At 39.1% G+C, this 144,179-nt stretch overlaps 1 protein-coding gene across 1 annotated transcript; it reads right to left on the bottom strand.

The window, feature by feature from the left end:
- Positions 1-37,786: 37,786 nt before the first annotated feature.
- LOC149220331 (purple acid phosphatase 18-like) lies at positions 37,787-123,174 on the bottom strand. Its single transcript, XM_089384755.1, has 6 exons — positions 122,619-123,174; positions 39,642-39,933; positions 38,824-39,203; positions 38,509-38,697; positions 38,312-38,400; positions 37,787-38,222 (listed from the first exon to the last, which is right to left on the bottom strand). The coding sequence occupies exons 1-6, from the start codon at positions 122,751-122,753 to the stop codon at positions 38,033-38,035; spliced, it is 1,275 nt and encodes a 424-aa protein (XP_089240881.1). The 5' UTR covers positions 122,754-123,174; the 3' UTR covers positions 37,787-38,032.
- Positions 123,175-144,179: the final 21,005 nt, after the last annotated feature.

Below are 144,179 nucleotides of genomic sequence, written 5' to 3'. Positions count from 1 at the left end.
CTTATAGATCAATAAAAAACCTCAAAGGTTAATTGGCCAAGACAAAGGTAAAATCTCAAGAAGGGTTGAAGGGCAATGGATTTAAAAAAAAAAAAAAAAAGGGGTAAAATTTTCATCTCCGAAGGATAGACGACCTACTTTTGGGCTTTAATTTAAATAAAATTTAAATATCAAAATAAAGAGAATACCTTCCTAAAATCCCTCCAATGGTCATCTCTTTGGAATCCCTTTCTCAGATCTAGGCCATCTATTTAAAGGCTTAATTTAGACTTCCTCAATCAACTCATGCACTTCAATGGAAACTATCTTGTGATCAAGCTATTGAAATCTATTTCTGCTCCCGTGGAGACAAAGGAAGATCAGACGATAGGGTTTTAGGTTTGTTTTTGGTTGTTTGTGGATTTGTTTGGGTGAGTTCTTGTAGGAGAAAGACAACACTTCTGAGCTTCACTTGTAGCATATGCATTCGACCCTCAGTAGGAAATCACCTTATGAATTTTTTGCAAAATTTCTATGCTCTAGAAGGTTAGCGAAGGATATTGAAGACCAGCAAGACCCCTTAAGAATTTTTATTTTTGGCATATGGTTTGGGAAACAATTCAGCTCTCCTAGGGAATCCTTTTATATATGTTTGAAGAGGCTCAAGGATAGTGAAGAGGAAAATTTGTGGATCACATCATGTAGGTCTTGGTTTATGAGATTTGGCCCTCTATGGCATTTATCCCATGTTGCATTACAAGACAATGAGAAGTATTATGTCCCTTGGCCTTTGAATACTAAGTGAATTATTTCTGAGTGTATTTAAGCCTAGAAAAGAGACATCATTTTACATATTTGTTGGATAGTACCTTTGAGCACCATTTATGTGGCAATGTTTGTGGATTAAAGATCATGTTCATACTCTATTCCTTAGTACAACAAAGTATTCCTTGTAAGAATCAAAGTTTGTTATTAAGAGTTGATTGTAGTCTATCTAGGTGAAAGGACAATCGTCTACTTCTCAAGCATATCTGAAGAATCATTATATGTGGCATTGTTTAGAGAACCTAGGATTATCTCCAAGTCCATTCTTTGTAATCCTAAGAAATATCTTGTGCAAGCAGCATTAGTTGGCATACCTCCTGTGCAAGGCAACGTCAATATATTGTTGTAGTAAGTCTTGAAGTAGTCAATATAGCATATATACATGTGACAATTAGCTCCATATCAACTTGACTTCACTATTATTCAAGAAGATATATTGCAGTTTTCAACTCAATAACCGCATTGATTAATAATAAATTTGAGTTGATATTTACACAAAGAGGACAGAGAACATATCTTTTTGTTTACAGAAATGTGGTCTCTTTTGTTCGGTGATAAGGACAACAGTGCTTTAAATTTTCATGGATGGTAGTCAAAGTTTTCAGTACAGTGCATTAAATGTCTCTACCACAGTTGTTATCTAAAATAAGGAGGCTTTAGCAAAAGGATCCTAAGACGGTTCATTGTCAAGTTTGGGCTTCATTTCACAAGTTGTTTCATCACTCTCTGCATTTGCTTCAGAATATCTCCAAAAAAAATGTGTATCTATAAGACATATGCCAGTAGGCCTCTTTGGGCAGAGCTTGAGACAGTTGCAAGAAATTCATAGAGCTAACCTAAGGCATCTAGGACTAAGCCATCATCGAACATTAGTTCTAGCAGCATAAAACCCAGTACTTGCAACATATTTATTGTTACATTCTTCGGCACTGGTGCATCAACATAAGGTCAAAAGAAGCTTGGCACAGTTGGTTTCAGCAACTACTCCATGAGCTTCTTAATGCATATTCATTCATGAGAATTATGGTAATTGTTTTGAAGGCAACAATGGTTGTCATATAGTGACAATGTTAAGGTTGACAACCAGGGTTTGTGATACAGTTGAGTAAAAGCAGAGTTATTTGTTGACATTTGTACAACAGTCAAAATTGTTACTGAGATTGAGCAGAGTTAACATTGATATACTAAGAAGCAGCAGTGATTATATTTTGGTATATTTTGTATTGATTCAAAGCACAAGTGGATCCAGTTTGAAAATTATGAAACATGGTATGTCGGTTGATTAGGGTGGAAGGGTGATGGAAGGCAGGAGAGTGGATTATCCTTTGGGTTAGATCCTGAGAACACTTTAGGGTGACAAGGTGGTGCTAGGGCAGGTGGAAGCTTGCTTAGGACGTTGAAGCATTTGTTTAGTTGTGGCTGGTGCACAGGGTGTTGGAGAACCTTCAGGTTGGAGCCTATAAACTAGGGCATTGGAGCATCCTCCCAGTTGCAGTTGGTAAACAGGGTATTGGAGCGTCTCATAGGTTGGAACTTGTAAATCAAGGGGTTGGAGGCCCCCTCATTTGGAGCTGAAAACTTGATGTAAATATTTTGAAGACAAGTATTAAGAAGTGTTCAGTCATTTTTGTCCCATAGTGTTTTCCACATAAAAATATTTTTTTCTAATATTGACTCTATTGTTATGCATTGTTGAATAGTGTTGATGAATGTTCATGTTTATCTGTTGCTAATAACAATTAATTCTTTGTGAAACTAAAAATATACTAATTGATAAGAATATTGATTCACCCCCTTCTCAGTATTTCCAACATGAATTCCTACTTCTTGGTGGTAAATTATGAGGTGGAGAAATATGTGAACTTTTTTAAGGACATACTATCTAAGTTTAGTTTACTACACACTATCTGAATTTATGTGGAAAGGGCACCTTGACCGAACTACTATAGAAATGAATTTTCAACAAGTGATGTAGTTACTATGAAAAAGCATGATTTGAGTTCATTGACAGTTGGAAATTGAAGCTCAGCTAATTAACAGTCTATTATGTGACAAGATCGAAGGCTCATATATGAATTTTTCTGTGGAAAATTAAGTATGCAAGTTTTCCTATGACAAAAAGCGTGATGAGGATGTGAATATACTATAGATACGAAGTCCCGAGGATAGAATCCTATGAAAAATATGTGAGTTACTAAGACCTTTTCTAAGATAACATTGTGATCATCTCCAAAAGTTTCAAAATGAAAGTATTTCTCTGTGGTCAGAGTATCTATAGATCTAAATTGCCTTATCATGATCAAGAACAAGTTCCAAAATATCTATGTCAACCAAATTAATTATGGTAACAATCCTCTGTGATATTTGATCTTGCTACAACAATTCTTAACTATGGCATCCGAGTTCACTATGACCATACTATTAGTGGTATCCAAGCTTACTATACTACCGTGAAATGTGAGCTACCTAAGAACATAATTGAAGCTATGTAATGTTCTATGATGACCTTTATACATGTGATGTTTATTTTAAATTGAAGCTCATCAAAGGATTTGTATGACATTCAAATACGTCATGTACGAAGGTTGTCTTTGTTGATTTTGAGTAGCATTGAATGTTCTGTAGCTCCAAAATTTTGTGGAGGGGCTAGAATACATAATATTTCCAAGACCCAGAAATCGTTTGGATAAATTCCACCCAGATTATGAGTTATTAAAATCATTAATATTTTTAATGGAGTTCCTAAGTCTAAACTTAGGAAAATAAAAATATTAATGGGTATTGATAAAAATATGGGTGAGAAGCTTCTAAGAGATGAGGATAAAGTCTATTTTAATCTTAGTCGTTCATTAGGGACTTAATATTGGCTGTTGATTCATCAACAAGAAAATTATAAGAGGAGGATTGAGGGTCAGTTGGAGATACACCAAGTGATCAAATCAGTTTGATTTGTCTGAGGCATGGTTTGCTGAGAAAATTGAACCAATGGTCTGAGTTGTAGTGAGAGGGGCAGAATCAGGGTTTTGGATCGGAAAGGAGTTCTAAGTCAAAGAGTACCAGGAAAAGAGGCAGCAGTAGCATCAAAGAGGCAGCGTAGAGGCCTACGCAGCCCAGGAAGGGGCTCACACAATGCTGATGCGGGCCAAGAGGGTCTCTTGCAATGGCAATGCAGGATAATCGTCATAAGTTCGAGATTTTGTTGAAGAATCAAGGTTCTGAGCTGGGAGAGATGAACAATAGACTTCCTCTAGCAAATCAATCTAGCAGAAGGGGTGACGCAGTCTCCTAGAGGGAAGACGTTAGCCCAAGCATGGATTGCATTGGGATTTTCACAGTGCTTGCCGGAGTCAGGCCACTCAGTGGATCAGTTGTGACTTGGAGAACGAGATAAACCCTCGTATGTATTTCTTGTTTCCGTGATTTATCTGAAAGCTTAACCAGTGTGAGAGGCAACTTGTTGTACTCAAATTTTTCTTGCTTAATAATACAAACCCTTTATCTGTTGCACTGTTTTTCCTACATTGGGTTTTTCCGAGGATGTGTTGTCCAAAAATAACGGTGTCCCTTGTGTGTTTGTCTCTATTTGTTTCAGATTATGATCTATATGTTAGTGTAGTCTACAGTAGTGTTTTTTCATCATTGTTTACAATTAAATAACTTGTTGAATGAAATAACAAGTAGGAGATGATAAACCAGTGACTGCAGTAGGATTTTTGTGTGTAAGAATTCAAAAATTTTCACATGGTATTAGAGCATTGTAGATCATAGGATACTTAAGCCATCAGCTAGGAGATCCAACAAATATGTTGCAGAGAGGCAGCTATCCCGAGTGACGGTGTTGTTTCAGAGCCAGAGAAGCAACTGAAGGAGTGACACAATGACAGAGGAGTGACGCAGAAGCTCGTGCAATACCTGCATTAGCTTTCTGATCCAGGAGGAGGAGACGCAGTAGCCAAGAGGATCTCACGTAGTGACTATGTCATCTCTCTGGGCCAGCGCAGAGCCTGAGGGGCTCAGATCAGTCAATTTCTAGGGCAATAGAAGCAGTGCAGATTCAATCTGTGGTGTTGGTGAGAAGATGTTGTTGTTGTTACATAACAGTGTCTGTGGATATGAAACCAAGGTAGAGGGAGTCACTTCCTTGATGGATTTCTTGCCAAAAGAAATATAGGTGAAGGTTGCTGAGCCGCAGCAAAGGAGGATTGGAGAAGGGGTGATTCGACATTATTTAGCGCGAGGATTTCCATGAAGGAAATCAGCACTCAGAGGGAGTCTAGAAGGAACTTATTCCTTAGAGGATTTCTAGTGCCAAAGAAATCGAGATCTGAGTCTTGTTGGGGCAATAATGAGAGAGGGAGAAGACATGTTATATACTTGTGAGCAAAGATGGTAGTCAATGGACTGAGGGATCAATACATATTGCATAAAGCATCCAACTTTTTCATCTAGAAGGCCAGGATCCTGGTAGTCTTGGACAAGAATTGCATCAAGGATTATGCCTTGAAAGTGGTGGTTGTACCGGTCGATGCTGATCCTCTCAAGAAATACGAGGAGGCTCAAGCATAGACGAAGTACATGATCTTGGATGGGATCAAGGATCATGTGGTCCCACATATTTCTGAAAAGGAAACAACAAGGGAGATGTGGGAGGCCTGGACCACCTTTTATGAATTCACTTACGTCCAACGGAAGATGTTGACTGAGAACCAGCTAAGATAATATCAGATGTAGAAGGGAGAAGAAATCGATCCCTTCCTACTAAGGTTGTAAGTGATTCGAGACCAGATGACTTCTGTGGGGTCTACACCATATCCTGAGTTCATGGTCAGGACTGCCCTGAATGCAGCCATTGAAGACTGGGAAACCTTTATCCAAAGCATCTTGGTAAAGGCTTCTCTCCCTATTTGGGAGGAGATGTGGGCAGATCTTCAACAAGAAGACATCAGGTAGTTAACAAAGGCAAGAAGTAGTGACAAAGGAGTCAGAGTCAAGAAGGAGGAAGAGGAGGATGCAGCTCTCGCATCAGCGGGACAACCAGGGCAGCAGAAGAGGAAAAATAAATACATAACCAAAGTCAGATGCTTCAAATGTGGGGAACTGGGACATTTCACAACTCAGTGCCCTCAAAATAAGCGCATGGAAGAGAAGTCTGACTCAAAGGTTTCTCCAGCGAAAGCTGACAAGGAGGATGATAATGAAGATTACGCCATGAGTGCGCATGCACCTCTAGAGAAGAGGTGGGGAAACATTGAGTTGTAGTGGGGAGGACTACATTGGGGCAGGATCCTTGAGGTGCCCAAAATCTTGGATCACATATAGCTACAAGAGCCCTTAATGACAATAGAAAATTGACAGGATTCAGTTGGTGCGAGCGATGATGGAGCAATAGTGGCAGAGCTAGAGTGCCAGAGTCTGAAGAAGCAGAGTGGAGGTTGTAGCAGTGCGAGAGGCATAGAGCAAATTGAAGCAGCGCAGTAGCAGCAGAGGGTCAGCATATATTAGAAGCAGAGGCAGCTTCAACATCACGGTGTATCCAGACTGACCATCATGTCATATTTTGGGTAGTTTTTCAGTTGCTTACTTCTCAGCAACTGAGTTGTAGTGCAACAGTTAGCAATGGTAGTGATATGGGCAACATGATGTAGCATATTGAGAGGGAGTTGTAGTACAGATGTACTTGTGAAAGTGGCAATGTCATGGGTAGTAATACAGGATACAGCAGTGCAGTGGATGATGGGCAGTAGGCCAAGCATCAATAGCACAGAGGACCGATGTCGTCGATCAATGTGATACTTTTGTTGGGAAGTATTGCTAGAGCACATTCCTCGCTAAGAGGGAGTGTTGATTTTGGGTAGCATCAGATGTTCTCTAGCTCCGAAATTTTGTGGAGGGGCTAGAATGCATAAGATATCCAAGACACAGAAATCGTTTGGAGAAATTCCACCCGAATTATGAGTTATTAAAATAATTAATATTTTTAATGGAGTTCCTAAGTCTAAACTTAGGAAAATAAAAATATTAATGGGTATTAATAAAAATATGGGTGAGAAGCTTTTAAGAGACGAGGATCAAGTCCGTTTTAATCTTAGCCATTGATTAGAGACTTAATCTCGGTCGTTGATTCATCAACATGAAAATTATAAGAGGAGGCTTGAGGGTCAATTGGAGATATGCCAAGTGATCAAATTAGTTCGATTTTTCTAGGGTGTGGTTCACTGAGAAAATCGAACTAGTGATCTGAGATGTAGTGAGAGGGACAGAAGCAGAGATTTGGATCAGAAAGGAGTTCCAAGTCAAAGAATATCAGGTAGAGAGGCAGCAATAGCATCAGAGAGGTAGCACAGAGGCTTGCGTAGCCCAAGAAGGGGCTCACACAGTGCTGATGCAGGCCGAGAGGGTCTCTTGCAGTGGTTGTGTAGGATAATCGTCAGAAGTTCGAGATTTTGCTGGAGAAGCGAGGTTATGAGCCAGGAGGGCTGAACAATAGTATTTCCCTAGCAAATCAGTCCAGCATAAGGGGTAACGCAGTCTCCTAGAGGCAAGGCGCTGGCCCAAGTAGGGATTGCGTTGGGATTTTCATAGTGCTTGTCAGAGTCAGGCCACTCATTGGATCAGTTTTGACTTGGAGAATGAGGTAAACCCTCGTATGTATTTCTTGTTGTCGTGATTTCTCTGAAAGGTTAGCCGTGTGAGAGGCAACATGTTGTACTCATATTTTTCTTTCTTAATAATACAAAACCTCTATCTGTTGCACTAGTTTTCCCACATTGGGTTTTTCCGGGGACGTGTTATCCAAAAATAATGGTGTCCCTTGTGTGTTTGTCTCAATTTGTTTCAGTTTTTGATCTGTATGTCTGTGTAGTCTGCAGTAGTGTTTTTTCATCATTGTTTATAATTAAATAACTTGTTGAATGAAATAACAAGTAGGAGATGATAAAGCAGTGACTGTAGTAGGATTTTTGTGTGTAAGAATTCAAAAATTTTCATAGTCTCTTGTAAATACAAGCTTTTATAGAAGTATGAGAGTGATGACAGTGCCTTTGGTCAAAAGAGGAATTTCAAATTAAAATTGTTGACTGTGGAGACTAGGCCAAGGCCTAGTAGGGCCGAGATCACTGAAGAAATCTATTTATGGTTAAAGGATCTATTTTCTTGATGGAATCAAGATTTCTGAAGTGTCTTCTTTGTGAAAGTATTTGATATTTCATTATGTGATAGTTGATGCAAAGTTGGAGGCTTCATATAATGTGACAATGTATTCTATGCAAATTCTAAGATATGATGAATTCATGTGACTCTTTGAAGGTCACATTGATATGACAAAGTTCGTGCAACCCATGTGATCTAAGAAGAACTCTACTAGCAGCTTGAAGGAATTTTTCTATGATCGAATAGTTGAAAGTCTAAGGTGTCTTTGGTAGAAGAAGATGACATACATTTGTTGAAGGTATAAATAGGTAAATTTGATAAGGTATGTATCATGTTTTTCATTATTTAAAGATCTAGGTATGAATATTTTTTAAGGTTTCCTTGCTAAGATATATGGTCTTGGTTATATTGTTGAAGAGATGTTGAAACATGAGGGTCTGTAAGGATATATGTTATGATAAGAGTATTCTCTCTTGTGAATTAAAATCCTTGGTAAAGATCCTTGGAAAGCATATAGTTAGCTATCATGTAATTTGTAACTAACATATGCATTCATATAGAACTTGCAATTTTTAGAATGGCGAGTTCCAGGGATTTGGAGATTAGCCCTTGCAAGGTATGATTAAGGAAACCTTCATTATTGTTGAAAAAAGTCCTAGATCTTGGGAATGGCAGATGGGAAACTTGAACGTGTAGCTCAAGATTAAGAAGGCACTCATCATTTTCAAAAGATAAGTATTTTGTGTTTTTCCTCCTTGATTGATGGTTTTGGTTAGTTTATTGTCCATATGCTCTTTGTCTCCTTCATGTCAATGGGATTGCAAGACCTACCTAGGGTTTAGAAGCAAAAGGATAACAAGGAAGAGTGTTGCATGTTCATAAGACTTTCTAGTCTTATAGAAGACCTAACCATTAATGGAATTGGCAGCTTGATGACTACATTTATTATGCCCTAAGAACTGTAAATTTGAAGTGGCAAAGGGACAGTCAGTGGGTTGCTTATGTGAGCCATAATAACTATAATTTGATGTGTTAACATATTGTTGTGAGGGATATATTATGTGTGATCCAAAGTACAATACTAGACATGACAAATCATAGTTGAGTGGGTTGTTGATGTGCCCTAGGAATAACATTCTCAAGTTGTCAGATAGTTGGAAAGTGGATTCCTAGAAGACCTCATGTACGGTACCGGATACAATGCAGGAAGAAATGCAAGACATAATGTTGGATGTTGTAGGTGAAGACCTCAAGTACAAGATCATGAAAGAAGACATGGAATATTAAGAGGTGGATTTGGAGGCCTAATTCAAAAGTTGCGGCTAAGAAAACTCAGTGATAAGAGGGATGCTTGAGAAAGCTACAATAGATCTCCATGGAATAAAGGGTAGATGAAGTAAGTGAAGTATGTGTACTTCTGACACAAGCTAATACTTATTGATGCACTCGCTTAGTTTGAGAGGGAGTGAGCATGAATTTCTCCTCTCAGGTTGAGGGAGAGTTAGGAAATATGGTTCTCCTTATTTCATGTACTGTGACGGAATAGGATTGATATCCTAAGTCAAGTACATGGACATGGATAAGGAGAATGGTGGATTAGATAAAAATCTTGGAAAGACATTCTTGAGTCATGTACTATGATGGATTAAGATGGAGATCCTAAGTCAAGTACATGGACTTGGATAAAGATTGGTCTGGTGGATATACATTTCCTTGAGGGAAATGCTCTGGTGGAGTAAATACTCCAAGTATCCTAGTTGGAGTATGTACCTCGAAGAGGCAGTGTCGTGTCCCATGGAATGCCTCCCAGAATTGTGGTATGATCTTGTGGAGAGATAGAGTGTACCTATCAAGGCCTAGGTAATATGACAATGTTGGCTATGATGATGTGATCAACATTGATGCTTATCAATTTGAATCCTTTCTTATAGATGATAATATCAGGATGAGTCATTATGAATACCTCCCTAGTTAAGAGGGAGTGTTGGAAATTTTAACTAGGTTTGGACTTCACAATTACATGAAGAAATAATTTATTTGTCATATAGAAAATTTGAATTATGTTATGTCCCATTTAGACAATTAAAATAATTTTATTCTTATTTTTTTTAAGTGATATTTGTCCTCCATATTGCCAATTCGACCCTCCTAAGAGACAAGCCAGCTCAACAGATGTGGGAACCACTATATATATGCTAGAATGCTCATTTATTTGGGAATAAGTTTGTGCATCATCTGTGGAAGTTCTGAGGTAATATGGTCTATATTATGAAGCAGAAAAAGTCTAGTCTATTCGAGTTATGTAATACATGCTCTAAGGCACACTGATTTGAGAATTTGATGGCACACAGGCCCGGATTTTGAGTTTAGTACATCTGAATTTGTGAATCTTTGTTGATGAAAATAATACTATGGTATTATATCTACAATAGATTGGAATAATAAACAATGTTTAGGCCTCTGTGAAAGACATATATTTGGCTCCTTGAGGACAATTTGATGGCATCTAATGGGAAGAATGGACAACTGACTTGGCAATGGACAAAACTAGTTACTGGATTATATTTGACTTGGATTTCTCTTGACTCTATAAGGAAAGGATTGATGGGTTTTCCCCTTTGGTGGGGTTTTTCCCTGGCCTCTGGCTTAATCTCTTGTGTTCTTTGTCTCTTGTGCACTATGATCTTAATGTTTTGGTAATTACTTGATGAAGAAGATTAACAAACTAAGAAAGAAGAACAATAATAATGCTCACAAGTAATTATCATGTTAAAGAATCAAATTATCACTATAATTCTAACATGGAATGTCTATTATTCTAACTCACCTTATATATATGGCTAAAATAGGTCTACACCAATTACATAAGATTGAAAATTGAATTGTCTCAACTCCACCTAACATCAATATTCAACCACAATTTGTTCCACCATCATTTTTCCAAAATTCGAGACTACCATATTATTTCCAAATAAAGTGATATTCTTATCCTATTTTGAAGAATAGTTATTTGTGTAAATTATTAAAAAACATTTAACACAATTTTTAATCAAATCTAATAGGCAAAGTTTTCCATAAATTTGGGGAAAAAATTATAAAAGTTTTTTAATTATAATTTCTTACTTTAGAAAAAATAGAAACAATAATTATTTTCCATAACCTATTATTAATTTTTTTAATGAATTAATATAAATCCATTCCGGTTTCAAATATTTTGATTGATGTATCTTTATGTAAATTGAGATCTTTACCTTTTCCAAAAATTTATGATAAGGATTAACTATGTGCATTTGTGATAAGTGTTAATTTGGCAGCTCATGGACAAATTCCCCCCATTAGGAAGTCCTCCTCATCTAAAGAAGCCTCTACTAGCCCTTGGAAGAATTTAATTTGGTCAAAGAAAAATATTATTTTTTATGAGAAACCCACATGTGCACAAAAGTACAAGTCGGCCTATGCAAGCTAATTCGACCTCCAGAGACATATAAATTGACCTCATGTCACATCACTTTGGAGTATCATCACACACATATTTCTTCTCTTGGATTGGTTCGTATAGCTCTAAAATTGCAGGTTCATCTTCACACATGTGAAGGAGAGAGAGTCATCTTCTGTTGGCCAAATTTATCTTCTGTTTTGGGACTTTGACCAGCATTGACTTTTTGGACTTGGAGCTTGGTTTGACTCTGATTTTATGATTTGTTTAGAAGGTGTTAGAGTCGGTCTTTTCATCCCTCCGTCAGAGATCAAAATCTCGTTTATTGCATTTCATCTTGGGTGTCTCATTCAGTCCTGTCAGCTGCATTCCACTAGGAGCATCAATCATCTGACAGAGGAGGCTTTTCACTCATGTTCCTCATGTCTTGTACTTGCTGGTCTAATTTAGTTCGTCAAAATCATTTTCAAATCAGTTGCAGTCATGCTTGGTCTTTTGTTCACCAAAGAGTCATTTTAAGGTTTTAGGGTTCATTAGGTCTAGGGAGTCGCTTAATTCAGTCTGCAAAATGTCTAATAATGCTAGTAGGCACATGAGGGAGTTTCAAATAAGATTTCATTGTAGAAATTTCATCGTGATAATGCTCGATCATGACTTTTCTTCAAAACTCTGTTTTGAAGAAAAATCATTAATTTCGTCTTTTGTAATAAATGCCATGTAATTTCAAAAAAAAAACAGTTGTCAAATTCATCAGGCGTAGCCCTGGTCGCCTCTGCCAAATTCCATGTCAGCTATCCCTGCAAAAAAATATACAAGAATTTCGTCATTCAACTCAAAATATCAAGTGGAAACAAAATCAGAGTTTGTATTAAAAGTGAAAGTGCCAAAATTCAGCAAACATTACAAAGTGGGTTATTTGAAATTAAAAATCAAAGTCATTGGGCATATAAGATATTTTTGGTGTTTGTAAAATCCATCGGTATGCCAAAGACATCATTAAGCCGAGTCAAATCGTGGAGGAATAAAAACAGGGTTTTGAAGAACCGACTGTGGGTGAAATTCAGTCGCGGTGCACAGGAAGAAGGTCGCGGCGCATTGGCAAGTCATGGCGCATAGAGCTGCACATCACCGTGTTAATTACAACGTGCACGGTGCACATACTGGTCGCGGCGCACTGGGTTGTGCGCGTGGCGCACAGAGCCAACAAGCAGGTTTCGTCATTGCTTCAAAGAAATTTCAAATCTTTCGCTCCCATTTGCCCCGAGTAAGTCCGACTGATCTTGCAACTGTTATTGAATAGTGTTTGGTGTGGTTTCAAAGTTTGAATTGGAGAATTTGAATGTTGAAATTTAAACCCTATCCTCTTATGAAAATTGCTCTTAGGGTTTGAATTAGAGTACTAGAATTTGACTTTGGTGCCAAAATAATCCAACCCCTATTTCCCTTTCCCATCACTGTAATCATATCATCATTTTCAATCCCCTATTCCCTTATAATCCCAAGTCACTCATTCCCATTTATCCTTATCCCTAAACCCTACAATTTCCCATCACTATCACTTTTCCAATCATTTGCAAAAAATCGGCAAACCCCAAATTCGTAAATATAGTCAAGTGACTGTTATTACATTTGACTGTAATTACATTTTAAATCTCACTTGACAAAGCTCCACAAAACCTACTGTCCATATTTCCCACAATCCTTTCCTATTTGGCACACATTTGGCATTTGGAAACAAAGCACCAAATTCTCATTTTCAACAAGTCAAACATTCACTTGGCATAGACTTGTAACACCACGACAAACACTGAGTCATCATATGAACAAGACAGTGATTCTACCACAAAGCTTCATGCACCGAGGAGACCTCGTAAGGGTGGCAAACAAGTCAGAGAAGATCCCACCTCATTGACTCAATTGCAGGCCTGCCCACTTGCTATGGCATGTTTCCAACAATAGTCATGCTTTCAGTATTGTGAAATGATTGCTCAGATTCAGCATCATCAGGAGTTGGCTTGGTTGTTTGTTTTACATTTGCATGATGGTCAGGTAACTCTTGCTGGTGTAAATTTCACCTTGACGCCGGAGACCATTTCTCAAGCAACAGGAATACCGAATGTAGGTGAGGAGTGGAACAAAAGACAGTAGGTAGAAAGAGTACATTATGAACCATACATTAGGCCCAGCTATGTGAGACAACTCAGCAGGGTGTTCCCATTTTGGTTTTTGAAAGAATCCTATGCGCCGTTGATGAGACTCATTATCAGATACTTCAATTGTGAGGGCCGCTTCTCACGCCTCTATGCATACCATATCAGATTATTGATGCATTTCACGAGAGTGAAGATGATGAACATTCCATATTTCATGTGCCGAAACATCGAGAGGATGACTACTCTTGTACAAAAGAAGACTCCTGAACAGCAGTACAACAGCATTTACCATTATGCGCTCATCAAGATCATTGTTATACATCAGCTTGGCTTGCAAGGTATCACATGGGAAGACTTCATTTCTTGTGAGTTCTTCACAGCTTCAGTAGCTCATCAGGAGGTTTTCCATGATGCGGGTGAACCTTCACATCAATATGGAGGTCAGGAGGTAGAGACTACTAGTGTGTTGACATATGTCACCTATCAGAGAGGCATGAGAGGATTGTTTGCAGCAGCCCGACGAGTACTATCTCCACCTGGGGTGGAAGGGGTATCGTTGTCGTCATCAGCAGCACAGCTACAGGTACAGGACAAAGGCAAGAAGCCTATGCAAGATGAGGGCCCTTCAGGAGGCCAAGACACTGATTTCATACTCATCGATGATGATGTGAGCTCTCCTAGCTCAAAGCTGAGGGAGGTCATTCAGGAGCAGAAGGCCGAGATAGATGCATTGACCAGCAAGTTGCAGAGAGCTCAATGGGTCATAAACTATTTGGAGCAGTGAAACAAACAATTGGAGGATCAGCATAGAGTCATGGAGTTGCAAAACATCCGTGAAGACCGGCAGGCTGCCCAAAGAAGCCTAAATGAGATGACACCCATTCAGCAGGAGATAGAGGCTGATCGAGAGATTTGGCTTGAGAGGGTCAATATTCATCTTGAGAAGTTGTTAGCGAAGGCAAACGAAGACAAGGACATGCTCAGGCACATGAAAAATCATTATTGGGCACGAACTCATGTTTGCAAAGCAAGGATCAAAATCCTGAAGGCAAGACTAAGGAGGGAACTAAAACGACACAAAAGGCATGAAAGGCTCCAAATCTTGGCCGAAGCTTCTTTGGCTGAGCATGATACTTGATGATGGACCTTCAGTCCAAATTTCAGCAAATTTGGAGAAAATGTTTTCAATTTTGAATTTTTTTGGCTTCAAAAGAGATTTTCCTACCCAACGCGTAGCGCCACTTGGCGCGCGCTTATAATTGGGAGATCCTCTGGAGGAAAACTTTGTATTTCTGTATTTTCTATAAAAAGTTATGCATGCTCATGAATTACCTAAGGATTTCATCAAGTTCTGGGTTGCCTAAAGGGTCAAAAACACACAAAAAATGACCTCTCTGCCACCTTTTTGCACCCACAGGAAGCAGTGTTGGGAGATTGGATGTTTGGAGGGGCAAATGGACACCAAATCCAGAAATTCCACTAGGGTTGGAAAGTAGACAGGCAGGGATTTCCAACGCGCTATCATGAGCTCAATTTGGACTTTGGGAAGGCCCTCAAATTAGCCTCAAAGTTTTGCTACGCATACAGGTTTCAGGCGCGGCGCATAGGGAAATTTGACATATTTTTCACTCAGCAGCTCAGAATTTCGCCCAGTTTTGACTAGTTTCACTTTTTCATGTAACTCTTGACTTATCTTGATGTAAATTCATGACTTTGATGTAATTTTGGCACATTGATACTCATCCATGTAGATTCATTCACTAAAAGGTGAAAAGATAGTGAAGGAATCAGTTTCCTTTTATATAGAGGCAAGTTGTTTCATTGCCTATTTTTCAGTTCCTTGTTTAGATATGGTTGAAACAGCTCCTAGAATGATGAGCTTGACCCTTAGAGGCATGGGAAGGAGTTAGGCTTGTCTATATCATGTAATTTCTAAGTCATTTTCAGGGTTGGACACTTGGGATTGCTTGGCACCCCATTGTACATTTGATTTCTGCATTTTTGGCAAAGGAAAGACCTTGGTTTGCAGCACTTTTTGGGATCCCTGTAGCTCTGTGTTTTGATGGTGTTCTTCTCTATGTAATTTGTAAGTTCACTGATATTTGTGTGTACCACTTCCTTTCTCTTTTTCTTCTGAAATTAAACAAATGAGTGACAAAGGTAGAATTCATTAGCTTGTTGTGCTCTGCCTTTCAGTTCTGTTTAATTTTCAATGTTTTCTTCAGTTTGAAGAGGATCCTTGATACCCTCTTGCCCTCTTCAACTTCTCACCAGTCTCAACCCTCCATCTTTACAAATCAAAGCATCAAAACGATTTCCTTTCTTGCCCCAATCAGAACCCTGCAAAATTGGCCTTCATCCTTGGACCCAAATTTGCCTTTCCCTTGATTCCAACAAAACCCCCAAAAAATCAAATCAAATCCTTGCACTTCATACCTAGCCTAAAATCAGAAGATATTTCAATCATCTCAAGCCCCATAGATCATTATTTGCTGAGATTGACCCGAAGAGAGCCCTCTCCTGACCTAGTAGGGCTAGCTACCAGGCTGAGCGTGGTTTGGAGTTGGCCCTGGATCCTACCTTTTCAGCCTGAGGTAAATCTAGGCACTAACATAGTGGCGACCATACTGGGGATTAAATTATTTGTTTGTTGGTATTCTTCATTTTATAAACATAGTGGCAACCATACTGGGAATTAAATTATTTGTTTGTTGGTATTCTTCGTTTTATAAACTACAGACAGAGCCTAAAGATTAGCTAGGTAGCCTTCGAAACGATTTTGCTTTGCATTAGCGCAAGTAGATAAACGCTACTTTAGTCAATCTCTGGTCTAGTTTTATAACAGAGTATCTAACTTGCAGATCACCCCAATACATCTGAGAATTCTAAGCTTTTGGATGATAAGTTTAGGATTTGATAGGTTGAACAAGTTGTTAATGTCCTTTTGACTTCTTGAAATAATAGCACACTGGCTTCCAAAAGACATACCAGAGCAAATCTGGATCATGATCCCCCTCTTGTCTACAAAAATCCCAATCTTATTCCAAGAATCGTTTGCCAAGGAAGTTCTATCATTCCCGTGTTCAAAGCTTAATCATGTCCTGTTGATTTTAATTATATTGAGGATCTTGAATTTGATGAGCAGTTTGAGTTGTCTTTGTTCGAAACCAAATCTGAAAGTGTCGTTGCTTCAACTACCTTAAATCCTGAGTTTGTTAGAAATCTTGAAACTGAAAGGGCCAATAAATCCATTGATGATTATATTTTGAATCAGCTCCAGACTACAATTGTGGCTTCTAATATTGTTGATTTCCTAGAGACTGCTTCTGCAACCCTTGGGTCATCCGCAATTGCGTCTAGTTCAAGAGTTCCCACCGAACCACCTTTCATTCCTACCATTCCTGTGCAGCCTACTGTTTCTGATAAAAAATATGCAATGGTATCACCTCCATCTACTCCTACTCCTAAAATAGCCAAGATTGCTTCACCTCCACATACACCTCCTCACACCCCCCATACATCAGCTCCACCTGCTCCCCTAGCATCACCAAGACCGATTGCAAATCCACCAAGAGCAATCGCTGCTCGTTTTGCACCTCTTGCACTGCCTCAAAATCTAGATGATATGTCAGCTGACTATCAAAGAAAAATTCCTTTGTTTGATGGCACTCCTCATGGTGTCACAGCTCAGCACATGTGGACAGAATGACAGATTTCTTCGATTTTAATGAGATTGATACAGAAAATGTAACCATGAGACTTTTCGTACAAACATTTGGTGGTGAAGTAAGGAAATGGTTCAGGGCCTTGCCGGCTGCAAGCATCACCACATTGGCCGATCTACAGAGACAATTCTTAAACAGCTGGGAAATCAAGAAAAATCCCCTTCAGATTCTTTCCGAGTACGAGCACATCAAACGAAATGTTGGTGAGTCTGTTCAAGATTATTGTATTAGATTCAATTTAGTTTACAATGCAATCCCTGATCACATAAAGCCACCCATGGGGCTAGCCTTGATTAAGTTTCCGGATGGTTTTGACACTGATATGGCTTGCCAATTAAGAGAAAGAGATCCAGTGACTTTAGAAGACATGCAGAAGATTGCAGTCAACGTTGAAGCAAATCTGTTGGCCAAGAGAGCTAGAGCAAGAGCCAAAAAGAAAGTCACGATAAAAGAAGAGTCTTCCTCATCAGATCGAGTGCTTCGAAAGGTGGAACAGATGCTTGATAGACTAAAACTTGACAAGCTTGAACCACAGATCAGAAATCCTAACTTTCGTGGCCAACAGCAACCCCAATACAGGATCAAACAAAGAGAGCAGCGAGCCCAAGAACAAAAAGCGCAGCAGCAAGTGCAGACACCTCTACAACAGAATGTTGTACTTGGTCCAGAATCAGAAGAGGAGGATAATGTGATTGGAGAAGAAAATCATTTCTTTACGCCTGATGACATGCCAATTTACATCACTGAAGATGAGGAGTACTCCGAGAATCCAGCTGAACAAGGGGATGAAAATTTTATTTTGGCAAATGAGACGGTGCTTGAGGAAGAGTCCGATGATTACCAAAGAGGATATATGAATGCTTTGTCAGCTCAGCAGCGACAATATTCACTTCGAAACAGAGATGTGCCTGTAAATCCAATTCAGAAAAGGAAGGAGGCAGCAGCGTCAAAGAGTGATCCTCCCAATGTGCAGAAAAAGGGAAAAGAGACAGTTGATCCTAGCAGCAGCAAAATGACATCAGCAAGTGAAAGACCAAATCAGCCAAATGTGTCAAAGGAGAAAGCAGAAAAGAAAGATGTTCCAGCGAAAGAGGTAGACAAAGTTTCAGTTTTTAACTTAGAAAATGAAATTGCTAAGTTGAAAATATCCATTCCTTTGACCAAGTTGATGAAGAACAGCAATTATAAAAGTCAGGGGTCTAAAATTTTGAGGTTAGATCCATCATCAGACATGGTAAATGTGGAGGATGACAGTCCCGAGTTGATCTTTGGGCCAGCATTGGAAGCCAATCCCAAGATAGTGATGTTGCTCCTTTCTATATCAGTCTCAGGGTTCATGACTTTGTTTTACATAATGCTATGTTTGATTCTGGAGCTTCTCATAATCTTATGTCGAAAGCCATCATGGAGAAATTGGGATTGGACATCACTAGAAAATACCATGACCTTTACTCTTTTGATTCCCGTAGAATAAGGTGCATCGGGCTTATCAAAGATTTGGTGGTTAGTTTGGATCAGATTCCGGCTAAAAATGTTTTGATGGATGTGGTGGTGGCAGATATACCTCCTAGATTTGGCATGCTTCTTTCCCAATCTTGGGGAGCAAAGATTAAAGGGAAAATGCAACTTGATTTCTCCTATGCTATGATTCCTGTGTTCGGCCAGATGAGGAAACTATACCGAGAGCAGAAAATGAAGTACATGATTACTAGCAAGGAGAAACCGGTAAATCATCCAATCAATTATGTACATACTGATCTAGAGTCATTTGTTTTGTATTCAGATAGTTTTAATGATGTAAATAGCCAACTAGTGGAAGTAGAAGACATTCCTGAGATTACTAAAAGTTTTAGAGAAGTCTTGAGACAAGAGCAGCAAAGACTTGATGGCACCGCTGAAAAATCAGCAGTCCGATAGCAGCAACATATTGATGGACAGCAAGGTAAAGAAAAAGAGTTTCAGCATTTGGAAGAGGATGAAACAGGCCTATGGAGTATGGACTTTGATGGCGCTGTAGGAAGGGAAGGTGTTGGAATTGGTATTTGGATACGCAGCCCGGTTTTCGCCCCAAACAAAGTGCCAAGTAATGTAAGGGTTTGCTCTTATAAATTAGCTTTTGACTGTTCAAACAATAAGGCTGAATATGAAGCTTTGATTGCTGGTTTGCAAGTTCTTAAAAAGTTAAATGCTAAGAGGATTTCAGTGTATGGCGACTCCGAGTTACTTATCAAGTAGGTGAAAGGCGAGTACCAAGCAAAGCATCCTCGAATGCGGGCATACTGCAATGCGGTGTTGGATATCTTGAAATTATTTTCTGATTACACTATAACTTGTGTGCCCCGTGCTCAGAATGTCATTGCAGATTCACTTGCAACAACAGCAAGCAATTTGCATATTCCTATGAACTCAAATAATAAGTTCAAGATTCATGTGAAGCACCGCCCAGCTGTGCCCGACAATCAAAGGTATTGGCAAGTGTTCCAAGATGATGACGAGATCGATGAATTTCTGCAAAATAAAGGTAAATTCAAGGAAATTTCTATTGATATGGAGTATGATGATGGTGATGAGGATATAGAAGTCAATCAAATGGAAGTTTTGCAGCTCAAAGACAACATCATTCCTAAAGGTCTAATACCTTTAGAGGAGCTTTTCGATCAGGACGATGTGGCTAAAAAACCGACCTTGCTGCCAACCGAAAAGGGAGTTGAAGATGTGAACATTGGATCAGCTGAACATCCCAAGATGGTAAAATTATCGAAGGCACTGCCCCCACAAGTAAAGGCAAAATATATCAGTTTTTTATCCTCTTTTACTGATGAATTCGCTTGGGATTATTCAGATTTGAAGGCATATGACACAAGCATAATTCAGCATGTGATCTTGATCAAGCCAAATCAAAAGCCTTTTCGCCAAAAGCTAAGAAGAATCAATCCGAAGTTGTTGCCCTCAATCGAAAAGGAGGTGAACAGGTTGTATAAAGCTGGTATCATAGTTCCTATCAGATTTTCAGATTGGATTACGAACTTGGTTCCCGTCCGCAAGAAAACAGGTGAGATTCGGTTATGCATTGACTTTAGAAATCTGAACAAAATCTCCTTGAAAGACAATTATCCATTGCCCAAGATGGATCACACACTTCAGCGAGTAGTTGGAGAATCACGGATGTCACTACTTGATGGTTATTCGGGTTATAACCAAATTTTGGTCCATGAGGATGATTGTGACAAAAGGGCGTTCACCACTCCGTGGGGAACTTTTCATTATGAAAAGATGCCATTTCGATTGAAAAATGTTGGTGCAAACTTCCAGCGGGCGATGGATATAGCATTTGCCAATGAAAAAGATGTTTTTCTAGTTGTTTATCTTGATGACTTAACAGTTTTCTCTAATATATATGAAGAGCACCTCTATCATTTGAAGATTGTTTTTCAGCGGTGTAAGAAGTATGGCATCTCGCTCAATCCAAAGAAAAGCTTGTTTGCCATGGATGAAGGCAAGCTTCTCAGGCATATTATTTCAAAGGAGGGCATTTGAATTGATCCAGCATGGGTGGAGGCCATTCAAAAGATTGATTTCCCCCAAAGTAAGAAATAAATCCAATCCTTCAACGGTAAGATTAATTTCTTACGTCGCTTTGTGCCCAATCTAGCAGAACACTTAAGAGAGATCACAAACATGCTGAAAAAGGATAGTGCAGTAAGGTGGACTGAGGAAGCAGTTAAGTCTTTTAATTTGGTAAAATTAGAACTTTCTTCAACTCTGGTTTTGATCAGCCCGGACTATACTCAGGATTTTATTTTGTTTTCCTTTGCCTCGGATCATACTATGGCAACGGTCTTGATGCAGAAGAGAGACCAGCTTGAAAAACCAATTGCATTCTTCAGTAGAACCATAAGGGATGCGACATTGAAGTATAATATTGTTGAAAAACAGACCCTTGCATTGGTAACAGCATTGAAATATTTTCGGGTTTATATATTACATTCTCACATCCTTGCTTATGTGCCTAATGCCGCTGTCAAATATGTCCTAGTGCAAACAGATCCTGAGGGAAGGAGAGGCAAATGGATCGCTGCCTTGCTGGAATACGATGTAGAAATCAAACCGACAAAGCTCATTAAAGGACAGGGGCTGGCAAAACTTATGGTTGAGTCAAATTTGCACGCCTTGGACATTAATCTAATTGCTGCCATGTCCGAGGAAGATGAAGAAAATTTGCCCACTCAAGTATCATAAATTTTCCTCCATTCTCCTTGGCATTCAGACATTGTTTATGTGCTTCAAAATCTGTCATCACCTCTCGGAATGGCCAAGAACAAAAGTAGGACATTGAAGTTGAAGGCTGCTAAGTTTTGTATTTTGAATTCTACACTTTATTGGAAAGATCCCGGTGGTGTTTTATTGAATTGTTTGGTGGAAGAAGAAGCGAAGCAGGTCATGGAGGATTTCCATAAAGGAGATTGCGGGGGTCACCTTTTCTGGAAAACAACGGCCAACAAGATTTTGAGAGCCATATATTATTGGCCGACACTTTTTACTGATGTGTATAGAACTGTCAAAAGCTATCATGAATGTCAAATTTTTGAAGGAAGACAGAAATTGCAGCCTTTGCCACTTAAGCCTATTGAGGTAAGCGCCCCTTTTCAGCAGTGGGGTTTGGATTTCATTGGTGAGATTCATCCTCCTTCCTCAGCTCAGCACAGGTGGATCCTCACGGCGACTGATTATTTCACGAAATGGATTGAAGCAATTCCCACCAGGCAAGCTACAGATGTGGTAATAATTTCATTCCTTGAGAATAACATTTTGTCTCGTTTTGGTTGCCCGAATAAGTTAATCACTGATAACGCAGCATCTTTCAAATCAAAAAGGATGGTTGAGTTTTGTTATAGTATGACATCACTTTGGGACACTCAACCACTTATCATCCACAAGGCAATGGATTGGTGGATTCTTCCAACAAATCTTTGGTTAACATCATTAAAAAGTTGTTGGAGATAAATAAGAAAGGTTGGCATAAGAAATTAGTTAATGCACTTTGGGCAGACCAAGTGAGTCAGAAGAAATCCATTGGTATGTCCCCCTTTGAGTTAGTATATGGAGTTGACACAGTGTTCCCTACCTCTCTCGTAGCTCTGGTAGTCAAACTTCTTCAGGAAGCTGGCAGTGAAGAAGATCATATGTAGAGAATACTAAATCAAATTATTCATTTGCAGCAAAAGAGAGAAGAGGTTTTCCAAAACACATTCAAGTTGCAAGAGAGAATTAAGAAAATCTATGACAGAAAAGCAAAGGCAGACAAGTTCCAATTGGAGGAAGTGGTGCTGAAATGGGATGCAAGGAATGAGGAAAAGGGTAAGCACGGTAAGTTAAAAAATCTCTAGAAAGGTCCCTTCAAAATTGCTGCATATCGGGGTCAGAATGCTTTTCTTCTGAAGGAGATGAACGGGGAAGACTATCCAGGAGGGCCGGTCAATGGTTGGCTGCTCAAGCGATACAATTTCTGAGATGTTTTCTGTTGTTTACATTGTCACTGTATATACCATTTTATTTCAGTTTCATTGCAAGAGTGTGCTATGATCTTTTCTTCAGTTTGGGGCCGAAGTGAAGGCTATAATTCTGAAGAATGATTTCAGCTTTGGTTTGAGTGTGTCGAGTCATGTTTTTAAGTCATTTTGGTTTCAAAATTGAGTCAGTTTGAGTCAAGTTTCAGTCAATAAATGAGTCAAAAGTCTTGTGTCAGTTTGTCAAGTTATCGATTCCATAGCCCAATGGACGAAGGCATTGTCTATCTCTCCCAGAGATCTGTAGTTCTTGGCACCTCCAAGGAGCTACCATCCCCATTGGAGCCAATGTTAGAGTTGGTCTTTTCATCCCTCCGTCAGAGATCAAAATCTCGTTTATTGCATTTCATCTTAGGTGTCTCATTCAGTCCTGTCAGTTGCATTTCGCTAGGAGCATCAATCATCTGATGGAGGAGGCTTTTCACTCATGTTCCTCATGTCTTGTACCTGCTGGTCTAATTTAGTTCATCAAAATCATTTTCAAATCAGTTGTAGTCATGCTTGGTTTTCTATTCGCCAAAGAGTCATTTTAAGGTTTTAGGGTTCATTAGGTCTAGGGTGTCGCTTAATTCAGTTTGAAAAATGTCTAATAATGCAAGCAGGCACATGAGGGAGTTTCAAATAAGATTTCATTGTAAAAACTTCATCGTGATAATGCTCGATCATGACTTTTCTTCAAAACTCTGTTTTGAAGAAAAATCGTCAATTTCGTCTTTTGTAATAAATGCCATGTAATTTCAAAAAAAAATCAGTTGTCAAATTATTCAGGCGCAGCCCTGGTCGCCTTTTCCAAATTCCATGTCAGCTATCCCTGCAAAAAATAGACAAGAATTTCATCATTCAACTCAAAAAATCAAGTGGAAACAAAATCAGAGTTTGTATTAAAAGTGAAAGTGCCAAAGTTCTGCAAACATTACAAAGTGGGTTATTTGAAATTAAAAATCAAAGTCATTGGGCATATAAGATATTTTTGGTGTTTGAAAAATCCATTGGTATGCCAAAGACATCATTAAGCCGAGTCAAATCGTGGAGGAATAAAAACAGGGTTTTGAAGAACCGGCTGTGGGTGAAATTCAGTCGTGGCGCACAGGAAGAAGGTCGCGGCGCATTGGCAATTCACGACGCATAGAGCTGCACATCACCGTGTTAATTACAACGTGCGCGGCGCACTGGGTTGTGCGCGCGGCGCACAAAGCCAACAAGAAAGTTTCGTCATTGCTTCAAAGAAATTTCAAATCTTTCGCTCCCATTTGCCCCGAGTAAGTCCGACTGATCTTGCAACTATTATTGAATAGTGTTTGGTGTGCTTTCAAATTTTGAATTGGAGAATTTGAATGTTGAAATTTAAACCCTATCCTCTTATGAAAACTACTCTTAGGGTTTGAATTTGAGTATTAGAATTTGACTTTGGTGCCAAAATAATCCAACCCCTATTTCCCTTTCCCATCACTGTAATCATATCATCATTTTCAGTCCCCTATTCCCTTATAATTCCAAGTCACTCATTCCCATTTATCCCTATCCATAAACCCTACAATTTCCCACCACTATCACTTTTCCAATTGTTTGCAAAAATCCCCAAACCCCAGATTCCTAAATACAGTCAAGTGATTGTTATTACATTTGACTGTAATTACATTTTAAATCTCACTTGACAAAGCTCCACAACACCTACTGTCCATATTTCCCATAGTCCTTTCCTATTTGGCACACATTTGGCATTTGGAAACAAAGCACCAAATTCTCATTTTCAACAAGTCAAACATTCACTTGGCATAGACTTGTAACACCATGACAGACACTGAGTCATCATATGAACAAGACAGTGATTCTACCACAGAGCTTCATGCACCGAGGAGGCCTCGTAAGGGTGGCAAACATGTCAGAGAAGAGCCCACCTCATTGACTCAATTGCAGGCCTGCCCACTTGCTATGGCATGTTTCCAACAACAGTCATGCTTTTAGTATTGTGAAATGATTGCTCAGATTCAGCATCATCAGGAGTTGGCTCGGTTGTTTGTTTTACATTTGCATGATGGTCAGGTAACTCTTGCTGGTGTAAATTTCACCTTGACACCAGAGACCATTTCTCAAGCAACAGGAATACCGAATGTAGGTGAGGAGTGGAACAAAAGACAGCAGGTAGAAAGAGTACATTATGAACCATACATTAGGCCCAGCTATGTGAGACAACTCAGCAGGGTGTTCCCATTCCGGTTTTTGAAAGAATCCTATGCGCCGTTGATGAGACTCATTATCAGATACTTCAGTTGTGAGGGCCGCTTCTCATGCCTCTATGCATACCATATCAGATTATTGATGCATTTCACGAGTGAAGATGATGAACATTCCATATTTCATGTGCCAAAACATCGAGAGGATGACTACTCTTGTACAGAAGAAGACTCCTGAACAATAGTACAACAACATTTACCATTATGCGCTCATCAAGATCATTGTTGTACATCAGCTTGGCTTGCAGGGTATCACATGGGAAGACTTCATTTCCCGTGAGTTCTTCACAGCTTCAGCAGCTCATCAGGAGGTTGTCCATGATGCGGGTGAACCTTCACATCAGTATGGAGGTCGGGAGGTAGAGACTACTAGTGTGTCGACATATGTCACCTATCAAAGAGGCATGAGAGGATTGTTTGCAGCAACCCGACGAGTACTATCTCCACCTGGGGTGGAAGGGGTCTCATTGCCATCATCAACAGCACAGGTACAGGTACAAGACAAAGGAAAGAATCCTATGCAGGATGAGGGCCCTTCAGGAGGCCAAGACACTGATTTCATACTCATCGATGATGATGTGAGCTCTCCTAGCTCAAAGCTGAGGGAGGTCATTCAGGAGCAGAAGGCCGAGATAGATGCATTGACCAACAAGTTGCAGAGAGCTCAATGGGTCATAAACTATTTGGAGTAGTGAAACAAACAATTGGAGGATCAGCATACAGTCATGGAGTTGCAAAACATCTGTGAAGACCGGCAGGCTGCCCAAAGAAGCCTAAATGAGATGACACCCATTCAGCAGGAGACAGAGGCTGATCGAGAGATTTGGCTTGAGAGGGTCAATATTCATCTTGAGAAGCTGTTGGTGAAGGCAAACAAAGACAAGGACATGCTCAAGCACATGAAAAATCATTATTGGGCACGAACTCATGTTTGCAATGCAAGGATCAAAATCTTGAAGGCAAGACTAAGGAGGGCACTAAAACGACGCAAAAGGCATGATAAGCTCCAAATCTTGGCCGAAGCTTCTTTGGCTGAGCATGATACTTGATGATGGATCTTCAGTCCAAATTTCAGCAAATTTGGAGAAAATTTTGTCAATTTTGAATTTTTTTGGCTTCAAAACAGATTTTCCTGCCCAACGCGTAGCGCCACTTGGCGCGCGCTTATAATTGGGAGATCCTTTGGCGGAAAACCTTGTATTTCTAGATTTGTTATAAAAACTTATGCATGCTCATGAATTACCTAAGTATTTCATCAAGTTTTGGGTTGCCTAAAGGGTTAAAAACACACAAAAAAATGACCTCTCTGCCACCTTTTGCACCCACAGGAAGTACTTTTGGGAGATTGGATGTTTGGAGGGGCAAATGGACACCAAATCTAGAAATTCCACTTGGGTTGGAAAGTAGACAGGCAGGTCTTTCCAACGAGCTATCATGAGCTCAATTTGGACTTCATAGGGAAATTTCAAGTTTCAGGCGCGACGCATAGGGAAATTTGGCCTATTTTTCACTCAGCAGCTCAGAATTTCGCCCAGTTTTGACTAGTTTCACTTTTTCATGTAACTCTTGACTTATCTTGATGTAAATTCATGACTTTGATGTAATTTTGGCACATTGATACTCATCCATGTAGATTCATTCACTAAAAGGTGAAAAGATAGTGAAGGAATCAATTTCCTTTTATATAGAGGCAAGTTGTTTCATTGCCTATTTTTCAGTTCCTTGTTTAGATATGGTTGAAACAGCTCCTAGAATAATGAACTCGACCCCTAGAGGCATGGGAAGGAGTTAAGCTTGTCTATATCATGTAATTTCTTAGTCATTTTCAGGATTGGACACTTGGGATTGCTTGGCACTCCATTGTACATTTGATTTCTGCATTTTTGGCAAAGGAAAGACCTGGGTTTGCAGCACTTTTTGGGATCCCTGTGGCTCTGTGTTTTGATGGTGTTCTTCTCTATGTAATTTGTAAGTTCACTGATATTTTTGTGTACCACTTCCTTTCTCTTTTGCTTCTGAAATTAAACAAATGAGTGACAAAGGTAGAATTCATTAGCTTGTTGTGCTCTGCCTTTCAGTTTTGTTTAATTTTCAATGTTTTCTTCAGTTTGAAGAGGATCCTTGATACCCTCTTGCCCTCTTCAGCTTCTCACTAGTCTGAACCCTCCATCTTTACAAATCAAAGCATCAAAACGATTTCATTTCTTGCCCCAATCAGAACTCTGCAAAACTGGCCTTCATCCCTCGACCCAAATTTGCCTTTCCCTTGATCCCAACAAAACCCCCAAAAAATCAAATCAAATCCTTGCACTTCATACCTAGCCTAAAATCAGAAGATATTTCAGTCATCTCAAGCCCCATAGATCATTATTTTTTGAGATTGACCCGGAGATAGCGCTCTCCTGACCTGGTAGGGCTAGCTACCACGCTGAGCGTGGTTTGATGTTGGCCCTGGATCCTACCTTTTTAGCCTGAGTTAAATCTAGGCACTAACAGAAGGCTAAGTTGATTGGGAGGTTGACCAAACTATTTCAAGATATTTTGACCAGCGTTGACTGAAATTGCAGAACTAGGGTTTCCACAAGTCAAAATTTGACTTTGACCAGATTTTGAGGGACTATTTTGGGATTGTTCTTGGTTGACTTTGACCAACAAAGGAGGTTGCATTTTCTGACTATTGACCGAGATGATTTAGAGGTGGTTTGATAGTTGACCATTGATTGATTAGGGTTGTTGCTGCAGCTACTAATCGGAATTGCAGACTTTGACTTTGGATCAGATTTGACTTGTTCGCTCATCTTTGACTGGATATTGATTGGTTGGCTTGGATAGTCAAAGTTGTTGACCTTTGACTCTTTTGTTGATGAATTGCAACATTGTATCTCTCTACTGAACATTTGATGACAATCTAATAAAAGAAGAATTTGTAAAGGGTTCCCCCGTCAAGGGGTTTTTCCCTGGTCTTTGACCAAAGATTGTCTCTCTCTCTCTCTCTCTCTTGTTCTTGGTTGTCTTTTATTGTGCATTGGTTTACTGGTCTATCTACAATTGCTTATTGTTGCTAGAAGATTGAACGTATTGAATAAAGTGATTGTTAATTGAAGGAAAAATGAAAAATTGTTGTAAGTGATTGTGCTAAGCATAGAACACTAGAAAATTAACAATCAGTGATTGGAATGCCTTTCTTTTTTTACAATATATATATATATATAAGACAGAAAATTGAATTGTCTCAACTTCGCCTAACATCATGTTTCAGCTACAATTTGTTCTACCATCATTTTTCTAGAAATTAAGACTACCATATTACAAAAAAATAAAGTGAGACTCAATCCCTCGAGCTATATTTGTTCTACCATCATTTTCCTAGAAATTAAGACTACCATATTATTTCAAAATAAAGTGAGATTCTTATCTTATTTTGAAGAATAGTTATTTATGTAAACCATCCTAGATCCATCTTAACTCCAAATCTACCAAGTGCCGAGCGGGGTTAACTCTGGATCTACCAAGTGCCGAGCGGGGTTAACTCTGGATCTACCAAGTGCCGAGAGGGATCAAATATCTTGAGCTGCAAACTCTACAGCCCAGTATAGGGGTAATGTGTGGATGTAATGTAATAAAGTGTGTAAACATTTTTACATGTTGGCTTGATATGTTGAATTTATATTAATATGTCCAATTTATAATATGTAAATTGGTAAACATTTACACCCCAAGCAAAATGTTGTAGTGTCCATAAAAAATTAAAAGTAAACAAAATAATAAAATTCAAATTTGTTACATTGTAATTTTGTTTTTATTCAAGAGTGTAAACTTATGTGATTCATAATGATTTTTCTAGTTAATTCTTCGAGTAGAAACAATAAGTTAAGATCATTTTTACCTTATAAAATAGAATAATGATTATGTAACCATATTTAAATTTAATTAATAAGCACATAAATTTACAATATAACAATATGTTTAATGGTGGATATTCACGTCCACTTTGTCATAGATATTATAATTGTAAATATGCTTTGTTACAATACAATGGGCCAATACCATGGGTCATCAATACAACATGCCCAAAAACCATCTCTCATTTCACACTCAAAATATTTTATAATATTTTATTTGAATTTAATTTTATAATATTTTGTTATTATATTTAAAAGAAAAAATATTATAATTACTTTTGAGATATATCTACATCTCTATCACATGGAAATATATAAGATATAAATATATTCACCACCACTTTACCATGAATATTCACCACCACTTTACCATGGATATTACTAACCATACCATACCATGGGCCAATATGATGGCTCATCAATACCACATGCCCAAAAACCATCCCTCATTTCACAATCAAAATAATACTTAAAATTAACAAGACTTTTACAATGGATACTCACCCGACTTTACCTTGGATATTAATAACCGTACCATAATTTAATTCTATTACATTTTTGGGCCAAGAGACACTCTCCATCCCAGTGTGGAAGAGGAGTTGTAGTTTCCAGTTATATTATGTTATCTAAACATTTTGACCGGTCAAATTAGATAATCTATATATATATATATATATTTTAAAACATTTTGACTCAGTAAAATTATATAAAAATAAAAATTAAGCTAAAAAAATAAAATTAGTAATTAAACCAGCGTAGATCCATCTTAACCCGAGATCTATCAAGCTCTGAGAGAGATCAAATATCTCAGGTACAAACCATTTTTCAAGTTTTGCACTCATAAAAGAGGTTTGCACTTTGAGAGATTTGATCCACCAGACACTTGATAGATCTGGAGTTAAGATGGATCTAGGTTGATTTAGAGTAAAAAAATAGATCCAGAGTTAAGATGGATCTAGGTTGGTTTAAAGTAAAAAGAGATTTGATCCCTCTTAGTGCTTGATATATCTGGACTTAAGATAGATCTAGGTTGGTTAATACATGTTACAGATTTTTTTAACAAAGTTATAATGATTTTAACAAAACTAGACATGCATGTTAGAGCTCATAGATCTCAATGGTTGCAGCTTGGCTCTAGTACCATATGTAATAGCCCAAAATTTAAACATGCAAATTATTTACATCAATTAATGTTATTAATAATCAACATAAAAAAATTCCAGTTGGTTAATATATAATTTACAAAACCACGAGAGATTAGGACTTAGTTGTAAAATGAAGATTTATATTTCTTGAAAATTTAGAGTCGTTGTGCTATTCAAATCCCGTTGACCGCAACCAACATTTTAGGGACAACTCTCCGCCTAATTGTAGGCTTAACAACCTAAGGCTTTCTATAAAACATTTTGGGGACGACTTTCCGCCTAATTGTAGGCTCAATAGCCTAAGGCTTTCTATAGTTGGTCACGTCTGAACCCTCAATCAACTACCTTAGCTAGTGAATCCTTATCTCCTAGAATTATCCCGAAGAGAATAATGTCTCGCATCCTCCTTTTTATCTATTAAATAGAAAAAATTGTTCCAAAAATGGAAAGAGAACTTTCATGCACACAGTGTCATTATGCCAATTTTTATCTTTTATCTTAAATTTATCTTAAATCTTTTTTTCCATAATTTGACTATTATTTATTTTATTTTTTTACTCTTTTATTAAAATTGCTTATTCTTGTTATTTTATGGTTTATTTTTATTGATTTATTTAAATCTTCACCTATTATTATTATTACAACATTCCTATAATGAAAATGCAAAAGAAATTAAAATCTGAGTTTTGAAAAAAATCCTCAAGGACGCTTACCCCAAGAAATATTTGATATCCTAGTTTTTGTTGGTATTTGAGCCTATTAACATTCAAATAAGAAAGAAATACACAAAATATAGAAATTGAATCGCACAACAAGAAACACAAAGAACTTACGTGGTAAAACCCTAACAGTGTGTCAAAGAAACCTCCATGGGGCAAGGGATTGGAATTCTTATTACACCAATGTCAAGAATGACTCTCCATTGTACATCAAGTCTCTCGAGCAATCACCATTTTAATACAAAGACTCTGTTACATAACTCCCTATAGTTACACAATTGTTTGAACAATAAAATTAAATTTACTCAGATACTTACATTGTTGACATTAATTGTTGTCATTCTTTAACAATCTCCACCTTGACAACAATTTCCTATTCCCTTGCCCGTGCTCATTCATCATCTCTTCTGCAAGCCAAGAGAAGCCAAATATCATCATAGTTTCTCTACTAAAACTGGCTTTGTGAACATGTCTGCACGATTCTCCTGTGTATGGACCTTCTTGAGATTTACTTTTCCGCGATCAATGACTTGTCTTACAAAATGGTACCTTACATCAATGTGCTTAGTCTAGCTGTGATAAGTTGGATTTGTAGCGAAATAAATATCACTTGGACTGTCACATAATAGATTCACTTACTCCTGCGTCCTTCCAACCTCATCAAGTAGACCTTTCAACCAGATTGCCTCTTTACAAGCATCTGAAGCAGTTATATACTATGCTTCAGTAGTGGACAAAGCAACTGTTTCTTAAAGGTTTGACATCCAACTAATTTCTCCACTTGTAAGAGTAAAGACATATCTTGTAGTAGATCTCCTCTTGTCCAAATCACTTGCATAATCAGCATCCACATATCTGCAGACTGAACCTTCACAACCATTAAAGGTGATACAATGGTCACTTGTGCCTCTCAAATACCGAAGCACCCATTTCACTGCTTGTCAATGTTCTTCTCCTAGATTTGCCATGAACTACTATCAACTCAACACCAATTGCATGTGAAATGTCAGGTCTTGTAGATACTATCGCATACATTAAGTTGCCTACTGCATTTGCATATGGTACACAGAGCATATAATTCTTTTCTTCATTAGTTCTAGGACTCAAACCCGAAGAAAGCTTAAAATGAGAAGCTAAAGGAACAGTGACAGGTTTCACATTGTCCATACCGAACTTTGCAAGTACTTTCTCCACATACTTCTGTTGTGATAACTAGAACTTTCCATTTTTTCTGTCTCTATGTATCTCCATGCCCAAGATATGTTTTGCAGCTCCAAGATCCTTCATATCAAACATCCTAGAAAGTTGAGCCTTTAACATGTTGATCTCTTCCATTATTTTGCTTGCAATAAGCATATCGTCAACATACAAGACCAAGATAATGAATATGCCATTAAAACTCTTAAAGTACACACAATGATCATACTCACTTCTAGTGATTTTTGGCTCACCATGAAGGAGACAAACTTCCTGTACCACTTCCTGGGAGACTGCCTCAAACCATACAATGATAACCTGAGCTTGCAACCTAATATTTTGTTGCGGCCTTGTACAAAACCTTCTAGTTGTTCCATATAAATCTCTTTATCCAAATCTCCATGAAGAAAAGTTGTTTTAACATCTAACTCTTCTAACTCAAGATCAAGTAATGCAATTAGTGATAACACAGTGCGAATAGAAACAAGTTTTATGACTAGTGAAAAAATATCATGAAAGTCAACAACTTCTACCTGAGAATACCCTTTTGCTACTAGTCTTGCCTTATATCTTTCAATACTTCCATCAACATTTTGCTTAAATTTGAAGACCCATCTGCATCCGACAACACTTCTCCCTTTAGGAAGTTCCACAAGATCTCAGGTTTTGTTCTTGGCTAAGGAATCAATTTCCTTGTCTATAACCTTTTTCCATTTTTCACTATCTGCATCATCCATTGCTTCCTGATAACAAGAAGGCTCTCCATCTTCAGTAATCAACGCGATAGAGGAAGTAGAATCTTCATACCTTTTGGGTGTTCTTCTTTCCCTTGTAGACCTTCTTAGAGTGATTGGTTCTTTGACTGGTTCTTGCACTTCTACAGTTTCCTTTGCATCTTCTTCACCTTTTTCTATTTTTCACTATCTGCATCATCCATTGCTTCCTGATAACAAGAAGGTTATCCATCTTCAATAATCAACGCGATAGAGGAAGTAGAATCTTCATACCTTTTGGGTGTTCTTCTTTCCCTTGTAGACCTCCTTAGAGTGACTGGTTCTTGAACTTCTACAATTTCCTTTGCATCTTCTTCACATTTTTCTTCAAAAGTCTCTCCTTCCTTTCGCGTTTGCAAAATAAGTTTAGTCTCCAACTGAATTTGTTGATTCGGCGATACCTATACTTGTTCAACTTTTTCAACATCTGATTTTAGAAAGAAAAAAAAATCATCAAATGTTACATCTCTACTAATGATTATCTTACATGAAGAAGGATCCCACAACCTGTATCATTTCACCGCGTATTCATACCCAATAAAGACACATCATTTTTCTTTAGGGTCTAACTTAGAATGTTGATTCTTTGGAATAAGAGCATATGCATCACAACCAAAAATTCTTAAATGTGTATAATCACAAGACTAACCCGACCAAACTTCTTTAGGAATTTTACAATTAATGGCAACTAAAGGTGATGTGTTTACCAAATAACAAACAGTAGATATTGCTTCTGCCCACAACTACTTTTGCAAGTTAGCATTGTTGATCATGCTTCTGGCTCTCTCCATAAGAGTCACATTCATACGTTCAGCAACGCTATTTTGCTAAGGAGTATAGATAACAAATTTATGTCTAACAATCCCTTCATCCTTGCAATATTGTTCAAATTCTAAGGAAGTAAATTCACCGTCATTGTCATTTCTTAAACATTTAATTGATTTACATGTTTCTTTTCAACCATAGCTTGAATTGTTTAAAAACATTAAATACATCAGTGTTTCTTTTCAACATATAGACCCAAACTTTCCTGGATTAATCATCAATAAATGTTACGAAGTAAGATGCACCTCCATAAGATACTGTAGGAGATGGTCCCCAAAGATCAGAATGAATATAGTCCAAAATTCCTTTACTATTATGACTTCTGATTTTAAATTTTTGTTTACATTGTTTTCCATATACACAATGTTTGCAAAAATCCAAACTCAATGATTTCAAATTAGGAAATAATTTGCAATTCATCAATACTTGAAGGCTCTTTCCGCTCATGTGGCCCAGTCATTGATGCCATATGCAAGTATGTTCTTTTTCCTTCTCAGATACAATTGTTGTCTCACTGACCTGAGTACTTCCTTTGAGTCTATAAAGGTTTCCAATCTTCTCTGCCTTCATAACAACCAGAGCGCCCTTTGAAACTTTCAGCACTCCACCTTGACTTGTAAACTTGTAACCTTCCGAGTCCAATACTCCCAAAGAAATCAATTTTTTCTTAACTTAGGTACATGTCTAACATCAGTTAATATTCTAACTGTATTATCATACATTTTAATTCTAACATTTCTCATCCCAATAGTTTGACAAGATACATTATTACCCATAAACATAAAACTACCATTCACAACTTGATATGAAGTGAACTAATTTATGTGCGGACTCATGTGATGAGAAGCACCAGAATCTAACAACCAATTTTCATAATGTTGAGAAACATTGCAAACAGGCATAGCTTCATCTACCATACCTAATTCAACAGATAAAACTTCATCAATCATACTTGACTCAACTTGATTTGCTTCCTTCTTTGGGTTTTCAACGGACTCCTTTCTTTTCCAACAATCTTTCTTGAGATGCCCTGTTTTGTTGCAATACCAGCATTTGACTTTACACTTCTTGCCTTTTGATTTTGATCTAGAAGAACTTCTTGCTTTCTCTCCTCTTTCCTTGGACCGACCTCTGGCTACCATGGATTCTGGCATGGAAGTTTCAATGCTAGACTTCCTCCGTACTTCTTCAGATAATAAAGCTCCCACAACATAATCAAATTCTAAAGATTCAGTTGTGCTCAAACTGATAAAAGTCACAAAGTGATCCCAAGACTTGGGCAAGGAACACAACAAGGTCATAACTTTAACTTCTTCAAATTTAACATCCATATCTGACAACTGGCAAATAAGTGTATTAAATACATTTAAGTGTTCTACAACTTTAGTACCCTCCTTCATCTGAAGGCTATACAGTGGCATCTTCAAATAAATTATGTTGTTTAAAGATTTGGTCATATACAGTGTTTCCAGCTTCCCCCACAAACTTGCCGCTGAGGTTTCTTCAACAATGTTGAAGAGAACTTAACCCACAAGGCACAACCTAATGGTACTAAGAGCTCGAGCATCCAAGTCCTCCCAATCCAAATATGTCATGCCAGCAAGTTTCTTCCTAACCCCATCTAATGCTTTGTGTAACCCTTGTTGCACCAGCAAATCCCGTATCTTCAGTTTCCACAATGCAAAATTATTCTTATTGGTGAACTTCTCCACCTCAAACTTAGCATTTGTCATTTTCGCCATTTCTTCCTACACAGACTTCTTTTTCTTAAATCTTTATTAATGATTGCGTTCCTTCAAAACAATTCTGCGAGAGTTTCCTTTCTATTTTCAGCTAGGGTTTTCAACTAGGGTTTTAAAATCTGCTTCTTGTTATAAAACAAATTCTTAAAAAGAAAACCTACTTCCCTTTCTTTTTTTTCAGAAATCCAAACTTTCTCCCTTTATAAATGACTCCAATCTACAAAAGCCCTATTTTTAAAAAAGGAATCCAACAGCCAAATCTCCAAATTTGCACTAAACAATTTTCAATATATGAAAAACTTTCACCAAAAAATATTGTACCCGATGGCTTAGTTTTTGATTTGTTGTGCAGATAATATTTATGGCTCCTAGCAGGTCCTTTGACAATTGACCCTCTCTCAACCTTCATGTGGAAAAAAAAAATAACGATGTAAGGAAAACAGTGAAACCCCTCAAACTTTCCATCTAGGCATGTGATCGCTTCTGCAAGATTGCTTTTGAAGGTCACTCCTTGGCGGCTCAACAAAGCACAGTCAACAATACGGCTCCACGATTTCCAGAAGTCTGCGCTTTCCTTGGCGGCTTTCCAGAAGTCTGTTGTTTCTACAGGATTCCAGCCTCCAAACAAGGTCGCTTTGCTTTGTTCCAGACATGTTGGTTGTCAATACGCAAAGGCTAGCAGCTCAACAAAGCAAACAGCTCATCTCTCCTCTGCTACGACTTTCTCAGTGGCAGACAAGGTCGGTTCCTCGTTTCAGTCGGTCATCGGACTTACTCTGTTGCGGCTTCTTTAGCATAGTCCCTTATTTACAGTCAGCCTCATATAAAGCAATAACAACGCTGCACTATGACTATCATAACTTAAAAAAAAAAAAATTGACCTCGTGGCCTCAGAGTCTTCTTCGACTTCTTCCTAGCCCCAAATTCTTCTTCGATTGTTCGCCTTGGATTTCTTATGCAACCTCACTCAAGCCTTCCTAAACCATAAGATTATTCTCATCCTTAGCTTTGATACCACTTAGTTGCTATTTGAGCCCATTAACATTCAAAAAAGAAAGAAATGCACAAAATATAGAAACTGAATCGCACAATAAGAAATACAAAGAATTTGTGGTAAAACCCTGACTGTGTGTCAAGGAAACCCCCACGGGGCAAGGGATTGAAATTCTTATTACACCAATGTAAAGAATGACTCTCCAATGTACATCAAGCCTTTCGAGCAATCACCATATCACCATTTTAATACAAAAACTCTATTACATAACTCCCTATAGTTACACAATTGTCTGAATGGTAAAACTAAATTTACTCAGATAATTACATTGTTAACATTAATTGTTGTCATTCTTTAACAGTTTCTGAACTCAACCTAAAGGGTAACTGCTTTCTGGGTGGAGTCGCCAAGAAAGCAGATGCTGAGCCAAGAAATTTCTTTACATCTGCTATGTTCTTTTTGTGTGCAATAGAGGGATATTCATATTTCTATGAAGGAATAAATGTCGATTAACAAGTTTAAGTAAACGTTTTCTCTCTTGTGCTTATTTTCATTTAACTTACAAAATATTCTTTCATTTTTTTGCAACATGACTAGGAACTCTTTTTTTAAAGTTGTTCTTTGTTTGAAGTAAACACGGGTACAAACTCTTCATTTTGCTATACTTTTTGAACAAAATGACCAGGGAATTTTTGTCTTCGTTTGTCTTTGAAGTAAACATAGTTAGTATAATTTTGTTTCATACGGCTGGAGCATTCCTTTGTCATCATCAAAGTTGCCATTATTGCATACCCATTTTCCTAATAATGCTGTAGGATTGGTATCATTGTAGAAGCTACTAAGAATTAAGAATTTAATAAGTATACAATACTTTTTACAGATTGAAGATTACAAAATCCCTAATAGCTATTACAATTGGTGTCATTGTAACAACTATTAGGAAAATGGGTGTGCAATACTTTCTACAAATTAAAGACAGCAATTGTGATGATAACAAAATCCCTAACAGCTGTTGCAATCGGTGCCATTGTAATAACTATAAGGAAAATGGGTATGCAATACTTTCTACAAATTAAAGACAGCAATTGTGATGATAACAAAATCCCTAACAGCTGTTGCAATCGATGCCATTGTAACAACTATAAGGAAAATGGGTGTGCAATACTTTCTACAAATTCAAGACAGCAATTGTGATGATAATAAAGCAACAGTCCAGTTATAGACAGCAATTCTGATGATAACAAAGCAACAGTCCACCTATATGAATCATTTGCATATCTGCTGCTCATTTCAATGGAAGAACAGTTTCAGAGAAAAATAAATAAAAATCTCAGTGGTTCTGTTTAAAAATATAGTGAAGACAAAAGAAGCACAAGAACAAAATTTGACACTCGTCAATCAATGATTATCACTCCATTGAATAAAGAAAAAGCACTAAAAGATCTGAAGAAATGTGAGATAATGATTCATGAGCTTTTCTAGTCCCCGAATGCATCCTTCTTCCAAAAACTAGCCCATTGTACATTTATCTTTTCTAGGATGTATTATCATTCATTCAGTACATGATAAATATATGTTTTCTAACTTCTGTTCAATAATGCCCTACTGTGCAATTACTCGATAAGCTAAGATTGTTGATCCAAGTTGCATCTGCTATAGTTGATGCATTAATGCTCTACTGTGCAATTACTTGATAAGCTAAGATTGTTGATCCAACTTTCATCTGCTATAGTTGATGCATTATCATCATTACGATGCCATCTCCATTGTGCATGGGTTGCATTGTAAATTGTAAGTTCACCATGTCCAAAGCTCGCCTCTCGAAATAATGACCACTGAGGTTGTGGATCCAGAAAACTGTGAGGAGTTTGGCAAATATTAGTCAGTGCACCTGTTAGTGCAGAAAAAGAAGAAAATGCCTGAAATTTATTGAGCATTCGACATACTCAGAATCAAGGCCTTTTGTACTCCCTCCATCGCCTATGGTAATATGTACAGCTCCACAGGCATTGGCAGTATTCATGTAAACTCGACTCTGAAAGAAAACATACAAGTTGATCAGACATTGAATAAGCTACAAGGACCTGCATTTACTGGTACAGAAACTAACCAGGCATGGCCGTGCAAACTTCAATGTACTTACAAAGCGTTCATAGGCATGGATATGACCAGCAAAAGCAATATCAACTTTTGCATCATAAAGTAGAGGCTCCATTGCTGCCCTCATATCATCACCCTCACCCCGATGAGCAGCATTACTGTTATACCAAGGGACATGGAACAGCGCAATAATCCAGGGCGTCCTGGTTTTGTTTACTCTTGAAAGGTCAGCCTGAAAATTGCAAACATCCTAACTTCTAAGACTTATTGCATTGCACGTATATTATCTTAAGTTATATCACATGGAACGTAAGGGTTAACAAGCATACATATTTATATAATCTAAATAAGAAGAGACCTGAAGCCACTCATATTGGTCAGAATTTTGTTTATACTTCGCAAATGAACCAAGCATTACTATGTGTACTCCTGCAACTTCAAAGGAGTAATAAAGATTTGAACTTGAACCACTTTCTTCAAAAGGCATTCTCCATCGTGCATTGTAAGCAATAAATTCTGTGGTAATAACAATGGGAATGGTCTCAATCTCTGCCTCTCCTTCCGTGACCATCCATGGTCTTGTACTTGCCAAAGGCTGTACTAACATTCCAAATGAATCCCACAATGGCTGTTGGGTATCTGCATATGAAAGACCACCTGGCAACAAAAAGACATCATAATTTGTCTGCTGAATGTGTTGTAATGTTGAATTTGTCTGCCCTGTCTGTCCCAGGTCACCTGTTGTAAATTGAAGAAAAACACATGAGATGTTTACTGTGAAGTGTATTGATAATATAAGTGTGAAGAAATCGTTAGCCATAATTACTAGGCAGCTCAAAGAAATATAGAGCAGATGATATTGTAATATTGGATCAGTCTGCAGTCTATTTAGTATTTTTCTTAGTTGGGATGGTGAAACACAGGGATCAAAGCGTAACTCCATGCTTGTTAGGCACCCATGTTCTCACCATGGTTGGGAATCAACAATGATGAAAAATATAGGTGCTCAAAGCAGAGGACAGGGAAAAGAAAAATGATGAAAAGCAGAGATCAAAGGAAGAATAGATGGGGATATTCTATCTCCATGCACATCTTGTTCTTTTTAAAATTTCAAGTGTGTTAGAATTTGGTATATACCAAATAACAAAATAAGATGGAAATGGGATATGGTCTTACCCACAATTGCAAAAGTTATGGGGAATTGTGATCTCGGTGTTTTGAAGCTATACTCTGGACCATAAGTTCCACAACGATAATAATAAATTGTATTAGCTTCTAATGGCCCAAGTATAACATGGTGAATCTGGCCAGATCTGAAACCCAAGTAAGTATACGAAGTGTTTTCTCCCTTGGCTGAAGAATTGTATGCTCCTGGAGAGGTTCCATACTCCACAACTGAGGGTACATTGGTATCATTTGTAATCCATGTTATTCTCATCTGATTTTCTCCTATCAAAGAAACATGTACCTACAAAGTGAAAAAATGTCATGAGACCTTCTTGGTCAAAAGTGTTACAAATCACTCGTCCAGTTAATATTTCTTTACAAACTGACAATTTTCTTCAAAAGTTACTTGTGCCATTGATATGTTTTTATGCTTCATATGGAAACCATTATTCCTTGTCATATCAGCCTTATTTTTCAGGTAACAAAATTTAACTTTTAACACCTTAGGACTCAGAAGTGGATGGATCTGTCAATTGCATGTTGCAAAAAACCTCAAATTAGTGGTGGCATTCCTTTGAAACAAGAAAACTACACACTCCTCCTATACTCGATGTTAAAATTCATGATTTTAAAGCTCAACAGAATATATGGACCAAATTGCATTGACACACCATTCACAATGCAGAAGCTAACAAAACAAACTATTGCCCACGAGAAAACATAGATAAAGAATACCTCTGAGTTTAGAAGCAAAGACACTAAAATCATAGGTGCATGCACAAGCTGCAATGTAACTTGAGTGTGAGTGAAACAGATTTTCAAAAGCTTTACGTTTTGGCAATGCATCTGAACATTGATTACCTTTTTAGCAATATATAAACATACAAATATAGATAATAGCTACAAGGTACACAAAAATTTTGAAGACATCAATCATCTGCAAAGATGAAGCCACAAAAGATGTTGCTACAGAAAAAAGCAATTTGTTATGAAAATTGAAAAATGGGAGTTACCCTTCATTAGTACAAAATTAACAGAGTTTATGGAATTGACTCACATTTTGGTAGACTCGCAGTTTTCTGCTCAAGAAATTTGTGAAGTTAGGCACAAGTGGCAGTCCAAGAGACTCCTTATAGTATGAGGTTCAGCTAGCAAATGGGAATGTGGTATAACACAAGGTATCATATGACCCAAATATATATATTTCAACAACAATCATCAAAATGTATGATATTATCCTCAATTCCAAAGCAACTTATCAATATGATTCTTCTCCATCCAGGAGATCATATCATTTGTTTTAACAACAGAAAAAGAATCAAGCTATATGGGGATGTTAGCACTCAAAACTGTCCTTGTGACCTGCCACAAGATCAAAAGGGCATTTTGGGTGTAACACCAAGAAACTGGCCCCAACTGTCACCATGGTTGGTTTCTTCTCACCTTGCGCTGGTGCTTTTGCAGCCTCAGAGGGGTATCCTTAGAAAACTTTATTTAAAAATTATGATTTGAGTGACAAGTGACATAGTCGATTGGGTGAATGGAGCAAGGAGAGAAGAAAATATGCAAGATAGATTGTTTAATCCCAATCTTACTGGTTAGGAAATTGCCAACTTGAAAAGTTTAGCAAGTTGGAAAGCCATCTTCTTTATTAAACATTCCAGGTAGAAGATCAAATTTCAATGGTCAAAAGATATTCTTAGATTACCAATCCTGAAAGTACAATTAACAAGTTGGTAAGTCCTCAGACCAACTTCTCAAGCCCACCAAAATCAGTCTCGTATGTTGTTTCCGCTTCTTCAAAGTGACAACGAGAAATAAAGAGGAAAAAAGCGGGAGGACTCATGGATAGCCAACCACCCTCTTTATTTCCTTTGTAGCCTTTATATACTGAAGCTAGAGGTCTAAACAATCTCTCTCATTATAGAAGGGGGTAACTTCCCTACTGGTTGAGAATAGAATGCAACTGCTGCTAGGAATAAATGAGCAACTTCCTGGATTAATTCCACAGTAATACACCCTCTTCATGTGTCAAAAACAGAATGTAAATGCCTCATTTAGGTGCTCTTATTGTTGTCAGGAAATGGAAGCGCAACCACTGCCAGAAATAGATATTTGATAAGTCTGACAAGGGATCATATGACCCAAATATATCTATTTCAACAACAATCATCAAAATGTATGATGTTATCCTCAATTCCAAAGCAACTTATCAATACGATTCTTCTCTGTCCTGAAGATCATATCATTTGTTTCAACAATGGAAAAGGAATCAAGCTATATGGGGAAATTAGCACTTGAAACTGTCCTTGTGACCTGCCACGAGATCAAAAGGGAATTTTGGGTGTAACACCAAGAAACCAGCCCCAACTGTCACCATGGTTGGTTTCTTCTCACCTTGTGTTGGTGCGTTTCCAGCCTCAGAGGGGTATCGCTAGAAAAACTTGATTTAAAAATTATGATTTAAGTGACCAGTGACATAGTCAATTGGGTGAATGGAGCAAGGGGAGAAGAAAATATGCAAGATAGATTGTTTAATCCCAATCTTACTGGTTAGAAAATTCCCACCTTGGAAAGTTTAGCAAGTTGGAAATCCATATGCTTGATCAAACATTCTACGTAGAAGATCAAATTTCAATGGTCAAAAGAGATCCTTAGATTACCAACCCTGAAAGTACAATTAACAAGTTGATAAGTCCTCAGACCGAGTTCTCAAGCTCACCAAAATCAGTCTCATATGCTGTTTCCACTTCTTAAAAGTGACAACGAGAAGAAAGTGGAAAAAAGTGGGAGGACTCATGGATAACCAACCACCCTCTTTCTTTCCTTTCTAGCCTTTATATACGGAAGCTAGAGGTCTAAACAATCTCTCTGAGTATAGAAGGGGATAACTTCCCTAGTGGGATGCCCTCCTAGTGGTTGAGAGTAGAATGTAACTGCTGCTAGGACTAAATGAGCAACTTCCTGGATTAATCCCACAGTAATACATCCTCTTCATGTGCCAAAAAAAGAATGTAACTCTTTCATTTAGGTGCCCTTAATGTTGTCAGGAAATGGAAGTGCAAGCACTACCAGAAATATATATTTGACAAATCTAACAATGGTAGGAAGGGTGTCAGGTAGAACAAACTTAAAAATGGAGCCCTCTAATCTTGTAGAAAACTTCTCTCCAGTTGGAAAAATCTGCCAATAATGAAAGTGAAAGTTTTCATTGATCAGGAAATCTAATGAATTTTTGACAATCTGGATCATTTTAGAATTGGGCAAGAGCCCTAAAGGCATTATTTTCAATGTTCCACCAAGTTTCCGGGACGAGGAGGCGAGAGAGGGAGGATACGCGGGAGTGGCCTATGCAAAAGCTTCCCACCAATTTTTAGGAAACGTGGGGGGACGTCAAGGTCTTAAAAACTTATAAATATAAAATATAATTTATAAATCAATGAATCATATAAGTTTATAACTGAAACAAATTTAAAACAAAAAGCTGCAAAGCATGATCATTGATATAAATTATAATCATACATCATACATTATGATTAATCATTAAACCATATTGAATCTTGATGTTCCACTTCCAAGTTCCTACTATGAACATTGAATACTGAATATTGAAATAAAATTATAAAAGTCAAGTCTGATACATCAAGAGTCAAAATTTTATAGAGTCAGAATAACATAAGAAGTTAGAACATCAACATATCAAAAGATAAACGAGCATAATTTTGCTCAAGGTAATGCCCCGCTAGTCTCTGCATCCAGCTACTACATGAATAAATCAGGATCAACCATATCACCATCTGAATCTGAATCACTAGCATTCTCAAACATGCTAAGTGGCACACCAACCAACCCCATTTGTCTCTCATCAAGTCTCTCCACCATATCTACCTGTGCATCATCCTCTGGATCAACATCCCATCGTGTTGTTGGTCCCTTCAAATACTTAGGTGTCTTCCTATGCTCAAGACGTAGGGCACTGTGCACAGCAACTAACTTCTCCGCTCTTTTAGAAGTAAGCTTGTTCCTCTTGATAGAGTGGATGAAGCTATATGTGGACTAATTCCTCTCTGCTACAGAGGAACTAGCAATCTGAGACAACAAACGCATAGCTAGATGTTTGAGCTCTAGAGCACCATCCCCATGCATCCTCCACCAACCAATCGGGTCATCTTGGGCTAGATCTATGCAATTTGCCCGAGCACCACATCTGTTGAAGGGGCCACTAGATGCAAACTAAACAAACTGTCTTCGAAATCTTGCCCCTTCCTCATTGTACATCTTTGCAATTGCATCTAGGAAACCATTCTTTACCTCAGGATCATCAATAGGAGGCACCCTCCCAAGTCTTTCAACATACCATTTTGGGTTTAATGCATATGCTGCCATGTGCAAAGGTGTGTTCATGCGATCCCACCTACACTGAATGAGGAGTTGAATTTGGGATGTATAGAACTCTAATGAGGACTCCCTCTGCTGAATGGCTGCCTTCACACGACCCAGCACGCTATTAAAGGTCTCATAGATTTCTCCAAGACTAGGAGCATCTGAATCAGTGTAACGAATGACCTCCACAATAGGGCCCAAGAATGACACCAAATAAGAACAATTTGTCCACCAATGATTGTCCAACACCTGAAGCCTAACCTTCTTCCCCGTGGCTATCTTTGATTCTGACCACCTTCCCCACTCTGAACTCACAACCAAGGATTGTAGAGGTGCTTGTACCTCTAGCATCCTCTCCAATAAGAGAAAATAGCTAGCATATCTAGTATCAGTGGGCTTGAGGAATTCCTTCCTCGTGTGAGCCCTGTACATGGCCAAGGAGGTGTGGTGGTTGCAAATAAACATCTGCACATCTCTTGCAGCTGTCACCAAGTCTGATATCCATTGAATCTTTCCAATGTCCTTCAATGCATTATTGAGTGCATGCACACAACAAGGAGTCCAAAAAACATGTTGATACTTTCTTTGAATCAATAACCTAGCTAATCTACAAACTATTGTTGCATCTGTCACAACCTACACCACACTATCAAGCCCAACATCCTCTATAGCTTCTTGAAGAAGCTCAAATTGGAAAGATGCATCCTTGCGCTTTCTAGAACAATCAACAACTTTAAGAAAGAATGGACCTTCTAAAGATATCACTATGATGTTGATTAGTGGGAGTTTTCGGATGTCAGTCCATCCATCCATAACAATAGAGCAACCAAACCTCAACCATGTTTGTCTCATTCTCTCTTTTTGCACATTAATTTTAGACACTTGTCTATCTAAAATTGTTGTTCATAACTTATGTTCTCCGGGTGGTACATATGAAGGCCCTATTCTTGCAATTACTTGGACCATTTCCTTGTAATAAGGAGAATGAACAACATGGAAGGGAATTCCATCGGCAAAAAGAAATTTTCCAATTGCATCATCTGTGTCATCTCGATTTAGAACATTGTACATCCCAGAAACTGTAGCAACCATTGCACAAGAACGAGATGCACCAGTAGAAACCATTGTCTTTTTTGATGAAGCACTGGATGGAGGAATATTTGTGGATGGATCAACATGTCTGCTAGAAAATAATCCTTTTTCAGTGGTTGCCCTTTCTAGCCTCCAAAGTTGCTCTCTTTGAGTTGAATTCAGGTTCTTTAAGGGACACATATTGACTCCTTTACCTGTAATAGCCAAAATGTGTTGCTTCACCCTGGTATAGCTACCAACAAAGTGATGCCCACAAATATTGCAGACCCAATCACGTGAGCCACCACCAACTTTTGGATTTTTTCGGGAGTCTGGTTACATAGATCAGAAGCAGTTTTAGAGGATTAAATGTCCCCTTTGCAAATTTTTCTAGATCTCTTGGTGGGCCTTCAGAATCTATCCCATGCAAGGGCCTATTCTAGTTTCTTGCCCTCCCGTGACACCTTTCAATTCCTTCTTGTACATCATGTGGCTCAGTACCACTGTAGTTGTTGTCACTATTCCCACTGTTCCCAGAAGAAGTCTGACTCAAACTCATAGCTGTAAGTTGAATGTAACTTGTAGCCTGTAGGTTGCAGCCTGTAGTGAAAATAAAAAAATTTAAAAACATTACAAAGGCTAACTAATACTAACAGCACACACATTCAACACTGTTTTTTTTTAATTACAAGAAAAAATTAAAATTAATACACAGACAACACTAAAAAATAAAAAAAAAAAAAAAAAATTTACAAAAAAATGAAAAAAACACAGTCAAGTTTCAACACTGAAAATTTTAAAAAATTTAAAATTACAGAAAAAAAATTTAAACGCAACCTAGAGGCACACAGTAAACACAGAAAAACTAAAAAAATTTACAATTTAAAAAAAAAAATGAAAAAAAACAGGGTACTTACAAGTTACTGTGCAAACTATGACCAGGTAAAGACTTTCGATGGGGGCTGCAATTGTGCAACTGATTAAAAAAAAAAAATCGAAGTCCCCAAGTCCCTGGGCTGCATTCAATTCAAGTCGCAGTTCAAGAATGAAGGCTTGAAGCTTCAAGTGTTGGACAGGTCAAGCTTAGCTACTTCAAGTGTTGGACGAAGATGGCATGCAGCAGCGACGGTGGCTTCAAATTTCAATGACGTCCGGCGTCCGGCGTCCAGCATCCACGTCTAGGTCCGTTGTTCAGCAGTGATGGCATCCACGGTCCAGCAACAGATGGCGTCCACAGGTCCAACAGCGGATGGCGTCCACAGGTTTCAATGGTGTCGGCGGCGTCCAACAGCAGCAAGTTAGAAAATAGAATGGTGGAGTGAGGGCGTCGGGCTTCAAGCCTTAAACAATGAAAAAACTAAGTCTAAAACCCTTGGCCATAGTCAAAACAAATAAAAAAAAATTAATTAATTAATTAAAAATTAAAAATAAAAAATAAAAAAAATTAAAAAAAAATTAAAAAACTATGATCTAAAAAAATCAAAATTAGGCAATAGAAACGAACCCCCACGACCCCCGACGACCCTCTTTTGTAGAAACGACCCCTAAACTGGAGGAAACAACCCCCTGGCAAGTTTCCTTGTGTACCCTGTTTTTTGGGAGCGTGGGGAAACGACCCCCTCTCGTCCCCCAACCTCTGGAGCATGAGGGAGCTAGGAAACTCGACCCCTGGGGGGGGGACGCGACCCTATGGAACACTGATTATTTTACCATGCATGGCTCTTCGATCATGGTAGAACTTTGCTCATGCCTGAGATTTCTGCTAGATTCTTATCAGATTTGCAGCCAAAAAGAGGATATGTTGCTAAAAGATCAGCTTACTCCCCAGTAAACAACTTTGAATCGGTGCCCTCTTTTCATCATGTAATTCCCAAAGGTGGTGCACTCTCCATTGAAATGTGCTCCTCATTGATGTGCATAAGTGTTGTGAAGAAAAATTGAACAAAAATACAATTAGTTTCTCTTAGCACTTTTGTCAAACACTTAGTGACCTTAGATTTCTGACTTCAATAAAATCCCAACAGTGAAAATATTTAACTCAATATTTCAACAGTACTCTTATAAGCAGAAACACATGCCATTAAGTACTTGCAAGAGAAAGAAACTAATAGTAGACAACACAGTTATTTAGGGCCAAGCCCAGGGCAAAACCCCAATAAGGGAAAACCTAAAGAAAAGATATTTATCAATGTTGCACTGGCTGTCGGGACGGACGAGGGGTACAGGGGGACAAATTTCTGGGACAGCTAGAGCGCAGCCCCAAATTTTCAAGGAACGACAAGTTGGGGATAGCAAGTGCGGTAACTAATTTTTATATTTATTAAAAAATTAAAATTAAAATAAAATTTAGTAATTCAACATAAACAATGAACATGAATGATAAATTAAAATATAAAAATTAGAACTATTACTAATTTTGAAATTCAAATTACAAAATAAAATACTAATTGTCTAATACTAATACCATCTAATCATCATTGCGCATCACAAAAAAATCTTGTTATCATTGCCTATTTTCAAGAACTTAAGAAGTACTATTAATCTGCTACAACACAATCTACTACTGTCTACATAATCATTATATGATGTTGCAATGCATGATGAATCATTTCAAAATTTAAATAGCAACTAAACTTTAAAGCCTAAAAGTAAAATTTAATAAAACTGTAAACATGAACAAGTCATTAAAATTTAATTATAAATCCCAATTAAGAGTCTAGAAAACCATGGATTATAAATTTATAAATTATAGAGTCATAGACTATGGTCACATCCATAGGTTTAGTGTGCGATAGGTATCATATGAGTCGTCGTGCAATAGGTAGGTTTAGGTAGTATGCATAGTGTTTAGGTTTTTAAATTTCAAAATTGATTTTTAATTTTTACTATTTAGACTTTAGAACTTAGGTTTAATTTTTTTAATTTAAATGTTTTTTAACGATTAAGGAACAAGATATCAGGGGACATCTTAAAGTCCCCGATTTAGCAAGGGATTGGGAAGTCCCCTAAAAGTCCCCGATTTTTCGAGGGACGGCTCGAGTACGGCCTAGAAGTCCCCAAGTCCCCGATGGAGTCCCCAGCCAATTGGGGACGTTTTTGATGAGTTCCAAAGTACCCGGATCGTCGGGACGTAGGAAACGCCATGAAATTTGGTGGGGACAGGTCCCCGTGCAACATAGATATTTATTCTTTAGAGCTCTTAGAAGAATGATACAATCAGAAAAATAGCCAGCCATTAAATACACAGACTTATCTCACAATCAGCCAACCCCCTGCCTCGAAAACAGTGCCAACAAAGATTCCTCGATTTTTTCCCACACGCTGCTCAGAAATCCATACCCTGTATGGTCAAGTACAGCAATAAATGATTTCACAAACTGCCTCAATTTCTGTGTTGACCCACTAAAATTACAGCAGATTTTTATCAAAAATTGTGCCCTTGCCTGTCTCAATTTCTGTGCCCTTGACTACCTCGAAAACTATGCTTTACAGCCCTATTCTCTCCCTTTAAATCTTGGGATCTGTGCCTTGTACTTGCTGAATTTTGTCACACTCCTCCACTTTCATGTGCTCTCTCTCTTTTGTCTCAGATGTGTATCACACACATTAATTATGTCTCTCATCTCTAAATGTATTTTAATACTTTATTTCTCATTGACTTAACCCTAACCTCTCTAACCAACTTTTTCAATGGTTGTGATTTGATTAGATCTAGGGCTCACATTTAACCTCTCATATTAAATACACTTTTAATATTATTAAATGCACTTTAAGTCACCCACTTAAATACACTTTAAGTTTATAAAGTACAAGAAACACTTTAAGAATGTCAATTGAATGTATTCCAGGTGGTTGGGAGGGTTTAATGATAACCTCCCCAACCAAGTTCACGTTTCATTGACATGACTATGTATGGTTATCCTGAAACATGTGGATTATCCAGAAAAATGTTTTACTATGTACCTCTACCTTGAATTAAGGAGGAAGAGGGAAATCTACTTAAAAAAAAAACCACTCTAAGAATAAAAACTCACTTTATATCAAAAAGTAAATCTAGAGAGAAAACTTAATGTGCCCCCCTTGATAGACATCAAACAATGGAGAAGGATCTACTGAGCTACCATTTTTCAAGACTCCCTCTTAGCGAGGGAGGTCCTTCCACCACCAGGATATCTATGCAAACCCATCACATTGTTTTTCGTAGAAGCTCCCTCTGACACTAGAGCTTAACCTATTACCTATCCTGGTCCATGAATTGGAGACCTTTGCCAGTTTAATATGCTCCTAGGACACTCCTCTCTCCCACCCTAAGCATCCTCCTCTGTCATCTCAAACCATGACAGCCCCCTAACTGAGTTAGAAGTATCTTCTCCTCCAGCGGCCACTGGCACTACCATTGAGTATGAAATCCAACCGGACTCACCATACATAGGATGACCTGCCAACTTTTTCATCTTGCCCACATAGATTCCAATAACTCGTGTTGCATCCACACTCTCTCTCATCGAATAAATAACCACCTGTCCATTACAAAATAGGACAGCATATTTGTCATCCCCCAAAGTTGCCATGGAGAGAAGATTTGCTCACAGATCTAGTAACCACAACATGTGGTCACCCTCCATATATCCTCCTAACTCCAACAAGAACCTCATGTATCCAGTCCCCCTCACTGCATGTGTGGTGGTAGCTATTGAGATATCCTTAGGGCAACGTACTTAGGGTTTTTATTAATTTGATTTCTCTTTCCATGACACTTTCTTGTGATATTTCTCATTAGTTCTTCTTTCCAATTATTATGTTCTTATCATCAAGAGAACTGCCAAACAATGAAGATCACAAACACAAAAGAGAACAAAAGATGTAGGCACTCAGCCAGGGGAAAACCCCTCCCCTAAGGGAAAACCCAGAAATAATTCTTCGCTTCTTTAGAATCAAATCAAATGAGACAACCTAGACCTTTTGACCAAGAGAAAGACTTTCCTCCATCCACCAAGCCAGCCTCCCATGAAGAAGTCAAACTTTCAAATATCAAGTCAAGGAAAAACATCATGTCAACTAGGGTTTCGACCCCTTTCTTCCTTCTTCTGCAATTTTCAGTCTCCTAACTTAGTCTTGCACTTTTCAACCCTGTAACACTTCAGTAAATTCACACATGTGGCAGAAAATAACAAATTTCATACCTTCTAATCTCCTTCGCTTGGCTTCCTTTACTTCTTGCCATAGAATAAGCTCTCCTTCTTGTATTTCGCACTTCATTTTTAGCTTCTAGTTGCAGATCAAATGTCATCTGTGTATCTCTCTCTCAATAGGTCGAACACATGGGTATATATAGTAGTTTGAAGCTACTCTTTGAGGCTGACTTGAAGGAATTGAGGCTGACTTGGTGGAGGATTATATGACCGATTTGCATCAAAATAAATTTTCTTTCTTTTCATGCAAAGCCCAAGAAGGGTCTATTACAAGATGACAAAGAGAAGGGCTCATGACATAAACCCTAGAAGCCTTCAATGGAGGCTTTGACTTAGAAATAAAATAATTAAAGCATGAAACCCATGCTAATAAATAATTTTTCTTTTATAATAATTTTTCTTTTTCCTTATTTTGACAAGTACATTACATCATGACTCAAATACAATTATGAAGATCGAAACTAGTTACATTTCTCAACACTCCCTCTTAATGAGGGAGGCATTCATAATTGTTCAACCGGTACAAGGTTGACCTCAATTTGAAATGTTCCAAATCCAAGAAGATTACAACAACATATGCAATGTTAGGAATACCCCAACTGCCAAGGTATTCAACGCATCAAAGATCCAAGTGCAACGACACTATTGTCATACACTCATGCAAGGATCAAAGATTCTAATAGGGACTAAGGTGTTATCCAAGCATTTGCCACTATAGGTACCATCAGGCTTCAGCCCTAACACCAATCCTTAGGGGTCTAGATATCATCTCCAAGACCAGAGCTCCATAATACCAATGACACCCTGCCTTACCAAGATCCAGACATCATCAACAATCGGCCAAAGATGTCCTCCCAAGTACCATCATACAAGTAGTTTCATGGTACTGCATCTCTCCCTCTCAATCATCGATCCAAGCATGTTTGTCAAATATTCAAAACTTCTTAGGGAGAGATCCACGCATTAGCTACCTATTCAACCATTAGAACATCTAGTAGCTTCACAATCCCAACCAGTATCATACTTCCAATATATATGTTCTTGTTGCTAGCATGAAACTCTAGGGTCTTCAACTATTCTGACACTACTTAGGTCATCACAATATCCAAAAACATCTCAATGGAAGCTTCCTTCTTCGACCTTTCCAGTAGCACTCAACCTCAACACTTCTCTCAAAACATCCAAGTCTTGTTCACAACTTCATCAATAACAAATAATCATCAGCAATGCTTCAACTATTCTCCAATCTCAAACATCCTCATGGCCTTCACATCATGTTTTCAACTATGGAGGAAATTCACTTTTCTTCAACCAAGCTCCCTCTCAACTAGGGAGATATACTTTTCTTTATCCAAGCTTCTTCTCTACTAGGGGACTGTTCCCACCATTTTGTGGGTGATATCCCTAGGAGAAATTTTTCCTCCAAGATGGTCCTCAGTCAGCAGCCAGCAACCACCAACTAGCTCATTGTGCCATTTCTCTGCCACCTAAGCCAACCATGTGGTCCCTCACCCATCTACCATGATCGTATGTTTCAAGGTGGGCCTCCCAAATCTAAAGGTATGTCTTGTCATTTGCTAATTGAGTATTGTAGTTTGCTTATCATGGACACTTTTGGGCATGGATTAATGGGGGAATTCGGTGGAAAGAATGGGCTAGGTCTATACTCTTGTCCCCTAGACCCCTTTTGGATGTTAACCTTGGATTCTAGTCCCGCATGATCTCTTTTACTGGCCCTTCGGCTTTAGGGATGGTATTACATGGCAAACCCCGATTTTGGTTGTGATCCTGCTCCCTCATCCATATATATTACTCTCCTTCCACTCGTTGTAACCCCATTCATCATTCCTCCCACCTGGGTCCATATAGGGTTAGCCTTCCCCTTCCCCTTGCCCACACCTTGGGTCGGGCCTGGAATGATGCCCCGGAGGTTGATGTAGCTGAAAAGAAAAGTAAAAGCATAATTGGCCACTTTCAACAGGAAGATGCACCACAGCCCCAAGGGTTAGTTCAGTTGATCGAGTTCCTATTGTTGATTTGTGTAGCTTGGGAGGTACTTCAAGCCCTAGGGTTTAGGGTTTGGAGAGCAAAGTGCCACAAGGCAGCTTGTGGGCTTGGAACCCAAGCTTGGGGTTTTGCACCCATCATTGTTTGGGCCAAAACCGTGGTGAGAATTTGACATGTGATGGATGGAAATGATAGAGGATGTCGAATCGGTTCCAACGCATCGAGAATAATTGAAATCCAGGTTGTCAAAATGGAGATATGAATTTTTTAAGTTGACAATTAATTATTGGACAGTCAAGTCATGTAGGCTTGGTCCAAAAGTCTTGTCTCTTCAACAAATTCGTTGACCCTTCTTATGCGTATAAATAGAAGGTATGTGAGACGCATTTAGACCATCCCATGTGCATCAAATCTCAAGTTTGGGCTCTGATTTGAACAATAGATCTAAGGCAAGGAGGCTAGGGCAAGGAACACGAGTTTGTGGAGAGATATTCTATGTTTTGAGGTGTGTATTTCTTGCAAAGAGAAGTGGCAGGCCTAAGGCATCATGTGTGGTGTTTAGGAGGATCGTTTGGGCAATTTCTCTCTAGTTTTTGGAGCATACTTCTTGCCAGATCAAGCCGTTGTCACAGAGCTAAGTTTGGGTGCATTTTTGTGCATATTTGTGGTGTAGTTTTTTCATTGTTTGGGCCGCAGGGAAGTGTTGCTACAGCAACAGATTGGAGGCACATTTTGGAGGGCAGAGAGACCTAGTAAAGGCTGTCTACCCTAGCCGCAAATACTCCTAAGAACAAGACAGTCAAACAGGGGTGTCTTCTTATGTTTATGAGCAATTTATATTGATGTGATGGACATTCACATGTAGGGTGTCTTGTGTGGTTTTCATAAGGTCCAAAACAGAACACGAAAAGCCTAGAGGGGACAGCAAAGGAAGAAGAGGACCATACCGTGTTTGGGCAGTCGGTTGGGGTTGTTGTTGCATGCCCTAACTAGTCCTATGTATGCACAGATCTCGAGGCAAGGAGGCAACAATAGTATTTGCAAATGTCTCCTTGATTGATGGTTGGATGCTAGGTGGATAAGTGTCCTAGGAGAGGACTGATTACAGAAGTCTATTAGAAACCATGTGGAGGGTCCTAGGTGTTGGATGCCCTAACTAGGTGCAGATGCTACAGCGTGGACTTGGTCTCTTGTGCATTGTTGGAGGGTAGCGTGAGAGATGTTGATTTGGGGTAGCATCGGATGTGCTCTAGCCTCGAAAATTGGTGGAGAGGCTAAGGCACATGAGATCTCCAATACCCAGAAAGGGTTTGGGCAGATTCTAAAAAGTTTGGGAGATATTAAAATAATTAATATTTTTAATGGAGTCCCTAAGTCTAAATTTAGGGAAAATAAAATATTAATGTGTATTAATACGAAACTGTATTAGAATGGTCCAAAAGTCATGGATCAAGCCAGATCTAATCTTAGTCGTTGATTAGGGACTTAATCTCGGTCGTTGATTTGTCAACGAGAAAAGTATAAGACGAGGCTTGAGGGTCACTTGGAGAACACATTGAAGGAGACCAGTTAGTTCAATTTTTGGAGCGGGGTTAGCTGAAAAATTAAACCAGTGGTCTGGTGAGCAGGAGGCAGCAAGTACGAGGCAGAGAGGCGGGATCAGCCACTGGAGATCAGCGCTGAGGCAGGAGAAGCAGACACAGAGGCAGCAGAAGACTGCGCACTCACTTGCTAGGTTTGCGTGAGTGACGCAGAGAGGCCCAGGGCTGACGCAGGGGGTTCGAGAGCCACGCAGAGGTCAACCGGCTGACGCTGGGATTGGGAGAAGTGCTGGAGAATTATTTCTCTCTATGGGTAAGCCAGTTTGGCACCTTGTTATACAGAAGAATTGTTGAATAATAAAATCCTCCCTTGCTGCACCGATTTTCCCACATTGGGTTTTTCCGGGGACTGTTGTCCAAAATATCTGTGTCAATGTGTTAATGCTTGTGCATATGTTACGGTGTGATATCTGCAACAGTATTTATTTTAATGTTTATTGAAGTAATTTCATAAATAACTTATTGTGGAATAAGTAGGAAAAATAAATCAGTTGCTGCAGTGATAGAATTTTCACATGGTATCAGAGCAAGTAATCAGAGACAAAAATGGAAAATCAGTTATGGATCAAGACCACAATGCAGAGGCATCCACATCAGGGAACTCACACAGATTTTCAGAAGATTGCACAAGAGAGAGAGAGATTTTGATTTCTCTATGTTGGCTTCCAAGCTGGAAGAAGTGACCTATATGACTAGTGCTGCATCATCAGAGGTATGGTATATAGACAGTGGAGCTTCATGGCATATGACGGCAATCAGGGAGCGTTTCTCAGAATATCAAGAAGAGAAGATGAACTTTCAGATCACCATGGAGAACAAGGCAAAGTGTACTCCAATAGGGAAGGGTACCATAGTTTTTCAAACAGAATCTGGAGAACGATTCTGTGCTACAAATGTACTGCATGTACCAGGATTGGGGATGAACTTACTTTCCATGTCGCAACTACAAGGCAAGGACTATGACGTCTACTTCATCAAGGAGAAGGTATATGTCAAACACCCTAGCTGGAGAAAATAAAGTGCAAATCGGGATCAAAAGTAATCGGTTGTATAGATTGCAACTAGAATCACCAATGGCACTAATAGGCAGTCATGGAAACAAGGACTTGAACGAACTATGGAACAGAAGAATGGGTCACTTGCACCATGATCCAGGTGGATATTGGTGGCCACCCGCTAATTCCACTTGGATCCCCTCGAGTGTGTCTTACAGTTTTTTCAGTTTCCTTAATTATAGTGCAGTTTACTATTTTTAGCAGTTTTTCGGGTCCTAAACTTCCGGAGCCGTTTTGAGGCCCTAAACGACGTTTTTTGGGAAATCTACCGCCAGTGATTTTTTTGATAAAAATCATCTTTTCCGTCGTAGTCCTTGGAGAGATCTTTCCAACGAGCTATCATGCACGTCAAACGGAGATAGTACAACCAATTCGCGACCCCGGGAAGTTGATGTACCAACTTACCCAAAAAAAACGGGGCCCACAATTTGGCGTTTCATCTTCTAGGGTTAGGTTTTGGAATGTGAAGGGTTTTCCATTGTTTCTCAACAATAAATAGGCCTTCGAGCCTCATTGTAAGACAGTTCAGAGGCAAGTAGCCACCACATCTCTTCTCAGAGATAAGCTACCATCGCCCTAGCTGGTTTATTTCCATTTCTGTTTGTAAGCATATTTCAGTATTTTACAGTAATGAAATGAGGTATTATTTCCGCTGCATATCTGTCTTTATGGTTATATCTGTATTTTATTGCGTTCTTGTTTAAATCCGGATCAGTGGTATCAGAGCGGTCTGCTTTTCTTCTCTGTTTTTTGCATGTCCCCAACGAGGTCGGGATATAAGGAGTTAGGGCTTGAACTGGTCGAACCTTTGCAAGACCAGCCTCGCAAATCCCGACGGCCTCCCATGGCGGATGAAAAGAAAGACGAGGGGGCAGGAGATCCTATCAAAATCTTGCTCGAAGAAGCCCTCGAGCGACAAAGGAACGCGATGATGGACAACTTTGCTCAAATCCTTCAGTGGCTACCCAGGGGCGACGCATCGGCTTCCAACAGCAACTCTGGAAACGCCACACCATTTAAGGTACAAGTTAATTTTGAAATCCCCATATTCGAGGGTCAGATAGATGCAGATGCCGTCGATAAATGGTTAAATGTGCTAGAGGGTTATTTTTCTGTTCATGATTTTTCCAGTCGGGAAAAGATTATTTTCGCTCTTCTCAAAGCAGCCCCCCACGTCAAGGATTGGTGGGAAACCTACTGCGAGCAGAAGGATGAAAGTACAGGCTCACTATTTTCAATCGCACCGACTTGGGATTCATTCCGAGATGCCATCAAGGAGCAGTACTACCCTGTCGGAAGCTATGTGGATCAATACATAAAGTGGACCACGCTACAGCAGGGAAGGGACTAAGACGTACCAAAGTTTACCAATATTTTCCATACCCTTCGCACAAAATTGGGTATCAAGGATACAGAGCAGCATTTGGTACTCAAATACCATGGCTGCCTACACAAGTACATCCAAGAGGAAATAGAATTCCTGAACATCTCCTCGCTCGGCACGGCATACTGATATGCCGTCAAGGTCGAGAAAAAGTTTAAACAGAAGAAGCGAGACTTTGGGTCTGCGAATCTGAAACAAGGGAAAGGTGCCCCCAAACCGCAGAACAAAGGGCAAAGCCAAGGCGGGGCGGCCCAAGACAACCCGCCAAAGCTGCAAGCAAAGAACAGCGCCGCGAAGCCGAAAAAGGACACCAGAAAGTGGTGTGAGTTCCATAAGAGCTCCACTAACAACACAAGTGAGTGTCGGGCCAAGCAGTCACTGGTGGCCGAGCTAAAGGTTTCAAAATCAGATGCATGTTCTGACTCTGAGTCAAAACCCGATAAGGGGAATGACAAAGGGAAGCAGATTATCGATGCGGAGCTCAATGCCACCGTTGCCACCACGAAGATCCGGAAGGAGGAACCTGAAGATCCAGAGGAGGAGGAGCGTCTCTTCCACTCCCAGATGTGGGTAAAGGGCTCCCCGCTACAGTTCATTGTCGACAATGGGAGCCAAAAGAACCTCATTTCGGCAGAGGTCGTGAAACAGCTGGGCGTACCGACCACAGCACAACCACAACCATACACCATTGGGTGGCTGCACCAAGGACGGGATCTTCGCGTGAGCCAACAGTGTCGCCTTCCATACAACATCAAGCCCTTCACGGATGAGGTATTGTGTGACATTTCTCCCCTTGAAGTTTGTGATGTGTTATTAGGACAACCATACTTGTGGAAGCGGCATGCTGTGTGTGAGTTAAGGCCCCGTGTTGTTATTGTTACTTTGGGAAATAAGTTGTACAGGATACCAGAGGTAGCACCGCCTACCGCCATCTCTTTGGTTACTGCAAAACAATGCAGTAAGCTCATTTCCAAAACTAGGAAGTTTGTTTTCCTGATGATACGCCCTCAAGAAAAGAAGAAGACGGTGGCCACGACCTCCAGACAGGGCCCCTCCACACGACAACTACAGATGGACAAGGTCGTGGAGGAGTATGAGGACATCTTCACCTCCCCCGCAGGGGTTCCTCTGCACTATCAGGTCAAGCATTCCATTGATCTGACCCCAAGTTCGCCGCTGCCCAATGGACCAATCTATCGACGTTCTGTTCTGGAGAACGATGAAATCAAGAGGCAGATTCAGGAGCTGCTGCAAAAAGGTCACATCCGTCCGAGTTCATCGCCCTGTGGGAGCCCGGTCGTGCTGGTACAAAAGAAGGATGGGACTTGGAGACTCTGTATTGACTATCGGGCGCTGAACAAGATCACTGTCCGTAATAGGTACCCAATCCCACGGATTGATGACCTCCTGGACCAACTAAAGGGGGCAAAATATTTCAGCAAGATTGATTTGAAGTCAGGATATCACCAGGTACCAATCGAACCCTCCGATGTGTGGAAGACTGCCTTCAAAGCCAAGGAGGGCCTTTTCGAATGGTTGGTTATGCCTTTCGGATTGACGAATGCTCCTGCAACCTTCATGAGGCTAATGGATGACATCTTGCGGCCATTCACAACTCATTTGTAGTGGTTTACTTGGATGACATCTTGATCTTTAGCAAGACTTGGGAAGAGCACCTCCACCACATCCGACAGGTTCTCCAAACACTGCGACAACACAAGTTATGTGCCAATTTGGAGAAATGCACTTTTGGCATGACCCAGGTTCAGTATCTGGGATACATTATTGATGAACGGGGGGTGCATGTGGATCCAGCCAAGATCCAAGTCATTCGGGATTGGCCATCTCCAACCACTCTGACAGAGCTTCGCAACTTTCTAGGCCTTGCCAACTTCTACCGCAGGTTCATGTTGGGATTTTCTCATATCTCTTGGCCCTTGAGTCAGGTCACCAAGGGAGGAGCGAAAGCAAATTTTTTTTGGTCTGAATCTCAACAGAGGGCATTCATAGAGTTGAAAGATCGACTCTGCACAGCACCAGTTCTTGCATTACCAGACTTGCAACAACCATTTGAGGTCGAGACAGATGCCTCTGACTATGCTATTGGGGCAGTCCTTACTCAACACGGGCATCCAATGGCATATCACAGTGAGACACTTTCAGACACAGTCCGGAAGTATCCCACTTATGACAAAGAGATGTATTCCATTGTGCAGGCCTGCCGACAATGGAAGCATTACATTTTGGGGAAGGAAACGATCATCCACACAGACCACCGACCCTTGTAGTTCATACAGACCCAAGGGAAATTGCAGAATGATCGCCATCAGAAGTGGTCCACATACCTGCAACAGTTCCATTTGAATATCAAGTATAAGAAGGGCAGCACCAATAATGTTGCAGATTGCCTCAGTCGACCACCGATCATGGCGTTAACCACCGTGCTCAACTCTTGTGGGCACAAGACTTCTGATTGGCCACTGCTCTACAAAAGCGACCCAAAATTCGGCCACACATACCAGACACTCTTGGAGGGTTAGCATGTTCCAGATTTTCACCTTCAGGACGACCTGTTATGCCACCTGGGTCACCTTTGTGTTCCTTCAAGCGAACATGCCAAGATGATCTGGGAAGCACACTACAGTCGGGCCGTTGGGCATTTTGGGGTCGAAAAAACGGTGGCAGTACTGCAACAATATTTCTATTGGCCGAATCTTCGACAGGATGTCGGGAAGTACATCAAATCATGCACTGCTTGCGCCATTGCCAAACCGACCATCAAGAAGCAAGGCCTCTATACCCCGCTGCCTACCCCTAGTCGACCTTGGGAATCCATCTCCATGGATTACATGTCAAGCCTCCCTTCCACTAGGCATGGAAATGATTGTGTTTTTGTGGTCGTCGACAGGTTCTCGAAGATGGCCATTATGGCGGCCTGCAAGAAGAATATCACAGCAGAAGCCACTGCTAAACTCTTCTTTGAACGAGTATGGGTACACTTTGGGATCCCACAGTCTATCATTTCAGAACGGGACAGCAGGTTCCTCAGTACATTTTGGTCTAGCCTCTGGTCGATGCTGGACACCAAACTCACTAAGTCCACAGCCTTCCATCCTCAAACGGATGGCCAGACAGAGGTCGTCAACAGGATGATCGTACACATTCTGCGCATGTACAACTCAAAGAATCCACGCACATGGGACGAGAGCCTCCCCTATGTTCAGCACAGCTACAACCGGGCTCTCCACAGCTCGACTGGCCACAGTCCTTTTCAGGTGGGATTGGGATTCCAGCCACTATGTCCCATTGATGTGGCCATGCCATTTGCAGCTACTCACACAGATTCTGCTCATGTCCAATCCGAAACAGATAAGGCAAACAGCTTCATTGAGCACATCCAACATATTCGCCAACAAGTCCATGACATTATGGAGAAATCAAATGCCAAGTACAAGCAGCAACATGATCAACATCGGGTTCCACACAAGTTTCAAGTGGGCGACAAAGTCTGGTTGCATTTGCAAAAGGAACACCTTACCGGAGCCTATCGGAAACTCAGACCACTCCGATATGGCCCTTACACCATTACCAAGGCTGTGGGAGACAATGCATTTGAGCTCAGCATTCCCCCATTCCTTGGCCTGCACCCGGTGTTCAATGTCGACCGCCTTCGGCCATACTTTCCACCATTACTAGACACGTTCGACATTGCAGAACAACTCACACCCACAGAGTTAAATCCAGCTTGCATGGAACAAGCTGCAACTGATCGGATCATGGACACACAGATAAAGCACACTCGCCAGCAGAATATCCAACTGTATCGAGTTGTCAAAGCAGGACAACTCCTTCACCAGGGCAAGTGGCTCACCAGGGACCAAGTGCAGCAGAAGTTCCCTCATCTCATGGAGGAACTCAACGCAATGCGGATCATTGCTTCCTAAGGGGGGAGGAATGATCCAGGTGGATATTGGTGGCCACCCGCTAATTCCACTTGGATCCCCTCGAGTGCGTCTTACAGTTTTTTCAGTTTCCTTAATTATAGTGCAGTTTACTATTTTTAGCAGTTTTTCGGGTCCTAAACTTCCGGAGCCGTTTTGAGGCCCTAAACGACGTTTTTTGGGAAATCTACCGCAGCGATTTTTTTGATAAAAATCATCTTTTCCGTCGTAGTCCTTGGAGAGATCTTTCCAACGGGCTATCATGCACGTCAAACGGAGATAGTACGACCAATTTGCGACCCTGGGAAGTTGATGTACCAACTTACCCAAAAAAAAACGGGGCCCACAATTTGGCGTTTCATCTTCTAGGGTTAGGTTTTGGAATGTGAAGGGTTTTCCATTGTTTCTCAACAATAAATAGGCCTTCGAGCCTCATTGTAAGACAGTTCAGAGGCAAGTAGCCACCACATCTCTTCTCAGAGATAAGCTACCATCGCCCTAGCTGGTTTATTTCCATTTCTGTTTGTAAGCATATTTCAGTATTTTACAGTAATGAAATGAGGTATTATTTCCACTGCATATCTGTCTTTATGGTTATATCTGTATTTTATTGCGTTCCTGTTTAAATCCGGATCACACCATGGAGCTCTGAGAATTCTCAGGAGCACTGTAACAGGAGTTCCAGATCTCAGTACGGAACGAGATGATGTATGCAGGGGATGTGTTCTAGGAAAGTATGCCAAGGCAACATTTCCTAGGAGCAAACACAGGGCCAAGAGTGTACTAGGATTGATACACTCTAATATCTGCGGACCTATGTCCGTCAAAGCTCTCAGTGGTGCCGAGTATTTCCTTACCTTCATTGATGACCACTCAAGGAAAACTTGGATTTATTTTCTGAAAACCAAGGATGAGGTTTTTTGTTGATTCAAGGAGTTCAAGGCTCTAGTGGAGAATCTGACTGGGAAGAAAATAAAAGTTTTGCACTCAGATAACGATGGAGAATATGTCGATAAGGACTTCATTGATTTTTGCCCTAAGGAGGGCATCAAAAGAGAGTGGACAGCGCCATATAATCCGGAGCAAAATGGGGTAGCAGAAAGAAAGAACAGGACTATTGTAGAAGCAGCTAGGGCCATGATGTATGATCAAGATATGCCAAAATTCCTGTGGGCAGAAGCATGCAACACAACAGTCTATGTTCAGAACAGGACTCCTCATCGGGCAGTGGGCAAGATTACTCTAGAGAAAGTCTTCACAGGGAAGACACCTGAAGTTAGTCATTTCAGGATATTTGGGAGTCTAGCATATTGTCGCATACCCAAAGAAAAGAGGAAGAAGCTGGATCAAACTGTGGAAAAGGGATATCTGGTAGGATATAGCGAGAACACTAAGGCATACAGAATCTATCTTCTAGGGAGCAGGAAGGTAGTAGTACAACGAAATGTAAAGTTCATGGAGGACAGGGCTTTCAGAAGATCTCGCAAGATGCCTTCCAAGGAGCAGTCGAAAGAGGAGTCGTTGGTTAAGCCTCTTCAACCAACAGAAGTAAAGAATTCTTCCTCAGGATAGGAAGATTCTCAAGATGAGGAGGAGGAGTGAACAGAAGCACCTGCTGGCAGAGGAAGAACTAGCAGGGAACTTCGTCAGATTCTGCGAGATGTAGAGGACTTCATCGATGCGCCAAGAAACAATAAGAGGGAGCGAAAACAGCCAGATAGATATCAGGCATTAGTAGCTCAGGATGGAGAGCCTGCCAGTTTCAAGGAGGCAGCTCAACATCAGGTTTGGCTAGATGCGATGGTAGAGGAATACAACTCCATAATGGTAAATGATGTCTGGGAGGTGGTGCCAAGACCTCAAGACAGATCAGTGGTAGGTTCAAGATGGATCTACAAGATCAAATACGTTGCAGATGGCAGTGTTGAGAAATACAAGGCCAAGTTTGTGGCTAAGGGGTATGCTCAAAAGGAAGGGATTGACTATGAGGAGACCTTCGCCCCGGTAGCCAGGTATACATCTATTAGGACCATGATATCTCTTGCAGCCCAGATGGGATGGGAGATCCATCAGATGGATGTCAAAACGACATTTCTGAACGGGGTAATAGAAGAGGAGGTATACATTGAACAACCAGAGGGCTTTGAAACTCATGAGAAGAAGTCTCATGTATGCAGATTGAAGAAAGCCTTGTATGGGCTGAAACAGGCACCGAGAGCATGGTATGGTCGAATAGATGGCTACTTGCAGAAAATGGGGTTTGTCAAGAGTGACGCAGATCTGAATCTCTACTATTTGGTTGTAGAGAACGAACCGCTAATCTTAGTATTGTATGTGGATGATCCCTTTCTGACAGGATCATCCAAACTCATTGGGGACTGCAAGAAGAATCAAGACACAGAATTCGATATGAAGGATTTGGGACTGTTACACAGTAATTTATCACTGGCCTCATATCCCCTGATCTCGGATAAAGTCAGTCTCTGAGTGACATCTCTGTTGTGTCATACATCAAATAAATGTGTCCACATATTCCCAATCATTCAAGAAGATTAACAAGTGCTCTTTAATCCTGAAGATTGACCCTTTTTACCTATGTTTTCAAGATCGTCGCAAGTAAACCTCATTCTGCTTGCGACGGTTCTTTGTAATGAACTAGAACTTCGCGACATTGTCGCAAGGGTACATCTATTCCCTGCAACGGTCGAATTTTAGGGCTCGGCGCAAGTCCTCAAGATCTTTCTTGCGACGATGGCTCTGAGTACATGGTTTCCTTGCGACGTCGTCGTTGAGTCCTATTGTATGACTTGCGACGATCCAGATATGGCGAATTAGTTCGAACAGAATGCTTCTGGGTGGTTCTGGAACTGTTTTTTGGGTCAAGGAAGTTCGCCTTTCCTCCTCTAGGATGGTGGTTCCGCCTTTTGAGAAACCTCCCTTGAGGATAAGCTCCCTCTCCCTCATTTATGGAGGCTCCTCCTCTTATAAAAGCACTCCCCATTGCTATGATCAGCTAGTTTTTTGGTATTGAGCAAATTAGCTAGCTTTGGTGTGAGTTTGATACTTTGCAGTGTGAATTTCTAATAGTTTAGCAATTGGTTGTGGATTTCCTTAGCCTTGTACTAGTGCTTTTGAGTGAAAGAGAGAGTTATCATCTTCTTGGGAGACCCTTTTGAGAGTGAATGCTTGAAGAAACATACCGGCTGGACCCTTCAAGAAAGCTTGCGACGTCAAGGCTTGGTTGTAAGCTTTGCTTTTATTCATTTTAATACAATCAATGGTGATTTCCTATGTCTTGTGTAAAATATATTTGATAGCTTATGGTTCCTTGACTCTGTAAGTAAATAGATCATTGTTGTACTCTGTTACGTGTTTTGTTGTTCTCTTGTGTTGTTTCAGGTGAATCGCTCATCGAGGAGAAGGAAATGATAGCTGAAGCAGTGCAATGAAAGCTCCATCGAACACCGGTTTGAGGTAGGCTCTTTCAACAATGACTATTTAAGGAAATTAGTTGTTGTTTTGTCTTGCTGTGACTAGACCCACTCTAGGGCTAGAGGGGTTGCCTCTGTCCACAGAGGGAACATTTCCTACATCACAGGGACGAATGCACTACTTCCTAGGGTTGGAAGTTTGTCAGTAGAAGGAAGAAATCTTCCTTGGGCAAGGGAGGTATGCTACACAAATCCTGAAAAGATTTGAGATGGAGGACTGTAGACCTATGGCTACGCCAATGATCACCAACTAGAAGCAGATTGATGCATCAGAAGACAAGGATGTCGATCCCACCCTATACAGGCAGCTCATAGGGTCCCTGATGTATTTGGTCCATACCAAGCCAGAAATTTGCTAGTTTGTCAACACCCTCAGTCAGTTCATGGTGGAACCGAAGAGGGCGCACTGGGCAGCAGCCAAACATGTTCTCAAGTATTTACAGGGAACAATCGATTATGGACTCTTGTACACCAGGAGTAAGGATACTATATTGAGTGGATTTACTAATGCAGATTGGGAAGGAAGTTCAGTGAATCGAAAAAGTACCTCTAGGTACTGTTTCAACATTGGATCAGTGATTTTTGGGCATGGAATCCCCCCACGACATGTTTTGGGGCTTAAAGCCCAAGTTTTGAGTAATATTGTTGTAAAAACTACACGAATTGCGGGGCAGAGCGCGAATTGTATGTTAGAGTCATAGGGTTGTCTGCCCTAAGTTTTGAATGTAGTATCGGCCTACCCATGGTCCGCGGGCCATGGGATTGTATAAATAGAGCGAGGCTCTAAGTTGTAAAACAGTTAACCAACAGATGGAGTCTGAAAGATAGCAAAGCATAGAGCAAGAGTCTAAGTGTCTTGGTACGTAGTACTAGGAAGAGGCTTCGTAGTTGAGTACGCAAAGGCCTAGTAGAGTCCGCAGCTGAGTGCGCAGACCCCTGCAGTTGAGTGCGTAGGGTAGTGTAGAGTCTGTAAGAGAAGGAAGAAAATAATAAGGAGAAGTTTTATCTGAATCCTATGTATCTGTTTTGAGTTATTACATGTTTGATATTACTTGCAAATATACTGTTTATTTACTGCGCGCACTTACATGAAATGTGAATATTGTTAAGAATAACTAAAAGTGTATAAATAAGTTCAGTTAATCACCTAATATCGGTTGTGAGTAAGGATTGGGGTAATAACATTGTTCGAGCCCCGAGTAGGGCTGTGCGAAGGCAACATCTTAGGCTGCGAGGTATGGGTAAGTGCGCGTAGCGACGTGCGCACAGGGTCAAACCGTGAACCACTTGATACCATCATACATCTCCAAGGTGCAGAAACCTGGTTCTAGCACCCTCCCATAGTACTTCGGGTGAGACCTCAGTCCGCGCTCCGCGCACTGTTGCCAAAAGGGCCAGTAGTACCGGGATTTGTTTGGCTAACTCATCTCTGAACCTGGGTTAGGCCCCAACAAGCCAACAAATGGTTCTGTTGTCGGGACCGGGATCTGCATAAGGGATGTCTGATGTCATGTCACTGGAATCCAAAAAAGAAAGAAATTGAAGGGTGGTTGAACAGGAAGATTCACGAGTTCGCGGCGCAGGAAAACAAAAATCCGCAAGTATCAAAGGAACAGTGGTTAGAGCGCTACTTATATACGGAAATCCACGAAATTTTTCTTTGCGTCCTTCCCCTCTGAGCTATACGAGTGGATCGCAAAGCTAGCAGACAGTCAGGGAAGGTGTAGGCTCGACAAACCGATTGTGTGGACTCCGGAATTGGTGCGCAAACTATGTTGGCATTATGATTCAAGTGTTGTCCTTGATGGCAACTCACTCAGAGGATGGTACAAGTGCTCAGAGGTTGGTACAAGTGATGGCATCTTAATCAGAAGACAGATCTCAGTACAGCATGCCAAGGAAGCTCATACACGCCGTTTCGTTAAGCCCAAGTCGCGTGTACACGCTAGTTAGATTCATAAAAAGCGCGTGTATGTGGAAAGGTTCCTTTGGTCCATGGTGGTTAGTCCTTGGAAGTTGTGCCTATGATTTCGGACCATTGTGTCTCGACGGGCGTGTCGATCCCTAGTTTTGAAGTTGATGGTATTGTGTTACTATGGTTTTGGCTCTTGGTATTGAGCTAGGCCTAAGACTATATAAGGAGAAGAAGATCATTAGGCAAAATCATCTTTCGACAAGGGCTTGAATATCTAAGAGTGAAAGAGATCTGATTTGCAGGTGCTAGGTTGCTTGATCTAAGCCAAGGAGAGATCACATTGGTTGATGGAAGACTAGATCTAAGGATAGATCGGGATCTAATGGTTTGAAATGCACTATCATGATATGGTTGATTATGCTTATTTCTAGATCTGCATATTGTCGCAATGCTATGTTCTGGATCTAACTAATGTCTGGTACAGCTGCAAATTGAGAAAGTTTATTTTTAGATCTGTACGCAGGTTGGCTTCGGTAAAAGAGCGTGTATACGCGGGTTTGGCTCCTTGAAGTAGCGTATATCTTTTGAAGCTTGTTTTTGGGTTTACAGTGGGGTCTGACAGTTATTGCAGAGTTCTGTAGTCTGCTCTGTGTTCTGATAACTGGTGATTGACAGGGTTCAGTGGTTCAGTGATTCAGAGTTTGGTTGTTTTATGCTTCAATGATCTGTTGTGGAAATTGAATGAATTGTGGTCTTCAGATTGTAATGTTGTGCTTCAGGAATATTCAAGTCTGAAAATGTATGAAAGGTGATACCTGAAGAAAAGAAGATTGTAGGTCAGCACCTACATACTAGTATCTTGGCTAGTACAAGAACAGGGGGTTGGAGCTCCCTTCCAAGGAAGTTTGGAGAACGAGAGAAGGTTGTAGCCTTCTGCAGGTTGTAGCCTGCGTACTGGTATAAAGCTGCACCAGTACAAAAGATTGTAAACTGAAGTTTCTTAAAGAAAGATAGAGATAACTTGCAGCAGGTGGTTTTCACCCACATTGGGTTTCCACCTTATATCTTGGTGTTCATGTGTGTGACTTTTGATCCGTTCTGTTATACTGCATCTACTTACTGTTAATGTGCTGAATAATGTCCTGATGAACTTAACTGAAGAATAAGCTAACTAAGTTATGAGTTTTCTGCTTATACGCTGTTTTATTTAGTCACAGTAGCGTGTACACGCTGTTTTACTTAACTGAAGTAGCGTATATGTTTCTGAGCATTGAAAAGGTTTGATTGATCTGATAATACTGATTCACCCCCCCTCTCAGTATTATTTCCAACAATTGGTATCAGAGCAGGTCCTTCAGGGAAGCTTGATCGCTTGAAGGTAGATCATTCATCATGAGCAACTACGAGAAAGAAGCATCAATCAGGCCACCGGTTTTTGATGGAACAAATTTCAATTATTGGAAGGTAAGAGTTACTGCATATCTTCAATCTCTTGGTACAGAAGTTTGGAACATTGTAGAAACAGGCTATGCTTTTCCTTCAGTTACTCCTACAGATCCAGCTGAGAAAAAGACATATGAAACAAATGCAAAAGCAGTCAGTACTCTATTAGGAAGTATATCCCAAACAGAATTCATGAAGGTCATGCACTTCAAATCAGCAAAAGAGATATGGGACAAAATGATCACTAGCTATGAAGGAGATGAACAGGTAAAGGAAGCTAAACTTCAAACTCTCAGGATTCAATATGAGACTCTCAAGATGTATAATGATGAAAGTGTGGCAAATTATTTTCTTCGGGTAGACGAGATTGTTAATTGTATGAAAAATTTGGGTGAAGAAATAAAAGAGACTATAGTAGTTTCAAAGATTCTAAGATCATTATCCCCCAAGTTTGAATCTAAAGTATCTGCAATAGAAGAAAAGGAAAATCTCAAAGTTCTCACTATGTCTCAGTTACATGGAATTCTAACTGCTTATGAAATGAGAAAGGGAGGTCCATCAGACAGAAGGGAAGCTGCTTTTAAGGCATCAGGAAAAGAAGATTACTATGAGGCAAGCCATGTTCCAGAAGAAGAGGAAGAAGAATCAAATTTTGTTAGAAATCTTCAAAGGGGTGCTGGAAGGTTCAGAGGTAAGCTACCTTTCAAATGCTTTGCTTGTGGAAGAGTAGGTCATTATGCTGCAAAATGTCCTAATAAAGATAAAGGAAAAGAACCTGCTAGATGGAATAAGAAACAAAGTGCAAATAAGAAAAGCTACTACACCCATGAAGATAGTGATGGCTTATCAAACAGTGATGAAGATGAACAAGGTAATAAATATAAGCTATTAATGGCATTTGAAGATGATGATTATGAGGATGCTGTAGATGTGGATAATCTCTATAATGAAATTACTAGACTCAAGAGATGCATAGAAGAAAAGAGTGTGATCATTGATACTTTGCAATTTCAAATTGATGAAAAGGAAAAACATCTTGAAAAACTAGAAGGTGAAATTGTTGGTCTCAGAAAAGAAATTGAGAAAACAAAAGCTATTAATCTTAAGTTTGTCAAAGGATCTGAAACTTTGGATGAGATTATCAATGTGCAGCGGTCTCCTCTAAACAAGACAGGTTTGGGCTATAATGGAGAAACCTCTCAAGCATCCACCTCAAAGAATTATCTTGATGCAGCAAGAAGAAATGAGCAGAAGAACAATGAAGATAATCAGGTAAAGCAGGGACGAATTACAAACAGAAACTATCAGGGACAATCCTTCTTAAGGGTGAACAAAAGCTACAACCAACCACAGGTAAAATCTTCTCAGTTTGGCACAAGAATAGATGAAAATAGAAATTACAATCAGTTGGCTGGTAGATTCAATAACCGCAGAAGCTTCTTCAATGGACAATGCTTTTCTTGCCATAACTTTGGTCACAAAGCAGCTCAATGTGTTGCATATAAAACAATCATGACTAGGGAAGCTCAAAAACAAAGAAGTATGACAGGGATTACAAAGAGGACCTATAACAACTTTTCGGTTCTTGAAAATGAAGTTGAATGTTCTATTTGCAATAATTTTGGTCATAAAGAATCTGAATGCAGGAGCAGGTTTCAGGAGAAAAAGGAACAAGCCACGAGCACCAAAAAATGGAGAATAAAAGAACCTCAGACAGAAAGATGTGGGATAGCGTTTTATGCAGAAGGACAGGAAAATCTATGGTACATTGACAGTGGATGTTCGAAACATATGACAGGTGATAAAGAAAAACTTGAATCTTATTCTACTTTAGAAAAGGGAAAGAAAGTTTCTTTTGGAAATGATACTCCTGCAACTATAAAAGGAAAAGGTATTGCTCCTTTGAAAGAAAAGGTCAAGGCTGGAAATGTTTTGTATGTTGATGGATTGAAGCATAATCTTCTAAGTGTCAGTCAGATGTGTGATCAAAAAACCGAGGTTATTTTCAGATCGAATGGATGTCTTGTTCGTGATCTTGATACAGGTAAAACAGTTCTCAAAGGCAAAAGAACTCCAAATAATCTGTACATATTTGAAGAAGGACAACAACAATGCTATCTTAGCAAGGATGAAGAGCACTGGTTATGGCATCGAAGGTTGGGACATCTAAGCTTCTCACAAATAAGAAAAGCATGCAAATATCAGGCAGTTCGCGATCTTCCAGATATCAAAATTCCAGACAACACTATATGCAAATCTTGTCAGTTTGGAAAGCAAACCAGAACTAACTTTCCAGAAAAGGAAGGATCAGCTAGCTTGCCTCTTGAGCTAGTCCATACAGATGTATGTGGTCCATTTAGGAAAAGGACACCTCGAGGAGAAGAATATCTGATATTATTCATTGATGATTTCTCAAGGTTTGTTTGGTTAGGGCTTATGAAGCACAAAGATGAAGCATTCGAAAAATTCAAATCCTTCAAAGCATTGGCTGAAAATGAATCAGGACACAAAATTAAGTGCCTCAGATCTGACAGAGGTGGGGAGTTCACATCAAATGAATTTTTCGATTTCTGCGATGAACATGGGATAAGAAGAGAATTCTCTACAGCTAGAACTCCTCAGCAAAATGGGGTTGTGGAAAGAATGAACAGAACTATCCAACAAATGGCTCGTGCTATGCTCGATGAATCAGGTACTCCTGCAACCTTCTGGGGTGAAGCTGCACATGCTGCTGTTATCATTCTTAACAAAACAAATGTCCGAGTAAACAGCACTCAAACACCTCATGAGCTTTGGAGTGGTAAAACTCCTTCCGTGAAGCATTTCAAAATCTTTGGGAGCAAATGTTATATTAAGAATACTGATGAGCAACTTGGCAAACTTGAACCTAGAGCAGATGAGGGCATTCTTCTTGGTTATTCTCCACATAGCAAAGCATACAAGTGCTACAATAAAAGACTTGGCAGAATTGTTGACAGTATTGATATAGTGGTTGATGAGAAGGGATATATTCCTAGGCAAGTTCATCATGAAGACATTGAAGAAGATGAAGGTTACTCTCAAAGGCGAAATGATGAAGAAGAAGAATCTCAAGAAGAACCAGAGGAGCAGACAAGAATAGAAGAGAAGACTCCATCCAGATATGTCCAAAAGAATCATCCAGAAACTCAGATTGTGGGGCAGAAAGAAGCAGGAGTACAAACAAGAAGGACACTTGCAGAAGCTTCAAGCTACTTGGCTCTACTCTCCTCCATTGAACCACAAAATGTGAAAGAAGCATGCAAAGATGAATGTTGGGTCAAAGCAATGGATGAAGAACTTGAGCAAATCGAAAGGAACAACACTTGGGAATTAGTTCCTAGACCAAAAGATAAGAATGTAATAGGAACAAAATGGGTCTTCAAGAATAAGTTAAATGAAAATGGAGAAGTAATTAGAAACAAGGCCAGACTTGTTTGTAAAGGGTATGCACAGCAAGAAGGAATAGATTTTGAAGAGACCTTTGCTCCTGTGGCAAGACTAGAGGCCATCCGAATGTTCCTTGCTCTCTCAAGCTTTCAAAACTTCAAGGTATTTCAAATGGACGTGAAATCAGCCTTCCTAAATGGAGACTTAGAAGAAGAAGTATATATTGAGCAGCCAGATGGGTTCATTCTTGGAAATGATCCAAACCTTGTATGCAGATTGAAAAAGGCACTCTATGGGCTCAAACAAGCTCCAAGGGCTTGGTACTATCGCTTGGACAAATATCTTCACCAACAAGGCTTTTCAAAAGGATCAGCAGATAGCAATCTCTATATAAAAGTTGAAAATAACAAATTGCTAATCCTTGTTGTTTATGTAGATGATATTATTTTTGGCAGCAATGAAGAGACCATGAGTCAAAACTTTGCCTTGGTTATGCAGAAAGAATTCGAAATGTCACTTCTTGGAGAATTGACATATTTTCTTGGATTGCAAATCCAACAAAATGAAGGAGGTATCTTCTTGTCTCAAACCAAATACCTCAAGCAGATCTTGAAGAAGTATGGCATGGAAGAGTCAAAACCAGTATGTACACCCATGGTTACAGGATGCAGCCTCAGTGCAAATGATGAATCAGCAGCAGTTCACCAACCCACTTATAGATCCATGATTGGGAGTTTGCTTTATTTGACAGGTACTCGACCAGATATTACACATGCAGTAGGAATGGTTGGAAGATTTCAAGCCAACCCAAAGGAAACTCATCTTCAGGCAGTCAAAAGAATCTTCAAATATCTTCAAGGGACCCAAAACTATGGCTTATGGTATCCTAGAAATACTGATCTCACTCTTCATGCTTACACAGATGCAGATTGGGCTGGAAGTGTGGATGATAGGAAAAGCACAAGTGGAGGTGCTTTCTTCATGGGTTCTAGATTAGTATCTTGGTTCAGCAAGAAACAAAGTTCGATTGCCTTATCTACAGCTGAAGCAGAATATGTGGCTGCAGCATCTTGTTGCACACAACTTCTTTGGATGATGCAGACCTTGCAGGACTTTCAAATCACTTGCACTCCACCTGTCTCTATCTTATGTGATAATACAAGTGCAATCAGCATTTCAAAGAATCCTGTCATGCACTCAAAGACCAAGCACATACCAATCAAGTACCATTTTCTTCGGGAACAAGTGCTTGAGCAGAAGGTCAAGTTGGAGTATGTTCCTTCTAAGGAGCAAGTTGCTGATATTCTCACAAAACCACTGCCCAGGGAAACTTTTGAATATCTCAGACAAAAGCTGGGAGTAGTTGATGCTTCATCCTGTTGTTGAAGATTGTTTGTTCTACAGAAAAGTTGGTATACGCAGGTTACGGAAGGGATATGAGCGTATACACGCGGATTTATGGTGGGTAAGTCGCGTGTATGCTGGACGCTTGTTGCAGAAAGAATATCCGCGTACATACGCTGTTTTATACAGGATAAAACGCGTATATGAAGTTCTGAACAGCAAGGGAAAACTCTGAAGTTCTGAAAAGCAATAGGAATGTCAGAATTCTTCAGGCACAGTTTCAGGGAGTGCAACAGGCACAGGTTCAGGGGGAGCAGCTCAAAAGTCTCATAAAGCATTGTTGGCATTCAGATGTTTTGGTTGTTGGTTTCAGGAGAAGGAGCTCAGAAAGAAATTCTGGTTGCTGATCTAACAAGATGTTTATCAGATGTTGCTGGTGTCTTTCCTAAGTCTTGGTCTAGATCTGTTGTCTCTATGTCATGTATCTCTCTTGTCATATCTCTTTTATGGTGTCAAGGTCATGTAACGGCCTATGTTGGTTTCCCCACTATGCCTGGGATGAATGCTGTAATATAATTGGTTGTTTCTGATATGTCCCCTCTTGGTAGGGAGTATGGATGTATGTATTGAGTCTTTTGGTGATAGGAAGGTCCCTTATGGTGTATAAATCTTGGCTCTTGTTGAAGAACATCTTTTTCAGATCTGGCCTACTGTCAGGGGGAGCACGAGTCAGCACAGCCAAGCAGAGGTATCAGCATGTCCTCAGGGGGAGCACAGCCCTTTGCTCTTGATGTCAAAGGGGGAGAGTGACTTGGTGTGGTGGTTGCCATCAAGTCCAAAGGGGGAGATTGTTGGCATTATGATTCAAGTGTTGTCCTTGATGGCAACTCACTCAGAGGATGGTACAAGTGCTCAGAGGTTGGTACAAGTGATGGCATCTTAATCAGAAGACAGATCTCAGTACAGCATGCCAAGGAAGCTCATACACGCCGTTTCGTTAAGCCCAAGTCGCGTGTACACGCTAGTTAGATTCATAAAAAGCGCGTGTATGTGGAAAGGTTCCTTTGGTCCATGGTGGTTAGTCCTTGGAAGTTGTGCCTATGATTTCGGACCATTGTGTCTCGACGGGCGTGTCGATCCCTAGTTTTGAAGTTGATGGTATTGTGTTACTATGGTTTTGGCTCTTGGTATTGAGCTAGGCCTAAGACTATATAAGGAGAAGAAGATCATTAGGCAAAATCATCTTTCGACAAGGGCTTGAATATCTAAGAGTGAAAGAGATCTGATTTGCAGGTGCTAGGTTGCTTGATCTAAGCCAAGGAGAGATCACATTGGTTGATGGAAGACTAGATCTAAGGATAGATCGGGATCTAATGGTTTGAAATGCACTATCATGATATGGTTGATTATGCTTATTTCTAGATCTGCATATTGTCGCAATGCTATGTTCTGGATCTAACTAATGTCTGGTACAGCTGCAAATTGAGAAAGTTTATTTTTAGATCTGTACGCAGGTTGGCTTCGGTAAAAGAGCGTGTATACGCGGGTTTGGCTCCTTGAAGTAGCGTATATCTTTTGAAGCTTGTTTTTGGGTTTACAGTGGGGTCTGACAGTTATTGCAGAGTTCTGTAGTCTGCTCTGTGTTCTGATAACTGGTGATTGACAGGGTTCAGTGGTTCAGTGATTCAGAGTTTGGTTGTTTTATGCTTCAATGATCTGTTGTGGAAATTGAATGAATTGTGGTCTTCAGATTGTAATGTTGTGCTTCAGGAATATTCAAGTCTGAAAATGTATGAAAGGTGATACCTGAAGAAAAGAAGATTGTAGGTCAGCACCTACATACTAGTATCTTGGCTAGTACAAGAACAGGGGGTTGGAGCTCCCTTCCAAGGAAGTTTGGAGAACGAGAGAAGGTTGTAGCCTTCTGCAGGTTGTAGCCTGCGTACTGGTATAAAGCTGCACCAGTACAAAAGATTGTAAACTGAAGTTTCTTAAAGAAAGATAGAGATAACTTGCAGCAGGTGGTTTTCACCCACATTGGGTTTCCACCTTATATCTTGGTGTTCATGTGTGTGACTTTTGATCCGTTCTGTTATACTGCATCTACTTACTGTTAATGTGCTGAATAATGTCCTGATGAACTTAACTGAAGAATAAGCTAACTAAGTTATGAGTTTTCTGCTTATACGCTGTTTTATTTAGTCACAGTAGCGTGTACACGCTGTTTTACTTAACTGAAGTAGCGTATATGTTTCTGAGCATTGAAAAGGTTTGATTGATCTGATAATACTGATTCACCCCCCCTCTCAGTATTATTTCCAACAAACTAGAAGTGTCAGGAGATAAGATCGCACGCACTGTGGACCATTGGCTCGATCGAATTATAGGGGGATTTATCACAGAGTTCGTGGTAGATACGACCGTCAGCTACAACGAGGCGGAATGTCGCTTCCTCAAGGGACCGTGTGGTAAGTACATTAAATCATTGAACACTTGGATCAAAATGCTATTGTGTGAAAATTGGGTTATGTGAATAAATTGATGTTTGGGACTACGCGAAGTGGGAGGATCTACAGAAACGAAGGTAGCGCAGAGATAGAAAATAGCCCCTTGATTTCGCCGTGACGGGAAAGTGAGGAAGAGCTCGCGAAAGTTTCTCCGAGAAGCGCGATCAGTCTGATAAGGCAGCGAATTCCGCGCATACCACCTCCACCTACACCACCACCAGTTTCACCATCATCACCCCCATCCCCACCCACACCACCTCTGCCACCACCATAGTTCAATATGGCGAGCGCGATCAAACTGTCGAACGAAGATCCGGACCAATTTTGGTTTGTAGTAAGGGCTGTATGGGAAGCACAAGGAGTCATGGATGACAATATAAAGAAGAAAACGTTGGTAAGCGCGTACCAGCGGTTCGATGGGCCTATAGGACCATGTGCAAAACCCTGACCGCGAGAGAAATTCCAAGGCTACAGAATGAAGCAGGGACTATAATCTCTGAGGAGCATGCAAAGATGAATCCGCACGTAACAGCACCCGTAGATTCGACAGTGCACGAAGCCTGGGATGAAGAAATCACACAGCTACGCGAAGCAGAACATATAAGACTTCAGGAAGCAATTCGACAGGGAAACTTTAGACTTCGCGAACTTGAAAAGGACCGGGTACGGCTAAGGAAGAAAGGCGCTTTAATGGACGCAGAGGTCAAGAGGCTGGAAAACGAAATAAAGGGAGCATTTCTCGTCGATAAACCAAGGATGGCAAGGCAAGGTGCGGACGATCATACTAACGAATTAGAGGACTATCGCCAAGAATTGGTTAGTCTGCTGCCGTGGCTAGGACTGCATATTACCAAATGCAATAACCAGGGAAGCGCATTGCAAAAGGTAGAGCGCACGATGCCGATCACCACAATGGCAGATGGGGATTCTCCACAAACCAAGAAAAAGGGCGGGATGGAGCCTCGCACAGGTGATGCGACCACCTGATTAGTTGTAGGAAGGACAGTATTAGCGCTCCAGGCAGTTGAAAGGGAGCATGAGACTATAAATTATTCTGCCTGGGAGCTGCGCGAAGAATGTAGCAGGTTCAGCAAGCAGCAGCTCAGTGCGCTACAGACATCAAGACCATTGGGGACCAGCTGCAGGGACTCCGCGCCAAGATCGCCGCACCGACAGAGTGACTCGAGGGCGAGTCGCGATGTTTGTGTTGGGGGCCTGTTGGGCATGGAATCCCCCCACGACATGTTTTGGGGCTTAAAGCCCAAGTTTTGAGTAATATTGTTGTAAAAGCTTCGCGAATTGCAGGCGCGAAGCGCGAATTGTATGTTAGAGTCATAGGTTTGTCTGCCCTAAGTTTTGAATGTAGTATCGGCCTACCCATGGTCCGCGGACCATGAGATTGTATAAATAGAGCGAGGCTCTAAGTTGTAAAACAGTTAACCAACGGATGGAGTCTGAAAGATAGTGAAGCATAGAGCAAGAGTCTAAGTGTCTTGGGTCATAGTAGTAGGAAGAGGCTCTGCAGCTGAGTGCGCAGAGGCCTAGTAGAGTCCGCAGCTGAGTGCGCGGAGGCCTAGTAGAGTCCGCAGCTGAGTGTGCGAACCCCTGCAGCTGAGTGCGCAGGGTAGTGTCGAGTCTGTAACAGAAGGAAGAAAATAATAAAGAGAAGTTTTATCTGAATCCTGTGTATCTGTTCTGAGTTATTACATGTTTGATATTACTTGCAATTATACTGTTTATTTACTGCACGCACTTACATGAATTGTGAATATTGTTAAGAATAACTAAAAGTGTATAAATAAGTTCAATTAATCACCTAATATCGGCTGCGAGTAAGAACTGGGGTAATAACACTATTCGAGCCCCGAGTAGGGCTGCACGAAGGCAGCATCTCAGCCTGCGAGGTACGGGTAAGTGCGCATAGCAACGTGTGCGCAGGGTCGAACTGCGGACCACTTGATACCATCAAACATCTCCAGGGTGTGGAAACCTGGTTCTAGCACCCTCCCATACTACTTCGGGTGAGACCTCAGTCCGCGCTCCGCGGACTGTTGCAAAAAAGGCTAGTAGTACTGGGATCTGTTTGGCTAAAGCATCTCTGAACCTGGGTCAAGCCCCACTAAGCCAACAGTAATGACCTCCTGGTGCAGTAGGAAACAGAAGTCCGTGGCTCTGAGCTCATCTGAGGCAGAATATATGGCAGCAAGCACAACTTCGTGTGAGGCCATATGGCTTAGAAAACTGCTTGTGAACCTATTCAGAAGGAATATGGAGGCGACCAGGATCATGTGTGATAATCAGAGTTGCATCAAGCTCTCTAAGAATCCAATGTTTCATGATAGGTCGAAGCATATTGATATCCGGTGTCACTTTGTCAGGGACTGTGTCCAACGAGGAGCTGTACAGTTGAGCTACACTCCTACAAGAGAACAGGTGGCGGACATCCTCACCAAGGCCCTTGGAAGGACAAAATTTGACTACTTCAAGGAAAATATGGGGATGGTAAAGAACCCGTTTCAGTAGCAGAAATGGGAGTGATAACTGCAAGGATGCAGAGGGAGTTGTCATATAGATGCAGCAGTGGCAGTAGCAGAGCCATGGGTAGCAGTACAGGATGCAGCAGTGCATAGGATGTTGAGCAGGGAGGCTTAGCATTAGCAAAGGGACCGATGCCGGATGATCAGGGTGATACTCAGTGAGGAGTATTACTAGAGCACAGTCTTCGCTAAGAGGGGGTGTTGATTTGGGGTAGCAATGGATGTGATCTGGCCACAAAAATTGGTGGAGAGGCTAAGGTACATGAGATCTCCAATACCCAGAAAGGGTTTGGGCAGATTCTAAACAGTTTGGGAGATATTAAAATAATTAATAATTTTAATAGAGTCCCTAAGTCTAAACTTAGGGAAAATAAAATATTAATGTGTATTAATATAAAATTGTATTAGAATGGTCCAAAAGTCATGGATCAAGCCAGATCTAATCATAGCCATTGATTAGGGACTTAATCTTGGTCATTGATTTGTCAACGAAAAAAGTATAAGAGGAGGTTTGAGGGTCACTTGGAGAACACATTGAGGGAGACCAGTCAGTTCAATTTCTGGAGCGGGGTTAGCTGAGAAATTGAACCAGTGGTCTGGTGAGCAAGAGGCAGCAAGTATGGAGCAGAGAGGCGCGATCAGCCACTTGAGATCAGCGCTGAGGCAGGAGAGGCAGACGCAGAGGCCGCAGAAAACTGCGCACTCGCTGGGCCTATGTGAGTGACGCAGAGAGGCCCAGGGCTGACGCAGAGGGTTTGAGAGCCACGTAAAGGTCATCCGTGCCAGTGTTGCACGAAGCGCCCCCCCCCCACGGTTCCAAGCCCCGAAGCGCGTCCCGTACGGAAGCGCCTAGGAAGCTTGGCCGGAAGCAGCGCTTCTGAATTCTGAAGCGCCGCTTCGGCATTTTTTGCCGCTTCCTGGACTTTTCGGAAGCGTGGCGCTTCCGAAGCGCCGAAGCGCGCTTCGTACGGCGCTTCGGGCGTCGGAAGCGTGGCACTTCGGAGGGGGAAGCGTACGCTTCCGTATGCTTTCCGTACGCTTTTGGAAAAGCTTCCGAAAAAGCGTTTAGAAAATCGTTTTTTTTCAATTTTTATTTTTATTTTTGATGAGTTTGCTTGTTGGGGGTGGGTCCACCTTGGGTTAGGGTGACGAATGAAGGCAAAAAAAAATATAAATATAGCAAATGCTCCCTCATGGTAATGTTAAATTCTTAAAGTAAAAGTGACATTCTCCTTTATTTTTCATTTTCATCCTTTTACTTAAATTTTTAACATTACCATGAAATGACTCAGGATGTTTGAGAGTGGTTCCAGCCTCATTGGACTTCATATGGAGAAAATAGAATTTCATATCCTATTCAAAATTCAGCAGACTTAATAGTTTTCAGGAATTCAGGATCAATGGGATTGTGGCATTTCATTAGATTATATCAAGTATGAAGGTATGCGATTAGCATTTAATCAAGAGCACCAAGCCCTATATGTACCTAGTGTTGGTGGTGTTAATTGTTGAACTCCTTTGTCACGTGGCACGCCCTTAGCAAAAAATTACCTTTCAATCAAGTCAAAATCATCGATCAAGCATCTTAAGCTTTTTCTACCATATTTTAAGTCTTGAGTTAGGTAGTTTGATCAAAATTGGGCAATGTTGACTAATATCCCTAGACAATCGAGGTAGAGGCAAAGGCTAGACAAGAGGAGAAGAATCTAGATTCTAAATGGTTGATGCTCGAATAATTAATCATTAATGTACAATGGATGCCATATCTATCTTGATTTATGCAAAAATATGCATGTTTTCATGTCTTCTACAATTAATTTGCTATTTGGGATGTTTGTTTTGAGTATAAATGCAAAAAAAAAAAAATATATATATATATATATAGCAGACGCTTCCGCGGACGCTTCACTTCCTAGATTTTTGGAAAATGACGCTTCCGCTTCCAAAAAACGCTTCCACTTCGCTCCCGCTTCGTGCAACATTGATCCGTGCTAACGCTGGGATTGGGAGAAGTGCTGGAGAATTATTTCTCTCTATGGGTAAGCCAGTTTGACGCCCTGTTGTACAGAAGAATTGCTAAATAATAAAACCCTCCCTTGTTGCACCGGTTTTCCCACATTGGGTTTTTCGAGGGACTGTTGTCCAAAATATTTGTGTCAATGTGTTAATGCTTGTGCATATGTTACGGTGTGATATCTGCAGCTGTATTTATTTTAATGTTTATTGAAGTAATTTCATAAATAACTTATTGTGAAATAAGTAGGAAAAATAAATCAGTTGTTGCAGTGATAGAATTTTCACAAGAGAAGACCAGGTGTGGACGAGATTGGGCACTGGAGGACAATGTGATAGTGTCCAAGTTGATGCCCGGTGAGCAACACCTTGATGGAAAAAGGTAGTTGCGAGAGAGGCAGTTGTTGAGCTCAAGGGTTGACGAACCATAGGACCAGTTTGTGGAGCCCGAGACTTGTGTGTGGAGAAGGACTTCTGCAACAGATGATGGGCAGTCCTCCTAGCCTGTGCTCATTGTGGGAGATGGACATCTTGCAGTGATAGGTGGCAACCCTTCATGCCCTATGTTGGTCTTCATCAGAGCAACGCAGGAAGACCATAGTGGGCTAAAGTCTCTGAGTAGCTGAGGAGCAGCAGTGGGCAGATTGAGAGTTGTTCACAAGTGGAGCTGTGAACAACTCGACAGGAGTCTCGATGTGTTGTGGCCTTGATGGACGAAGGCACAACTTGGACAGCCGAGATTTAGTGGCCAGATGGACTTGGAGCATTGATAGAGGCAAGAGCTGCAGATCAGGGGCCGAAGGACCGGGCAGGTACAGGGTAAAACCAAGGGGACTTGAGAGAGTCGACTTCATCAGCCAGATGGTCAAAGTATCTTGTTGAGGGCAAATTGGTTGTCGATGGACTGACACCAAGCCCTAGTTTTGTATCTTGTACTAAGGGCCATTATCCCTGGTACAGGAGCCCTAGACTGTTGTATTATATGTTGTTAATATAACGAAGTTGGGTTGAAAAACTGTAAAAAATTGTCTATGTTTTGTGCATGTGTGATTTACTGCTCTATATTTCCGTTGTGCAAAGTAGTTTATGGTTGAGATTCTTGGTTTGGTAGTGTCAGTGATTTTAAGACTCTAACCTAGACCCAAGGTCGTGGAAATTCAACATGGTATCAAAGCGTGTCTGAGCTACTTTAAGGGACAGTGAATTAAAGTGTGCACAGCGAAGCAACTCAGAGAAGAGCTGTCAGTGTCTAGATCATGGAGCAGAGGGTTCAACTAGCGACATGGAGATGTGCTCTTGATAGACTACATGATGAGATAGGCTGGGAGTTCTGGTGGATTGGTGGTGAACCTAGTGCACTTCAGTATGTTGTGTGGCGGTTTGTAGATCATGGCCTTCCTATGTCTTGTCATGGATGGTTGGGACAACGCAAGGGTTTCTTTGGCATGGAGTAGATCAGGTTGATTGAGATGCCTTCATGTGATGGACTACAGGTTGGCAGGCTAGAGTCTTCATCAGATCGTGATGTTGCATATCGGAGATTGGTGGGATTTGCACGATTGGTATTTGATCCAGGAGGATGAGTGCTTGCAGGACCGAGCCAATGGAGATCATGTAGGCTCAGAGGGAGCAACCATATGGAGGTTTGGGATCTTCAGGTTCGGATGTGACGAGGCAGAGGCACTACCGAGATTGTCGGATTCATCTACAGGGTATGCTGCAGTGATGGATGCCAAATGGGCTAGTGTCGTCAGATGATGATGCTTCCTAGTCTTGGAATTACCTCCCTCACTAAGAGGGAGCATTGATTTGTGTAGCTTGGGAGGTACTTCAAGCCCTAGGGTTCAGGGTTTGGAGAGCAAAGCGCCACAAGGGCAGCTTGTGGGCTTGGAACCCAAGCTTGGGTTTTTGCACCCATCGATGTTTGGGCCAAAACCGTGAAAAGAATTTGACATGTGATGGATGGAAATGATATCGGATGTCGAGACGATTCCAATGCATCGAGAATCATTGAAATCTGAGTTGTCAAAGTGGAGATATGAATTTTTGAAGTTGACAATTAATTATTGGACAATCAAGTCATGTAGGCTTGGTCAAAAAGTCATGTCTCTTCAACAAATTCTTTGACCCTTCTTATGTGTATAAATAGAAGGTATGTGAGACTCATTTAGACCATCCTATGTGCATCAAATCTCAAGTTTGGGCTTGATTTGAACAACAAATCTGAGGCAAGGATGGTAGGGCAAAGGAACACGAGTTTGTGGAGAGATATTCTCTGTTTTGAGGTGCGTATTTCTTGCAGAGAGAAACCTCAGGCCTAAGGCATCATGTGTGGTGTTTAGGAGGATCATTTGGGTAGTTTCTCTCTAGTGTTTGGAGAAGACTTCTTGCCAGATGAAGCTGTTGTCACATAGGTAAGTTTGGGTGCATTTCTGTGCATATTTGTGGTGTAGTTTGTCATTGTTTGGGCCACAGGGAAGTGTTGCTACAGCAGCAGATTGGAGGCACATTTTGGAGGGCTGAGAGACCTAGTAAAGGCTCTCTACCCTAGCCGCCAACACTCCTAGGAACAACGCAATCGAACAGGGGTGGCTTCTTGTGTTTATGAGCAATTTATATTGCTATGAAGGACAATCACCTATAGGGTGTCTTGTGTGGTTTTCATAAGGTCGAAAACAGTACACAAAAAGCCTAGAGCGGACAACAAAGGAAGAAGAGGACTATATCGTGTTTGGGAAGTGGGTTGGGGTTGTTGTTGCATGCCCTAATGATCTGAATTTGAAACTACTTGAAATTTGTTTGCAAGGTATTCAATTCAGAATTAAACATGTTTAAAAGATTTCCATGTCTTGCAGAAAGAAAACACATGAAATTTTCAACTGTTCATGACCCATTTAAGCATAGCAGAGTTATCTCCTTTTACTGTTTAACACATTAAAACGAATTTTTTCTGCAAAATAAATCAACCACAAATGCAAAAGAAGTTGATAAAGCAGTTCACCCCCTCCAAGGCTACGTCTGCTAGGTCCAAAGCTCCCAATCGGGCTTGTCCTTGTTTTTATTAAATGCTCAAATTGAAAATACAGCTGAATAGAAGCATCTACATGAGAAATCAATGGTAAAAATGGATTCAGAACACTTGAATCCTTCAGGATTGACTATTGGATCACCTCCAATGGATACCTACAACCCTATCCAGTCTTCACAAAACTGGGCCCTGGTGGCTCCTAGAAATTTCACGGCTCCAAAACCTCTGCAAATGACCTCAGATGGTTGTAAGACCTGCACCAATGGCTTCAGAAGGTCGAAAATACCCAAAATCAAAAAAAAAAATTCGTCCAAAACCGACTTTCCTAGCCAAAGTTATGGCCATTTAAAGTTTCTCCAGTTTTTCCCTAGAAAAACTCCAGCTAACTTTAGTTAACTCTAGATAGCTCCGCCAATTATGGCGGGTCCGCCAAATTTGGCGCTCCTGCCAAAATTCCGCCAACTTAACTGCAGTTACATTTAATGTTTGGTGGTTGCCTCGGATTTCGTGCCAGGCGGAATATTCTTTTTTTAATTTTTTTTTGAAAAATTAAAATTTCTAATGTTATGGACAAATTCTTCTTTTTGCCATAACTTCCTCATACGGCAACCGTTTTTCGAACCGTTTGCGGCGCCGGAATCGGGAAGACGAGCACTTTCTAGTCATTCAACTTTGAACCAGTTCTAAGCACTTTAAATTTTGAGCATTTTACGACACTTAGGACATGAGCACCTGATCACGCCTCCCCATTGGGAAGCTTTTGGACCCCAAAAGCCTTCAACTACCTGTTAAAGAGGTGAGGGTACAGCTCCCTCACTCTGTCCACCTCCACCCACTTTGCCTTGTTCGGTTTGTTGCCTTTGAAACCAACCCGAACATAATCTACACTGCCTCTCCTTGAAGTGCGTGTCCTTTTGTCAAGGATTGTATCTTCTTTCAGCTCATCTAAGAATTATGGCGAGAAATCTTCTATAGATGGCAGCTGAACAGCATTTTCATGATCAGCAATCAAAGGAGGTTCATACAAACATAAGTTCTCCACATTGACAACAGAATACATTTGCATGTAGGAAGGCAAATCTAATTGAAAAGCATTATTTCCAACCTTCTTGAGGATTTTGAATGGACCATAACGAATAGGCTTCAGTTTTTTACCTTCTCCTTACATCCTTTCCTTACTAATGTACAGCCATACCTCATCTCCTTCTTGAAACTTGTGATCGACTCTATGCTTGTCATGTCTTTCCTTGTACTTGCCTTGACTCTTCTCAAGTTGTTCTTGAATTTGCTGATGTATTTGCTGAATTCTTTCAATGAATGAACGAGCTTTGTCAATATCACTATGTCCCTCAATGGCAACATCTTTCTCAAGAATGAAATCAAGAGGTGATTTTGGCAAGTAACCAAAACAAGCTTCAAACGGTGAGGTGTTTGTGGAAGAGTGCTTGTCACGATTGTAAGCATGTTGTATGTAGTGCAAATGTTCATCCCAAAGCTTGGGATGCTTGCTGCAATAACCTCTCAAGAGGTGCACAATGGTTCTGTTCACAACTTCGGTTTGTCCATCTGTTTGCGGATGGAAAGCAGTACTTTTCTTCAACTTTGTGTCCATCATCTCCCATAGGTTGGACCAAAAATTCCCCACAAATCTGGAATCCCTGTCACTAATAATGGAAGTAGGCAAACCAAAGTGAATCCATACATGATGAAAAAATAATTCAGCAGTTTATTCAGCAGTTATAGTTTTCTTACAAGGCATAAGTATACACATTTTGCTGAAACGATCAACTACTACATATAAATAATCATGCTGCTTTCGAGATTTTGGCAAACCTCCTACAAAATCCATAGAGATGCTCTCCCATGGTCTAGAAGGTACCGGCAAAGGAGTATACAAACCAAGCTTCTTGTTGCTAGGCTTGCTTGTAGCACATAATGAACAACATCTTATGAACCTTGAAACAGAATCTACCATGCGAGGCCAATAGCAATACCTCTGTAGATGTGCAACTGTTTTGCTCACACCAAAATGGCCAGCAATAAGAGAAGAATGAGCTTCTCTTATGACATTTATCTTCTCCCCCTGTGATATACACAACTTGCCCAAATGAAACAGCAAATTGTTATGCATGTGATAGTCATTTTCCTCTACATGATTTCCTTTACTCAAGTTAGCATACACATCTTTAAAGTCATCATCAGATGCATATTGTTCTATGTAACTATCATGTACAATGGAATCATTCTTAAGTAAAGTAACAACACCAATAATAGGCCTTGAAAGCATATCAGCAACCTTATTCAAAGTACCTTTCTTATACCTTATTACCAAATGGAAATGTTGCAAGAAGCCCATCCATCTGAAGTGTCGTGACTGTTGTAACTTGCTTTGTGATTGCAAGTACTGTAAGGGCTGATGGTCGGTATGTATAACAGTTTCTTTGCCCATCAAGTAGTGTTTCCACTTTTTGACGCTTTGTACCAACGCATACAACTCCTTATCATATGTAGGATAATTTACAACAGCACCATTAAAAGTTTCAGAATGAAAAGCAATAGGCTTACCATGCTGTAGAAAAACTGCACCCATAGCATAATCACTAGCATCAGTTTGTATCTCAAATGGCTGTCTCAAATCCGGTAATGCAAGGACTGGAGCTGAACTAATCTTCTCTTTCAAAGATTCGAAAGCTTTTTGCTGCTTGCCTCCCCATTGGAAAGCATGCTTCACACTTGTCACTGCATGCATAGGAGCTGCTATAGAAGAGAAGTTAGAGATAAACTTCCTCCAATATTGAGTTGCACCCAAAAAACTTCTTACCTCTGTTATGGATTTGGGAGTAGGCCACTTCACAATAGCCTCAATCTTAGCAGGATCAATTCTCAAAGCACCTCCTCCTACTATGTGTCCCAAATAAACCAAAGAAGTCTTTCCAAATTCACACTTTGACATTTTAAGAAATAACTGATTCTTCTTCAAAACATCAAGTACTTTTCTAACATGCATGACATGATCTTCTCTAGACTTGCTGAAAATTAAGATGTCATCTAAGTAGACAATAACGAAATCATCAAGAAAAGGACGCAAGACATCATCCATTACCCGCATGAAAGTTGCAAGTGCATTGCACAAACCAAACGGCATCACAAGCCACTCAAAGAGTCCTTGTTTGGTTTTAAAGGCTGTCTTCCAAATGTCACTTTCTTCAATTCTTACTTGATGATATCCACTGCGCAAGTCTAGCTTAGTGAAATATCGAGCATCTTTCAGCTAGTCTAGCAAATCATCTATCCTTGGGAGTGGGTAACGATTCTTTACCGTTATCTTGTTCAAGGCCCTGAAATCAACACACATACGCCAAGTGCCATCTTTCTTTGGAATCAATACAATCGGTGACCCACATGGCGAAGTACTTGGCCTTATGAAACCCTTGTCCAACAAGTCCTTGATTTGCTTCTTTATTTCAGCATTCTCCATAATAGACATGCGGTACATGCCTATGTTTGGAAGAGGACAATCTGGATGCAAATGGATTTCATGCTGAATCTCCCTCTTAGGAGGCAAACCTGTTGGCTCCTGAAACATCTCATGATATGCATCAACTACATCATACAGATCTGATTTAAGTTTTGGATCACAATTGTCAAATGACTCATGATTCACATCAACCTTGGGCTTAATCATAAGAAGAACAAAATTCTTACTTGAATTGACCAGCCTTTTTACCTATCCTACATTCACCATCGCTATATTTGTCTTCTTGCGATGAGCTCTAACAATGAACTCCTTGCCATCTTTGAACAGATGATATTTGTTTTCATGGCGATGAAAGATAGCTTTCCTGTCAAACAAGTAAGGACTTCCCAAAACAATTCCTGCTATATCAAAAGGTAGCACATCAAGTTCAACTGTGTCAATAAAATGTGCAGTAATTGCAAAGCGCAATGTGCACTTTCTTGAAACTTGTAAATTTGCATCCTTGCAAATCCATCCAAGTGGATATGGCTTCGGATGTGGAACGGTCTCAAGTTTAAGCTGCTTGACCAAGTCCTCTGATATAAGGTTTGCTTGTGACCCACTATCAAAAAGTGTGTCAATTTTAGTATGTTTTGAAATCACCCTCACATGAAACAGTTCAATTCTTTCTTCCTCATTAGGAGCTTGTACATGGCAGTTTGTGGTACTAGTGCTGGCTTGAGTTTCAATTTCTTTTTCCTTCAAGTTTTTCAAACCCATGGCTGTAATTTTGGTTTCATCACCTGAATCTTCCCCTAAATCTTGTGGTGTAGATGTAGTAGCAGCAGTTTTCTGTTTCCCTTTGGATTTGTTAAATTGAGGTCTTTTTTCAGGATATAATTTCCAACAGTTTTTCTCCTCATGACCTGGTTTAGAACAGTGTTTACAGATCACTTTCTCACTCTCCTGTTTGACAGATGCATTCTTTTTGCCCTTTCCCTTGGAGGTTTTCTCTTTGTTTTTCCCCTTGGGGGGCTTGTTTCTACCCTCTTCAAATGTGTTTTTTCCCCTTGCCTTTAAATGGGTAGCTTGGACACAAACCTCGTCCAGGCTAGTAGGGTTAAACATCAAGATGGTGTGTCTAATGTAGCTATGCAAGCCACCGATGTATTTCAGCAAGGTTTCTTGGGTCTGTAAATCTACCCCTAACAAGAGAGCTCTTCTCCTGAATTCTTGGGTGTAGTCTTGGACACTCTGACCCTTAAGTTGTCTGAAATTTTTCCAATTCATAATGGCCTTCTGCATGTGAGCAAGAGGATAAAATTGTTTTTTAATGGATAACAGAAATTCAGGCCATGTTAAGGTAACCTTACCAAATTTTTTGATCTCCTCTTTAGTCTTGGCCTCCCACCAGACCAATGCTGCTCCATCCATTCTCAAAGAAGCCAACTGAATCTTTGTGGCATCATCATGCATATTTTGGATCCTCAAGTAAACTTCCAACTGCCTAATCCAGTTGTCAAGCTTTTCTGCATTCACTTCACCATTAAACATAGGTAATTCGAATTTTACATCAAGCTTCAAAAAAGGACTTTTTCCAGAGGATCTATGCTTATGAACAGAAGAAGACGAAGATGAAGAGGAAGAAGGTGAAGATGGGGGTGGTGGATCACCATTTCCTCCATGTCCTTTCTTGGAATGATCATCATCCTTCTTACCTCCTGAAGAGCCCTCTCCTTCATGTGGATGTTTGGAACCTTCTCCAGCCAATTTCTCATTCTTCTCTTGAATCTGTCTCTATAGGAATTTCTCCTTCATGTGCAGACATTCCTGAAGCTTCTGCTGAGACTCTTGAGGGTGAAATTGAAGGTGGAGGTGATGGCTCTCTGGCCTTCCTTGACTGAGGATTCTCTCGTTCTCTAGTCAACTGTCCTTCCCCTCTTTTGAGTTTCAACCTGGTAAGCATCAATACTTTGCAAGACAGTTAGAAGATCTTTGCACAGAACCCTGAGCTCTGATACCAACTTGATCTGAATTTGAAACTACTTGAAATTTGTTTGCAAGGTATTCAATTCAGAATTAAACATGTTTAAAAGATTTCCATGTCTTGCAGAAAGAAAACACATGAAATTTTCAGCTGTTCATGACCCATTTAAGCATAGCAAAGTTATCTCCTTTTATTGTTTAACACATTAAAACGAATTTTTTCTGCAAAATAAATCAACCACAAATGCAAAAGAAGTTGATAAAGCAGTTCACCCCCTCCAGGGCTACGTCTGCTGGGTCCAAAGCTCCCAACCGGGCTTGTCCTTGTTTTTATTAAATGCTCAAATTGAAAATACAGCTGAATAGAAGCATCTACAGGAGAAATAGATGGTAAAAATGGATTCAGAACACTTGAATCCTTCAGGATTGACTATTGGATCACCTCCAATGGATACCTGCAACCCTATCCAGTCTTCACAAAACTGGGCCCTGGTGGCTCCTAGAACTTTCACGGCTCCAAAACCTCTGCAAATGACCTCAGATGGCTGTAAGACCTGCACCAATGGCTTCAGAAGGTCGAAAATACCCAAAATCAAAAAAAAAAATCGTCCAAAACCGACTTTCCTAGCCAAAGTTATGGCCATTTAAAGTTTCTCCAGTTTTTCCCTAGAAAAACTCCAGCTAACTTTAGTTAACTCCAGATAGCTCCGCCAATTATGGCGGGTCCGCCAAATTTGGCGCTCCTGCCAAAATTCCGCCAACTTAACTGCAGTTACATTTAATGTTTGGTGGTTGCCTCGAATTTCGTGCCAGGCGGAATATTCCCTTTTTAATTTTTTTTGAAAAATTAAAATTTCTAATGTTATGGACAAATTCTTCTTTTTGCCATAACTTCCTCATACGGCGACCGTTTTTCGAACCGTTTGCGGCGCCGGAATCGGGAAGACGAGCACTTTCTAGTCATTCAACTTTGAACCAGTTCTAAGCACTTTAAATTTTGAGCATTTTACGACACTTAGGACATGAGCACCTGATCACCTAACCAGTCCTATGTATGCACAGATCCCGAGGTAAGGAGACAACAACAGTATTTACAGATGTCTCTTTGATTGATGGTTGGATGCTAGGTGGATAAGTGTCCTAGGAGAGGACTAATTGGAGAAGTCTATTAGCAGCCATGTGGAGTGGTTTCCTAGGTGTTGCATGCCCTAACTAGGTGCAGATGCTACAACGCGGACTTGTCTCTCATGGACTGTTGGAGGGTAGCGTGAGAGAAGACCAAGTGTGGACGAGATTGGGCAGCGGAGTACAGCGTGATAGTGTCCAATTTGAAGCCCGGTGAGAAACACCTTGATGGACAAAGGTAGTTGCGAGAGAGGCAGTTGTTGAGCTCAAGGGTTGACGAACCAGAGGAGCAGTTTGTGGAGCCCGAGACTCGTGTGTGGAGAAGGACTTCTGCAACAAACGATGGGCAGTCCTCCTAGCCCGTGTTCATTATGGGAGATGGACATCTTGCAGTGATAGGTGGCAACCCTCCATGCCCTATGTTGGTCTTCATCAAAGCAGCGCAAGAAGACCATAGTGGGCCGAAGTCCCTGAGTAGCTGAGGAGCAGCAATGGGCAAATTCAGAGTTGTTCACAGGTGGAGCTGCGAACAACTCGACAGGAGTCTCGATGTGTTGTGGCCTTGATGGACGAAGGCACAACTATAGAGCAGATTGGATAGCCAAGATTCAGTGGCCAAATGGGCTTGGAGCATTGATAGAGGTAGGAGTTGCAGATCGGGAGTTGAAGGACCGAGTAGGTACAGGGTACAACCGAGGGGAGCTGAGAGAGTCGACTTCATCAGCCAGATGGTCAAAGTATCTTGTTGAGGGCAGATTGGTTGTGGATGGGCTGACACCAAGCCCCAATTTTGTATCTTGTACTAAGTTCCACTATTCCTGGTACAGGAGCCCTAGACTATTTAATTATATGTTGTTAATATAACGAAGTTGGGTTGAAAAACTGTAAAAAAATTGTCTATGTTCTGTGCATGTGTGATTTACTGCTCTATATTTCCGTTGTGCAAAGTAGTTTATGGTTGAGATTCTTGGTTTCGTAGCGTCAGTGATTTTAAGACTCTAACCTAGACCCAAGGCCGTGGAAATTCAATACCTGTTGCTAAGTACTTCATTGTTGGGAGGTCACGGGGTCAAATCTCCTTGACGCCCTTGGCGTTAGGCCCCACTTGTTTGGCCGATAGGTAGATCCCTTCGGGTTGATCTACATAGATTTTCCCGTGGATGTAGCGACCACTCAGTGTTTGTGAACCACCCTTAAAAAAACCTGGAAGATGTACCACAAAATGCAAAAGATGGTCAGGACAAACACATTTAGCATGTGGGCAAAAGCCAATACATGAGATCTACCCCATCATCATAGCCATCACCCTAGTTCCTATAGGCCCTAGATGAGCCTCCTTTATCATTCAAGAACAATGAACTGCCCTACCTTAAAGGGGATATCCACTGCTATATCTCACACATCGTACTCTTACCCCTTGAGCCCCAAGCAGTTAATTAAAGAAAATTCATAGAGGGAAAAAGGCATATAAAGAAGGGTGGAAAAATCAAGGCCAAGGTATGACCCAGTGCTGCCCCTTTTCATTCCCTACTCCCTTCATCTCTCTATCACATGCCACCACCTTTTAAAGGATGTACCTTGGACATATTATCCCCTTTAGAAGTATAAACCACCTAATGGGATACTTGGTTAACCCCATTTGAAGCTTGGAGACATTAGCACATGCCAAAGCCCATTATGGAAGGGCATGCCATTATGAAGTAACCACCTGTTGTCCATGGTTTGTAAGCTCTTTTACTCGATTTCCTTGATGACTTGTTGTACTGGAAGGCTAGGGGATGCATTGGATATTATGTAGGATCACAAGAGGTCTCCATCTTGGGTTTGGTCTCCCTATACGGGGTCCTAACCCTCCATAGGGCTACATTGGCACATGTAGGGTGTGTTGAGAGCCATGGACCTCCACAGCAATAGATAGCACTGCATGGATCCCCAGAGAAGTTCAGAGATTGCTCAAAATTCACCTATTGGACAAGGAAGATGCACCTAGTTCACCTTTGTCCAGGCAGCCCCATAGTTGTACCATGCACTTGGCAAATGACCCAAGACTTGTATGCTGATGTGGCATCACTTACACTGTCACCTGAGCCCTTAAAAATGGTCTATAGGCATATTCTACTTACTTGGAGACCCATGAGGTCACTTGTGTGCCCTCGCATCCATTGGGAGCACCACAATTTTATTATGTGGAGAACAAGGGGCCAACCCATTGTCCGTTACTTGTGGAAGTCCAATTCATCATTTTGGCACTTACGAACTCTATCAGACTTCTTAGAGAGCCCAACGACATGCATTATTGATTATTCGACCTCTTGAGAGGCTTGTTATTTTGTTTATGAGCTAGTTTGGTGGGCTTGTCACCAAAAATTAGTTATTTGCACATTATTTTTATTTTATGGGCTAATGTAGGCTCAAATAGGTAAATTGAACTCATTAGAAATATAAGTACAAATTATGAGAGTTCATTTCTCATCATCACTTGGATTGGATCATTCTCTCTCTTGAGAATTTCACATTTCCTTCTTGGTGGACGAAATTGGAGCATGGATGAATTTTGATGTTTGGATTGCATTTTCTTATCTTGGAGCTTCTTAATTGGCAAATGTATTGATGGTTGGATATATTCTCTTACATGTAAGTACAATTTTGATGTTATTTTCTTTTACTTTGTCACATACATTGATCATGGGATTTTCGCTATTTTAGGGCTAATTGTTGCATGCATTTACTGCTTCATTGTGGAATTATGTTTCTATATAGCATATCTCTATGTATGGGCCATGTTTGTTGAACGAATTTTCCTAGAGATCGAAGTTATCTTGATAAGCCATCTTGATTTGCAAACGAAGTATAAACACTTTAAGGTCACTCTCTTTTTTGCCCTAATGCTAAACGAAGTTGCCCTTAAAGCCTCCTTGAGCTAGAAACGAGATCCACTCTCATAATTCTTCTTGACTCCATATCCCCAAAGGAATTAGGCATTGATCCACCATAAGGTGATCACCTTAAAACCTCTTTTTCTTCACTTTTTCTTCTTTATTCCAGATATAGCCACATTAGGGCTCCTAGGGCATCATTTTCACAACAAAGTAGACATAGAAAAAGTTCGATCTCCTGGACTCTACTGTGTTGGTGTGTCCTCAAGGTCTCCTCCAAATTTGAAGAAATTCAAACTGGGGGATTGTGAGATATCCCAAGCCCTAGCCCTAAGACCAAAATTTTCCCTAATGTTCCCTAGGCTAGTACCTCATAGGATCAATTTGGCACCTCTGAGTGGAAACTCTTGTTTTGATCTTTTCCCCTTCCTTGTTTAGGTTAGGATCATCTTTGGTTGTTAAACTCCCTCCCCTTAACCTAACTTGGGTTCATTTGGTCCCATACCTTTCAAAAGTCAATTCTTTAAAACCCACTTGGGAAAACAAGTTCAATAAGGATTTTAGGGTTTTGGAAGCTCCTTTACAATTCACACTCCTTGAACCTAGACCTTAAATCCTCATCCCCTTATCCTAGAAAGCTTTGTACCTTGCTTAAAAAGCAAACAAGTCCCATTCTTGAGCCTCCCCTAGGAAAGGGTCCCTGAGATCACTTCACACCCATCTTAGTTGATCTATCATTTATAAGTCATTCTCTATATATATCTGGTCTCCTCCCGGAAAGTCTGTAAAGAGTAGGAAGTTATTAGTTGTGTGACAGTGGGCTTTAGCTTCATTGTTGCTCTTGACCTAGCAAGTGCCCCTCTAGGACCCCCTGCTAGTTTGAGCGTTAACAGGAGCGAAACAACTCAGCCACACAGGCTCTTTCTTTTGCATTATCATATCATCGGAGAACTTCAACCTTTCAAAGCTTCATCCGTTCATGACCTTCATATGGTAACAAGGTCATTCATCAATGTAAACTTTAATGTTATTCGAATTCTTACATCTCCCTCTTTCCATCGTGCTCAACATTATCATCAAGTCATCATCAAGTAAACCTCTTCAATATCTTGAAGACTATGTACCTGCAAGTTCTTATCAATAAGTACAACCAAGCACAAGAGCATGAAGTTAACTTTATCAATATAAGGTTAGTATGTTATCATAATGGGAGCATTTAGGGTTATCAAAAACTTAAAATAAGAAATCAAACTTTAGATATCCAAAACCTAAACCTAGTTAGGTTTACCATCAACAAGGGTTACACCTTTCATGCCCTAGACTTTGACAATTATTTTTGTAAGGGTTTTTGTCACAAACCCTAGATTCTATCAAACTTAAACCATTTAGTATTTCAATCGTAGCAAAAGCATTTGACATCTAGGGTTTAATTATCATGCCCCATAAACTTATATTAATCTCTACTAGGGTTTTATCATAAACCTTAGACATAAGCATCAAAACTTTAATGTTAGATATACAACAGTGCGACCAAGCTAGGGTTTCAATCAAACAGAGGCAAATACACCTAGGGTTTCTTTCCTAGGATCTTACATTGACTATTGCAAGGGTTTTGTCATAAACACTAATTCATCAAACCATAAAAATCTTAAGACTTCATCGTATATCCTAGGCATCAACAACAAACCCTAAAAGGCTAGGGTTTTTATAGTGAACCCTAAAGGTTAGGATTTATCGAAGTGAACAAAAGATAGTAAAGCAAGGGCTGATTTAGATTAATCACCCAAAATAAGAATCTTGATAATTCAAAACCCTACACATGAGAGAGTTAGTAGTATAAAGCAAATTTCAAAATGATCATACCTTTTTATATGACAAAGACTAGCTACAAATCATGTGGCCTTAAACATAGCATGATTTGCTCCTTTTACAAACCTTGTAGGATTTCCTTATTGAAGGGTTCCCTATGAATCTAGCCACAATCTTTCCTTTTAGAATATAACTGCAATATTCATTTACAAGCACAACCAAAATATACAAGTTCAAAAGTGAGATGATTTTCTAGGGTTTCCATTTCCTTTTAGAGAATGAATTGTTAGGGATTTTGAGTACAAACCCTAACTAGCTCTAAAGAGAAATTACACACTATTTAATTATATTTTCACAAAGAATTGTCATATACCTACAAACCCTAGATATCATGACTTAGGGTTTCTAAGAGAGAATAAGCAAATGAGGTTTTCATATGTAGTATCTAGGGTTTACAATCCTAGATATTAACAATTTTAACACAATGAGAGTTTACAAACCCTATAATTATACAAGCAACTAAACCCTAAAACATTTTTAACAAATGAACAAGCTATACATACCTCGAGGTTACATACCTTTGTCTTTCATGATTGAAAGATTGATGTTCTATTAAGCTTCTTGCTTTTTCTTGCAAATTGAAGACACATTGTTAGATGGCTAAACATAAAGAGTAATATCCATACTTACTTGAGTTAGATGAGGACTTCAAGCTAGTCCAAAATGCTAGATGATTTTTCTTGACTGTAGTAGAGGATTTTCAAGAATGAGTTGCTACAGGTATTCAAATAGACTTCTCCTCATACTGATATAGATTGCTTCCTTTTGAGACATAGATAATACGCTTGCACAACGATAGAATATTCACAAAGGTCTTCTTTCACTTTCTTCAATAGAGCTAGACACCTACTCCACAAGGAATGTAGACCTTGATCCTTTTCATCGTTCCACAAATTACAAGATTGATGGACTTCAAAAGACTAAGATTATGTCCCACTGAATTAGACTTCAAAACAAGTCTTATTATGTTAGGCACTGTGATCCTTCTAGGTCATCTTTCAAGTCACTATTGAGGCTCGGACCTTATATATCTATATATATATATGCACAGATTCTCGTACTTTTTCCACAGGGGCTTTGTCTCCTTTAAGTTTGGGGTGACTGTAGCTTTGTAACAGTCCTATAATACTTTTCCATAGTTCGGTATTTATCCTCTCTTTGCAGGTTATAAGGACTAACTCTAATCCACAAAGGGGTTATGTCTCCTTTAAGTTGGGGTGACTGTAGCTTTGTAACAGTCCTATAATACTTTTACATAGTTCGGTCTTTATCCTTCTCTTTGCAGGTTATAAGGAGTAACTCTAATCCACCGAAGGTGACTTGAAAATGTAATTCGGTTACCTACAGAAACTACGTAAGTGTCTTTGATTTCAGATTATTGAATTGATTTCATATCCGACACACCATGCACGGAACTTCACTTTTCCAAACAAATATCTCGACCTAGTCTAGGCTCAAAGTTTAGCCCTTTTGGTTCCCAACTGATCCTTCATGGCTTTCTTTATTACTTTGGTATTTTGCAGCCTAATCACTGAGGTATAGTCTTATAATAATGCCCAGAAACAAGTTGTTTTAATATGGTTTTTCTTCTAGGTAGCTCGGTCATGAGGTCTAGACATGAGACTTTTGTTTTCCAACCAATAGTGATCTTCCAGCTTCCTCTTATGCCACTAACCTTAGCTATGATACCATGTTGAGAAATCCTTAGGGCGGTATAGTTAGGGTTTTATTAATTTGATTTCTCTTTCTTGATGCTTTCCTATGATATTTCTCATTAGTTCTTCTTTCCAATTACTATTTTCCTATCATCAAGACAAATGCCAAACAATGAATATCACAAACACCAAAGAGGACACAAGATGTAGGCCCTCAGCCAGGGCAAAACCCCTCTCCTAAGGGAAAACTCAAAAATTCTTCTTCTCTTCTTTAGAATAAAATCAAATGAGACAACCTAGACTTTCAACCAAGACAAAGACTCTCCTCCATCCACCAAGCTAGCCTCCCATGAAGAAGTCGCTTTCAAATATCAAGTCAAGGAAAAACACCATGTTAACTAGGGTTTCGGCCACTTTCTTCCTTCTTCTGCAATTTTTGGTCTCCTAACTCAGTCTTGCACTTTTTGACCCTGTAACACTTCAGTAAATTCGCACGTGTGGCAGAGACTAACAAATTTCAAACCTTCTAATCTCCTTCACTTGGCTTCCTTTACTTCTTGCCATAGAATAGGCTCTCCTTGTATTTCGCACTTCATTTTTTGCTTCTAGTTGCATATTGAATGCCATCTGTGTATCTCTCTCAATAGGTCAAATGCATGGGTATATATATTATATAGTAGTTTGAAGTTTCTCTTTGAGGCCGACTTGAAGGACTTGAGGCCAACTTGGTGGAGGAGGATTATATGACCCATTTGCATCAAAATAAATTTTCTTTCTTGACAAGCAAAGCCTAAGAAGGGTCTATTACATGATGACAAAGACAAGGAGTCATGACATAAACCCTAGAAGCCTTCAATGGAGGCTTTGACTTAGAAATAAAATAAATAAAGCATAAAACCCATACTAATAAATAATTTTTCTTTTATAATAATTTTTCCTTTTCTTTCTTTTGACAAGTACACTACATCATGACTCAAATACAATTATGAAGACCAAAACTAGTTACATTTCTCAACACTCCCTCTTAACTAGGGAGGCATTCATAATTGTTCAATCGGTACAAGGTTGACCTCAATTTGAAGGGTTCCAAATCCAAGAAGAGTACAACAACATACGCAATGCTAGGAATACCCTAACTGCTAAGGTATTCAACACATCAAAGATCTAAGTGTCACGACACTATTGTCATACACTCATGTAAGGATCTAAGATACTAATAGGGACTAAGGTGTTATCCAAGCATTTGCCACTATAGGTACCATCAGGCTTCATTCGTAACACCAATCCTCGGGGATCTAGGTATCATCTCCAAGGTCGAAGCTCCACAAGACCAATGACACCCTCCCTTACAAGGATTCAAACATCATCAATGGTCGGCCAAGATGTCCTCCCAAGTACCATCATACAGGCAGTTTCATGGTACTTCATCTCTCCATCTCAATCATCAATCCAAGCATGCATGTCAAATATTCAAAACTTCTTAGGGAAAGATCCACACAACAACTACCTGTTCAACCATTAGAACATCTAGTAGCTTCACAACCCCAACCAGTTTCAAACTTCCAAAGTATATATTCTTGTATGCTACCATGAAACTTTGGAGTCTTCAACTATTATGATGTTGCTTAGGTCATCACAGTATCCAAACACATCTCGATGGAAACTTCCTTCTTCAACCTCTCCAACAACACTCAACCTCAGCACTTCTCTCAAAACATCCAAGTCTTGTTCACAACTTCATCAATCATGAATAATCATCCGCAGTGCTTTAGCTATTCTCCAATCTCAAACATCCTCATGACCTTCACATCATGTTTTCAACTATGGAGGAGATTAACTTTTCTTCAACCAAGCTCCCTCTTAACTAGGGAAATATACTTTTGTTTATCCAAGCTTCTTCTCTACTAGGGGAAAAAACAACTCAGCCACACAGGTTCTTTCTTTTGCATTATCACATCATCGGAGAACTTCTTCCTTTCAAAACTCATTCTTTCAGGACCTTCATATGGTAACAGGGTCATCTATTAATCATCAATGTAAACTTTAATGTTATTGGAATTCTTATAGCTCCCTCTTTCCATCATGCTCAACATTATCATCAAGTCATCATCAAGTAAACATCTTCAATATCTTGAAGACTATGTACCTGCAAGTTCTTTTCAACAAGTACAACCAAGCACAAGAGCATGAAGTTAACTTTATCAATATAGGGTTAGTTTGTTATCATAATGGGAGCATTTAGGGTTATCAAAAACTTAAAATAAGAAATCAAACTTTAGATATCCAAAACCTAAACCTAGTTAGATTTACAATCGACAAGGGTTACATCTTTCATGCCCTAGACTTTCACAATAATTTTTGTTAGGGTTTTTGTCACAAACCCTAGATTCTATCAAACCTAAACCTTAGATATCACTAATCAATTTAGTATTCAAATCATAGCGAAAACATTTTACATCTAAGGTATCATTATCATGCCCTAGAAACTTATATTAATCTCTACTAGGGTTTTATCATAAACCCGAGATACAAGCATCAAAACTTTAATGTTAGATATACAACTGCTTGACCAAGCTAGGGTTTCAATCAAACAGAAGCATATACACCTAGGTTTTCATTCCTAGGATCTTACATTGACTATTGCAAGGGTTTTGTCATAAACTCTAATTCATCAAACCCTAAAAAAAAAGGATTTCATCATATATCCTGGGCATCAACAACAAACCCTAAAAGGATAGGGTTTCATAACATCAGCAAACCTAGACATAAAAAACGATAGGGTTTTGATAGTGAACCCTAAAGGTTAGGGTTTTACCATAGTGAACAAAAGATAGTAAGGCAAGAGTTGATTTAGATTAATCACCCTAAATAAAAATCTTGATAATTCAAAACCCTGCACATGAGAGAGTTAGTAGTATAAAGAAAATTTCAAAATGATCATACCTTTTTATATGAAGAAGACTAGCTACAAATCATGTGGTCTTAAACATACCTTGAGTTGCTCCTTTTACAAACCTTGTAGGATTTCCTTATTGAAGGGATCCCTCTAAATCTAGCCACAATCTTTCCTTTTAGAATATCCCTGCAATATTCATTGACAAGCACAACCAAAATATACAAGTACAAGAGCGAGAAGATTTTCTAGGGTTTCCATTTCCTTTTAGAGAATGAATTCCTAGGGATTTTGAGTACAAACCCTAACTAGCTCTAAAGAGCAATTAGACATTATTTAATTCTATTTTGGCAAAGGATTGTCATATACCTGCAAACCCTAGATATCATGAGTTAGGGTTTCTAAGAGAGAATATGTGAATGAGGTTTTCATATGTACTATCTAGGGTTTACAATCCTAGATATTAAAAATTTTAACACAATGAGAGTTTACAAACCCTAGAATTATACAAGCAACTAAACCCTAAAACATTTTTAACAAATGAACAAGCTATACATACCTCGAGGTTACATACCTTTGTCTTTCATGATTGAAAAATTGATGTCCCATTGAGTTATTACTTTTTCTTGCAAACTGAAGAAGCATTGTTAGATGACTAAAACATAAAGAGTAATATCAATACTTACTTGATTTAGATGAGGAATTCAAGCTGGTCCAAAATGCTAGATGTTTTTTCTTGACTGTAGTAAAGGCTTCTCAAGAATGAGATGCTATAGGTCTTCAAATAGACTTCTCCTCGTACTGATGTAGATTGCTTCCTTTTGAGACAAAGATAATACGCTTGCACAACGATAGAATATGCACAAAGGTCTTCTTTCACTTTCTCCAATACAACTAGACACCTATTCCACAAGGAATGTAGACCTTGATCTTGTTCATCATTCCACAAATTTCAAGATTGATGGACTTCAAAAGACTAAGATTATGTTCCACTGAATTAGACTTCAAAACAAGTCTTATTATGTTAGGCAATGTGGTCCTTCCAGGTCGGCTTTCATGTCACTATTGAGGCTCGGACCTTATATATATATATATATATATATATATATGCACAGATTCTCGTCCTTTTTCCACGGGGGTTTCGGCTCCTTTAATTTTGGGGTGATTGTAGCTCAACTTTGTAACAGTCTTATAATACTTTTAAATAGTTTGGTCTTTGTCCCTCTCTTTGCAAGTTATAAGGACAAACTCTAATCCACATAAGGTGACTTGAAAATGTAATTCGGTTACCTGCAGAAACTTTGTAAGTGTCTTTGATTTCGGATTACTTAAGTGATTTCAGATCCCACACACCATGCATAGAACTTCACTTTTCTAAACAGAGATCTCAACCTGGTCTAGGCTCAAAGTTTAGTCGTTTTGGTTCTTGTTGACCACTCTATGTCAACTACCCTATAGAAGTACACTTTTTCACAAGGAGATTCCATCATGTTCAAGCATTCAGATCTTCTTGGATTCATCAGTCATTAGTTTATCAAAGCTATAAACCCATTTTGCAATGTTTGTAATGTAAATGATCTTAGTAGGACCATAATCAATGCAACAACCTAGGTAAGCCTACTATTTTGGTGACGATTTTCATCCTAGAAGGTTTTTTGTCTCACCGATTCATCTGTGTTTCTAAACACAAATGATCGACATAATGTTTCCCTCCAGCCTCAACCCAAAGCTAGGGTGGATTTTCGTCGTCAAGATCTTAGGTAAGTCCTAGTGTTCTAGTCGAGTCTTTGTAAAAGTGATTTGGAAATAATTTTAGCTAGTTGGTTAAATTATTTTATTACAAATCATTTGGTCTACTAAATCATATTTGAGTCGCAGAATTGGATAAATAATTGAGGGTCTATAACGAATGGTTTTCCCCCTTTGAGAGTTGAAATGTAATTATCTTATGTAAATAATATTTGAGCCATGATGCTAAAATATTAGAGGGTTGGAAAAATTATTAATCCCCTCATATGTCGATTAATTAAATTTTCTAGCAAAAATAAATAAAAAATCCTAAGCCAAAAAATTAATTGATTAGAGTCAAATTTAAGTCTTAGGAAAAATAAATCTTCAAAATAAAAATAAAAAATTCGTGGGTTCTAGAAAAATTAATTTTTGGAGGTCCCCCACCAAGGGAATATTGAAAATTTCAAAAAAAGTTGGACCATTGGGCCTTGGTGGTTAAGTCAAAGTCAATTTTTTGAAGAAATTAACTCAAAAAAAATAATTTTGAGCTAATTAAAAATGAATTAAAAGATAAATTCGAAAATTCTTCAAAAAATAAATATTTCGACAGTGGAGATTAAAAGATAATCAATTTTTTATCAACAATCAAAATTACTTTAACGGGGATCAAGCCAACTAGTCATTTGGAAAATTTATCTATAAATTAGAGGTCATTTGTCTCACAAAAAATCCAATCTATGAATCATGTACTAACTCTTGAAGCTCTTTTGTAATTTTTCTGAAATAATAATAATGCAAAGCTTTTGGGGTTTTCATTGATGGTGGTGTTTTTCTCCTACTTCTTGCGGTAATACTATTCCTAATGCTCTGCTGAAATATATTTTAGAAGTTGTTGATTATTAGTCTCCGTGGAATAATTTATTGCACATGTATTTTGCATAGGTTATTGGATCTAAAGTCGCATTTTAATTTAATTGAATTAGCAGGAATCTCTAATTCTTGAGGATTATATTGTTATTTTATATCTCTATCGATCTAATAACTTGATTTTGAGTGTGCAAAGATCTTTTATATTCAAAAACTTGGGCGTGAGGGGAAGTCCTCGGTTGGACCAGCCAACTCCCAAGGCATAAGAACTGAAGAGCCTTCCTGATTGAATCCCAAGATTTATCTAACGAATATTTTCTTGCAAGGTTTCTTGGCTAGTGCCTCATTTAAACTCATTTATCTTTTATATATTGTGCTCATTAGATAGATCTGGCTAGGAAGAGTTTATTTCTACTGATATGGAAGCGGAGTTGGACTCATACCCCTCAGATACAGTAGATCTGTATATTATTTGATTATATTTGTAAAATAAATCTTGTAAATTATTCTATTTTTCTAATCTTGTTTTTGTTGCTTGGGTTATTGGGGCTTGAATTATTTTTTTTAATTTTTGTATATATTGGGGTTTTGAGTATTCTTATTTTCATTTGTGCAGATGAAATCAAGTGGAAAGAGTTGGATCAGAGCTAGATCTAGGCCATTGAGAGTAAGATCTAATCTCCAAAATTTTTGTAGGGCCAGCGATTGAAGATTTTGCAACAAATCTGAAGATTTGAAGCAAAATAATTTTTTCATAACAAGGGTTTCAAGTTTTGGCGCTCCTAAGCTCAGATCTGTCTTCTCCCAGCCCAACACTAGCCCTATTAGGCCTAATGCTAACCCACATTGGCCCTAGATTCTCTTTGCTCCATTTCTAATCTGAATATTTAATTTTCTGAAGTTGATCATTGGTGGGTTTTGCAAAAAAATTGGTAAAAATTTGCGTTTCAGGGATTGAAAATTTTTTGGCAACTTGGGCAAGTGATCTTCAAGGCCTAGGTCCTAAGGGTTTGATCTCTAAACGCTTTTTTTCATCATTCTTCGCTACAAAACTCATATACCTTGCTAATAGTGGTGAAAAACACATCTAAGTGGTTTGAAGTTAACTGAAAAAATTGCTAAATACATTAATAAGTCAATTATGTTTGATGGGTATCAAAAAAATGGCCTAGATCTACATTTTTGGGTGACTGTTATCTCTGAATAATTTTTGCTCTCAAGTGTTAAATATAATAGTGGCAAAATTTCATGTGGATTAAGCCTAAAATCAGTTCCTAAGTTGTTTAATACATTAAGGAATTAATTTCTTGAGTTGGCATCCATCATTAAGCCTATTTTATGTTTTATTTGTTGACTGTAATAAGTATATCAGATCTGATATAATTCTGGAAATCACATCATAACAGGCTGAAAATTTCTGAAAATTCATGTGGGCAAGTTTGGAAAAATTTCGGTAAATCTTTGGCATAAAGATAGCATTGATAGCTCACTTTTTTCATTGTCATATTGTTGCTGTCATAATATTTGTTTGTTGTTGTCCTAAAGTTTTTCTTATTGTTCACCTGAAAGTTTACTGCTCATTAAATGACACATTGGGTATAAATAATTTACTATTAGGTTACTATTGTCATAAGATGTTCTATTTTCTCAATCTTATTTGATTAACAATCTCATTTACCATCTTTTAACTTTGTTTCATCATAAATATTACTTCCTTTCATTGTCTAACATAAATAAAATCCTAAAAGCACTTTTGTTTAAAGGCATTTTGAGTTGTTCCTCCAACGCCTAATTCTAATTGTCATCTCTTGTTTCATTGAGTAATTTCTTGTTGCTTCATTTGGTTATTTCCTTACACTAATCTTACTTTTGAACTTGAAGTGATATCGATTATAGGTGGATTGAAATCTTCATATATCCTAAGCAATCCATTTGAAGTATATTGTTTTAATTGCATCTCATTAAAGCATTGCATTAACATTTGCAGTTCATTTGCATACTAGATTTAATCTTTGCATCTCACATAGTTTAGTCTTGCATTCATTCTAACATCATTCCTCTTGCCATATTATTGAATTGTGAGCATACCTTTACTTGTAAACTTTCCACTTGCCTGTTCACTATAATTGCTATATCTCATTGAGGCATATTTCTAAAGTACAAGTTTCATTCATCTCGCAAGTTATATTTCTCTGCTTATATTTAATATATTCCATACTAACATTTGTCTTGCAACATTACTTGTCACGTAACTTGAAATATTATCTCTTGGAAGTGTTACATCTTTATTGATCATTGTTATCAAGGCACTGGTCTTTATTTGTTTATGTAACTATTGTCTTATTGATCTAATTGAGATTCATCTTGTGAACATATACATTGATCATCTCATAATCACACTTGTTCAATAATCCTTAATTCAAGTTACTGAAAGAAGTAATTGCCTTGCCCTTATTCTCCTAGGACTTATTCCAACAAGTTTCCCCTCATCATCGTTTTTAGGGACAAACGCCCTTGACTTAGGTAGGGGAGAGTCTAAATGGAGTGAGTAGGGATTGGAGTGACAACCCCTACTCTGAGCATTGCGCCTTAAGTGTACACTTTGGGCGACAACAGTTCCCAACTAATGCTTCATGGCTCCTTTATTACTTTGGTCTTCTACGGCCTAATCACTGAGGTATATTCTTATGGTAATGCCCATAAATGAGTTGTTTTAATACGGTCCTCCTTCTATATAGCTCGGTCTTGAGGTCTAGACATGAGACTTTTGTTTTCCAACCAATAGTAATCTTCTAGCTTCCTCTTATGCCATTGACCTTAGCTCTGATACGATGTTGAGAAATCCTTAGGGCAACATAGTTAGGGTTTTTATTAATTTGATTTCTCTTTCTTTGACACTTGTGATATTTCTCATTAGTTCTTCTTTCCAATTATTATGTTCTTATCATCAAGACAGATTTCAAACAATGAAGATCACAAACACCAAAGAGGACACAAGATGTAGGCACTCAGCCAGGGAAAAACCCCTCTCCTAGGGAAAAACCCATAAATTCTTCTTCTCTTCTTTAGAATCAAATCAAATGAGACAACCTATACCTTTTGACCAAGACAAAGATTTTCATCCATCCACCAAGTCAGCGTCCCATGAAGAAGTCAAACTTTCAAATATCAAGTCAAGGAAAAGCATCATGTCAACTAGGGCTTCAACCCCTTTCTTCCTTCTTCTGCAATTTCGGTCTTTTAACTCAGTCTTGCACTTTTTGGCCCTATAACACTTCAGTAAATTCGCACGTGTGGCAGTGAATAACAAATTTCAGACCTTATAATCTCCTTCACTTGGCTTCATTTACTTCTTGCCATAGAATAAGCTCTCCTTCTTGTATTTCGCACTTCATTTTTTGCTTCTAGTTGCAGATCGAATATCATCTATGTATCTCTCTCTCAATAGGTCGAATGCATCGGTATATATAGTAGTTTGAAGCTTCTCTTTGAGGTCGACTTGAAAGGACTTGAGGCTGACTTGGTGGAGGAGGATTATATGACCCATTTGCATCAAAATAAATTTTCTTTCTTGACATGCAAAGCCCAAGAAGGGTCTATTACATGATGACAAAGACTAGGACTCGTGACATAAACCCTAAAAGCCTTCAATGGAGGTTTTGACTTGGAAATAAAATAAATAAAGCATGAAATCCATGCTAATAAATCATTTTTCTTTTTCTTTCTTTTGACAAATACATTACATCATGACTCAAATACAATTATGAAGACTGAAACTAGTTACATTTCTCAACAGTAACCCCACATACAACATGCATGTCTGTGTCGATACCTGTCATACTCAAGAGTATAGCTCTAGTTCGTGTCATGTCGCGTGATGCCCTGTTATCCACAAACCAAACTCCAGTGTTCTCGCACTCAGTGGCACTACTACTCGAAAGATGGGACACCAAGGAGAACTCCTCCTCGAACTTCTCTGTAAAGTCATTTACTACAGCTGAAGCTGCCAAAGGATTAGCTTCCCCCTTCTTCCCAAGCACCAACCAACATAGTGACCATACTAGTTACAAGAAAAGCATTGGACCTTGCTCATGTCTTTCTCCTTAGAAGTGGATCCCCCACTCCCCTTCATCTTTCATTTGCCTTTGCCCTTTGCTGCAAGAGTTGCATTCTCTTCATCAACACCCTCTGATTTCACTTGACTTTTACTCAAAGAACCCTTTCGGATCGCTTCTTGAGTAAATTCATCCCATAGTCGGCTCTAGTCTGGAAGTTTTTCTTGACCCACCACACATTTCACAAAGACATCCCACTCCTTGGTGAAGCCTTTTAAGGCTATCTGCACCAACTTTGAGTCTGAGATGACTTCTCCTATAGCTGCCAACTCATCCTTTACCTGAGCCACTCTAGTAAGGTAGGAAGCCACACTCTCTCCTTTGGCCATCTTCACATTGTGCAGCTTGTCTTTGAGAGCCATCTTTCTATTTTCATTCTTTGCTTCATATAAATTCTTCAAAGTATCCCACATCTCTTTGGTTGTTTGCTTCTCATCCAAATGAGGCATAAGGTGGTCTCTAACTCCATCTAGAATGATCCTCTATGCTTTAGCCTCATTCACTTCATGAATGTCCAATGCAATAGGATAGGATGTGGGAACATAAACAACAGTGTTGACAAACCTCCATAGTTTGTCCTCCCTGAGAACAACGCCTATTCTGACCTTCCATTGCAAATAGTTGGGCACCCCATCCAACCAGTCCTCATATTTGATGTTGTAAGCCATTCTCTCTCAGCTGTCCAACAGAAAACAAACAAACAATTTTCCCTTCTACACCCTTACTATCTCACTAAGAATTAATGTGTCCATTGTCCTTTCAGAGCCCCACATCTGATATCATGAAGAAAAACTGGACAAAAATACTAATAGTTTCTCTTAGCACTTTTGTCAAACACTTAGTGTCCTTAGATTTCTGACTTTAATAATATCCCAACGGTGAAAATATTTAACTCAATATTTCAACAGTACTTTTATAATCAGAAACACGTCAATAAGTACTTGCAGCAGAAAGAAACTAACAGTAGACAACACACAGTAATTTAGGGACAAGCCCAGGGCAAAAGCTCAACAGAGGGAAAACCAGAGAAAAGATTTGTATTCTTTAGAGCTCTCAGAAGAATGATACAATCAGCAAAATAACCAGCTATTAAATACAGACTTATCTCACAATCAGCCAACCCTTTCCCTTGAAAACAGTGCCAATAAAGATTCCTCGATTTCTTCCCACACACTACTCAAAAATCTGTACCTTGTACAGTCAAGTACAGCAATAAATGCTGTCACAAACTGCCTCAATTTCTGTGTTCATCCAGTCTGAAATGTACAGCAGATTTTTCTGAAAAATCGTGTCATTGCTTGTCTCAATTTCTGTGCCCTTGACTGCCTCAAAAACTATGTTGTATGGCCCTATTCTCTCCCTTGAAATCTTGGGATCTGTGCCTTGTACTTCCTGAAATTTCTCACACTCTTCTCCACTTTCATGTGCTCTCTCTCTTTTCTCTCAGATGTGAATCACACACATTAATTATGCCTCTCGCTAAATGTCTTTTAAATTTTAATACTTTATTTCTCATTGACTTAACCCTAACCTCTCTAACCAACTATTTCAATGGCTGTGATTTGATTAGATTTGGAACTCACATTTAATCTCTCATTTTAAATACACTTTAAATACTTATTAAATGCACTTTAATTCACCCATTTAAATACACTGAGTTTATAAAGTACAAAATTCACTTCAAGAATATAAACTCAATTTATATCAAAAAGTACATCTAGAGAGACAACTTAATGTCCCCCTCATGATAGACATTGAACCATGGAGAAGGACTTACTGAGCTAACACTTTTCAACATGCCGGCTCCATTCTAACATTTACCTGTTGTCATATATAAATGCTATCAGATCTAAAGTAACAGCCAAGGAGTGTGCCCTCCTGGCTGGCATAACTCAAGTAAATAATGACTTTCCAGCAGGTCACCCTAATGTAACTCCTCATTGAGGGTGCCCTTCATGTAATCAGTAAACTCCCTCATGAACCTCTAACGCTGGTTGTAACTATTTATACCAGCAGGACTGCAGATCCAAAAATAATTGAAATAACCATCTCAAGTACTGTGCCTTCCTCTGCTGTCATAAATGAATGTGGACAGGCCCAAAAGTAGCATCAAATCAGCACCTTTCCTCTGCTGTTAAGTTCTCCCTGCTGCTGGTTATAACTCCCATCACAAGCACGCCCAATTTCTTGTTGTAGATACTGTGTTTGGGTTTCAAAGGAGTGCCCCATATCCTGATATATCTCCTCAAAAGAACACTCGAACTTCTGAACATAACCCATGGCCACATACTTTTACTGCAGTGCCCTATCCTATTCAAATCTTCCCTGGAAACAATGGGAAACATGCAGGAACGTGGCACAAATGTCCATGATTGAAGTGGCCACAAATCGGCTTTGATTTTCCTTGAAAGATATTATCATGAAAGGTACTTTGAGCTTTTGCATCCTTGGTAGAAGTAATGAAGGAACTTCCTTACATTTATTTTTACTATGCCCTTAATCAATACAGGGGTGGAAAGAAGTTGAACATCAGACCTCACTTCAGCATTTGTGGGATAAATTGATCCTAGAAGATTGCTTTCAAGAGTACTTTAATACACGAGATCTGAAGGAAAATATAACACTTCCATACTTGATTACTTGGGGAATCTGGTCAGTGAGGAATGCCAGGTTTTTTGCGGATGTCTAAGTGCCCACTTTCAAAGTTTCATTACAAGTGATTTCACTGTTTTCTTCTTATAAGCCTAGTATAAAGCCAAAACCCAGTCATATGATTATGAACAAGGATTATGCGTGGAGCTTCTTTGATGGGGCCTGCCAGGGTCCAGAACACTTCTGTAGTCTTGGTATTGTGTTATTTACTGCTAAGGATCAGAAATTCACTAGCAAGGCATATATGGTTATTGGTATTAAAAATCAAGCTGAATTTAGAACATTATTTTTCCTATTACAGTGTGCTACAGAGAAAAATATAGTGCAACTACAGGTTTTTGGGGACTCTGATATAGCTATCAAAAAGATGAACAATCACATCCAGGTCCACAGTTTGAGCCTTTCAAAGTTGGGAATACATTTGGAGGATACCTAATGCAGGAGCATGTGACTTGGAGGGAAAATCTTCAAACTTATTCCAAAAATCCAAAAAAATCTACAGGCAAAGGAGTGGGGTCCTTTAGCCAGCAATTTCCATGCTTTTCTAGTTTAAGATAAGGATAGAATTAAGAATAAAATCATGCTGTAATAATCGCTTATGGATAAGCTGTAACAAGCTTTATGCATAATTGCTTTAAATCACTCTATGTAAAAGGCATGCTTTTGTATGGGATAAGGACCGAGAGGGCTTATCTATTATTTATAAAAAGGAAATAACGGGACGCTCTGAGTTAGTCGATCCCGGAGACATTGTCATATTGAAAACTCTCTCTGTGCATCTGAATTTATGATTCTCTGTCAACTGGAATTTGTATGCGCTTATTTACTTCTGAACCCTTGTTAATGGTGATTCGGCTCAGTTCTACCTATTGATATTTGCTTTAAGCTTGTTAACGTGTTTTCCTTTATATTGGCATGCAAGGTTTCCATTATAAGCATTGTTGAGCTTCCAAGCGGAAACTCTAGTTAACACAGGAAAATCGTGAATTACTTAGCTGAAACAGAGTTCCGGACTTGAAGTTTTATTGCACAGAGACTATACCCTTGTCGGGTTCGAAACCTTTATCGCATCGCTGAGTGGGAGCGGGACAGAGCTGAACCGTTGGAACGCCGAACTCCGATAGCGCGACACTACCAGAGCCGAAACATTATAGGGAGGCTTTAATAACATATCGGGTCCGCGATTATTATCGCATCGCAAGTTCGGAGCGGAGGAGCCTTGTATTGGGAGCACTGGAATCGCCGATTGCGACCTCCGATAACACTATGTTTTATCGCGTCAGAGGAAGGAGCTTGGAAGGGCCAATTATAAACCGCCGATAGTGTTAATTGCGTTCAAACGCATTGTTTGAACTTAAAGCACCGATAGTGTATTTTCGTTCCTTTGGAATGAAAGCCCTCCGCCTGTGTATATTGCATTTTAAACGCATTTCCTTTGTTTTAAAGCAACGATATTCTATTAGTATAATTCCTATGGGATTATAATCCCAATAGAGGAAAACATGCCTATGAGATGATTTGTGCCCGATAATAAGGGTTGGGGTGATAAGAGGAAAACCTCATGAGACAGTCAATCTAACATTAGATGACTGATATACCTGTTGAAGCAGAAAGAGGAATTCAACCAGAAATTGAAGAAATTATATCAGGCTTCAGCCGTTTGTCCATATCGCCTACACCCAGGCCACCATTAGTGGTATCAGAGCAACCAACTGACATTGAATTGAATCTCAGAAGCAGGAGAAGGAAAGTTACTATGGCTTTCAGAGTTGGAAGAGGACGAGGACGTGGTGGAAGAGGACAGCCTGTTGCAAACGTTGAAGTAATGGAAGCTATGCAACAGATGCAAGCTAGATTGGATGCATTAACAACAGGCAAAAATATAGATGATGGAGATGTTAGTGAACCTGAGATTGAAGCTACAGAGGAGGAAGCTGTAGCAGTTACCCTGAGATGAGATTTTTCCAGTGAATGTTGAGATCCACAGCTAGGCCAAAGACCGAGGTTCCAATATATAAAGGAGGACTGAATCTAGAAGAAATGATAGACTGGATTAATGGCATGGAGAAATTCTTCAACTATGAAGAAACAAAAGATGAGAAGAAAGTAAAGTTTGTTGTTACCAAGTTAAAAGGCCATGCAGCACTTTGGTGGGATGGTGTGCAGGCAGAAAGAAAGAGACTTGGCAAGCAACCTATCAAGAATTGGAGCAGGATGATAACAAAGCTAAGAGGTAAGTTTCTACTAAGTAATTATCAACAAACCTTGTTCAGACAGATGCAGAATCTTAGACAGAGGTCTTTGACAGTGAAAGAATACACAGAGGAATTCTACAAGGTCAGCATAAGAGCTAGAGAAGCCCAGGATACAGATGAGAAGGTGGCTAGATATGTGAATGGCCTTAGGATGGACATTCAAGATGAGATAAGTCTACTGTCTCCTAAAACAGTAGAGGAAGCTTATCAGATAGCACTGAAAGTTGAAGAAAAACTCATGAGGAAGCAGTGTGCCAGAGGGAGAGGTACTTTCCGAGGAAGGGGAAGTCAAGGTGGTAGAGGGAGATCTACAGCACCTAAAGATGGAGCTAGCAGTAGCTCAACCCAGCATGCACCCACAGGAGGTGATGCAAGAGGCAGAGGGAGTTTTTCTAGAGGGAGAGGAGGCAGAGGAAGAGGAAGAGAAGTAAGATGTTACAGATGTAACAAACTGGGACACAGAGCCTTTGAGTGCCCAGAGAAAGCATAAACAAATAAGAGGAATGCTATTGTTGCTCAAGTTGAGGGGGAAGCAACAACAGTAGTGACAGAAGAAGAAAATATACCAGAGAGAGGAGAACCTTTGGTAGTTAATAAAGTTTTGCTCAAGCCAGCAAAGGAGATAGTTGAACCATCACAAAGGAAGACTTTATTCAGAACAGTGTGTAAAGTTCAAGGGAAATGTTGTCAGATGATCATTGATAGTGGCAGCACTGATAATTTGGTCTCTACAAAAGTGGTGGAGAAATTGAAGCTGAAGACAATGAAACATCCAACACCTTACAAGGTGTCATGGTTACAAAAGGGACATCAACTGTTAGTGAATGAACAGTGTGAAGTGGAATTTCAGGTGGGCAAGTACAAAGATAAAATTGTATGTGATGTGATGCCAATGGATGTGTGTCACATATTGCTTGGAAGACCTTGGCAATATGACAGAGGAGCCATGCATGATGGGAAAAGAAACACCTACAAGTTTGGAAAGGATGGTGTCAATCATACATTGCTGCCTCTGCAAGAAGAAGATGTACCAGGAAAGAAGACTAATCCAAAAACTCTGTTATTAGGAGGAAAGGAATACTTGAAGCAGATTGAAAAGAATGAGGTAAATTTTGCTGTAATTTGCAAGCCCAAGGTAACAATGACTTCTACTAAAATTTCCTATGTACCCATTGAAATTCAAGAAATGTTGGAGAAATATTATGATATTATTGTTGATGATTTTCCAAATGAGTTGCCACCCATTAGAAGAATTAGCCATCATATAGATTTGATTCCTGGAGCAAGTCTACCTAACAAAGCAACTTATAGAATGACTCCTACAGAAAATGAAGAGGTTAGGAAGCAGGTGCAAGAATTGCTTGAAAAAGGGCTGATCAGAGAAAGCTTGAGTCCTTGCGCAGTACCAACAGTGTTGAGTCCAAAGAAAGATGGAGGCTGGAGAATGTGTACAGATTCAAGAGCCATCAATAAAATCACAATCAGGTACAGATTTCCTTTACCTAGAATTGAAGATTTAATGGATTGCTTGAGTGGAGCAAAGTATTTTTCAAAACTAGATCTTAAAAGTGGGTATCTGTTAGGATATTCCGACACATAGGATATAGTTAAGTTCAACTTGGTCTAGTGTAGAGTTAGGTATAGAGTTAGGTAAAGTGTGTTTCTTTACCGTTGTACATTTTGTAACTTACAATCCGACGGTCACGATATGTAGTGATCCGACGGTTCATTCTCTCCTCGGTATTACCGACACTTGATCCGTGGCTTGACACCCGATTGGTCCATGAGTTCTATTTAAAGGGCATGGAGGGTCATTGTTCGGGTAATCCGTGCATGAGAGAAGCTTATGTAAATTTTCATTCTTTGATTAATAAATTGCCTGTAGTACCCACGTTGGGACAGGTCGTGGACTGTTTCCCTCTTTGAGGGTTTTAACCACGTCAAAAATACTGGCGTATTGATCTGTGATCTGGTTGTGAGCGGTGTCCTTTTGGTATTCTTTCTGAGGAACTTACCCTGTAAACTCCTACATGGTATCAGAGCTATTTGAGGGCCGCGTCCGTTGGTGATCCAAATCTGAAGCCGGTAGAACTGCATGCGGCTGTCGTTTCCTAGATCTGCTGTTTCTGACTGCTTTCGGGCCGAGAGGACTGCTCTGTTGCGTTCGGAGCATCTGTTCCAGTGAGGAACCCCTTTCGTTTCACGCGAAAAGGTTTCCGGTAGCCCTAGCTGCGTCATTTTTCAGATCGGAGGTATACAGTGTTTTTTGCAGTTTACTGTTATTTTCTCTCTGCTTATTTCGGTTTCGATTTATTTAGCCTTTTTTTTAACCGGATCTATACCTTTCATTTCTGCGTATGCTCTTTGCCCTGCGACTCTGTGCGATCTGGGCAAATCAGAAACAGAAAGGAAGGATTTTTCTCATGCGTATGCTCTTTTCCCTGCACCTTAGTGTGATCTCGGAAAATCAGAAACATTGAGAAAAATATTTAGTTTTTGGGCTAAAGCTAACTTTGAGATTTTTTTTTTAAATTTCTAGTTTTTTGGCTAAAGCTAACTTCGAGCCACAAGGTTCGTTTTTCTTTGCATATTCGTGTTGGGTTTTGTGTCTTGTGTTTTGTAGGGAAAAAGAGCTTTCTCAAGGCAAGCACGCAAACAAAGGCCCCCCCCCCCTCTCTCTCTCTCTCTCTCTCTCTCTCAAATTTTTTGTATAGATCAATTGGTTCAACGCTATTTTAAGAGAGTAGAGGTCTTGGGTTCAAGTCTCCATTTTGTGGGGGCGGATTTTTTCATTCCCGCACATTCGCGCACTTTGCCGGCAACGTCAACAATTTTTTTTTCAAAAAGCCATAACTTCTTCATCCGGAAGCCTTTTTCAGAGCCGTTTTTTTTAAAACCGCCTATTTTTTCGAGATCTATCCATTGGAACACTTACTTTCAGCATCTTCAGCTTCAGTTTTTTTTAAAAATGGAAAGTCCATGCCAAGTCATTCTTGACAGCACTAACTACTTCCAATGGGTAGCCTACATGGAAGATTTACTTAGAAGTAAAGGTCTCTTCAGAATAGACACAGACCAAGAGAAGAAACCAAAAGATGAAGACAAGGCTGCAAAATGGGAAAATAGACAAGATCAAGCACGTGGTTTGATAGGGATGTCTATTTCTCCTGATCTTAGATTCCACATTGCAGAACTTGAGACTCCTCATGAAGCATTAGAAAAACTTGCTAAAGTTTTTGGGATTAAAAATGAAATTAGAGCCCATCAACTTGAAAATGAGTTGCTTACTTTGGATCCTAATAATTTTTCTTGCATTGAAGATTTCTTGTCCAAATTCAAGACCCTTAGATATCTCTTGGAAGGTGTTAAAGTTAAGAAAGAAGATGGTAACCTTATTTATTCCATCCTTACTAAGTTGGGACCAGCCTACTCTGTATTTGTTTCCACTTTCCATTCTACAAGGGAAGCTTTCATTTGTCAAGGAAAAGACTACAAGGCCCCTTCCTTTGACTCCTTTTGTGATTCCTTAATAAGAGAACAAGAAAAACTCTCACACCTTGGTCTTCTTAATCTTGGAAACTCTTCCACGAAAGTGTTAGCCGCCCAGCAGCAACCAAATTCAAAGAATCCTAAGAAGTCATATCCTCAAAAGAATGGTCCTAAACCAACTCAGCCTCAAAATGAAAGATCATTTCAGCAAAATGATAAGACCAATAAAAACAAATGGAAGAAGACTGATAGACATTGTAACTTTTGTAATCGAGATGGCCACTTAGAATCTAAATGCTTCAAGAAGATGGAAGCCTTGGAAGCCGCAATGAAGAAACATAACATCCATGTGGAGCCTACGTCAACTTCAACTTCCGGAATGGCACTTTCTGCATGTCGTTGTCAATCATCTCAGTCTGGTTATGCATTAAATGTATCTTCTTCTTCTTCTCATTCTCATGAGTGGCTCATTGATTCTGGAGCCTCTTATCACATGGCCAAAAACCAAGCCATGTTTTCTTCTTTAAATGATTGTAACACCAAAAATATATATGTTGGTGATGATAGATCTCTTAATGTTGTAGGGACTGGAACTGTTCATCTAGACAATGGTCAGTTTAATGATGTATTATGTGTTCCAACCTTATCCTGCAACCTTCTATCTGTCTATCAGATAACTCATTCAGGTGAAGGTAAAATTGTTGAATTTTCACCTCATGATGTTGTAATCAAGGATCTAAAAGATCCTAAACAGATTCTAGCTACTGGTCTTGCTGATGATTCCACAAGGTTGTATAAGTTTCACAACTTTGGGTCATCAAATCTTCCCTCAGTATTTGTTGCTCATAATGATGAAGTGAGCAAACTTTGGCATGAGCGATTTGGTCACTTAAACTATCGCTCCCTTCAGCATCTATGTAAAGAAAATATGGTGACAGGTCTTCCTATGGTATCTTGCAGAGATGGTGTTTGTTCCGGATGTGTACTCGGAAAACATCATCGGGACAGTTTTGACAAACGTGCCTCTTGGCACGCCTCAGCCCCTTTACAGCTTGTGCACAGTGATTTATGTGGTCCTCTTCCTGTTGCTTCATTCTCTGGCTGCAAGTACTTCTTAACTTTCATTGATGATTTCTCCAGACGCACTTGGGTATACTTCTTAAAACTCAAGAGCGAAGTATTTAACACATTTTTGGCCTTCAAAGCCTTTGTTGAAAAACAATCTGGACATCAAATTCTTAAGCTAAGAACTGATAATGGTGGAGAATATGTTAAAAACACATTCATCAACTTTTGCACCGAAAATGGAATTCAAATGCAACATACTGTTCCATACACTCCACAACAAAATGGTGTAGCTGAAAGGAAAAATCGCACCTTAAAGGAAATGGCTAATTGTATGCTGCAATCTAAAGGACTCAGTCTTAGTTTTTGGGCCGAAGCAATTAATTGTGCAAATTATATAATCAATCGCACTCCTACTAAGGTTCTAGAGAATATCACTCCAGAAGAAGCTTGGAGTTCCATTAAACCAGATGTAAGTCACTTTCGTGTGTTTGGAAGTGAAGCATGGGCCCATATTCCAGATGAAAAGCATAAAGCTTTAGAACCTAAGAGTGAGAAATGTACTTTTGTTGGATATTCTGAAGATGTAAAAGGTTATAGACTTATTCCATTTAAGTCCAAAAATGTTATCATTAGAAGAGATGTAAAATTTGATGAGAATAAATCGGCCTGCGAGCCTAGTCCGGCGGATGTGCCACCTCTTCCTATCTCTTCTACTTTTGAAAACATTTCTTCTTCAGATGATGAAAGCGAGGATGATAATCCTCCCCCACCTTCTCAGGATCCTCAACTTCCAAGATGGGTCCGTGCTACTCGGGATGCAGCAGGTGATCTTGCCGGTGATCCTACAGATCAGCGACGTACACGTTCTCAGTTTGAAAGAGCCTCTTCTTTACTGGCTCAAGCTCCAGTAAATCATGATCCTGACACTTTTGCAGAAGCTTCAGGCCATCCACATTGGGAAGCAGCTATGAATGAAGAATATCATTCATTGATGACAAATGATACATGGGATCTTGTTCCTCTACCAAAGGGACGCAAACTTGTTAGATGTAAATGGGTTTACAGAACCAAGTATGGACCAGATGGGAAAGTTGATAAACATAAAGCTCGTCTCGTTGCTAAGGGCTTTTCACAGGTTGAAGGCATTGACTACACTGAAACCTTCTCCCCTGTTGCCAAAATGAACTCTATCCGCCTTGTTATTTCCCTTGCTGCCTCTTTAAAATGGGAAGTCCATCAGATGGATGTTAAATCTGCCTTCTTGCAGACTTGCAGGAAGAAATCTATATGGAACAACCCATTGGCTTCATACAAACAGACTCCAGCCTTGTTTGTCGACTTAAGAAATCCCTTTATGGCCTCAAGCAAGCTCCTCGGGCTTGGTATGCCAAAATGGATAGCTTTCTTTTAGAATCTGGCTTTTCTAGGTGTCATTCTGACAATACTGTCTACACCAAGAAAGTGGGCAACTCTCTTATCATCCTTGTTCTTTATGTTGATGATCTTATTCTTACTGGTAGTGATCCCAACCTTATAAACCATGTGAAGTCCAGCCTTAAAAAGAAATTTGAAATGACAGACTTAGGACACTTACACTATTTTCTCGGTCTTCAAGTCTTGCAATCCAAGGAGGGTATTTTCCTTTCCCAGTCCAAGTATGCTTGTGATATTCTTCGTCATTTTCACATGGAAGACTGTAAGCCAGCCCCTTCTCCCTTTCAGTCTGGAGTCAAACTTTCAGTCTCTTGTACTTCTCCTGAAGTTGATGCTACCTTATACCGTCAACTTGTAGGAAAACTCTTGTATTTAACCCATACTCGTCCTGATCTTTCCTTTGCTGTTGGCCTTGTTGCTCGTTTTATGCAAAACCCCCGTGAAAGTCATTGGAAAGCAGCTAAAAGAATACTTCGTTATGTTCGAGGTACAGTACAGTTTGGGATTCATTACAGTGCCAAAGCAGCTCCTCTGTTAGTTGGTTTCACTGATTCTGATTGGGCTGGTGACCCTGATGATCGGAAGTCTACTGCCGGTTATGTCTTCACTCTTGGTTCAGGACCTATTACATGGGCTTGTAAGAAACAGGCTGCCATTTCTCTTTCGTCAGCAGAAACAGAGTATCGTGGTGCCGTGGAAGCTAGTAAGGAAGCCTTGTGGCTTCGTCAGATCCTATCAGAGTTTGGCTTTGAGCAGCAGCATCCAACCACACTTTGGTGTGATAATCAAAGTGCCATTCAGCTATGCAAAGATCCAGTCCAGCATCAGCGCAGCAAACACATTGAACTACACATGCACTTCATCAGAAAGCTCATTCATGACCATGTTCTTGAAGTGCAATATTGTCCAACAGATGATCAGGTTGCAGACATCTTCACAAAGGCTCTCACAGAGGCGAAGTTCACTAAACTTCGATATATGCTTGGAGTTCAGGAAGTTGTCACTAAGGGGGGATAGGCTCTAGTGCCTCCTTCCTTCTCCTATTGTGTCATATTTGTAAATCCTTCAATCCTATCCCAAGTTGTTCTTAAGGGGGGATGTTAGGATATTCCGACACATAGGATATAGATAAGTTCAACTTGGTCTAGTGTAGAGTTAGGTATAGAGTTAGGTAAAGTGTGTTTCTTTACCGTTGTACATTTTGTAACTTACAATCCGACGGTCACGATATGTAGTGATCCGACGGTTCATTCTCTCCTCGGTATTACCGACACTTGATCCGTGGCTTGACACCCGATTGGTCCATGAGTTCTATTTAAAGCGCATGGAGGGTCATTGTTCGGGTAATCCGTGCATGAGAGAAGCTTATGTAAATTTTCATTCTTTGATTAATAAATTGCCTGTAGTACCCACGTTGGGACAGGCCGTGGACTGTTTCCCTCTTTGAGGGTTTTAACCACGTCAAAAATACTGGCGTATTGATCTGTGATCTGGTTGTGAGCGGTGTCCTTTTGGTATTCTTTCTGAGGAACTTACCCTGTAAACTCCTACAGTATCATCAGATAAGGATAAGAGAAGGGGATGAGTGGAAAATCGCTTTTAAGACAAATGAGGAATTGTATGAGTGGAGAGTAATGCCTTTTGGGTTGTCAAATGCACCAAGTACATTTATGAGACTCATGAATAAAGTTTTTAAAGACTTTATTGGTAAATTTGTAATAGTATATCTGGACGATATATTAGTTTACAGCAGGTCTAAGGAGGAGCACATGAGGCATTTGAATTATGTCTTACAAAGGCTGCTGCAGGAGAAATTATTGTTGAATTTGAAGAAATGCTCATTCATGAAAGAAGAGCTAGTGTACTTGGGTTTTGTTATTTCTGCTGAAGCGCTGAAGATGGATCCAGAAAAGATCAAGGCAATCATGGAGTGGCCTTCACCTAAAAGTGTCTTTGAGGTAAGAAGTTTTCATGGTCTAGCTAGTTTTTATAGAAAAATCATTAAGAATTTTAGTAAGATCAATGCATCTATTATTGAGACCATAAAGAAGGACAGACAACCATTTAGATGGATTGCTGAAGCAGGAAAAAAATTGCAGCTGTTAAAGAAGAAAATCACTAAAAAGCCTATTTTGGTTTTACCTGATTTTAGTAAGCCTTTCCAAGTGAAGTGTGATGCCAGCGGAGAAGCAATTGGAGGTGTTTTAAGCCAGGAAGATAGACCTATAGCCTACTTTAGTGAAAAGCTAAATGATTCCAAAAAGAAATATTCTTCTTATGATAAGGAGTTCTACGCAGTTGTACAGTCATTAAAAAAATGGAGGCATTATCTAATGTCAAAAGAATTTATCCTTTACTCAGATAACCATGCACTACAATATATTATGCAACAACCAAAGCTTAGCCAGAAACATGCCAAATGGGTGGAGTATCTTCAAGGCTTCCATTTTGTTTTGAAGCATATAAATGGCCAATCAAATAAAGTTGCAGATGTGAATGTATTATTTCAAGAGAGTCAAATCCAAGTGTTGGGTTTTGATTTTCTTAAAGAAACCTATGAAACAGATCCAGATTTTAAAGAGGCATTTGAAGCTTGTAAAAACCCTGTTTTGATGGATAGGAGTAGATGGTTGGATTACTTCTTACAAGATGGACTGTTGTTTAAGAAAAATCAGTTGTGCATACCAAACTGTTCAATGAGGGAGAATTTAATCAAAGAAAAACATAGTGGAGGACTTGCAGGACATTTTGGCATAGAGAAGACTTTTGAACAATTGAACAGATTTTATTTCTGGCCGAAAATGAAATCTGAAGTGGAGAAGTATGTGAAAACTTGCAAAGTCTGTCAACATGCAAAGGGAAGGAGCCAAAACACAGGTTTGTATATTCCATTACCAATTCCAAATAGGCCTTGGGATATGGTAAGTATGGATTTTGTTTTGGGCTTACCAAAGACTCAAAGAGGTAATGATTCAATTTTTGTTGTAGTGGACAAATTTTCAAAAATGGCACACTTTATTCCATGTTATAAAACTAGTGATGCTTCTCACATTGCTAATTTATTTTTTAAGGAGGTTGTAAGATTGCATGGGTTGTCTAAGAGTATTGTCTCAGACAGGGATTCCAAATTTGTTGGACATTTTTGGAGAACATTATGGAAGAAGCTGGGAACTAAATTAAGTTTCAGTTCTGCCTATCATCCACAAACTGATGGACAGACTAAAGTTGTGAACAGGAGTTTGGGCAATCTTTTAAGGAGCCTTACTGCAAAACATCCAAAGCAGTGGGATCGAGTGTTGGCACAAGCTGAATATGCATATAATGACTCACCTAACAGGAGTACAGGACAGAGTCCATTCCATATTGTTTATGGAAAACATCCAAGAGGAGTATCTGAGTTAAGAAACTTGGGAAAAGATGAGATGAGAAGTGTAAAGGGTGAAGATTTTGCTTCAGAAATGAAAGCAATACATGAACAAGTGAAACAACAGCTGCAGGATAGCAACATCAAGTACAAAACCAGAGCAAACATGAGAAGAAGAGAGGTGAACTTTGAAGTTGGAGATCTGGTTTTAGCACATCTCAGAAAGGAGAGGTTTCCAAAGAGGGAGTATAACAAATTGAAGTTCAAAAAAATTGGACCGTGCAGAGTGTTGAGGAAATTTTCTGCAAATGCTTATGAGATTGAGTTACCCCCTGATGTTGGAATATCACCAATTTTTAATGTTGCAGACCTGTACAAGTATGAAGGTGAAACTGCAGATGATACAGCACAAGATCAAAAGACCCAAGAGATTGAATGGGTAAAACAGTTACCCACAGCAAAGGAATTACAACCAGAAAGAATTTTGGACAAGAAGGTGTTTAAGAAAACAAGGGGACGAGAATACTTCCAGTATTTGGTAAAGTGGAAGGATTAGCCAACCACTGAAGCTACTTGGGTTACAGAAGACATGCTACAAAAACTGGGTAGTTCTGTAGATGAACTCATGGACAGGAGCCCATGAAGAATTTTGTCCTCAGGAGTCTGATGCAGGAGCATGTGACTTGGAGGGAAAATCTTTAAACTTATTCCAAAAATCCAAAAAACTCTACAGGCAAAGGAGTGGGGTCCTTTAGCTAGCAATTTCCATGCTTTTCTAGTTTAAGATAAGGATAGATTTAAGAATAAAATCATGTTGTAATAATCACTTATGGATAAGCTGTAACAAGCTTTATGCATAATTGCTTTAAATCACTCTATGTAAAAGGCATGCTTTTGTATGGGATAAGGACCAAAAGGGCTTATCTATTATTTATAAAAAGGAAATAACGGGACACTCTGAGTTAGTCGATCTCGGAGACATTGTCATATTGAAAACTCTCTCTGTGCATCTGAATTTATGATTCTCTGTCAACTGGAATTTGTATGCGCTTATTTACTTCTAAACCCTTGTTAATGGTGATTCGGCTCAGTTCTACCTATTGATATTTGCTTTAAGCTTGTTAACGTGTTTTCCTTTATATTGGCATGCAAGGTTTCCATTATAAGCATTGTTGAGCTTCCAAGCGGAAACTCTAGTTAACATAGGAAAATCGTGAATTACTTAGCCGAAACAGAGTTCCGGACTTGAAGTTTTATTGCACGGAGACTATACCCTCGTCGGGTCCGAAACCTTCATCGCATCACTGAGTGGGAGTGGCACAGAGCTGAACCATTGGAACACCAAACTCCGATAGCGCGACACTACCGGAGCCGAAACATTATAGGGAGGCTTTAATAACATATCAGGTCCGCAATTATTATCACATCGCAAGTTCGGAGAGGAGGAGCCTTATATTGGGAGCATTGGAATCGTAGATTGCGACCTCCGATAACACTGTGTTATCACGTCAGAGGAAGGAGCTTGGAAGGGCCGATTATAAACCGCCGATAGTGTTAATTGTGTTCAAACCTCATGAGACAATCAGTCTAACATTAGATGACTGATATACCTATTGAAGCAGAAAGAGGAATTCAGCCAGAAATTGAGGAAATTATATCAGGCTTCGGCCGTTTGTCCATATCGCCTGCACCCAGGCCACCAATACCTCTGGTCATTATCAGATGATTAGTTTTGCTTATATTTAAAGAACTGAACAGTTTTGCCAATTCACTAAGGAATCTTTGCATTTGGCTCAAAGTTTTCTTGTTTTAGATGAATTTACTGAGGGGCATCTAGTTTCCTCAAGGTCTTGTTACCTTTTAGACTTCTGATCTTATTTGGCTGGTGATCTGTAACATGTCAACTGATGATGACATACTTTGATTAGAACTCAGTTAGATATTTAAGGTTTTGGAACAGCTTATGTAAAGGATACTAGTAATGGTAGTGGGCATGTAGGCCACAGAAAACTAGTCATACATTGTATGTGCATCAGCACCTAAGGATTTTCCTCAAGGTCTTATGACCTTTTAGACTTCTGATCTTATTTGGCTGGTGATCTGTAACATGTCAACTGATGATGACATATTTTGATATAGAACTCAATTAGATATTCAAGTTTTTGGAACAGCTTATGTAAAGGATACCGGTAGTGTTAGTGGGCATGCAGGCCACAGAAAACTAGTCATACATTGTATGTACATCAGCACCTAAGGATTGTATTTGCAATACATTTTGAAAGGCTGGAAATCCATTCAAAAATCTGATTTACTGCTCTGATTCTGTTAACTGGTTCAAATTTTAACAGGGGCTAATGATAATTGGTATAATCCTCTTGTTTGCTCTACAATTTAAGAGGCTAGCATAAAAGGGAAAACATTGCTTTTGTATTTTTATAAAATAAGGCTATGGCAAGAAATTCCATAGGGGAATTTGTGGCTTATAAGTTATGCATTTATTTTATAACTTTGGAAATGCCTTTCTAGATGGATTACTAGTTGGATTGTCCTAGTTAAAGTTTATGCGGTGGGACTGTTGCCTCAAAATCTACCAGGTCTTGTGAGATGCCTCACAAGGCAAAAGCCAGATCAAGACACAACAATGAGGTGGATGCCATTGTCACCTCAGCAATCCACCTCCTGCTCTTTAGTGGGATTTCACCACATGGAAGGCTTCCCAGTTCAGGTCACCTAAAGGATATTCTTGGTCTAGGGTTCCAAGGTGACAATTGAATAGGCTTACCAAAGATACTCAGGCTAAGGACAAGACTCAATTCTACTAGACAAGGAATAGTGTGCCTTAGGAGCAGCCTACAAAGGACTTGTAGCCTAGGGTTTTTGATATATCAGCCTAGATCCATCTAATTTGGGATCTAACGTGAGCCGAGAGGGGAATAGTGTGCCTTAAGAGCAGCCTACAAAGGACTTGTAGCCTAGAGTTTTTGATATATCAGCCTAGATCCATCTAATTTGGGATCTAACGTGAGCCGAGAGGGATCAAATTTCGTCAGGGTCAAACTTCTTTTAGAGTGCAAAATAGTATGAAACGATCCACACCTTTAGAGTGAACTGGTAAGGATACCTTTCTTGAAAGGGCATGTAGCTCAGTTGTAGAGCAGCCCGCCAGCGGAGAGCAAGTCCTGGGTCCAATTCCTAGCCTATCCATTTTTTGGTTGGCAATGGCTAGGAAGCCAAAAATTTTGGCTCAAACAAAGGGTGTTAGAGCTAGCAATCTACACCTTTATATTGAAGAGGCAAGGATTCTCGGGCCAAGGCCAGGTCCTGAGTTTGATCCCTAGTCTGCCCAATTTTCAAATAAACACACACCAGAACCTGCCAAAAGCTTTAAAGTTTAAAGCATGTTATTTGTGGTTGGTTTGACTAGTTCTTTCAGTATTTTGCAGGGTAGCGTGGCTTTCAAGCATCTAATGGAAACATAAACTCATGAGAGCGCTGTATAAGAAAACCCAACCCGTCAAATGTATCAAAGGAATGACCCCAGAGGGCTTTGAATTACACCCCCATCACAGTAAACCAATTTGAAAATGACAATAATACAGAGTACATCTTATTGAATTACCATCACTTAACAATTTACACCGTGGGACTTTGTTTACCTCTGAGCAAGCCTAAGATGCTGTTCCTAGCCAAGTTCTGAGATATTAATTTAGGCACTTCATGTGAGTTCAAACTGAAAACCGGTAATAATCATAATGTTTCGCTCATTTTCAAAATTCTGGTTTCTTTGTTCTATGTTTCTAAGTACTAGATATATGGAAAGAATAGATTACCTGTTGAGGATCGGTATCTGAGCTTGCATTCTGTTGAAGATTGGGCAATGTTTCTGGAGCAGGTGGACCAACATAAGCAGATGCATAAACAGCCAATAGCAGTATCATAAGCCCAAGTAGAACACCCATTTCCATTAATGTCCACCCACAGCCCAACCCGAGTACACACCAGCTGCAGCTGCTACCTCTGCACTACCTACTCAGTGCATACTTCATGAGTTTGGAACCCAACTCCATTACTCCAACATTTATTTTACTCCCAACTCTGGTTCTCATACTCAGTGCATCTTCATGACTTTGGAGCCCAACTCCATTACTCCAACATTTATTTTACTCCCAACTCTGGTTCTCATACTCAGTGCATCTTCATGACTTTGGAGCCCAACTCCATTACTCCAACATTTATTTTACTCCCAACTCTGGTTCTCATACTCAGTGCATCTTCATGACTTTGGAGCCCAACTCCATTACTCCAACATTTATTTTACTCCCAACTCTGGTTCTCATTGACGTTTTTGAACCAATCATTGTTATCTCTCAGATTATACGTCGAGTTTGTAATGCCTTCCGAGCTTTATAATCCTCTGTCACCTCGGAGGGGATTGACACGCGATGTTTGTGACACTATACTTGTCAGTCGTTGTCGGTACTTCTGTCTACAAATATTGTCCAAAGATCGAGGCACTAAAAATTATGGGAGACTGGGACCCCAAAATAGTTTGACCGCTTGATTCAAAACTTTGTTTATGGTGAAGCTATGCGGTTTTGGCTTTGTCTGAAAATCGAGTTAAATTTTTCGAAAAAATAAAACCCGAAAGTGTATAGTGCATGGCAGTTTTTATATTAATGTAGAAATATAAATAAAAGGGTAATGATTCTTTATTATAATTTTAAAATGAGAATAAATTTGGGATTTGGGGTATGTTTTAAAATGTTTTTGTGTAGTTAAGAGTTTATATTTTTCTTGGATATAAAAATTTTGAAAGAGTGATAGTCTGTTTTTTACTACTTTTCAATGGAATCATTTTAAATAGTGATTTTCTTTTAATAATATAATGATCTTTTATTATAATTTTTAAAATGAGAATAAATTTGGGATTTAGAGTATGTTTTAAAATGTTTTTGTGTAGTTAAGATTTATATTTTTTGGATATAAAAATTTTGGAAGAGTGATAGTCTGTTTTTTACTATTTTTTAGTAGAATTATTTTAAATGATCTGATTTTCTTTTAATAGCAATGATGAATTAACTTATATTTATAAATAACTATTATTTTTATTATTAATTTTATAATTAAATTAAAATAGATTTTTTTAATATTTAAAAAAATATATATATAATAAATTTATATATTTTGAAATAGAAAAGATTAATAAATTCAACTACTCAAAACATTTAAAATTATTTTATATATTTTATATATAATGTTTTAGGGACAAAATGTAAAGTAACCATGGTTTATAATTAAGAATGAAGTAAGATATGTTTTTTAAGCATTTTTTTTCATCGTATTGGGACATATACTTATTTAAATAGTTTTGCATCAGTAACTTATAATAATAATAATATGTTATAAAATAGGTTATTTAAATAGTTTTGCATCAGTAACTTATAATAATAATAATATGTTATAAAATAGGTTATTAAATTTATAGGTTATTGGGACATATACTTATATGTTTAAATAGTTTTGCATCAGTAATTTATAATAATAATAATATGTTATAAAATAGATTATTAAATATGCTATAAATTAGGTTAGAGAAAGTTATAGGATAATAATATGTTTTAAATATGTAATAAAATAAGTTTTAAAAAGATGTAAAATAATAATTTGTTATAAAATAGGTTGTAAGAAATATTATTAAAACAATTTTGAAAATAAAAATAAAATTATGAAATATTTATTCACTTTGTATGGTTATGAAATATATAGGAAAGTTTATTGATTTTAAAAAAGTTATAATATTTTTTATTGAAAAATTATCAACAGTCATGTTAATGATGTGATGTGTGATATTGTTGTAAAAAATAAATTTTATCATTTAATTTTTTTAAAGTTGATGGTGAGTGGTGGCAAGTTGATCGTGAGTTATGGTTTATTTAGAGGTGAAATTTAAAATGAAGTATAAGTATATTTAGGTTATTATATTTGGGTGATTTTATTTCAAAGTAGTTTTTTAATGTTTTTTCTTTCTATTTCATCATAGTGATTTTTAGTTGGCAATTTCTATTTCACAAATGACAAGATGTTGAATGTGTTTTTTTGTATCACTTAGTTAAATATTTTAAAAGTTTGATATTATTAACTTTTCCGTGGGTATAATGAAAGATGCTTGTAACAAAACAAATCTAATGTCACATGAGAATTATGTTGAATCACATGATGTTAATTTCAGTGGTTAAGGAAAGAATCTAAGGTATGTTGAAAACAAACTATTGAATAAGTAGCATCATGGATAGCTATGATTTGCTACGTTGAAAACAAACTATTGAATAAGTAGCATCATGCATAGCTATGATTTGCTAACATTTTGGTGCTCTCTCTTATGTGAAATACCATTTGTGACCTCCTCTTGATTAAATTATAATTAATTATAATAATTGTTGTTTAAGTCCAACATTGATCATTAATTACAAAGTCATGATCACTTGGACATAATTATATTGTAAACATTAATATTCTTCACCTAATAAAAGTATTAGCATTTGACTAAGGCATGAGCACTTACAAGGGCCATGATACCGCAAGTGGGGGGTAGCAAGAAGGCTAAGAAGGAAGTTCAATATGTCTATGAAACCCTAGCCAACCTTGACAAGCTATTTGTAGTGCCCAATTTCATTTTGAAAAAAATATCCTCCACCTTTCTTTGTTGGTTTCACAAGTGATCATTGAATATAGTAGGTGAAAATACCACCTTCCACAATTATGAGAGAATGGTATTTGTACCTTGAGGATGGGATTTGTTAATTCAAATCACCCTCTAAAAACTTCATCTTTTCTTGGAAATCGTGATTTTGTTTGAATAGTGAGTTGTGGGAATGAGGATATTCATTCAAGCATGTAGAGGAGGAAGACCCATGTGAATGTGGAGGGGGTGCACAAATGGTAATTTCGGCATGAGGAAAAATATTAATAAAGAAAGGGGGTGTGTGATTGGTTCTTATAGTAAGAAAGTCAACCAGTGAAGAAATACCTCTAGTTTGAGCTAAAATTTCATGTGGGAAGTCTCTAGCTCATCAAGGGAACTCAAGATAGTGAATTTGTGGCATTTTTAGTGCATAAGAAACACATAAGGAGAAGCTCCTTGAGAGTCTATAGAAGGAGAAGCTCACTCATGTGTTATGTGAAGCCAGAAGGAGGAGCCAACAAGAATTTCATGGGAATTCTAGAAGCCAAAGAGCAATTTCCTGCAAATTTACCCCTAAACACTTTACGTAAATTTCTTAGGACCAATGAAATATTACCCAAGTTCACTTTGGTGGTACCATGGTCTAGCTAGTGAGTAGTTATTTGTAAGCAAAGAAAGTGTAGTTGAGCATATCATTCGGTGGAGAAATGCTCATCCTCAATCAGTTTGTTGAGTTATCTTAAATATTAGATAAGTGTCTTTACTTGGCTTGAAAACTCATATATAAACTCAATATATTTTAATGAAGATGAAGTTGGATGTATGAAGATGTGACTATGTTGAAAGCTATAAGAAATAAGATGCATGTAAGTGGTGGGCATTTCTGCATATACAAAAATTATATTACCGTATTTCCTGTCTTAGGGCTTTATTGGTGTTGTTTATGCATGTTGTTTATGAGGTTTAACATTAGAGAAGGAGTCCTTTGTATGCCCCAATCTATGGATGTTATGCTTAATTTCATGCCTCTTAGTTTGTGGAGTCATCTTTTTGGTTGTTTTAATGAATTTCCCTTGTATTATGTTCATGAACATCAAGATGTGAAAATATGTCCTTGCTTTGGAAGTGAAGTGCTTGATTAAATGGATTGAATTTTTGGGAATGTTAAAGTGTGACTAAGTGTTCAAACTACAAGTTAGTGAGTTGTTGTATCAAAGGAATGTCATGAGAATCTCTCTCTCTCTCTAATTGGATTGAATTTTTGGGAATGTTAAAGTGTGACTAAGTGGTCAAAATACAAGTTGGTGAGTTGTTGTATCAAAGCAATTTTATGAGGATCTCTCTCTCTCTCTCTCTCTCTCTCTCTCTCTCTCTCTCTCTCTCTCTCTCTTTTATGAGGATCTCCATAGTGTGTTTGTTTGTACTTCTTGTTCCTAAACTTATACATACATACATTGATGAGACTAATGCCAAGCATGTGAATTTTTTTATCTAGGAAACCATGTCAGGAGCAACCATCTCTTCATGGAAATTGGTATAAGCATAGTGTGTTTGTTTGTACTTCTTGTTCCTAAACTTATACATACATACATTGATGAGACTAATGCCAAGCATGTGAATTTTTTTATCTACATTTAATAGTTTATTAGTCTATAGATTGCTTGAATCCATGAGTATAGACCCATATGTGTGATTCCATAAGAAGAAGATTTTGGGGTTTTTAGATCATAAGTAGTCTTCACATAACATATAAATTGATACTTAAATATAAACACTCATGGGTGTATGCATCTACTTTAGAGAATTTGAGTTTTTCTGTCTAAAATCTTGCGCTGAAACAACCACCAAATTTGAGTGCAAGGATTTAGGCTTGGGATAAAAACAATATTGTTAGGCTTGTTTAAATTTAGTAGGATTGATAAGGGTAGAGGGTACTACTATTAAATATGTCCCCAAGGATAATTGAGACAATTGTTGTATGTGAATTTCTATGAGAATGAAATCTACTCCCCACAATCCTTATAAATTAACTGAAATGTTGTTGACTATGGTTTTATCTTGGGAGTACTTGTGTGATTAATTGATAGGAAAATCCTTCTCATTAGGGTACATTTGTTGAAAGTTGGAGGCTTGTTTATAACCTTGTTGATGAGTTATAAATGTGTCCATGGGGCTATTGCTAAATATATTGATAAGCATGTTAAATAGTGCATCTACAAAGTTGTATGTAAATGTGTGTAGATCTTGAGAGCCATGCCTTTCCCTAAGCATGTATTGGTGAAACTTTTTATGTTGTCAGAGGCTTACAAACCCTCCAAGACTGAGAAGTCCACTTGCAATATTAAAATGACTTGATAATGAGACAAACTGTTCAAAGATGAAAATATTAAGGACTTTGGAACCTTTAGCTTACTAGATTATACCTAGAAGGATGCATCTATATAGAGTCAAGGCATCAAATCCATGGGTCCATAGACCTCCATCTTAAGATATCTTGGGCATGAGTCTAGATCTCCTCTATTATACTTAAACAAATTCCATTCTAAGGCTTTAAGACCTCTTTCCAAGGTTTTGGAGAAGCCCAAGGGTGTTGAAAAATAGCATTACCTTGTGAAAACACTTGGGAAAAAGTTTGAAGAAATTTGGAAGTGTTATGAAGCATTCTCATCAATTTTTTTGTGTATCATATGAAAATTATTTTCATGTGATATAGGTTATATTGCATGAATATAATTTTCATGTGATATGGTGGAAGCCACAAGTTTTGAAGGGACATGTGGCATAACATGGTTAGATATTGAAACTAAGGAAAATTTGTTCCCGTGGTCGTGTGGAATAACCTAAATGGTTGTTGCAACCTTGGGAAAGTTCCTCCTGAGATAGAGGTAAAGTTTGGTTAGACGTCATTCTAAGAAAAATTGTGTGCAGTGTGACATACCACACTTTAAAAAATTCGGGCTTGTGATAGGAGACAGAGCTCAAGGAGAATCCATCACAAATTAAAATAACTTTGGCACGATAAGAAACTAAGAAGTGTGTTGCATAATGAAAAAATTTCATTGTATGGCATATCACACGATCAAATGTTTTCATGTGTTACATATCCCACAATGAAATGTTTTCATTGTGCAACCTACTACATGATGAAATACTCTCAGCATTTGATATAACACATTTCCATAATAATACAACATGCGAAAAGGAAGGGGGTGGTAAAGGAAAGATGGAGGAAGGTGAGTTTGATCAGATGGATAAAGGAATAGGGAGTAAGGAAGAATCAATGGTTAAGAAAATGACAAAGACAAAGCAAAGAATTAGCACATGTGTCAAATCGGGAGAAATTTTTAAAAGTTACAAAAATAAAGGAACTTTCCGATTGATCTGATATTACATGAGGAATGAATTTCAAACCATGAAAACAACACATGAAAGAAACTTGGAATGTTATAAGGAAGGTTTTTCTAATGCAATGAGCCAAGTAAAGTGGAGAAATGCCTCAATAAATGTGATATTCTAAGGATGTCCATACTAAGTATGACAGTATTATACCACATAAGCTAAGTGACATCTCACTTGTACGAACTATGCATGTCACAACGAGAAACCTTTTAAAAATATTCAAAAGGCATAACTTCATACTCGAATCACCTAATTGAGAAAAAATATAGTTGTTGGAAATCTCTCAATGAGAAGAATTTGATCATGATCTCAAAAGTGACTTTGGAATTTAGAATCATAGGAGAAATTTTTGATACCCCACGTCCTTAATATTATTTAATGTTTGAGTATGTTACAAATGGTATCAAAATAGAGTTCAACACAAGCCCTAGATGGGTCAGAGATAAACCATTGAGTCAATATCTTCCTTTCTAGACCTACTTATACAACTCTAGGTGTTAGAAAAGTTCAAGTAACGAAGGGACATGTGACCAAGTGATTACTAGCATTACATAAAATCATGAATTGGCGGAGTCTTTTACAATTGTAATTGTCACTTGGACAAAGGATAAAGCTTGAATGGAAATTTGTTTATGATTGAAGGATGAATTTGTATCCTTAAAATAAGCTATAGTAATTCCATTTGCTTTTGATGGAAGGAGTCTAAAGATTGACTATCGGAACAAGAGAAGTATGGTTATGGCCATAATTGCAACCTTTGATAAGGTAATGAGTAAATCCATGATTAGATGGTATGTTTGTGATGAACCTCCCCTTGGTGTTAGAGTTAATGTGAAAAGATCACTTGCAATCTTCACATGTTCAATGTAATGCATCATGAATTGTTAAGATTAGGTTACTATTTTCTGATTGATCGAATGAGTAGAAGGATAAGGACCCTAATAAGGGATGAAGTTTAACCTTTCTATCTATATCAAATCCTAAAGATTGGGCTTGAAGGTACCATTCCTAATTCTAAGATGGTTCTCCTACAAGATTAAGGCACTCTGGCTTGAAGTGAAGTAGATGAATGTTAGAAGGAATACTAGTGAAGTAAGTATCTATTTGCATGGTGTAAAGTGTAATTGATGGGATTTGGTTTATAACACCCAAAAAATATTATGAATGCATGAGAAGGAGGATTTTCTTAGGCTTATGGTTTTATTGAGAAAAAAAAATTGGTTCATCTATTATTCCTAGGAAGACATTTATACATGTATATAAATGTCTAATGACTTGAGTGCATATCTATGAGGATGAATGCATGAATGAGTTAAAGTGAGGAGAAAGAAACATAACTTGCTTGCTATTCTTTGGATAACATTAATAATTTGTGGTTGACTTCAATTGGGAGGTCACATTGCATGAGATGCTCATGAAGCAAGAGAAGTCTCTCTTGAAAAGAAAGTCATTCATTGATGAATCATGTCCTTGAAATTTGTGGAGGAGTGTGAACTCATGTGGAAGAAATTGATCTCAAGTCAAGAAACAAGTATTCAAGTACAAGGAAAGAGTGTAGGTGTTGTACATGTTTGTACACAAGCTAATGTGTATACATATAAACATCAATTTTACATATATGCTTGTGGCTATGAATACAAAGATTCGAGGCATGGTGTGTATACATTAATCATGTTGTTGATTCTTACTTGAGCATGGTTATGTAAGATACAATACTTGTTATTTTTCAAGATATTATTACTTCCTAATGACCTTTAGCTTGAAGGTTGTATTATATCCCTTGGAATAATGTTTGAAGTGGGCTATAAGCACTCTTTGAATAGATTTGGTATGAAGTTTTGGAAAATGTAACTAGTTTCGGTCTTCATAATTGTCATTGTATTCATGTCATTATGTATATATTATGTAACAAGCAAAAAAAGAAATAAAATATAATCATTTTCTAGCATGGGTTTCATGCTCCATTTGAATGGTCAACTAGGTCAAGCATGCATTTCATGCTCCTAGGGTTTGTCAAGTTGAAAGAATATTTGTCATGAGTCAATAGAGTCATTATCATTTATATAAGACCCATTTCAACAAGTTGTAACGTGTAAAATATATTATTTTTTAGTCTAGAAAGTCAAATTAACCTCCAAGACCAAGTTGGCCCTACCATTGAGAAATCGGGCTACGACAAGCCTATTCAACCTCATGAGAAGGCTATATAAATGAAGAGAGTTAGACTCATTTGCATACACTTTTGTTGTAGCGGCTACAACCACCCTCCAAAATTTTTCCTTAGCTTCATTTTGGAGCCTCCCTACCAACCATCCTTAGCATAATGTCTTGCATTGTCAAGTACATAGGCTTCATGTGTTTTTTAGTGGATTTCTAGCCTGTGCATGTCAGTTTTTTTCACTCCCTTCACAGGCTGCCATTCCAAACTTAAGCTAAGTGTTGGCTGAGCAACTCCCTCAGAAAATTGTGCAATTCTAGAGGGGAACCATCCTTCCCTCCAAAAATTGTGCAAATCTGCTAGGTAGCCTGCTGAGCTCCAAAATTGGGAAAAATAGTAAGATAAGCTTCCTTGAGAAAATCGCGCAATCTGACCCATCACTGCAGCTCAGCCCAAAAATTGTGCAATTATGGGAAGTAGTCACCTGCTGACCCCAGAAATTGTGCAATCCCTCTGGGACAGCCAGCCCAGCTCAGCCCAAAAACTGCGCAAAGTTTCATCCCAGGCTCGCAGACCAATGCATGTGCCTTCAGGTTGACTGGTTCCCTTCGGGACCGAGCAAAGTTGATTTGCATGCATGAGTTTCTTTTCCCAAAATAGCAAAAGGCAGCATGCAAAAGGCATCCCTAGATTTAAGGGATCTATTTTTAGCAACTGAAGGTTACATGCATAGATCATTTTAGAAACCTCCCGCCAAGTGTTGCTTTTTCCTAGATTTGTGGCATGCGCGTCATAAACTCGATCCTATAAAAAATTATGAACCAAACACTGTAGATCGTGTTCCTCACATCGATCTTGTAGCTCTGACATCCCACATCACAACCAGGAGTCCTTGACACTTTCAGCTTAGTTGTTTCAGGGTAAGTCTACTTCTCATGTCTTGTGCTGCATTTCTGTTGCTTTTTGTGTTTTGCTTTGTGTAAGTATTGTCTGCTTGATTTCAATGAAAACTTGCTGTCATTTTAATGTATGTTAGCTTGTACAAGCATCGTTTTATTTTTCATTCGCATCTCACTGTTGTCACATGCATAACATTGTTTTTGCACCGACGGTCGTCATTGCGGCTACTCGCTTCACACACATGCATGCATTCCCGTTTTCTGAATCCTACACTTACTATTTGCGTACATGATCATTCACTCTTTTTTACACTTAATCTCACCATGCATTCAAACTTCTCATGTTTTCAGTCGCCCGTCGGTAGGTCTGGGCTACCTTGCCCGGCTAGCATTGCACATTTTTGGAAGTGAAGGCTCTGCCTTCCCTCTAGAAATTATACAAGTATGGCCCAACACTGACCTCCAGGCTTGCATTACGCAATTCTGGGAGGCAGTGCCTTGCTGGCCCCAGAAACTGCACAATGCAGTTTGCTGGTTTGCATGTCACTGCTGACTGAAATTGCACATTGCGCAGTTTCAGTCCTCAGCAGGCCAAGCTGGACTGTACATTGCACAGTGCCAACAGTCAGTCAGCCTCCTGGCAGCCCAAACTATGCCTTGCACAGTTTTGGCAGTCAATCTCCTAGCCTCCCGGTGAAAATTGTGCAATCTTCACAGACAGTCACACAGGTATGTTGCATGTCAGTCCTCTAGTTTGTTTTGGTTTTCAACTGACAGATTGCTTGCCATGAGTGTTTCTATGTCTCCAGATATCATAAGTGTTCATCTGCCTCTCAGTAGCATAGGTACAATGGCTTCCAGGAGAGCAGAGTCAAAGACGTCGTTGAGAACACAACTGGGGATGCAGTCGATCAAGTGTCTATGAACTTTCCTATATTTGAAGACATCAAGTTGCTCATGGACAAGGTGGCATCATAGCAAGCAGCACCATCAACAACAACAAAAGGTAGCAGGCTTGTGTGAGACAAATGTAAGAGGAAGGTTGTTGACAGCACAGAGGCGGAGCAAAGTTGCAGTTTAAGCAAATCCACTTGTGATGAAAGTAGATTTGGAGGTTGAGGCTATGAGGTGACAGCGCGACAAGGAGATTGAGCGAAGGCAAAGAGGGAAACAGAGAAGGAGTCGTAGGTGTTGAAGTGGCAACTTAAGGAAGAACAGGAGCTGCACAGATGATAGAAAGAGTTGTAGCAGGAATAGTTACAACAGGAGGCGCAACATGCACAAACCGATGAAACTGCGCCCATACGGGTTATAGACCCATCCAATGGTTGGCATGGAGCAGACAGGGTGAGTAGTGTTGTCGATCACATGCAAGGGTTTTTAGGAGCATGGATGTCATTTTGCGCACACATGCGATCCCACCCATTTGGCACAATTACAGAGGCAAAGACAACAACCAAGTCCGACTGGAGCTAAACATGTATGTCAACAAGTTGATGTGCATAGTCACCAGCACACACTTGGAGATCAGCACATACATTATGCATCACTATGTTGCTGGTCCAACTGCACTCAAGACAATGATGTGCATGTTATCAAATGAGTTGGAAAGAGGAGCCATATCAGTGTACCCAGATGCAACAGAGGCAAGAGTTCGCTTTCAGCAGGATGTCACCATTGAGTGCACGGACACCATCATGAACGACCAAGCTTGGAATCAGTTCGCCACCATCAATCATCGTGAGGATGTCGAAGAGTTGGTCTTCCCACAACTGTCTGAGTCTTAGTGATGTCTTATGTGGCTTTCTCAAGCCATTTTGTCTCACATGGGTACATGTGCAGATTGTATGTAACATCTTGTAAAGTGGAAGTCCAAGTATTGATAGTTGAATGTAACAGTCATAGAGTAGTTGAAGAGTCAAGAGGGTAGGAAAATAGTCACAAAGGGGAATGTCAAGGGTCACCCCACCCTTTTCTATTTATAGTACCTCATAACTCATTGTAGAGGCTTTTGGTCAGCCAAGCTTCCGATAGGAGTATCTTAGAAAAACCTTGGAGAGTATTGTAACGCACCTTGGATTCTCCACAGTGCAAAGCTAGTACATCTCTTTGGAGGAGCAGGCGGAAGTGATTGTAACATTATGTTGGTCATGGTTGTATTGTATGATTGGAACTTTCACTTCTTAATATAACAGAGCCAACATGTTTCATGCATATTGTTATTGTATTTCAGTTAACTTGGTTACTCTAATGATATATGTATATGTTTGCTTACGCATGTATGTATAGAATCTTTCTATATATGTATGTATGAATCTTACTGAGATGTGTTATTGGTTTAACCATCACTTTGGATTGTTGGCTCACCTTATTTCTAGTTTGTGATGCATCTTTGCTCGTGTGTTCCCTTCCAAGCTGCATGTTATACAGGTTTCCAAGGGGCGCACTCATTCCACCTTTCGTGTGTTAGAACCATTCATGCACCTTCCTTGGCTTGTTGTGTATGTTACACCCTTCCTACCAACAAGGACATCTCACTTACCTCTGCATGCAACATGGTCAATGTGATACCATTCGATCCACTGTGGGACTCCTACACCAAACAGTCTGAGGTCTAGTTGGGACTTCTTACCGAGGAGATCCCCTGACATGTTGGCGGGTCCAGCACCGTCAAAAAATTTTGAAGTTTGATCTCTTTCAAGAAAAAGGAAGCAAGAAGAGTAGAGAATAAGGAGACAAGAAGAATTCAAAATAACAAAGGAAAAATATGATTTTTGGGCGTATATTCTCACACATGCAAAAAATTTATGCAGTTGCTGGGAGGTCAAGAATTGCAAGTCCGAATTGCAAGTCTGAAGTAGAGGGCTGAAACTTTTATTGGAGCATGCTTTGAAGCGGTTTACCTTCATTGACTTTGAGAGGTTTTGTCTTGTTTGAAGGAGATTTGTTAGAGGTCCGATTTGGTGCTTGGAGGAGGTCTTAAATTTGGTATTTGGGTCTTGGATTTCTCATTTAATTTGATTATATAAGAAGAGAAGAGATTATTTTTGGGTTTTCCCCTTGGAGGGGTTTTTCCTTGGGTTGGAGCTTATATTTTGTGCCCATTGTCTTTTATGATCTTCATGGTTTATGGTATTAATAATTGGTTGATGAAAAGAATTTAACAAAGAATAAAGAAGATAACATAAGTTCACTAGCTTTTATCAAGGACAAGGATAATTGTTTTAATAAGTTTCCCTACTAGATTATCCAACATGGTATGAGAGCTAAGGTGAAGATAAGGCAACTTGAAGATCATCTTTTTGGCATTAGAGAAGGTTTCTTGTAAAAAGTGATCATTTGCTAAAGGACATAAGGAAGGACATAAATAATAAGACCTGTGTTAAAAAATGTAACTAGGTTTAGTCTTCATAATGACATGTGTAATTGTGATTTTGTGCAATTGATGTAAAGAAGAAAAATAAAATTATTATTGTAATGCTTGTCTCATGGATTTCATGAGAAAGGAATTTTATTTTTAGTATGACCCCCATTGTGAGTCCTTAGGATTGGTCATAAAGTCAAATTGAGTCAATGGTATGAAGGACCCTTCTTGCGCATGTTGCATTTTGTATGAGCCATTAAATAAGTATGTAAGCCCTCCAAGACCAAGCACAAAACCTATCCTTCAAGTCAGCTACAAAATGGAGTAAATAACCTACTCAAAGATACATGTCGACTCAGATCGCGCCTGCTCCAGGCTTTGCTCCTCCGCCTCCGGGTTTTGCTCCTCCTCCAGAAGTGCCGCTACTAGGGCCTCCGCCTCCGGGCCCAAATTGCATTATAGAGTGCTTATTGTCTCGCTCCATAGGCTTCCACCATCGGTTGCTGAGCTCGCCGCAGAGGCTATGGCTTCCACCGTCGGCCGCAAAGCTCCATCGTCCACGACTCGCAGGCAATGGACTAGCTAGGCTGCGGTGCGGGTGCTGAAATTTTTCGGTTCTGGTTTTTAGGTTTTACTCTGCGTGGGGGCGAGGTGGCTGTCCTTACCGCCTCTGCCCCCGGTCTTGCCTCTACTCTGGTTGGTGCTTTTCCTTTGCAGCAGCAATTGGTGTTGTTTTGGTCGCTCGCGAGCTTATTCATTTGGAGCATTGAGGGAACAGGGGTGTGGAGGTTCTGACTCTGTATTGTTTTGTGCCACATCAAATGGCTAGTTTCGCTGTAGTTTCTGCTGGCTGTTATGGATGTAGGGGCAGTTGTTCTACCTCTAGTTTTGTCTACTTCTGGAGAAGAGTTTGAGGGATCAGGGAAGGAGTGGCTACCCTAGCTGCTCTCTTCCTCATTTCGTGCCTCTCCTTCTTGTCTGGGCAACCTAATCTAGAGCCTTCTGTTCTCTTTGTCCCTCCACAGGAGCTTTTCCACATGTGGAGCCTCGGTGCCGGATCTTTCTTTCTGGGTGCTGCACCTCTGCTCTATTTTGCTGTTTTTTTTTTGTAATAAGCATGGGTATCCTCTACAGGTCTGTTTTCAGGGGCACAATATTGGCCATTTGGGGTTATTTTTTGGGCACTGTTGATGCAGATTTGCTGGGGCTTACATACCCTTTTGTTTGCTGCCTTGTCTGAGGGATTTTCTGGATACTTCATTTGGAGTATTGTTATTGTAAGTGGTTATGCCCACATTTCTGCATTTGCTTCAAGCATCTACAATATGTAATCTTCTTTAATGAAAATTACGAATTTTCTCCATGGGAAAAAAAAAATGTCGGCTCAGCTCTCTCAAGTCAGCTAATTATGAGGCTCCAAGCACTATAAATAGGGCAACCTAACCTTATTTCAGAGCAAAATTTTCGGTCATCTTCAAGTCTGTAATTCGGTCAAATTATGAGTTGGAAGGAGTGCGAAGTCAACTAGAAGGCAACCTACTAATCAACAAGGAAGGGAAGAGGAATATCAAAGTATTTGGCATTGTTTTTAGGCTAGTTATCTCACACATGTGGCTTAAATACTAGGGTTTCTGTAGTGGTATTATAACAGTCCAAAAGAAGGTTATCTAAAGGTCTCCAAGTCAGCTTCATTGCTAGCTGAGTTCATATAGAGAAGCCTCAAAATAAAGTGAAGAAAGGAAGCACCTCCAAACTTGTTACACGTGTGAAATTGCAGTAATACAAACTCCAAATTTGTGGAAAATAGGTTGAAGTTTCAGGGTAGCAGAGAAGTACAACGAAGGAAGAAGTTTGACTTGTGTTGACTTGTGTAAGAAAGGAGAAGCAACAAAGAAGGATATTTGTGACTTGGTCTTGAAGTGGTCATTCTGTCAAAGGTCTATATCTTTGTCTTGGTATTCGTCAATTGAAGTCTCTATAAGAAGAAGATATTTTTTGGGTTTTCCTCTCACGTGGGAGAGGTTTTGGACCTAGATTATAGCCTACATTATGTATCTCTTGTCTCTTTATGTTTTATGCATTGGTAGTTGTTTGGTGAAGAAGAAGACTATAATTACATAAGCTAAAGAAGGTCCTAATATAATAAGTAAAAATAATTCACAAGTAGTCATCAATCGAAGAGAAATCACCTAATACTTGATGCCCTAGATTTCTCAACATGGTAGCAGAGCTAAGGTGACAAAGTCAAGGAAGGGAATCTTATCAAGGGACACAAGGATCTTGATTAAAGAAAATTGAAAGATATCAAAGTGAAGTCAAGGTCTACAACAAAATATCAAACCCTAGATCGAAGAGGAGGTCTACGCCAACAAAAGCCTTGGATCCTCTAGTCATCATCAAAATACCAAAAAGACCCTCATCAAGTTGGAGAGATCTACAAAGCAAGGTAGCTTGAAGTATATACATCCAAGAGAAGTAATTCAAGAATAAATATCATATCATCATCAAATTCTAGAAAGAAATGTTGAAAATAGCAACAAGAAATGCTAAAATAGAAGTGCTAAAAATAACATTGCTATAAATAGAATTTCGGGATACATTCCAATTTTAGTTAGTCCTTGAACTAAAATTGAGAATTAAAATTTGAATTTGATCTTAGCAATCGTTTGTAAAATAATTAATTAATTCATCTTGAGTTAATTAGTTGTAGGAAATCAAACATGAAGTCTATGTGAAGACATGCAATAGTTTCTCCATTGATTGAGGAAGTTATCCCTTGATTAAGGAGATCGGGATGAGTTGTACTTTGAGTTGTAATTAGTTAGCTCAGTTATCTGAGTTAAGTCAAGTTAGATTAGTTCCAACAGTTTGTGGAACTGATTGTGAGTTCAGTTAGTTAATGCATGCATGCATGTAACTGTTGCACTTTAGATAACTGAATATTCTCTCATAATAACTCATGCATGTTAGTTGAGTCAGAGACCCAGTTGAGATCAGATGATGGGACAGTGTACTATCAGTTGCATGAATATTCCATTGAGGATATCTCTTGCATGCAGAAGGAATTCATTCCTTGGAGATTGCGCAGTTACTTTTGAGTTTGATGAGTTATGTGAGAGGTCGATTCACACAGGTGGCAGCATTGGACCCCAAGAGAAACTGCGCAAGGAAATAGTGAGAAGGAAAATTCTCCTATCCAGCCTACTATAATTCTAACAGGGCGAGAATAAGAATTCAAGTTTTCCTTCATAGGGGAAGAAATGAGGTGATGATAAAGCACTACCTCATGGCAAAGAAACTAAAGATAAAGCCTCATCCAGAAATGAAGAAGTATGGGCTCTGCTGCAAGAAGACAAAAATGAAAACTCTGTTACCAATTTTTTTCATGTTTTTAATTGTAAGCCTAACTGAGACTAGAGTAGTAGGTGTATGCTATTGTTCAGTACCCTTTCTCCATTAATGTGAACCACCGAAGACCTAAGCACCATCGCACTGCAGGGATATGCCGAAGATCGAAGTTGCAAATGTATGGCCACAAGACAATTATCAATTTGCAAAAGTACATTATGCACATTAAAATGGTTTTTTTGTTATTAATATATTTTTAAGTATAGTCAATATTAGTTGATAAATATCTTCAAATAGTTTATTTAAATTTCGTGTTGAAATGTTTTTGAAAAGTATAAGGTTTAAACATTTTACACAATTTTTTTACTTCTAATTACTTTACCTCTTTTTAAATATGAAATTATATTATGGCATATGGAAAACTTACTAAATATGCATATCATATTTATTTATGTTTTTTATTATAGTCAACATTGTTTTTTATTTAAAGAATATTCTATTTTTATTTTGAAAGGGACACATGTAAACTCCACATTGAGTTTGATGAGTTATGTGAGAGGTCAATTCACACAGGTGGCAACATTGGACCCCGGGAGAAACTGCACAAGGAAATAGGAGGCTTGGAGGGCTGAGGGAAGGCATATGTTGTGTCTATTCAATCTATGAGCAACATTGAGGGATTGTACTAAGAGCTGGATAGCTTGTGAGCTAAAGCTTTGTGTAATCCGGACATATTTCCACTTGTATGATATTACAGAGATCTGGTTTTTTAGCTGAGGCTTTCCCCAGAGTATTCTTTTGTGTTCATGTGTGATTGCTTTCTCATTCTCTGTTATATGTGTTCTATTTGATCTTGCTCAAAATCGATTAAGCTTCCACAAGTTTGTTGTAGAAGTAGATCTAGTATTTTGCTTTAGTATATTGCATAATCTGTTGATCTACAGTGAGAAATTCTACAAGAAACAAGTGGAAGAAGCATCTCATCAAGTAAGTATATGACCTTATTTAAATCTGTAAAAATGTCTTTTTGCGAGGAAAGCAACAAATTGGTTGGGGCTTCAAACTATCTTGCATGGAAGAAAAGGACAGATCTGAATCTCATTGAAAATGAGGTGATGGAACATGTCAAAGGATCTATCAAAAAGCCAAGAAATGAAGATGCTCAAGCTCTTGCAAATTATATGAAAGAGGAAGTTAGGGCTCAAAGGATTCTCATAGAATCCATCAAGGAACCCCTCATCCCATATGTCTCAAAACATGAAACTTCAAAATAAATCTATGACAAATTGGTAGAGTTATTTTCTGTAAGCACTGCTAGAGAAGTCATCTCATTAAGTCAAGAACTCTACAAGCTAAATATGTCTAGGGAAAATGGAATATCCTCATACTTTATGAGGATATCTGAAATCATGAATCAACTACAAGATCTGGCAGAAGTCATGTCTAATAGAGAAATGACTATAGTTGTATTAAATTCACTACCAGGGGAGTGGGGTAACTTTAATTCAATTGCTTATGGGAAGAAAGAAGCTACTCCATTCCAGGATCTATGGTCACTGTGTAGATTGAGGAATCTAGACTAAAGGCCAAGTCTGATGTGGGATAAAGTGAGCAGAATCAGGCATATGCTACAACAAAAAAAGAAAGGGAAAATTTGGAAAGTTTGGTCCTTAGAAATAGAAGAAGAACATGGCTAAAATTCAATGCTATGGGTGTCAAGAATATGGTCACTATAGGAGAGATTGTCCTAAGCTCAAGAAGGACAATAAAAAAAGAAGAAGAGAAGAATCCTACATCACCTAGGAAGTGGAGGAATCTAAAAAGAAGAATTCTAAGAAAGAGGAAGTAACTGAGAGAGTCTTCCTCACATAAGTTCTTTTCAAGTTCCTAAGTCTTTTGTTGTAAGATATGGCTATTATGATTCACTAATTAAAACAATAGGATGCATCAAAGCATCATAGAAGCATTGAAAGCAAGAGCTCGAGACATCATCATAGAAAAACAAGAAAGATGCTTAGAATCTATGGAAGTCAAGAATATAGGTATTGGGAATCTCATTGGAGTCATAAGTGGAAAGGCCATCTAGTATAAGGTTCATCATACATTTGTCAAAAAGGAGCATCTACTGATGGGGATACTCTAGATCCTCAAGATTGTCTGATGGAATCTTCATTGAAAGGTTCACCGATCAAGAAAGGAAGCAAGTGTTTCATCAATAATTCCAAACTTGTGGAATTCATGAATGATGGTATGATGACATAAAAGGTGAAGTAGATCAAGGGATTGAAGCTCTTTTAATCAAGGAAGTTGTTGCAGGAAGTCTGGATGACCCAAAGAAAAAATGAGGTATGTGTGCTTACATTTGATATTATGGAAGTCATGTCATATGATTGCAAATATCATGCTCTATCTTAAGAGCATGATCAAAAGAAAGGATCTCCTCCCTCAAAGGGATGCAGGAATGTATAGGTCACACATTCACTAGATGAAATCAACACAATACGTCCTCATATGAAGTATGAGGTGGTTGACTACAATTGAATAACTCTGATTGAAAGCTCTTGGGAATGAAGCGTGTGAAGAAAGGAAGGAAGAGATCATGTAATATGCAACCATGGTAAAATAAATCAACATCTAAAAGACCGAGAAAGATTTGACTAGGATATCTCCATGAAATATATGAAGACTCTGATGAAGTTTGAAAAAGAAAGAGACCCTTGACAATATATATCTTTAGGAGATGTGTTGATATGTATGCAGGATGCGGATGAAAACTAGAAGGTTTCATGATGAAAGACCATCACAAAGGTAATGTTAATGTCCATTCCTTTATTTTTTGAAAAAATATTTGGATGGGTTTATGCAGGGCTATTGAGGGAAGATCTATGGAGGTCTTCCACAACTGATGCACATGTAGTAGGATTAAAGATCCTTAAAGTAAACATGGCATGAAGAAAGAAACATGGCATGAAGGAAGGCCAGATATGACAGATGGATCAATTTTCGATGATGACATGGTTGAATCATGGATGAAAGTGATGGGTGGTTGGTGCCCTACGTAGAAGTCCCAAACATGAAGAATCCTAGATAATGAAGATAAGTTCATGAAATCATGAGGAGGATTTCTTCAAGCAAATGGTTATCTCATCATATCCACTTGAGGAGCTATTGTAGCTCCCTAATTAAGAGGGGGCCTGGAAACAAGTTTCATACTTGGAAGAAACTTGGAGATTCCTAAGCCAAGAGGGAGCTTAGGTACATTCCTTTCGTAGGAATGAGTACATTCCTTTATTGGAATATATATATCCTACCTAATTAAGAGGGAGAGATAGACACATCATTCTTGTCTTCACTTGGGAAGACATAATGGAGGATTGGGTAAATATTTGGCATCTGATGCTCTTTGAGGATGTGTTAGGGCATCCAAGACAAGAGTAGTCGTGGAGGACTGATATTCTTTGAGGACTGGGAATCCAAGATAAGAATAGTCCTAGTGGAACACACCTTGAGAACCCGGGTGGGGTATGTTCTGAGAGAGACAATGATGAGGGTGTCTATACATCATTGGTCTCACTAGAATTGTGCTTTGGTCTTGTGGAGAGATAGAGATATTAGTCAAGGCCTTTCTATGTGACAATGTTGGTTGATATGCTGCTATACAAATGGGTTACTAATCCGACATTTCTTATGAGAATTCTTCAGATTGAGAATGACCAAGTACCATTATGAATACCTCCCTAGTTAAGATGGAGTATTGAAAAATGTAACTAGGTTTGGTCTTTATAATGACATGTGTAGTTGTGATTTTGTGTAATTGATGCAAAGAAGAAAAATAAAATTATTATTGTAATGTTTGTCTCATGGGTTTCATGAGCAAGGAATTTTATTTTTAGTATGACTCCCATTGTGAGTCCTTAGGATTGGTCATAAAGTCAAATTGAGTCAATATCATGTATGAAGGACCCTTCTTAGGCATGTTACATTTTGTATGAGGCATTAAATAAGTATGTAATCCCTCTGAGACTAAGGACAAAACCTCTCCTTCAATTCGGCTACAAAATGGAGTAAATAACCTACTCAAAGAGACATGTCAGCTCATCTCTGTGAAGTCGACTAATTATGAGGTTCCAATCACTATAAATAGGGCAACTTGTCCTTATTTCAAAGCATAATTTTGGTCATCTTCAAGTCTGTAATGCGGTCAAACTCTGACTTGGAAGAAGGAGTGTGAAGTCAACTAGAAGGCAACCTACTAATCAACAAGGAAGGGAAGAGGAAGATCAAAGTATTTGGTATCGTTTTTGGGCTAGTTTCTAACATGTGTGGCTGAAATACTATGGTTTCTACAATGGTATTATAACAATCCAAAAGAAGGTTATTTAAAGGTCTCCGAGTCATCTTCATAGATAGCTGAGTTCCCCTAGAGAAGCCTCCAAATAGAGCAAAGAAGGGAAGCACCTCCAAACTTGTTACATGTGTGAAATTGCAGTAATACGAACTGCAGATTTGTGGAAAAGAGGTTGAAGTTTTAGGGTAGCAAAGAAGTATAGTGAAGGAATAAGTTTGACTTGTGTTGACTTGTGTAAGAAGGAGAAGCAGAAAAGAAGGATATTTGTGACTTGGTCTTGGAGTGGCCATTCTATCAAGGGTCTAGATCTTGGTCTTGGTATTTGTCAATTGAATTCTCTATAAGAAGAAGATTTTTTTTAGTTTTTCCTCACACGTGGGAGAGGTTTTGGCCCTAGATGATAGCCTACATTTTGTGTCTCTTGTCTCTTTATGTTTTATGCATTGGTAGTTGTTTGATGAAGAAGAACACTATGATTACATAATCTAAAGAAGATCCTAATTTAATAAGTAAAAATAATTCACAAGCAGTTATCAATCGAAGAGAAATCACCTAATACTCGGTGCCCTATATTTCTCAACAACCTATTGACTTAGGAGGAAGAATACTATAAGCTCTCATTGAAGGCTCTCTAGTACTCTACATAATCTTGAAGAAGAACATTTATCTTTCTCTTGAAGGTTATTTGCTATTGAAGTACATCTTTGAAGTCTCTTGAAGGTTCTTAAAAGCATCAAGATAATTGAAGGCATCATTGAGAAGGATGCTTATTTGAAAAGTAAGTACCATATTGTTCTCAGCGTCTCAGTCTACAAATCAAATGACTTCATTCTGTAAGGAAATTAATAAGCTCGTTGAATTTGTAAACTTCGTAGCATGGAAGAAAATGATTGATTTAGTGCTCATAGAAAATGACATCATGGAATATGTTCTTAGAGAAATTACTCAACCATACAAAGAGAATACTCAAGAATTAGCAAGATACAATAAGAGATAAGTGATGGCACAAAGGATTCTTGTTGAATCCATAAAATATCATCTCGCGCCTTTGTTGTTGATTTGAATACATCTAAATCTATCTAAGATAAGTTGGTGAAATTATACTCCATAAATACATTTGGTCATAATATATCCTTGAGAAATCAATTATATAAAATAAGGATGTCAAAGGATGAAGATATGTCTACATATCT

This window comes from Pinus tabuliformis, chromosome Q (genome assembly GCF_031772625.1).
Source record: "Pinus tabuliformis cultivar Carrire ecotype Pingquan chromosome Q, CPIR1, whole genome shotgun sequence".
In the NCBI taxonomy this organism is placed as follows: domain Eukaryota; kingdom Viridiplantae; phylum Streptophyta; class Pinopsida; order Pinales; family Pinaceae; genus Pinus; species Pinus tabuliformis.
The sequence above is the reverse complement of the archived record's forward strand: the minus strand, read 5'-3'. Positions and strand labels throughout refer to the sequence as shown.

Coding starts and splice junctions, on each gene's coding strand:
- LOC149220331 (XM_089384755.1), bottom strand. CDS start 122,753: ATGGAAATGGGTGTTCTACTTGGGCTTATGATACTGCTATTGGCTGTT. Junction 39,934..122,618: donor CAGATACCGATCCTCAACAG/GTAATCTATTCT, acceptor TTCACTTTGTAG/GTACATGTTTCTTTGATAGG. Junction 39,204..39,641: donor CATAACTTTTGCAATTGTGG/GTAAGACCATAT, acceptor AATTTACAACAG/GTGACCTGGGACAGACAGGG.